The sequence below is a fragment of the Kogia breviceps genome, chromosome 5 (genome assembly GCF_026419965.1).
Source record: "Kogia breviceps isolate mKogBre1 chromosome 5, mKogBre1 haplotype 1, whole genome shotgun sequence".
NCBI classification, from domain to species: Eukaryota; Metazoa; Chordata; class Mammalia; order Artiodactyla; family Physeteridae; genus Kogia; species Kogia breviceps.
Genome location: NC_081314.1, coordinates 130,032,432 through 130,176,610, shown reverse-complemented (window position 1 = coordinate 130,176,610; position 144,179 = coordinate 130,032,432).

Genomic DNA, 144,179 nt, shown 5'->3' with positions numbered 1-144,179 from the left:
AAATCTCTCCTGCATTAGTTGTATTTACTACTACAGAAATTAAACACTTCACTACGTCCTGTGTTTAGAACAAAAATTATAACCATTGTGTTGAGTAAAGGTGGAGAGTTTTAAAGCAATAAATCATAGAAATGAAAAAAAGAGGTGATATTGCAACTGATGTTCCCCCAAATGCATCTTAGAACCGTCACAGCTAAGACAAATATTAACACATTTGTGCCTGATTAGTACATTTTCCCCTACCATTTCACACCTATTTTAGAAACATAAATGCAAATATTATCAACCAACCACAATTCATGTCCTAGGAAACTATATGAGAAACCTACAGTTGGCTAATACTAATATTTGTTGGGTATAAGTAAAATGAAACAAACAGAAAAATATCAATAGGCCACCAATATGATGATCCTTCACTGCTGTTAAAAAAAATGTTCTTATTCGAGCACCCCTATATGGCTATTACTTGCAGCCAGAGGAATTAAAAAGAATAGAGTCACTTAATTAGCCCATGTCAAAAATATAAACAACTTTACAGCTTAGAGGACAAGACTGTAAGATTATCTGGTCTTTATCACAAACATTCAGCACTTTTCTACTCTAGAATCAGAAACTCATCAAATTTCATTCCTTTACAAATTACACTTTTAAACTTGCTCTAAAAAATGTTAATGTAATATATTATGATGATTTCTCAGTACTTTCATACCTGAAAAGGTTAAAATGTTCATCATTCTAATAATTCATTTAAAAGTAGTATGTGAAAACAAAAAACAAAAAAATTCCAAAAATGGGCAGAAGATTTAAATAGACATTTCTCCAAAGAAGATACACAGGTTGCCAACAACACATGAAAGAATGCTCAACATCACTAATCAAAACTACAATATGGTATCATACAAAATGCAAATCAAAACTACAATAAGTTATCACCTCACACCAGTCAGAATGGGCATCATCAAAAAATCTACAAACAATAAATGCTGGAAAGGGGTGTGGAGAAAAGGAAGCCCTCTTGCACTGTTGGTGGGAACTTAAATTGATACAGCCACTATGGAGAACAGTCTGGAGGTTCCTTAAAAAACTAAAAATAGATCTACCATATGACCCAGCAATCCCACTACTGGGCATATACGTGAGAAAACCATAATTCAAAAAGAGTCATGTACCTCAGTGTTGATTGCAGCTTTATTTACAATAGCCAGGACATGGAAACAACCTAAGTGTCCATCAACAGATGAATGGATAAAGAAGATGTGGCACATATATACAATGACATATTACTCAGCCATAAAAAGAAATTAAATTGAGTTTTTGTAGTGAGGTGGATGTACCTAGAGTCTGTCATACAGAGTGAAGTAAGTCAGAAAGAGAAAAACAAATACCATATGCTAACACATATATATGGAATTTTAAAAAAGTGGTTACGAAGAACCTAGGGGTAGGACAGGAATAAAGACGCAGACATAGAGAATGGACTTGAGGGCATAGAGGGAGGAAGGGTAAGCTGGGACGAAGTGAGAGAGTGGCATGGACATATACACACTACCAAATGTAAAATAGATAGCTAGTGAGAAGCAGCCGCATAGCACACGGAGATCTGCTCAGTGCTTTGTGACCACCTAGAAGGGTGGGATAGGGAGAGTAGGAGGGAGATGCAAGAGGGAGGAGATATGGGGATATATGTATATGTATAGCTGATTCACTTTGTTATAAAGCAGAAAGTCATGCACCATTGTAAAGCAATCATACTCCAATAAAGATGTTTAAGTAAATAATTAGTAGCTAGGTTAACTACCTCAGCAAACATAAATAAATAAAAGTAGTGTGTGTATTTAGGTCAGTGAAATTCTGCCCAGTAAAAAAAAAAAAAAAAAAAAAAAAAAAAAAAAAAAAAAAAAAAAACTTATTTGACTACCTTTTACATTTAGCCATCTGCTTAGAAAATGAAGTATTTAATGTTTTCAAAAGAATGTTTTAAACAATAGTTTATTTTTCATTGTGCCTTTGATAAATAGCTCCCTTAGCAAGGAATTACTCCAGCAATTATTGTAGGTATTCATGCAAGATATTTCTAGTTCCTTTTAGATATCATATTATGATTAATTTCTTTTATTCTCCCTTTACTATTATAAGAGGAATTATCTATATTCAGAACTCATGATTATAAACCTTGAAATATGCTTACATAAGAATTATATGCTAAAATTAAGTGATTTGCCATTCTAAATGGATTTCTATACTTGCAAATTTAAATGAAGAGGTGTATTGATTCAAACATAAATTTTGTAAAAGTGCAAACTGTTCAAATATATTTTTTTAAAAGTAGAAGAAAAAATTTTTTCATGCCTGTTATTTAGAATTTGACAATTAAAAGTGTATTTCACTAGGCTCTCTTCTTTCACATTGTTGTAATATATGTGAAAACTCTGGCAGAGCAAAGACATAGAATGGAAAACCAAGAAGAAGTGATTTCTATAACCAAAATAATCCCAAATGAAAATGCATTTGGAATCTCTGTTTCAAAAATAACTATTATTAAAGGTTTGACATTTTCTGGTTTGGTTTAAAAGGGTTAGATAAAATAATATCACTGAAATTTGGAAATTTTGGAATCTCTGGTTAAATATTTCATTCTTCTTAAAGTTAACCAGTTTTTTAAATCAAATACATGATTTTAAAAATGATTGGTCCATTCAATTAAATGGCATATAAATTAAATAAATACTTTTGGAAATCTTATTACCATGTAATTATAACATTTATTAATTTGTCACAAATATTAACAGAATATGGTTCCCATGGCCCTGTGAACTTTTTGCAGGATATTAGTATTGTTAGATAATTTGGCATTATTGTTAATAAGGGAAACGCTGGAGTTTATCTCTGGAATTAGTCCCAGAGATGCAAAATGACTTTCCAGTGGTCAAATATCTTGTGAATGATAGAACTGGAGGTAGAATATCAGTCTCCTGACCTTTAGACTTGTGACACTTTATTACCCCCACATAGGAGTAAAGAACCCTTACAGAGCAGTCAACAGGCTGGGATTCTAGTGTCACTTCTGTTTCTTAATATATTTGTGACTTTCAGCAGGTTCCATACATTTTCAGATTTTCATCTTTTTCATCTACTTAGTGAAAACTATAACAATTTAGCATTGTCATGGAGACCTGATAGTATAATATATATTAAATTGCTTTTAAGCTTCTCTAGTGTTATTAAGCATCAGTTATTTCAATATTGCAAACTTTTTTTTCATTGTGTTTCAGATATAAAGCTGAAAATATAGAAGTACAGCTCCATGTCTTATTTAAGTAATGATATTTTAATTTTAGATATATCACTGTAACAGTACAACATGTGATCTATGTTTAATCTCAAAATTTTATTAGCCATCCTGGGTTTAAAACTCAACTTAGTATTGAGAAGATTTAAACGGTGTATTCTATCTAAGCTAGAAGAGATAATACCCAATTCTTATTGCTTTGCTTCTCCTTAAGCAGTAAATTGCCAGCTCAGCAAATTAAAAACAACAGCAACAACAAAAACAACTATGCCTCTAAAATGGGAACCTCTGTGTGTATCTTTTTCACAAGTATTTCCTAATATTATTAAAGGTCTCAGTGAGGGTTATGAGGTAGTGTCAGATGCCAGGAAGACTGCCTCAATCTCTTGTGCCCAGTTTCAGATCCTCTGCTCATCAAGTCCTGCCTATGGTGGGGTCATGCTGGGTGGAAGCCATGGCCAAGTGCAGCAAATCTCCAACTAAGCATGCAAAGCTGTTCTCCCCCTGAAGTACATTCACTGTTGTTTTTCCCCTATGGCTTGCATAAACACTGTATCTTCCTTGTAGAACACATAATCAACTATTAGAAAAAGAAAATAATGAAGAGAATAGTTTCTCTCAGTGGGGAAAAAGAATTCTTGCATAAAACAAGGAAACAAAATTGAAAAATAAGGCAAAATAAATTTCTGGTAGCAGTCAATGAGGAAAACAGCTGCAGTAGAGATGGCAATAAGAGAGAAAGCATAATTAAATCAGATGTTTTAAAATGTGTAATTTTAAATGATATACAACAGAGATTTAAAATATAAATGTAAATAAAAGTAGATGGATGGAAGCATCATTAAAACCAAAAATAATCTCAGGGAAAATGACATTAAAATGCTAGACAATAACAGACTTTGCTTAGCCAACTAAATATTACCTAGTGAAGAAGATTTTTCTTGATTTTAATTTTAGTGCTGCTTAATCAAACATTCATTTACCAGGGTCTCAGCAGATATGTTCAAGGATGATGAACTTCAGAGCAAATGAAACAGGGAAAATGTGCTTTGTTTTATAACACTTTAAAATACAGTACATGTTACTGTATATAATGCTCTAAAAAATTCTACTATTTGAGGTACTGGGGGAATCTCACTAATGAGACTAATTTAACAATTTATTTAAACGCCAATTCACTTTATCATCTCACCTTACCCTAAATTCTCTTCTCACCTGGACTAGCAGTTTCCTTTCATCTTGAAACTCAGTTCAGCCCTATTACCTGGAAAGCAACAGGCCTGTATCTGTCTCCTCTTGATCTTGCTTCTCCCCCATCTTTTTAAAAAGTGTCATTTCCTACTTGCACTTCATTGGTCTAACTGCTGTCCAGTCTGGTAACAGTCACACGTGCACACATACTACTGCCTAGGCTATTCACATCTGTGATCATCATTCAGGCAAAGAACAGCTACTGAAGTCATTGAGGGAAGAGGGGAAGGGCACTTGGGAGAGCAGTAATTGTTGGAAGGTTGGGCTGGCTTCAAATAAGGTAGTGTGAGCACATCCAGAGGTGCGAGGTGGAACGCACATTGTTGCAACCCTGGGACAGCCAGCGACCCCTTGAGGAGGCAATGGTTTCTTGCATGAAGCTTGGTGTTAGGCATATAATTTTGAACTAGCTAGAATTAGCTAGAATCTTTATATATATAAATACACACACTAAGGAGAATCAACAACCACAATAACGATCAAATACAACAATGATTTTATAAGTATTAAGTTTTGGAGAAAACCAGTCCCATCCTAATCATATGAGAATGTGATATAATATTAACTGTAACACAATTTTAAATATTACAATCAATAGAACACTAAAAACTGTATTATATTATGGAAAGTGAACAAATATATCACACAGAGTATACTGAGGAAGCCACTTGCAAGCTGTCACTACAAATATGGGGACCATGGAGTGGCACAGTAGAACTGTTCTAAAATTCCGCCTGGGGTTTAATTTTTTTTAATTTTTAGAGGTACGGCTGATTGACAACATGGAGAGAGCAATGCCATTGAAAGGAGCATTTATTGGTGCTGTAAGGTATTTCGTTTCTTTTTATGGGTAATATTCCATTATATATATGTGCCACATCTTCTTTATCCATTCATCTGTCGATGGATATTTAGGTTGTTTCCATTTCCTGGCTATTATAAATAATACTGCAATACACATTGTGGTACATGACTTTTTAAAATTATGGTTTTCTCAGGGTATATGCCCAGTAGTGGGATTGCTGGGTTGTATGGTACTTCTAATTTTAGTTATTGAAGGAACCTCCATATTGTTCTCCATAGTGGCTGTATCAAGTTATATTCCCATCAACAGTACAAGAGGGTTTCCTTTTCTCCACACCCTCTCTAGCAGTCATTGTTTGTAGATTTTGATGATGGCCATTCTGATCGGTGTGAGATGATATCACATTGTAGTTTTGATCTGCATTATTCAAATGATTAATGATGTTGAGCATACTTTCATGTGTTTGTTGGCAATCTGTATATCATCTTTGGAGAAATGTCTATTGAAGTCTTCAGCCCATTTTTGGATTGGATTGTTTGTTTTTTTGATATTGAGCTGTATCAGCTGCTTGTAAATTTTGGAGATTAATCCTTTGTCAGTTGCTTCACTGGCAAATATTTTCTCCCATTCTGAGTGTTGTCTTTTGGTCTTGTTTATGGTTACCATTGCTGTGCAAAAGCTTTTAAGTTTCCTTAGGTCAAATTTGTTTATTTTTGTTTTTATTTCAATTTCTCTAGGAGGTGGGTCAAAAAGGATCTTGCTGTGATTTATGTCATAGAGTGTTCTGACTATATTTTCCTCTAAGAGTTTGATAGTGTCTGGCCTTACATTTAGGTCATTAATCCATTTTGAGTTTATTTTTGTGTATGATGTTAGGGAGTGTTCTAATTTCATTCTTTTACATGTAGCTGTCCACTTTTCCCAGCACCACTTATTGAAGAGGTTGTCTTTTCTCCACTGTATGTTCTTGCCTCCTTTATCAAAGATAAGGTGACCATATGTGCGTGGGTTTATCTCTGGGCTGTCCTGTTCCATTGATCTATATTTCTGTTTTTGTGCCAGTATCCTACTGTCTTGATTACTGTAGATCTGTAGTATTGTCTGAAGTCAGGGAGCCTGATTCCACCCGCTCCGTTTTTCTTTCTCAAGGTTTCTTTTGTTATTCAGGGTCTTTTGTGTTTCCATACAGATTGTGAAATTTTTTGTTCTAGTTCTGTGAAAAATGCCAGTGGTAGTTTGATAGGGATTGCATTGATTCTGTAGATTCAGTCATTTTCAAAATGTTGATTTTTTCAATCCAAGAACATGGTATATCTCTCCATCTATTTGTATCATCTTTAATTTATTTCATCAGTGTCTTATAATTTTCTGCTTACAGCTCTTTTGTCACTGTAGGTAGGTTTATTCCTAGGTATTTTATTCTTTTTGGTGTAATGGCAAATGAGACTGCTGTCTTAATTTCACTTTCAGATTTTTCATCATTAGTGAATAGGAATGCAAGAGATTTCTGTGCATTAATTTTGTATCCTGTTACTTTACCAAATTCATTGATTAGCTCTAGTAGTTTTCTGGTGGCATCTTTAGGATTCTTTACGTATAGTATCATGTCATCTGCAAACAGCAGACAGCTTTACTTCTTCCTTTCTGATTTGGATTCCTTTTATTTCCTTTTCTTTTCTGATTGTTGTGGCTAAAACTTCCAAAAATATGTTGAATAATAGTGGTGACAGTGGACAACCTTGCCTTGTTCCTGATCTTGGGGGAAATGGTTTCAGTTTTTCACCAATGAGGATGATGTTGGCTGTGGGTTTGTCATATATGGCTTTTATTATGTTGAGGAAATTTCCTTCTATGCCTACATTCTGAAGGGTTTTTATCATAAATGGCTTTTTAATTTTGTCAAAAGCTTTCTCTGCATCTATTGAGATGATCAAATGGTCTTTCTCCTTCAATTTGTTAATATGGTGTACCACAATGTTTGATTTGCATATATTGAAGAATCCTTGCATTCCTAGGATAAACCCCACCTGACCATGGTGTATGATCCTCTTAAGGTGCTGTTGGATTCTGTTTGTTAGTATTTATTTGAGGATATTTTCATCTATGTTCATCAATGATATTGGCCTGTAGTTTTCTTTCTTTGTGACATCTTTGTCTGTTTTTTTGTATCAGGGTGATGATGGCCTCGTAGAATGAGTTTGGGAGTGTTCCTCCCTCTGTTATCTTTTGGAAGAGTTTGAGAAGGATAGGTGTTAACTCTTCTCTAAATGTTTGATAGAATTCACCTGTGAGGCCATCTGGTCCTGGGCTTTTGTTTGTTGGAAGATTTTTAATCACAGTTTCTATTTCAGTCCTTGTGATTGGTCTGTTCATATTTTCTATTTCTTCCTGGTTCAGTCTCAGAAGGTTGTAGATTTCTAAGAATTTGTCCATTTCTTCCAGGTGGTCCATTTTATTGGCATATAGTTGCTGGTAGTAATCTCTCATGATCCTTTGTATTTCTGCAGTGTCAGTTGTTACTTCTTTTTCATTTCTAATTCTATTGATTTGAGACTTCTCCCTTCTTTTTCTAGATGAGTCTGGCTAATGGTTTATCAATTTTGTTTATCTTCTCAAAGAACCAGCTTTTAGTTATATTGATCTTTGCTATCATTTCCTTCATTTCTTTTTCACTTATTTCTGATCTGATCTTTATGATTTTTTTTCCTTCTCCTAACTTTGGTTTTTGTTGTTGTTGTTCTTCTTCTTTCTCTAACTCCTTTAGGTGTAAGGTTAGGATGTTTATCTGAGATGTTTCTTTTTCTTAAGGTAGGATTGTATTGCTATAAACTTCCCTCTTATTACTGTTTTTGCTGCATCCCATAGGTTTTGTGTCATAATGTTTTCATTGTCATTTGTTTCTAGGTATTTTTTTTTGATTTCCTCTTTGATTTTTCAGTGATCTCTTGGCTATTAAGTAGTGTATTGTTTAGCATCCATGTTTGTATTTTTTTTAAAGATTTTTTTCCTGTAATTGATATTTAGTCTCATAGTGTTTTAGTCGGAAAAGATACTTGGTATGATTTCTATTTTCTTCAATTTACCAAGGATTGATTTGTGACACAAGATATGATTTATCCTGGAGAATGTTACATGAGCACTTGAGAAGAATGTGTATTCTGCTGTTTTTGGATGGAATGTCCTATAAATATCAATTAAGTCTATCTTGTTTAATGTATCATTTAAAGCTTGTATTTTCTTATTTATTTTCATTTTGGATGATCTGTCTATTGGTGAAAGTGGGGTGTTAATGTCCCCTACTATGATTGTGTTACTGTCAATTTCCTCTTTTATGGCTGTTAGCATTTGCCTTATGTATTGAGGTGCTTCCATGTTGGGGGCATAATATTTACAATTATTGTATCTTCTTCTTGGAATGATCCCTTGATCATTTTGTAGTGTCCTTCTTTGTCTCTTGTAATAGTCTTTGTTTTAAAGTCTATTTTGTCTGATATGAGAATTGCTACTTCACCTTTCTTTGATTTCCATTTGCATGGACTATCTTTTTCCATCCCCTCACTTTCAGTCTGTATGTGTCCCTAGATCTGAAGTGGATCTCTTGTAGACAACATATATACAGGTCTTGTTTTTGTATCCATTCAGGCAGTCTATGTCTTTTGGTTGGGTCATTTAATACATTTACATTTAAGGTAATTATCAATATGTATGTTCCTACTGACATTTTCTTAATTGTTTTGGGTTTGTTATTGTAGGTCTTTTCCTTCTCTTGTGTTTCCTGCCTAGAGAAGTTCCTTTAGCATTTGTTGTAAAGCTGGTTTGGTGGTACTGAATTGTCTTAGCTTTTGCTTGTCTATAAAGGTTTTAATTTCTCCGTCAAATCTGAATGAGATCTTTGCTGGGTGGAGTAATTTTGGTTGTAGGTTTTTCTCTTCTTCACTTTAAATATGTCCTGGCCATCCCTTTTGGTTTGCAGAGTTTTTGCTGAAAGATCAGCTGTAATCTTATGGTGATTCCCTAGTGTGTTATTGTTTTTCCCTTGGTGCTTTAAATATTTGTTCTTTGTATTTAATTTTTAATATTTTGATTAATATGTGTCTTGGTGTGTTTCTCCTTTGATTCATCCTGTATGGGACTCTCTGTGCTTCCTGGAATTGATTAACGATTTCCTTTCCCATATTAGGGAAGTTATCAACTATAATCTCTTCAAATATTTTCTCAGTACCTTTCTTTTTCTCTTCTTCTTCTGGGACCCCTATAATTCGAATGTTGTTGCATTTAATGTTGTCCCAGAGGTCTCTGAGACTGTCCTCAATTCTTTTCATTCTTTTTACTTTATTCTGCTTTGCAGTAGTTATTTACAATCTTTTATCCTCCAGGTCACTTATCCATTCTTCTGCCTCAACTATTCTGCTATTAATCTCTTCTAGAGAATTTTAAATTTCATTTATTGTGTTGTTCATCTCTGTTTGTTTGCTCCTTAGTTCTTCTAGGCCCTTGTTAAACTTTTCTTGTATTTTCTCCATTCTATTTCCAAGATTTTTGATCATCTTTACTATCGTTACTCTGTATTGTTTTTCAGTTAGAGTGCCTATTTCCTCTTCTTTTGTGAGGTCTGGTGGGGTTTTGCCTTGCTCCTTCATCTGCTGTGTGTTTCTCTGCCTTCCCAATTGCTTAAATTACTGTGTTTGGCATCTCTTTTTGCAGGCTACAGGTTCATAGTTCTCGTTGTTTTTGGTGTCTGTCCCCAGTGGCTAAGGTTGTTTCAGTGAGTATTGTAGGCTTCCTGGTTGAGGGGACTAGTGCCTGTGTTCTGGTGGATGAGGCTGGATCTTCTCTTTCTGGTAGGCAGGTCCACATCTTGTGGTATGTTTTGGTGTGTCTGTGACCTTTTTATGATTTTAGGCAGCCTCTCTGCTAATGGATGGGACTGTGTTCCTGTCTTGCTAGTTGGCTGGCATAGGTTGTCCAGCACTGTAGCTTTCTGGTCTTTGAGTGGAGCTGGATCTTGGCGTTGAGATGGAGGTCTCTGGGGGATTTTCACTGTTTGATATTACATGGAGCTGTGAGGTCTCTTGTGGACCAGTGTCCTGAACTTGGCTCTTCCACCTCAGAGGCAGAACCCTGACACTTGGCTGGAGCACCATGAGCCTGTCATCCACACAGCTCAGAATAAAAGGGAGAAAAAAGAAAGAAAGAAGAAGATAAAATAAAATAAAGTAAAATAACATACTATAAAGTTATTAAAATAAAAAATAATTATTAAAAAAATTTTAGAAGTTAAAAAAAAAAGAAAGAAGAGAGCAAGCAAACCAAAAAGCAAATCCACGAATGATAACAAGTGCTAAAAATTATACTAAAAAAAGAAACAAAAACAAAAAACACACACACACACACATATAGAACCCTAGGACAAATGGTAAAAGCAAAGCTATACAGACAAAATCACAGACAGAAGCATACACATACACACTCCCAAAAAGAGAAAAAGAGAAAAAAATATATATATCGTTGCTCCCAAAGCCCACCTCCGCAATTTGAGATGATCCATTGTCTATTCAGGTATTCCACAGATGCTGGGTACATCTAGTTGATTGTGGAGATTTGATCCGCTTTTCCTGTGGCTGCTGGGAGAGATTTCCCTTTCTCTTCTTTGTTCGCACAGCTCCCAGGGTTCAGCTTTTGGTTTGGACCTGCCTCTGCATGTAGGTTGCCTAGGGCATCTGTTCTCTCAGACAGGATGGGGTTAAAGTAGCAGCTGATTAGGGGACGCTGACTCAGGCCATGGTGGGTGGGAGAGAAGGGTATGGAACACAGGGCGAGGCTGTGGCAGCAGAGGCCGGCGAGACGTTGCACCAGCTTGAGGCGCGCCGTGCGTTCTCCTGGGGAAGTTGTCCCTGGATCACAGGACCCTGGCAGTGGCGGGCTGCACATGCTTCCAGGAGGGGAGGTGTGGAGAGTGACCTGTGCTTGCACACAGGCTTCTTGGTGGAGGCAGCAGCAGCCTTAGCGTCTCATGCCCATCTCTGGCATCTGCGCTGATAGCCGCGGCTTGCGCCCATCTCTGGAGCTCCTTTAAGTGGCGCTCTTCATCCCCTCTCCTCACGCACCAGGAAACAGGAAACAGAGGCAAGAAAAAGTCTGTGCCTCTTGAGCAGCTCCAGACTTTTTCCCAGACTCCCTCCTGGCTAGCTGTGGTGCACTAGCTCCATTCAGGCTGTGTTCACGCAGCCAACCCCAGTCCTGTCCCTGGAATCCGACCTCCGAAGCCCGAGCCTCAGCTCCCAGCCCCTGCCCTCCCCAGCGGGGGAGCAGACAAGCCTCTCGGGCTGGTGAGTGCCAGTCGGCACCGATCCTCTGTGCGGGAATCTCTTCGCTTTGCCCTCCACACCCCTGGGTCTGCGCTCTCCTCCGTGGCTCCACCACCAGCAGTCTCCGCCCGTGAAGGGGCTTCCTAGTATGTGGAAATCTTTCCTTCTTCACAGCTCCCTCCCACTGGTGCGGATCTGGTCCCTTTTTTTTTTGTCTCTGTTTATCCTTTTTTCTTTTGACCTACCCAGGTACATGGGGAGTTTCTTGCCTTTCAGGTGGTCTGAGGTCTTCTGCCAGCGTTCAGTAAATGTTCTGTAGGAGTTGTTCCACATGTAGATGTATTTCTGATGTATTTGTGGGGAGGAAGGTGATCTCCACGTCTTAGTCTTCCACCATCTTGAAGCTCCTCTCAATTATAATTTGATCCATAGGGGGAAAAAATCAAAACTTTTGCTTGCTTGAATTTGATTTATTAGTTTATTAATTTGTCAATTATTTCATATTACAATCTACTTTTGTAGAAACATGGCTTAAGTATTTTGAGTCATATGTATCTACAATCACAAATAATCTCCTTACATTTATTCTACTTAATTTCTCAGCAGTTATTTCATAATAGTTTTCTGTCATTGAAAAAATTAACAAAATAGTCCTTTGAGAAAGTTTTTTTTTTTAAGCTGTTAAATATTTAATCATGAATTATTGTCTTTTTCTGTTTTAATTAAGTTCTTTAAATTAACTTTGTCTAACTTTATCTCCTGGAAGGCTCCAGATATAAAGTTGATACAGTAATATTCAAATTATATTCTTTTAGCCCAGGTTAATTAGTAGAACACATATTTAAAATACGTTTTTAAATAACCATATAGTGTACTTTTTGGGGATGTTAAGAGAAAATTATATATTCATCAAATGACAGATGAGTAATTTATCTAAAAATGTTGTAGTACATCAAAATTTTTCATCCTAAATAAATGAGATATGTTGCTAACATTTTTTATCATTTTACATAGATAAAGAGACGTAAGGCCTTCGGAAATTTATATAACCTTATATTTAATGTAACAATAGCCAATTCAAAGTATTCCACATCAGAACATACATACATTTACTCCCTCTTTGTAGCCTCTTGACTGCTTTCAATGATGAAGTCAAGATTTAGTATCACTTTTTTAAATGTTATTTGCTATCACTCACAATTTATAGCTAAATAAGATACATTTTACTTCCTGAAATATTAATATATGTCTAAACAAACAAGTACACAGGCAATATACATATAGATGTATATCAATATTTCCCCATACACATCATTTTCCTTTCTTTTTTAATGCTATGACATTTTCACATTATAACAGGAGGATAAGTTTCTTTCCAATTATTTTTTCAAAGAATTAATTTTATGTCTATATAAAAGTCAAGTTTAAAGTGGTTTTGTTATACAAATTTTATTTAAAAAATGTGAAATAGTCCTATTCTAATTTTCTTTAAAATACATTAAAATGACAAAAGTTTCAAAAAATCAGTCACTCTTTGGCATTTAATACCACTTCTGCCATTAGAAGTCTATGAAATATCTCTGCTAAAGGGTTTACATTAGCCTTTCATTTTTTTTTAACCTTTATGATATATTTGGGCAAGTATTCATCACCTTATCTTCAAGACTGATTCACTGTCTCTGATTCCATTCCATAAAAATTAAACAATTTCAAGGCCTTTGAAATATATATTTTGTTATTCTTCATAGAGGGAGTCCTTTAATAGCCTACAATACTTAAATTAATAAAATAGCTTCTAAAGATACACTGTGGTCAAAACCACATATATGTATGCATAATATATATGTGTATGTATAATTATGCACAAACACATACATGTATTATTTTATTATGTATAGCATGATACATATATAATACTTACATAATGTGCATTATATTTATAATTATGCACAATATGTGTACATAATATATTATAGATGGTGTGTGTGTGTGTGTGTGTATATATATATATATATATATATATATATATATATATATACAAAATTTTGAAGGAACCAAAGAGTAGTCACCTTTATTATCACCATTTCCTATTCCTTAAGGCTGCATGTTCATTTTAGAATTCAAGTGATTTATCCTTGTGAGTTTTTTCAGCTGAAATATTCTAGAAATATTTTAGTTAAAAATGCCTTACTGAAAATATATCTTCATAGTGAATACAGTCAAAATTATATTTAATTATAATTAGAATAGAAACATATTATATTAGGCAAAGCTACAGACACACAAACACACACGCACACACAATTACCAGATCCAAACAGCCCAGATTTCTTCATTTGCAAGCACATTACTGGTACCTGAAATAATATGATTAGAATTTATTTAGGATAAATGTTTTCTCCTTAATTATTGCAATTTCTCATTTAAGAGGTGACCCAGTAATCACATATTAATCATAAGCATCTTAGACCGAATGAGTTATATCATTTTCAGTAATTTGACTGTTAGCTGAAATCTACAGTTCAGCCATCTATATGACTTGTTAAATTGGACAAAGTATGAAAAAAAAAAAATCTGACACCCCTTTATAAGACAGTGGGAATTGAGATCAAAAGTGAGACCAAAGTAGCCAAGAGAAGTTTGAGGACACTAGGTGTTTTGTCCTACATATTTGCTTGGAGACAAAGTTATAAGAGCAAAAATATCCATTCATTTATTGTTTAAAAGTTAGAATGATATTTCCAGTAACATTTTATAGTCATTTTAAAAAGATTAAAAATTCCTTCAGGAGTCTGATAATTTATGGTTGGTTACTGTATTTTAAAGTTACATAGTTTAAAAGAAGTTTTCAAATTTTTTGTATTGTTAGTTTTCAGTAAACTTGAATGAAAATACTGGGCAAAACATTTTAAAATGATGTATTTATGATTAGAATCATAGAGGGTACTGTGAGCTTCTTTGAACAGGAGGAATCACATCCTTCAGGTGATTTCCCTCAGAAAGGGTGGATAGAATGAAAAATGTTGACAGTGGGAAACCTGCACAGCAAGGCCATTTCAGAAGAGCTATGACACAGTTACTTTCAGGAACCCACAGTCACTATTCTTCTTATGGAAAATGTCTATGCCATTGTCTCATGGTTAATAGTATTTATTTCAGTGCTTCTCTGAGCAGGGCACTTGAAACAGCTTCATCATAACTTACCTGAAACAAAAAAAGCTAAAATTCAAATTTCTAATTGAGAAAGGCTGGGACTTGGGAACTGTGACCTTTTGCTGCAGTACTTGCACCTGGACAAATGTCTCCTCAAGCAACAAAATACAAAGAAACTATAAGGCACTAAAAATAACTGTGTGTATGCATAGTTGGGGCAAATCATGGACAACAAGATACAAAAAAAATCAAAAAGCCCAGCTACCACTTCTGAAGAGCTGGGAGCTAAAGCAGGGTAGTACACATGCCCACAATACCACCAAAGGGATGGGCATACCACCTAAGCCACCCTTCCAGCCAATCCCTGGACACACCCCTACCCTCACGCCATATAAGGAACAAGCTCACTCCCTCCTCAGTGAGAGAGCAATCAAGGGAAACTGCTACTTGTAAATGTAGGTTTCAGGGGAATAAATTCTTTGAGGCAAAAACAACACACTCCTTTTGACCTTATTCTCTTTCGTTCTCTCTGGCTTTATTTATTTGTCTGTTTGTTACAACAGTAATTCCAAGCTTGGGTCTCAGGTAATATTTAACTTGAGTATGACATTAGGACAATTTCTTTAGTCCGTTTTCCATCTCTGATTAAATCCCAGGGAATATTAATGCTGACCTGCAAAGTGTCCCTGACAAGGTTGGAACCATCTCCTTGATTCTGCCAGCAGAGCTTTTAGCCTATGACACAAATTTATCCAGGACCTTCAAGTGCCTAGAATTTATATCTCCCCAAATGTTGCGACACCATATTCTGTCCAGAAAATTTGAGGTAGAAAATGTATATAAGCCCTTGAGCTATGAGAGAATGGTTCAGGTTTGTCATTTTCAACTGCATATCTTTTCCTAATTATATAGAATGGCTGAGAGACTTTACAGATCCTCATCAAGTTCTTACATGTAAAAAATGTTATGGTAAGTGCCAGAGAAGTAGGGATTGCTGTCAAATTTACACCCTCTGATTCAAATCCACTCTGCTTATTTAACAAATTTAATTGCCATTCGGAGATATTGGAAGATTGGCTCGGGACCACAAAGGTGATTTATGGCAGAGAGAAAGCAGAGCTCTCAACTTCCAGTCCACTGTTTTTTCCATCATGTCACATTAATGCTAATGCCATCTTTTGTTTTGAAATCATTCCTTGACATAGTTTCTCTTATTTTGATGCAAATACTAAAAGATAAGGCATGACATTGCTTTATTAAAGCTAAAATTAGACAACTTAAAATCTAGTGGATATTAGATATTACGCTCATAATCACGGCAGTATTTCATTAATGGAAATACGAACAAAGCAAAATATTAGGCAGATTCCAGAGCTAACCAGTGAGAAGAGATATCTTTTTAACAGATAAGGCAAGCATTTTTACAGGATACAGAAATGAGCTTACCTGTAAGAAGAGCTGGCCATTCAGATGTCAATACACATTCTGATTGTTTTCAAGATAGTGATTCTGTTTAAGGTAATGTTCAATTTGCATTCCTGAGACAACATTTTTTTGAGTGAGACCAATTTAAGTTGAAGAATCACTTAGATAAAAATTTTCATTTGACTCAGAAATGTGACCAGCTGAAAGAAAATAAATCTAGCTTTAATCACATATTGAGACAAAGACAAAACAGCACAGATCTTAATTGCTTTGCTTCACAAAGATGCTGACGCTCATTTAAATCCTTTGCTGGAAATGACACTCAGAACACTTCACATGGACTCTTTTTGGTACTTTGTAGGACAGTCATTCTCATTTTATACATTTGTATAGTTTTTCTTCACCGAAAAATCAAAACATTTGTCTGCTAAATAGTTGATTCTGATTATTAGGATAAACCCAAAAATATGTGGTTTTTATTGGGGGGGTGAAATTATAAAGTCATGTGAGCCATATATATATATAACTGTAGTAAAAATACATAAAATTTACCACTTTAATCTTTTAAAAATATACAGTCCTAAGACATTAAGTACATTCACATTATTGGGAAACCATTGCCACCATCCATCTCCAGAATTTTTCATCTTCCCCAAATGAAACTCTGAACCCATTAAACATTAAATCCTCTATTTCCCCTCCTCTCGGCCCCTGGCCACCACCATTTTGTCTCTACAAATTTGACTATACTTGCAACTTCATGTAAGTAGAGTCATAGAGTATTTGTCCTTTTCTGACTGGCTTATTTCACTTAGTATACTGTCTTCAGAAATCATCCATGTTGTAACATGTGTCACAATTTTCCTTCCTTTTTACGGCTGAACAATAGTGCATTGTATATATATACCAAATGTTATCCATCGATGCACACTTCGGTTGTTTCCACCTGTTGGCTATTGTGAATAATGCTGATTTGAACACGTGTGTATTAATATATTTTCAAGTCACTGCTCCCGTTCTGCTGGGTATATACCCAGAAGTTAAAATACTGCATCATATGACAATGCTATGTTTAATTTTTTTGAGAAATCACCATACTCTTTTCAAAAATGACTGCACCGTTTTGCATTCTCACCAGCAATGCACAGAAGTTTCTATGCTCTTCAAATCTTTGCCAGCCCTGATTATTTTCTGGATGTTTTGTTTATGTTTCTATTTTTGTTTGTTTTGTTTTTGGCTTTGGTTATTTAATAATAACCATTCTAATAGGTGTGAAGTGGTATCTTATTATGGCTTTGATTTGTATTTCCTTAATGACTAGTGTTGATGGGCATTTATTCATGTGATTACTGGCTATTTGGATATCTTGTCTGGAGAAATATCTCAAGTTCTTTGCCCATTTTTCAATCAGCTTGTTTGTTTTATTGTTGTTGACCATGCCTGTATCTTAGAAAATAAATACTTGGTATGAACACACTTTTACAAATAGAGAAAGATGATATCTCAACACCCATTCTCTATCTTCAATTTTCAGAAAATTTCTCTAATACAGTGCTAAAGTGTATTTTTATGTGAACTTACAGATGTATACTGGATGTTACCTATATGCAGCATAATGTACTATTTTTCAAAGACCAACTGAAAATATAAATGACTTGACTGTTTTGAAGAAACAGATGGATAAAGAAGCAGGAAAGATGAGTTCTAGCCCAAGCTCTGTCTCTGACCAGCTATCTCATTCTTAGAGAACTTACAGAACCTGTTTCATTTTTAGTGAATTAATATATTTAATTGTTTAACTTGTATAATATTTAAAATGTTTAACTTGTAAAACTTGGAACTGCCCACATTACATCTGATGCACCCCACCTTTGTTTCATTACTTTACACTTTTTATGACAACCTTTTAGCAGTGCTACACAAACTATTTATTCAGATATGGATTCAATACAAATATCACATGTTTTAATATTTGGAACTTAGAATTTCTTTCAATGTCATAAAACACTTTTTCAATTCAAACAAACAGAAATTTTTAATGTTGTATCAATTTATTTAAAGTGCCAATACAACTACATTGCATACCTTGTTTCAGACTGCTTGCCAGTCGGGAGAAAGCCAAGTAGTTTATGCCAGAGTCTTTGACTTTCATCCTGTAAGGAATAAGATTGCCCCAACCCTTTTGCAAATTAAATTACTTCAGTTTGAACTCTAGCTACATATATTATTATTATTATTATTATTATTTTGCGGTATACGGGCCTCTCACTGTAGTGGCCTCTCCCGTTGCGGAGCACAGGCTCCGCGGCCATGGCTCACGGGCCCAGCCGCTCCGCGGCACGCGGGATCTTCCCGGACCGGGGCACGAACCCGTGTCCCCTGCATCGGCAGGCGGACTCTCAACCACTGCGCCACCAGGGAAGCCCTAGCTACATATATTATTAAGACAATGAGTGGCCAATATGCTAAAGCTTATCCAATGTTTACTCTGAGAATGAAATATCTGGGAAATGCAAATTATACTTTTGAGGTCATTTACATAGCAGGCTTATCTTCACCATCATCATTATTATTATTCTCCACTTGGAAAATAATTTTCACATTCTATAAATCAAAGTCTTAAAATCAATTCTCTGCTTTAGTATTTTTCTCAACTTATCTTTGGGAAGCTATTTAATTGATGGAAGTTTACTTGTGCATCTGTAACCTTCCAGTGAGTATTATATAAAATATTTAGATACAAGCAGAATCTGAACATACATTTTGAGATGACTTTATTTTAGCTGGAATAGGTATATTATTTATTTATTTAGTTTGGGCTGTGTTGGGTCTTCATTTCTGTGCAAGGGCCTTCTCTAGTTGTGGCAAGCGGGGGACACTCTTCATCGCAGTGCGCGGGCCTCTCACTATCGCACCCTCTCTTGTTGTGGAGCACAGGCTCTGGATGCGCAGGCTCAGTAGTTGTGGCTCACGGGCCTAGTTGCTCTGCATCACGTGGGATTTTCCCAGACCAGGGCTTGAACCCGTGTCTCCTGCATTAGCAGGCAGATTCTCAACCACTGCGCCTCCAGGGAAGCCCCAAGAATAGGTATATTATTAAATAACATGTCATGTGCAATCCCTTTTTACTGCTTTATTGCACCCTTCAACGACTACCAAATTATATACAATGGCCATATTTAGTTTAGTGATTAGACAAATGAAAACAAAAAGAGTAATCTTATTGATCTCTTCTTATCCAAAATGTAATGTAGATAATATTTCAATAACAGAAGTGTGAACCTAAGAATGGATATTTTCCCCTAAACATGATTACTTGAGAATAGGTGTCATCAAGGCTATAAGAGCAGCATTATTTTCATTACAGATAACCAGCCAGGGTAGCTACTGAATTTTCTTTTGCTTACATTTTCTTGAAGGAGCTTTGATTAAGATAGAATTTGTTTTCATCTCAAGTCTGCAGCTCAGAAATTCCACTGTAACTGCTACCTTAACACTCTGTTGGGAATCTTCATTAACTGTTAACTCAGAGGAGAAAAAAAAAAAAGACCTAACAATTTCAGAAGTGAAACGATGAATATAACAGAGTTCAAAATCTCTCAAAATAATGTCGTTTTGAGAATGTTTCAAAAGAAGTATAGGCAGGACTGTGAAAAGAAAATGAAGGCAGAATTGGCTCCGTTATAGTCAGGCAGGCCTCAGTGCATTTTTAAATTACAAATGAGTAGAGTAATTTTAATAATGGTTAATATGTACTAAATCATCTTTGTGGGTCAATCATCACACTAAGAGGTTTGCATGTGTCATTTTATTGAATACCCACTGGAAGCTTGTAGATGAGCAAGCCAACTTTCATAGATTAAAGATTTTCCTGAAAATATAAATGATAACTGTGTAAGTAAAAAGGAATATGATGCTTTGTCTAGTAAAAAAATATTTTTGTAAGTTATATTTTATTTTATTTTTATTTATTTATTTATTTTTGTGGTACGCGGGCCTCTTACTGTTGTGGCCTCTCCCATTGCGGAGCACAGGCTTCGGACGCACAGGGTCAGTGGCAATGGCTCACAGGCCCAGCCGCTCTGCGGCATGTGGGATCTTCCCAGACCGGGGCACGAACCCGTGTCCCCTGCATCGGCAGGCGGATTCTCAACCACTGCGCCACCAGGGAAGCCCCGTAAGTTATATTTTAGACTTTCTGAAATAATGATTCCAGAACACCTAACATCAACTAAATTTCTAGGACTTGAAATTGTCACTCTGATAAAATAATTTGCATTTTAGATTTGTACAATTATTGTTTTCAAATAGTGATTGTCATATTATGATTCAAAAAGCATAAAACATTATCACCATCTTGGAAACCTAATAATTATTTGTATAGAAAATTCTAGATGACTGATATATCAAAATAAGTATGAGATAAATTACATTACTACACTATTAGCTTCATATAAAAACATACATATCATGTTCTTTGCTTAAATATTCTCACGTATTTTTAAGGTTTTTTTCAAGAAAATAAAAGTTAATAGGAATGATTCTAAAGCACAGTACATGGACTACAAAGAACAAAGGCAAAGTAAAACACAGAACTAAGTTAATGGCATCCCATCAACACTTAAATTCTTATAAAATAATCAATACTCAAAATTTTCTTTCAATATTGCTATTATATGAAATGATTATTGTGCAAATATTAGCTCTAGTATTCAAACAAAGAATTGCAGTTTTATTTATCATACAATGTATTTATTTAATATAGGCTAGCAGAATCATAGATGCTAATCCCGAATGTGAGATTTATTTTAACAACTTGAAATATTCACATTTTTCTAAAATCTGATTTTAATAAATAACCTAGGAAACTATGTTTTAATTTGTCATCACTTATGATTTTAGGTGATAACAATACATTTACCTAAGCATTTATTAGACCATGATATCCAGACTCATTAGAGTTAATATGAGATTTAAAATTTAGAATATTAACAAAATAATGTTTTTTCAAGCATATTTTAAAAATTATACTATTGAAGCCAATATTTAGTACAAATTATAAAAGTTCAGTATAGTTAAATATTAGACTAAATCTGATGCTTTAAAGATTCACACCACCAAAAATTAAATGCACTTTATGATTTAGACTCTTAAAGTAATTCAAAAATCACATTTTTATGGATGTAAAATGGTCAATATTTTCTTAAAGTGAGGATTGAGCTTTTGGTAGAATTCTAAGGGTCCACCTTTTATAATGAACAATTTTTCTGATATCATAAAAATTACACTAATAAACAACAATAAATTCATTACTTGTACTTTAGAAACTACAGTCTACAAGCTCCTCCCAAATAAAAGTGAAAGGTATAGCTTGCAACCTTTTCAAAACTCTCTCAGCTAAACTCATAAACCAAAAACTTAAAATACATCACAAAGCGCAATGCGGCATATTATGACAGAAATGTTGACATTTTCCAATGGTCTTAGCTTTTTGAGAGTAAAGAAAAGAGCACTGTTTAAGATAGGAGGGTTCATTTAGAAAATGACAAATCTATATTATTTAGAAAATAATTAGAAGAATTGAAATTATAAGAAATGTTAGTTTTTAATTAAGTAGAACAAGTATAATAATGAATTTATTAGATGGGATGAATGACATATGTGTGGTTTGAAAATTTATTTTATTAATATTTGAACAAACATACTACTCATCACTTGGACAGAGCTATATTTTTTGCTTTTTATTCAAGTAAGCTTTAAATAGTAAAATGAGTATAATTTTCCCAAGCTTGGCACAGAAGGTTGTAGTTACAAATATTTTTAAGGACTATTAGAAAGAATGGCTACACTACAACATCCTCCTCTCAAACTGAGCATGCGATTTTCTGAAATTTTATAGCACGGTAGTCTCCAGTATTTATATAAGAGCAAAATCAACAAACAACTGATAAAACTATCAGGGTTTGTGTGTGTGTGTGTGTGTGTGTGTGTGTGTGTGTGTGTGTGTGTATACATGTATGTGTGAGAAAACTAATATTAACGTGACTAAGCAATAACTTTTTGAGACATTGTAAGTTAAGAGTAGTAATGGAAAGATACTATTACTTTCCTACATAAATTCGTAATATGTATATTTTCTTACTGTAAGGTGTAACACAATTGTTTTCCATTCTCACAAGAAACCTGTTGTCTTATTTCAAAAATAAAAATCTAAGTGGACATATTTTGGTTTCAGCTACTTCAAAATGCTTTTAGTACACCCTCCATGTCAAATTTCTAATACTCTATAAACTGTGACTAATAAATTATGTTAATACCACAGAAAATTATACTGTCTCTTGAAAATGTGATTATTATAAATTTTTGTAGATCAACTGTCAAAGACAGCTGCATTTTCCCTAACTGAAAGTAAAGATCATATTCCTGTGTTTCAGTTTTTGATCTTTCCATTTTATATTTGGGTAGAAATACATATTAAAATGATATAAAACTTGGCATTATTTGCTTTTCATTTTAGATCAAGAAAATTCTGCATATGAAAGTTCCTTATATCACCTCACACCAACAGAAATGCTTGGGGTTGGTAATACAAGGTAAGTGCCTGTGTGTGTGTGTGTGTGTGTGTGTGTGTGTGTGCGTGTGTTGATAGAGTTACTCTGGACTTTGCTTCTATCAGTCATCAGCAATTTTGGTAATGCACTAAGTGTTCAAGGTATGCTCCTCTGTCTTTAATGCAATGCAATGTTTTGTTTTGTTTTTCATTGTGCAGAAAGCAAGTAATAATCTTTGCCAATAAAAAGGAAGGGGGACAACAAAGAAGGAAAAACATTGATTGGTATCCTTCATACAGTTATTACTAGCTTGATGATCAAATGAATTCATAAAGATAGGAATACTCTTCCATTTGATAATTATCAAGAGACCGCGACATGTTGATGTGACTTGAAAATTATGTATAAACATCCTTCAAGGTTATGATGAGTTCTACAAATTTACCAGTAATACTTTTGCTTTAGTTTTAGAAAAGAGAAACTGTGATCAAGAGAAACACTTAGTATGACTATGGCTATTATTAACTGGAAACACTAACTTGGGTTACATATCTGGGTCTCTTTTAATCTCTTTCAATAGGTTATTTTTCTTACAAAGAAATTGACTCATTTTCTTACAAAGTTTGTTGGTTGAATTAAAAATTTAAATTATCCACACTATCATCTATAAATTGTAATACTTGGTTCTTTTTACGAGAGGTGTGGTGATAAGGGCACTTATTAAATTGACAGGTTGAATTTTTAAGGTCTTCTGTCTATATAGGTGCAAGTAAAAATGCCACAGGTTAACATTCCGTATTTTTGCACTTAATGAAGCCAAAATTTCTCAGAGGGTTTTATGATGGAGGCCTGGTAATAGATGACATATCTACCAGTCAGTAAAGACTGAGGATTTGATATAAACTAAGAATGGAATTTGGGTATCTTCTGACCTAACAATTATACTAAATAGGAAAGAAAACAGGAAAAAAAAGATAATTGTGAGTGGATAACAACCAGCGGTCTATAGAAAATGAGAGAAATTATTATAGGCAAGCAGGTAAAGAAAATAATACAACAGAGTTAGACAGGATTCTTGGGTCAAAGTCTTGGAGGGAAGCTATCCGCTAACATCGTTAGTTTGTTCCAATGGTCTTGGTTTACCTTCATAGTTCTGAAATTAGCTGTTTCTAGGGGATCTTTGAGAATCTTTGGTTTGAGTTCCTGTCTTAGAGTAGCCTTCCAATTGTGTGGAATTCAAAACTATATCTTTAGTTATGAAATGTGAACCCAAGTATTGACTCTCAGGAGTGTCACTGTCGTATTTTTTTTTTTTTTTTCATAACAGTACCTAATGAGATTCCTTCCAATGATGTTCAAAAGCTATTTTTCTTTTATTTATTTCCCAATAAATAAAATCCCATAGTTAAATATCCTGAAAAAGTTGTTTTGTAAGATGTTGCAGGAAGACAACCTTAACTTGTTGATGAGATTTGGATACAGTACATGAGTTCCTGGCAATATTTTGCCATGTCCGTGTCCAGTAGGGCAGATTCTGGTATCAGAGATAAATCACTAAATGCATGTGCTTTCCAGTTATCATTTCAAAAGGGATAATTGAGTGTACCTGAAGGATTAGACTATACGGATATAAGGAAGGGTTATATCTTTGGATAAGGGAGTTCAAACGTTTCTGAAATCTTGTCAATTTTTATACACAGATACCACTCCTTCTTTCAACCTTTCTAGAAGATTCTGAGTGGTAAGTGCAGGGCAGGTTTTACACCTTAATAAGGGTATCTCCATATAGAGTTCTTTTATAATGGTTCCCTTAAAGTGTGTCTCCGGGGTTGCAGACACAAAATCATGCAGGTTTTTAGCAACGATAAAAGCAGTAGCTTTGTAAAAAGCAAATGTTTTAACCCACCTTGAAAATAGATGTAAGTAATTAAAACATTTATGTACCATAGATGGCAGAGGCTTGATGAATTGCATCTGGAGATGTTCAAATGGCCAGTAAGGCTTTGGTTTCTGGCTATGTGCCACCTTTAAAGTTTTTTTCAGAATTATGTGGTTGGCATATCTCCCATAACTCAGAAGTAATATGAGTTGTCCTTTCAATGTTTTCCCATTTTGTTGATTTAAGACAGTAACTAATTTGCCTGTACCATGATATATACTTTTGTGGAGAAATTCAGCTCATATCTGTTGAAATCATCTGGTGCCAACAAGCAGCAATCTTGGGAGCATTAGAGATGGTCTGAGTGAATGGTACAACCAGATTTTTTTCCATCTGTTCTTTTCAAAATCAGCAGCTAAACGGTGCTATTTTATAATATCCAGAATCACTGGAGACATTTATTCTTTAAGTATTTAGTTATGACTTTACCTTGATTATGGCTATGTTTTTGGTATAATAACCTGTTAGAGATTTTTCTTTGCCTTCCATATCTTTTTTTCTTTCTTTTACCTTTTCCATATTGGCCTCAACTTTTATAATAGCTCTCTCTCTAGGATGCAGTAGTACATTTGAAAGTTATTTAATGTGTCTATTTCTGGTGGGGTTTCCAGCAGAAATGACAAACTCCCTTTTGTCTTCCAAAGTATAATGGGGCCATTTACTACTCAAAAAGCCTGTCTACTATTTGTATACGTGTGTATTCATGGCTGATGATTAGTTGACAAGTCCTAGTTTGTACATTTATTTCTGCCATATGGACTGATTTTATCTCAGATATAGGACTGCATAATAGAGGAGAATTTTTGTTAGCTGTATCACAAGATTGTTATTAACCTCTAGTTTCAGTATTGAGGCATGAGGCATTAACAAATACTATTAGGTCAGTTCTCTTAATGGGAATCTTTAATACATTGGAGTGAGATCAACTTCCCTAAATGACTAAGAAAATAATGAGTATTCTATTTTTCTGGTAAGGCCCAGAAAGTGGTGAGATTCAGGGTGTAACAATGGGAAATAATGATGCTAGAGAGAACTCAATGGATTCTGATAAAAGGTTAATCTACTGGCTTAAAAGTGTTGTGTTTCTCTAGTTAGTAGTGTATATACTGTATGAAAAACCACGTGGTCAGGTGCGGAGCCTAAAACTCGTTCAGTGAGAGCATCAGTAATTTTTGTAGCTATTGCCTTAAAACAGAGTGGATATAGGCCTTTGCAACCTGGTCAAGGATGAAGCTATAATAAATAGGGCATTTTTATGTTTCCCCTGAAATTGAGTTAAAATTCCAAGGATTCTAGGTTTCTCATGTACAAAAGCTTTTTGTACATGAGAAAGGGATATTTAGGATATCAGGTTCTAAAAGGATTGTTTATGTTTAAGTTCCCAAAAGAAAGTATTTTAATGTGAACTTAACCAGTTAACTAAAGAGGTTTTGGAATCTCAGAAAAAAATTGACAGTCATGTCTACAATATCCAGTTAAACCTAGTGCTATGGACAGAATATTTGTGTCTCCTCCAAATATTTATTTTATAACCTTACCCCCAAGATCATGTATTTGGAGGTGGAAAATTTGGAGGTGATTAGGTCATGAGGGTGAAGCCCTCATGAATGGGATTGTGCCAATATACAAGAGCCATATAAAGCTCCTTTTTCCCATCCTCATTGTGAGGTTGTGGTGAAACGATGGTCATCTGGGAACCAGGTAGCAGGCCCTCACCAGACAAAGAACCTGATCATAGGGGCACTCTGATCTTGGAATTCCAGCCTCCAAACTCTGAGAAAAATATTTCTGTTTATAAGCCACTCAGTTTATGTCATCTTGTTCAGCAGCCTGAATGGTCTAAGACTCCTAGAAATTTTTCTGATTGTCATTTTGTGAGGGTCTAATATAATTTTGGAGACACTCTAGTCTATCAGGAGAGAGTATGTTCTTTGTCTTTAGGTAGGCCATGCCCTAAATTATGGACATTAAGTTTGTTGTTGTTGTTGTTAGATTCTTTAAATTTTGTTTTGTCTTATTTTTCCTAGAGGTATGGGTAAACTGTAGTGGAATGTGTACTGAGTAGAGTCTATTCTGTTCTTGAGAGTGGGGAAATGATTAACACCCCATTCCTATTGGTGTATTTGAACTCTGAGCACAGAGCCTCTGCATTCCCATTGCCTCCTCTGCTTCTCTTTAATTATATTAGGTTACTACTTTCTTGGTTAGCTTCATTCATTTACTCCTCTTTCTATCATCCAGGTACTTGTTGAAATTACCAGCTTATTGGTGTTTCTCTTTGCCACCCTGTCCAGGAACTAAAGGTATCTACTACTTTCCAATAGAAGTAATGATAATTCACTGTACATTCAATCATATTTCCATTCTTATTACCAATGAAACTTTTATATTAGTAGCTACTGTATTAAATCATTACTAAATCATTCACATTTGAACATAACAGAGGATGTGCTTATCTGACTCTCTATCTTGGAGGAGGGCAAAATGCCAAGTACAGAAGAAAATATTTTGACCCACTCTTTGTAAAGGAGTGTACTTTTGGATAACAGAAGGTGAATTGAGCTTAATGAATGTGAATAATAAAAATATATTTAAAATTAAGTTCATTGAGTATTATACCTATTTAAGATAGTCATTGTGATAAATTTATTACAGTGTTATCCCATTCTGCACTCATTTACTTTCACTCAAGAATCAGTGATGAAAATTTCTATAACATCAATATTTCATGGAAAATGAGGCCTTAGCCTTTGTCATGTTATCACAGTCTTTCTATTAAAAAAGGAACCCTGGCAATTATGAAATTTCCACATTCATTTTATAATCTATATTTAGTCTTTCAACTTAGAATGTCCAAAGTTTACAAACTAAGAGAAAAAGTTAATATAATTGTACCATTTAAGAAATAAATTTGAAGTAGCCATCTACTACAGAGGCCATCTTATAAACTTATATACACACAGTGTACCTTGCACTGACAGGTTTATTGCAGTGGCCTTGTTAAACTATGGGTATACATTTGTCAAGGACAAAGAATTCTTAAAGGTGATTAATAGCAAATAGTGATATGGTCATAAACAACTTCAGATAAACTACAGAGGTTTTGCAGAGAATATCAGAACTGTTAAAATTAAGCACTATAATTATTGGATATATTTAAGACAAGGGTTTTCATATGTATAAAAATTCTCAAAACATCAAGTTATGTTCAAATGCAGCTATGAAAGTTAGCAAACAAAAACACATCTACAAAAGAAATTTTGATTTTTTGAAATTAAAATCTAATACAATAATCATTCTTTAACCCTTTTTTAAAAGGTAAAGGTAATCTGGTTTGTTTAGCATCCTCTCCCTCTTTCATTCTGTGTGTTCTGATTTTGCTTTGTAAAGAAATATTTTCCCCTGAAATTTAACAACTTTTGTTCAAAAGAGGGCAGTGTGTCTTCACAAATGTAAAATATATATACATATATATTCATATATGTTTTTGTATTTCAATCTCTGGGAACTATTGAGTGGAAATGAATTTGAATATAAGAACATGCTGCTTAATTTGAGAATCTTTTTGAAATTAACATTATCTTTACTTAAGTTCTTTTAACATCATGTTAACTTACATAAACATGCAGTGTAGATGATTGGTTTTAGACAATAGTCAAAGATTAAATCCTTAGCTAATCAACGGTATTCTCAGTGTAAAATGTGGTAAAATACAATTCAGATATTTTTAGATTTTACTGTGTTTTAGTATACATTTAATTCTAAAGTAGAGTGTTGGGACAATTTACACATTCCTTGACTTTATCATTACTCTTTTTCTCCACTACATACTCGAGTTTAAACCAAAATTATTGTTTCTGAAAGCATTATTACCATCTTCTGAAATATTTGTCCATAATGAGATGAAGAAATCTGAATTCATAGTGATCTAGACAATGTTCCATCATTCTAACCTACAATGAGTTGGTCCAAATCTTATTATCAGACCTACCCTGTCCAGGTTAGAATAATGGAAAAGGGGATGTGCTTAGCTATACTGAAAGATGGATCATTTAAAAGGCTTTGTCTTTGAATGAACTACTGCAATCTCTCAATGAGAGAAAAATGTCTGAAATAACAGTGAGCCTTATGATTCACTGGAAGGAAGTCCTGAACTGGGCATTATGTGACCTTAAACTCATGGAGTTTTGCCTCTTGGTCCAGTGTAGGATTTCCTTACAGAATGTATTATTCATACAAATATATAGATAATTTCTATGTGCAGTTTAAGCAACAACAATAAAATAAATGTTAGTGTATTCAGCATCCAAGTTAAGAAACAGAAAGATGCCATGTCTCTAAAACACCCTGTCTTGATTACTGATTAGATCCTCATCACTCCCTCCTTCCCTTTTTCCTAGGACAGCTATCACACTGTGTTAATCACACTATCTTATTTTGTTAGAACTCACATTATGTCCCTAAATCACATTTTATTTAATTGTCTAAATTTGAAATTTAGATAATGTTTTCTCATATTGCTGCAACAATACAAAATTATTGGAGAATAATTCTGAATAGAAGTGGTGATAGCATCCATCTTTGTCTTTTGTCTGATTATAATGGCAATGGATTCTCTATTTTACCATTCAGTATTTTTACTGTTGGTTTTTGTAGATGCCTTATATAAGGTTTAGGGACTTATCTTCTATTACTGAGTTGAAAGAATGTATTTTATGCTTTTTAAGTCATGAGTTTAAAATAATTTTGTAATGTTGTATTAACGTTTTATTCCTAAAATTCCCAATCTGGCTGTAACCTATCCTCATTTTCAGCCGTCTGAGATAGACATTTTGCATCACTGAACTTAAATGATAGTGACCTGCAATTTTATTTACTCACACATTCTGACTGATTTTAGTATCAACGTTAAACAACGTTTACAAAATTACTTGTGGCTGTTTCTTCCTGTTTTATTCGTGCCAGTTTTCTCATTCCCTCTGCCAGAAGCCCAAATGTTTCCCAGAATTACTTGTATTTAGTAGTCCATAAATTCTGGTGTGTTTTATTAGTTTGCTTTTATTTTATAGCCCACAATAATGCTGACATATGACAGTCATCCAGGACATAATTTGTTTATGAGAAAATGTGTAAATAATTGACTAAATGAGTAAATACCAATGCTGTACTAGTAAGCCATCATTTATTTTTGTTCTCCCAAAAGGTTTTTTGTTACTCATTACAGATTCAAATAAAACTTCCTTACCGTGGCTTTAATAACTGTAAAATGTTTCAATATATCTTTCTAGTTTGATTTTCTATCCACTTTTCCATGCATAATGCTAGTAATCAATACCAAATACCTATGCCTTAAATTTTTTCACCATAATGGATTTTTAAGAGTATTTTAAATACAAGCATTGAGTTTCAGAAATCAGGCTCAGTTAATGTAGTTTGTATCCTGGCTTTATGATTTACTAATTTTATTCCTTTACGTAGGGTTTTTTCAGTGCATTCATAGACGTGAAGTATTTAAGATAAAGCCTGACTAACTATAAACACCCAATGCATTTATTTATTATACACTCAACTTATAATGTCTTGTGTAATATATGATATATAATATACCAAACTAGTTTGGAAGCTTCCAGAATTTGAGGATAGATAATGTGTCCTGTATTTGTTCAAACTCCAGCAATGTTTAGTACAATGTCTTAGAAGTCATAAAGTAAATTTCCCAAGTAGTATAAAGAAGACTCTGAAACGATTTGAACTGAGCTGGTCTTTGAAAATAATTTGAATTCCACATGAAGGGAAATAAATAAGCAAGATATTACAACAGCCATAGATATATGTCCTTTAATTTCTTCATCAATCTCTATGCCTTGGAGATATTCCATAGGCATTTGCCTTGAAACATGTCTAATCACTCACCATCTAATCACCCTTCCCTTCCAACTCACTTCTCTCTCTGCTACCCCCATGGAGAATCTTCTGATATTTATTACATTGGTTAGCAAGATATGTAAATGTTGGCAACAGTGTATATATCCATTGTCAACCACCAAAATGACTTTAATGACTTTCAGTACAGAACAAAATGTACAAGATAGGTGAGGATTGTTTTCAGGTATTCTATGCTGTTAACCTGGCAAATCCAATTAATTACTTATAGAGAATTTTCCACAGTGTACTTGTGAGAGATATAAAAGAAAAAATTGGACAACAGATTCTTTTTAAAAATAAGTCTTAAACTACTAAATAAAGGATAATGGGAGATAGAATTACACATTTTATTTATATCCACTTTAGTTTTCACTATAGAATGAATATTTGTGTCCTCCTAAAATGCATATGTGGAAATCCCAACATAATGGTATTTGGAGTTGGGGGCTTAGGAGGTCATAAAGGTGGAGCCCTCGTGAATGGGGTAAATTACTTTATAAAAGAGACCTTAAAGAGCTCCCTTGCCTTTTCTACCATGTGAAGACATATCAAAAAATGGCCATCTGTGAACCAGGAAGAGTGCCCTCACCAAACACTGGGTCTGCCTGAACCTAGATCTTGGACTTCCCTGCCTCTAGAACTGTAAGAAATATATTTCTGTTGTTTATCAGCAACACAGACCACAGTAGTTAGAGCAGCCCAAATGGACTAAGATGTTGTCAATTCCAAGACTTCAATAAAACCATTCTGTGTCCTTAAAAGTAATTTTTGAATTTTGCATTATAGTAGGAAAGAGAATCAGTTGCTGAATAAAAATATCCATTTTTCTCTCATTCATAAATTACAAGAATGGCCATTGCCATATTCCTAAGGGGCATCGATATTTGTTTAAATCAGAGAAAATTGATTTCTCTAAGGAAAACCTTGCTCCATCAGCAATGCTTTATAGTCCTTGACTACTTGGTTTTTTGAAGATAAAAAGTAAAACATACAATGTCAGATAATCATTAAAATTATTTGTTTTCACTATAAAGTGAGAAGATAAACAATTTTCATCAGCGGAGACTATATTATTTGTTTTAGCCCATGAAATATCATACTATACAACTATGAACATCAAGAGTTAATTTATCTTGTATGTTTCTTCTGGTGATTACATGTCTTAGAATCATCATAATACAACAAGGGCCACTATAACGAAAAAGAAGAAAGAAAGAGAAATTAGTAATGGTGTACCTTCATAGCCAATTGCAAATGCAGATAGATAAGAGCATTTAAATGTCTCCAACAATAAATTAAGTAAAACAGAATATATTAATTAATAGTAAGTAATAAAAATGACTATTTGTTATTATGCACCCATATTATACTATATATAAGTTTGCAACAGTAAATACTAATCTGACATATATGATTCACTATTTCTTAAAATATGACACAGATTTCAAATGTTTATATTTTTTCTAGTACAATAAGTTTATTGTAGTAGTTTTCACACAGTACTAAATTTGAAATAGTTAAATAAAATATAAGAATTTACACTTTGTAATATAGGTAGAGTTATCTCATTATCACTTACAGTTTTAGCAATCTTTCCAGCCACTGAAAAGATACAGAAAATAAATGGAACACTGATTTCTCTAAATTGTTTTCCTGAGGCACCAATCATCAGAAACTACAGACTAGCCACCAAGGACCATCATGCAAAAATAGAATCAATGTTGATTGATTTTATTGTGGTTTGCATCTGCTTGTTTCATTATTTGTTCATTTCCTTTGATTTGCTGCCAATTTTCTATCAGATTTTACAAAAGCACTGATAAAATTATTAATAAAACATCTATTTTTTTTGTTTTGAATTAACTGAAAAATCTAGTGAAAAAAAGTAGAGTAAGAGGAAAATTGGTCATATTTTATATTCAATTTGATGTCTTTATTATCTACTTAGGAAGGAAAGAGAAGCACTTCTATTGGCATTTAGAAGAGCACAGAGAGTACAATACAAATTGCCAAAGGAAACAGATGTCACTTGATTCTTTCATAATTATGGGAAACAGTTGGGCTGATAATTTATATCAAAATAATATCAGGGACTCCAGTGGTAGATAACGTTTGATTTTCCATTCATATATTCAGATTTCTAGAGTAGTACTGGCATATCAGAGAGAAGTTTCCTCAAAAAATACAAAATTTTAAAAGTTGAGATTGTTACGATAGGCTAAGTAATGCCTGATTTATAAAAAGCTTCACACAAAACAGAAAGTTAAGTCCCTGTTTCAAATTTGCGTCGCCTATTTTTATTTGTTATAGTTTTTCCACTGCTGAAGCAGTCAAATTCCCAGGCTTTCAATTTCTATGTAAATAGTCTTTTGCAAGGCACAGAAAAAGGTACTGCACTTCAATCCTTAAGCTTTTGACTAAGGTTATGGACTGAATTGTCCTCCCCACCAAATTCGTCTGTAGATGCCCTAATCTTCAGTGTGATTGTATTTGGAGATAGGGCCTACAAGGAAATAATTAAGGTTAAATGAGGTAATAATGGTGAGGACCTAATCTGATAGGACTGATAACCTTATATAAAGAGGAAGAGACACCAGAGAGCTTTCTCTTTCTGTGCACACACGAAGGAAAAGCCATGCGAGGACAGAGGGAGAAGGTGGCCATTTGCAAACCAAGAAGACACATCTCATTAGATACTAATCTTAGTGGCACCTTGATCTTTGACTTCAAGCCTCTAGCATTATGAGAAAACAAATTTCTGTGGCTTTAGCCACCCAGTCTATGGCATAAGCTTATCTTGTATGGCAGCCAAATTAGACAAATACATCTAATATAATTTCCAAAATAGGAGAATATTTTTAAACCCTATCTGTGAAGACTGGGATTTCTAACAAAAGTTGAAGTGATAGGAATCGTAGCGTCTGTCCCCATTTCATAAACTCTGCTCAACATGCAAACCCAGAGACCAGATCTTGATTGCCAATAAAGGGAAACAAGATCCCTAGGGTTGGGGAAGGAAAAATACAAGATGGACCAGTAACATTTGTAGTGGCAGAAAACAAGGAAGTGAACAAAAGACAAAAGGATGGGAACATGTCCAAGTGACACGGAGGCCACGTTGAAAGATTGGTTCCAAAAAGCAGAGAAAGACCTACACAGTGAATCTCACAAACAGGCTAGGTTTATAGGGAACAGTCTTAATACAGCTTGGAACAAGGGAGTTTTTAGATTGTGATGACTGGAAGGTTACCATGACTCCGCCTCCCTCCTAAGGAATCTTCCTCATTTTGCTGGTCTGGCAAATTTCGAATCAATCACCAATGAATAATTCTAGAGGAACTTGAACTGTGTTGACCCAAAGATCCTTTAAGAAAAAGGACAATTTAAACTCACAAAATATTCCTATCATGTATCAGATGAAACAAAACAGTCATTAAACATTCAAACCTGAAAAAACAAAATTCAAACCTGAAATGAGCATGTGTTTGTGTGTGTTTGTATACAAATACACACATTTCAGGTATCTAAACTATACACATGCAAATTTCAGTGGATGTAAACTAAAGCTCTAAATGCATATGTACATGTATACACACAGTACATATATAGATACATATATTTAACATTAATATGCTAATTTTATATATTTATAAATGTGTGTATGTACTATAGATACATATCTGTATATGTGTACATGGATACACATATACATATACATATGTGTATGAATGTACCTTTCAGTAGGTATACAATATATGCATTATATGCATCTATATGTATAAAATTACCTCTGTGAAAGGAACAGAAATTCAAGAATTCAAAGTAGACATAATAAATCTACCAGAAAAAATAAAACATGAGCTATCAGAATTTAAGAAAAAAGTAGAAATTGTTTTAGATTACTGAAATATTCAGTTTATTACTAACATATAAAGTAATTTATTTTGAAATAGAAATATTAAAGACCAAATAACACATAGTAGAGAAAGACAAAAATGATCCAACATCAAGAGTCCCAAATGTAGAAAATACAGCATAAAAATGGGAGAAAACAAGTATTTGAAATTATTATTTATGACAACTTTCCTGAAATAAATGAAGGCTCATATTTCTCCAGTCACATTTGCCATAAAATATATTCAAGGAGAGAAAGTGTAAATCAAGTATTTTTATTAAAGTAAACTGCCCTTCAAGTATAAATCCTAGAGAAAAAGTGATTTGAAAGTGTAAGAACTCAGAAAATATATTCCTTTGATTTTTAGAAATTTCTATAGTTCTAAATCAGACAAGCAAAGTGCTGAGTAACAGAGGAAAATATACTGGTAGCGAGTATGAAAACACACAAACACATGTACACACACACATACACACACACACACACACCAGGGAGGTAAAAATGCAATCTATAGATAAAATGCTGGGAGGTTTATAAAAAGCAGACGTTTATTTCTCATGGTTTTGGAAGCTGGGAAATCCAATATCAAAGCACGAGCATATTCGGTATCCAATGAGACCCTACTTCCATACAATAGAAGTTGTATGATATACACATACATACATTGCTGTATAATATATAGGAAATTTAAGTGAGTAAATCCTAAGATAAGGATGATTTTTTTCCTGTATTCTTTTCTTTTTTAAAAAAATTGTAGCTATATGAGAAGATGGATATTTGTTGACCCTATAGTGGTAAACATTTTACAATGTATGTAAGTCAAACCATCATATTGTATGCCTTAAAGTTATATGATAATATATGTCAATTATTTCTCAAAAAGACTGGAAAAAATATATGAACCTGAATTTCTGTTTCCAAATATTCTCACAAGAAGAAAACAGATACCCTTGCCAAATTATATGAAACTTTAAAATAAAGAAAAATTTAGAAAACAATCACCAAGGCAAAAATATTATTATGCATGAAGTTTTCTATAGAGTCTCCCTTATTTTTATTTTTCCTATTGAGTTGCATACCTACACTATAGTGAAGGTCAGTGAGCCCTGCCTGTACGTTGAGAGACAAATCTCAATAAGCCTCTCATCATCCTGAATGTCTTCTGAAGAGATTCATTGATATTACTGAACATTTGTTTCATTACATATGTTTAAGGAAGTTCATATAGCAAACAGCCTTGAAGGATAGAAAGGTTATTTCTCTCTAGGACAAAGAACAGATGTTCTGTTCCTCTCCAGAATAAAAAAGAAAATGTCTTCCTCTGGAGAAAAAGTTGGACACATTTTTCAGCAGCCACAGTTGAAAGACTGAAATTTCCTAAACTTGGGGCTCCTCATCAGTCATGTAAGTGTACTGTCTGTGCAGAATCTGAGATGCTCTGCATTGTCTAGTGGGACTTGGTGATGAGGGAAGCCATTGTGAACATAAAACTTATGCTTTGCCACTCAATCAAATTGAAATTCCCACTACTGTTCTAGAAAATATCTATAATAAAGGTCAGATAATTTTCTATTTGCATTTTAAATTTAAAAAAATACTTCCATAATGAACAGCTCTGTCTGTCATGCAGGGATGATGAATGAGTGTGCATATTTGTCTGCATGATTTGATGTGTTAACTTTCTGAAGGAATACAGCTTTTAAAATGAGTGGTTTTGACTGCCATAATGTATCCTCTGCCTAATGCTTCTGAAGGGGTTTCAAAACAAACCTCCCCAAAATATGCCACTTTGTTGCATGTGGATTATTTTGAACTGAAGACAATCAATGCCCAAAAGACTGATGAAGAGCTTTTTACATCCCCTTTAACTACCTAAAATAATTTATATGTGAGTCCCGCTCAGAGAAAGAGCTACTACCAAATATAACTTTCATCTGAATGACCTACTTGCATGGCATGGCAAATATCTAATTATCAAACACCTGCTCTTCTTATTCTCCTGTGAATTATCTTCCTTTCCATTGAAACCCTAGGCCCCTACCCCACTCATTAGCTCAGAATCGCATATATGGCTCAACTACACAACTTACCCTTGGGTCTCATATCTTTGGGACTCCCGAACGTATGTAATTAAATCTGTTTTTCTCCTGTTCATCTGTCTTATGTCAATTTAATTAGAATAGCCAAAGAACCTAGGAGGTTAGAGCAAAAAGTTTTCCTCCCCTACACTTCCTTTGATTTGTCCATTGTATAAAGAATGTGATCTGAAAGAGACTGTAAGTTTAAGTGTTTTTGCCTGGCAGAAGTTTGCTTAACAGCTTGTCTTGACATAAAGATAATTATCACTGTTTATAGTCTGATTCTCAGCTTACTGTGACTGCACAAATAAAATAGGTCCAGTCTCTTAAGAACTGGCTCACATTAGTAAAACTCACAAACTGATACTAAAGAGTTTATCAGTTTTTGAATTGTAATGAGCAGTGTGAAGTCCATGAGGATTACCAGCATGTTTCTTCATTATAGGAAACAAACATTTTGAGACACATTTTAATCACAAGTTTGTTTGAAGAGGATGACATATAACGTAATGACATCTGGTTGTCAGAAGTACTGAAAGCCTCCATCTCTAACATGAGAATATATGCCTTCTAATCAGACTTCATACTAAAATGAGGCTGTACATCCCCCGGGATTTTTCTAACTGGGGAATGCTATTTTCCCCTCTAATACCTCAGTAATGAATTTTAGTAAGTATTTAGATGCTCTATACTAATTATTAACAAAGTCTCTCTTCTGTCAAATTGTATTTAAAGTACAGAAATATTTCTAGCAGAATTTTGTGCACTCCTTAGAATGTGATTCACTAAATCTTCTAGAATAGCTGTGGATATGGCTTCCTCTCCTAGCTACCAACAGAATATCCATGGCAGTTATATAAATTGTATAAACTACTCACACTTAAAAGATATTTTAATCTTTGGGGTCTCCTTAATTTCCATCATTTTTAATAAAAGTATACAATAGGACATTGTGAATAGGGAATACAAATGTCAGAACATTCCTTAGAGGTTTAGTCTCAAGCTTTGACTATCTTGTGACACTTTTAGCCCATATGTACTATCCTACCACTAGAGTTATCATTAAGGCTGAAATGTGGGCAGAAGTTGTTTGCCACTTCGAAGAAAGATGTAAGGAGGAATAATCTTATTGATTTTATTTCTAGCTCTTCACTTCAAAAAAAAAGAGTAAAAAAGTCCTCCCAAGAGCCCTAGCTACTTTGAAGGAATGGTTTTATAAATAATTGAGTTATATACCCTAGGAGAAAATTCTTCTTTCTTTCCTTATATTTTGTGACTTTTGCTTGAAATTTTCTTTTGACATGAATACTGTTTACTTCTAAATAAGTTAAGCATTCTGAATAAGTGAGTTAACTGTACCAGCTAATCTACAACAAGAAATATTATTAATTTATTCCTGGCTTATTATGTTTGGAAAACTGTCTATAATGAAAATATTCTCATTGTCTAATCTGGTTATATGATGGATTATTATGTAGTTTCTAATGGAGAATAGAAGAGTATGCTATCCCTTTGGCATGAGAACTATTTTGAGCTAAAAGCAATTAAAACAAAGCAAGTATAAGAAAAGCTTTCTGTCTTCCCCCTATTTGCCTAAAATAAGGGTATAAATTTTTTAAAGTGTCCCTCTGCCCCTCTCTACAAGGAAAGACAGAAGATAATCACTGGAAACAACTCTAGGCCCTTATCAGCTCAGAGTGAACACCAGAGGAGTCTAAATAACAATTCTTGCTAAACTTACCCTTATCTAGCATCTTTACCTTCCCACAATTTTCCACCCCTAGAAGCTCAAAGTCCTTTTTCTTTGCCTTGTCACTTCTCTAAAATGTATTCTTCTTTTATTATGATGATGCTAGGTAAGCCCTCTTTCTAATCACTGCTGGATATATGTCTGATGCCCATGTTAATAAACTTCTGTTTGTTAATCTGTCTATCCATCTCTTGTTAGTCTAATATACAGGGCACCAGCCAAAGAATGAATGAGGGTAGAGGGGAAAATCTTTTATTTTTCTCCCCTACAAAAGCAGCTGTGGATTTCTAATACATTGACTCATTTCTACTTTCACCATTAGAAAAAAAATTTAGATGCTTTTGAAATCTTGAGTAATTAATATTAAGTATTATTTATATAAAAGTACAATGATATTTTTAAATTTTCATGCTGATAGGGCAGAAAATTATTTAAAGAAAATTTCCAGTTGGTCAAGGAAAGAATTGTATAACCATTTTCTATATGTGTTTATTTTTTATATAATAAAGCATTAATTTCATTAGTAAATAATTTTCCCTCTTGGGAACTTAAACTTGTGACAAATATGTATAAATGTCAAAGCTTAATTATAAATTTTAAAGCCATAAAAAACAGCCACTACCTAAATCTCAAAAGAAACAGTGTCAATATTTAAAGACTATGCACTAAAATGTAGATAAATCAAGAGTAGGAAAAGAAAAAGGAAATCAATTTTTCATTAGTTATAAATTCCCACTTTTTCCTGATGGATGACTTCAAGTAACTTCAATAAATTTGGAGTCCTATCCTTTGTGACTCAGCTCAACTGCCTCCTTTCCTGCAGGTCCCACTGAACTTTGATAGACATCCCTCTTACTGATATGCACCCCTAAAGCACAGATACCCTATCCTTTCACTTAACATGATTTTATTTATAAACCACCTGTTTTATGCCTGGCCTCTCTTGATGGCATATACTCTATTGTTATTTATTTTCAAAACACCAAGATCTGGCATAATGGATCTAGTACCTTTTCAATAGATATGTGTTTAATGAATTAATGTATTAAAAATATATTATCGAGGAGACATGTAGATAAAAATTGACTTTTGTTTCAGTCATTCTCAATTCCAGCTTTAACAGGCATGAATTGTGAGATCTTGAGTAAGAATAAACATATCTAACTTTTAGTTTTCTTATTTGTAGATTACAATAATTAAACTCATTACAACACACACACACACAACACACACACACATACACACACACACACATATGCTTTTGGATACATATCCAAGTTCATCTTTCTTTATCCATGTTAGTAAAATCCTAGATTTGAGTGGGGAATCACTATATTCCCTGATTTCAGTTATTTAGGAAAGTGGAAAGTCTCCTTAGGCCCTGGAAGTTTATTTTTCTTTGGTCTGTAACAATGGTTCTCAAAGTTAAATCTCCAAAACAATAACATAGAAATTATGGAAATTCCATAAAGAGCAGAGAAAGAGTAAGGGAAGAAAGTGTATTTAAAGAAATAATGACCAAAAACTTTCTAGGTCTTGAAAACAAACATCCAGATGCATGAAACCCACAGAATTCCAAGTTGATGGATCATAAGAGGTGATCATCAAGACACATTATAATCAAATTATCAAATGCCAATGACAGAGAGAAAAGTTTGAAAACAGAAAGAGAAAAACTCTTCATATACAAGGGAACCCCCATCAGACTATCAACAGATTTCCCATCAGAAAGCTTGCAAGCCAGGGTACAGTGAGAAGACTTATTCAAAGTGTTGCAAGACAAATATATTATACCCAGTATAGCTGTACTTCAGAAATGAAGGTGAGAAAATGACTTTCCCAAACAAACAAAAGCTGAGAGAGTTCATTAGCACTAGACTTACTTTAGAAGACATGCTAAAGTAAATTCTCCAAGTTGAAACAAAAGGATTCTAATTAGTAGCATAAAAAAGTATAAAGTATAAAACACATCAATAAAGGTAAGCATATAGTCAAATTCAGAATACTCTTATACTGTAATGAAGGTGTATAAATCACTTTTAACTCTAGCATAAAAGTTAAAAACAAAGAGAACTAAATAACTACAGCTACAATAACTTGTATAACTTAATGTATATACAATATAAAATGATATAAATTGTGACATCAGTAACCTAAATTGTGTGAATGGGAGAAGAAAAAGTGCAGAGTTTGTAAGTAATCAAAGCAAGTGATTATTAGCTTAAAACTGACTATTCTGACTATAAAATTTTTTATGTAAGTCAACTGATTATTCTGACTATAAATTTTTTTATGTAAGTCTCATGTTAAACACAAGGAAAAAACCTATAGTAAATTCATAAAAGATAAAGGGAAAGGAATCAAAGCATACTACTACCAAAGAAAGAAGAAAAAAAAAATCAGCAAATCAAGAAGGAAAATAACAAGAGAGAAAGAAAGGAACAAAGAAACTACAAAACAGTCAGAATACAATAAATGTCAATAGTAAGCCCTTATCAATCAATAATTACTTTAAATGTAAATAGATTAAATTCTCCAACTGAAAGACAGAGAATGGCTGAATGGATTAAAAAAACAAGACTCATTTATAATATATGCAGCTTATGACAGTCTCACTTTAGCTATAAGGATATATATATAGGTTAAAAGTGAAAAGATGGAAAAAGATATTCCATTCAAATGATAATCAAAAGACAGCTGGGGAGCTATACATATATCAGGCAAAATAGATTTTAAATAAAAAATGGTCCCATAAGACAAAGAAGGTCATTATACAATGATAAAGGAGTCAATTCATTAAGAATATATAAAACAGAAAATACATATGCAGCCAATATTAGAGCAACTAAATATATAAAAGAAATATTAACAAACTGAGGGGAGAAATATCAATAAAATAATAGTAATGGACTTCAACACCCCATATTCAGCAATGGTTAGATCAAACAGGGAGATAATCAATAAACAGAGTAGTTGAACAATACTATAAACCAAAGAGACCTACCAGATGTATACAGAACATCCTATCCAATAGCAGCAGGACACACATTGTTTTCAAGAAAATATGGAACACTTTCCAGGACAGGGCATATGTTAGGTCACAACACAATTCTTAACATATTTAAGAAAATTGAAATCACACCAAGTATTTTTTTGGACCACAGTGTTATGAAACTAGAAATCAAAAATGGACAGAAAATTGGAAAATTTACAAAAATGTGGAAATTAAACAACGTACTCCTGAATGTCAAATGAGTCAAAGAAATCAAAAGAGAAATCAAAACATATCTTGAGACAAAGTAAAATAGAAGCACAATAAACTCAAACTTTTGAGATGTAGGAAAAACAATTCTAAGAGGAAAGTATAGTGAGAAATTACTTCTCTTGTATTAAGAGAAAAAGAAGAATCTCAAATAAACAGCATAACTGTAAACCTCAAGGAACTAGAAAAAGAACAAAGTAAATGCAACGTTACCAGTAGGAAAAAATTAATAAAGGTTAAAGAATCAAATAAAGATAAATATGAACTAGAAAAACAGTAGAAAAGATAAGCAAATCTAAATTGATTGTTTGAAAAGATAAGCAAAATCGATAAACCTTTAGCTAGATTGATTAAGAAAAATAGAAAATTCAAATAAAATTATAATGAAAGACATTACAACTGATGACACAGCAATAAAAGTGTGAGACTACTATGAACAATTATGTGCCAACAAAATAAATAACCAAGAAGAAATAGATAAACTAGAAACATACAGCCTACCAAGACTAAATCATGAAGAATTAGGAAGTCTGAATACAAATATAACTAATAAAGGCATAGAATATAAGTCCACATACCTAGCTGCCTCACCTAGGTCTAAACCACTGGAGGGCCTCAGGAAGGCAGCATTAAATTTTTATATTTACTCTCCTTTATTGTGAACATGTGACTGGGAATAATCTAGACAATGAAGAAGGAACTGGGACTGGGTATTATGGAGAACAATCAGGACTCAGAACCATCACATAAATTCAGTAAAGACTGAAACTGTCTTTATTGAGTAGAGTCCTTCTTGATTACCTTAGGAATAGGCTAATTTACCTCAATAATCCACAAGTTCTATGAGTAGGCTGTCCTGCTTTAAAGCACAGGTACAGAATGGAAACCAGCATGTTTCAGTAACATTTTGAAGACTGTGGAGAGGGACTTTGATTTCATTATTCCCCTAATTACATCCTTTCACTTAAAGATTTTCCAAATTTACTAATTGACTCTCTCCTCAGTTAGTGTCTGGTGTTCCACAGGATTTTTTCTTCTTGCCAAATTTAACACACTTTGTTTCCTCTTTTAATATTAGTAATGTATAAAAATAAACCAGATAAATCAAATCATAGTAGGGTGCTAAAGTTGATAAAAGAGGCAAGTGTTTAAATTTCACAAGAAAAACTTCTAGAAACAATAATAATTAAAATAAAGAGGGAGGATTGAGTGGAAATGTAGACTAAGACTTATCTCAGACAAAACTAGCTTAGTAATGGTCACATTAACTCCTGGCTTTTTAATCTCCAGCCAGCTTTTCACAATAATAAATTATTAATATTACCAAAAATTTAAAATTTTCTCTCATTTCCTACCACAATTTTAAAATATTCACAGTTAAAAAAAATTCTATGCATAGCTGAGACTGGGAGTTTCTTCCTACTTTTCAAGACCCTGAATAATCTCTCATCAATCAAATTACACAGCTGTATTCTTCCCTGATTTTCTGATTTTTAGCCCTAAATTACAAACAACTTCTTCTGGAACATATTTCTCTTAGAGAATATAACACTTGATATTTGTCATGATTTTGTTTCTTTTTCTGCTATCTGAAACGTCCTGCTCCTTTCATTATCTCCATTTTCCCATCATATCATCAATTGATGAACTTCAATGTCAACTTTCGTTATGAGGTATTTACACAGGGATCTTTATTCTCTGAATCTTGAATCACATTTTCTTTCAACATCACACATTTGAGCATATAAACTTTATTAGGTTGTATAGCTAATTATGCATATCCAATGTTATTATGGGTCCAAAGCCCAAAACCTCAGTAAGAGATAGAACCAGGACACAAATAACTCCCCAAGATCCATGAGGGATGGGGCATAACTTACACCTCATAATTCCCCTCAGAGTATCCAGCATTCCACAGGACACATATTTTGGGCTGTTTTTATTTGTTTAAAATAGTGGGATGTTTTTGACAAATGCAATTCAAAGAAGATTATGGAGTGCATAAAATGTGTCTACTCTGTCTCATTTAAGCTGTAACCACTCATTGCTTGTCTGTGCTGTATCTGATGGCATGACTCACATCTCCTCCTCAAGGACTATGAACAGGGAGAAGTTCAGTTTGTAGCCCAATGTGACCGCACTGAATGTGGTCTCATTAGAGCTAATGTCATTGAACCTGTCAGATTCAGCATGAGTTCCTGTCATTGCCTCTGGAGGAATGAGGTATTACTTTGATTGATCTGCACAGTTGCCAACTGCTTAACATCACTCAGCTTTTCTCTGTGCTTTGAATGAATCCATGGCTATCAGTCAACATATACACATATATATGGGAAATACATTTGGGAAGTCTCTTGGCATTAATATGCCAAATCTTTGTGATTTAAGCCAAATGTGTTGGTTAAGAGTGCATTATTGGTTGATATGGGCAAGGAATATTTGCACTTCAAGTTAAATATCAAAGCCAAAGTATTAGCTCATACTTTAGGTAACCAAACGTAAAATGATATTTCTACAACTTAATTTCCAAAATTGTGATTTTTGCTTTCTAAATTAATAAAATAGCAAGTATAAGAATAATTATAAAATTAAAACGTAGTTTACTGAGAACTCATGATTTAATGTTAGTGATTCTACATAAAACAATGGCTTAGGAATATCTTAATAACTTGTAACACAAATGCATGAATTTTTGAGAATAGGAGATTTTTCTATGAGGTTTTTAAAATAATTGTTAAGAAATGACATTAAATACCTGAATGGATGATGCTATAGACTGAACATTTGTGTCCCAAATTTACCTCCCAAGATTCCTATGTTGAAATCCTAATACCCAAGGTGATGAGATTAAAAGGTGGAACCTTTCTGAAGAGACCAGGTAATGAAGGTTGAATCCTCATGACTGGGATTAGTGATTTTATTTAAAAAAAACAAAACAAAACAAAACAAAACATGGGGATCCCTCATCCCTTCCACCACGTGAGGACACAGCAAGAAACACCATTTATGATCTAGAAGGAGATCTCGCACTAAATACCTAGTCTGCTTGACACCAGCCTCCAGAACTGTAAGAAATAAATTTCCATTGTTCATAGCCTATCCAGTCTATGGTATTTCTATTATATCAGCCTGCATGGACTAAGACAAATGATTGGGGCAGGGGGGTTGATAATACACTTTGAGGATGGAAGTCTAAACGAACTTCTTCCTCACTTGTCCTGGCCTTTTGTGAATCTACATATGACTACATGACTGTATAAAAAATACTGGCACTTGAGTCTACTCTGTTAATCCTAAAGTATCCTCATTGTTTTTATCACTAAATCCTAGCCACTTCCTCACAGAACTTAGCAGCTGACGTAACTTTACCAATTCTTTGTTATAATACAAGTAACTTTAACCAGGTCACCCTGCACAGGGGTGGGGAGGTCATTCTGTAGGCCAGAGTTATTTTATAGCTGCACTGGGAGATATCTTTCCATTTCTCAGGAGACCTGAGAATCTGGCTTTAGCTCTTGGCTAAAGTAATTATAATTGGATTAACTAACACAGCTTAATGTTTTTTGACAAGCTGTTTATTTTATTTTGTGTGTGTGTTTGTAATTTTTTAAAAGAATATATTTTTTGGAGTATATTTGCTTTACAACGGTGTGTTAGTTTCTGCTTTATAACAAAGTGAACCAGCTATACATATACATATATCCCCATATCACCTCCCTCTTGTATCTCCCTCCCACCCTCCCTATCCCACCCCTCTAGGTGGTCACAAAGCACCGAGCTGATCTCCCCTTGCTATGTGGCTGCTTCCCACTAGCTATCTATTTTACATTTGGTAGTATATATATGTCCATGCCACTCTCTCACTTCGTCCCAGCTTACACTTTCCCCTCCCCAGGAATAAAGACACAGGAGTAGAGAATGGACTTGATGTGCTATTTAAAAATCAAGACTCCTCTTGTGACATCCAGGCTCAGTATATTTATGAGTGGTTTTCACCTGACAGACCAGAGAGCTATAGACAACTCAGCTGGAAGTTTTCATCAGAAAACTGCTGAAGCTAAGATTCATCACACTCATCTTGGCAGTTCATGTCAAAGCCAAAGTATGTCCTTGAATGAATGAAAAGACTCTAGGGTGATTTGATTCTGAATGTCCTTTAGAATTCTGATGCTTGCCTGCACTCCTTTTCTCTTGCTCTATCATATTCTTTTTTATTTTATTTTATTTAAATTATTTTTTATTAAAGTATAGTTGAGTTAGTTTCAGGTGTACAACAAAGTGATTCAGTTATATATACATATATTTTTTTCAGATTCTTTTCCCTTGTAGATTATTTAAAATATTGAGTATAGTTCCCTGTGCTATACAGTAGGTCCTTGGTTTTTATCTATTTTATATATAATAGGGTGTATATGTTAATTCCAAACTCCTAATTTATCCCTCCCCCATCCTTCTCCTTTGTTAACTGTAAGTTTATTTTCTATGTCTGTGGGTCTGTTTTTGTTTTATATATAAGTTCTTTTGTATCATTTTTTTTAGATTCTACATGATATCAAGTGATATTTGTCTTTCTCTGACTGGCTTACTTCACTTAGTATGATAATCTCTAGGTCCATTCATGTTGCTGCAAATAGCATTATTTCATTCTTTTTATGGCTGAGTAATATTCCATTGTATAAATATACCACATGCTCACACAACTCAATATCAAAAAGCAACCCAATCAAAAAATGAAGAAGAAGATCTAAACAGACATTTCTCCAAAGAAGACATACAGATGGCCCAAAAGCACACGAATAATTGTTCAACATCCCTAATTATTAGAGAAATGCAAATCAAAACTACAATGTAGTATCATCCACCTACCAGTGAGAATGGCCATCATCAAAAAGTCTACAAATAATAAAGGCTGGAGAGAGTGTGGAGAAATAGGAATGTTGGTGGGAATGTAAACTGGTAAACTGGTAAAGCCACCATGGAGAACAGTATGGAGGCTCCTTAAAAACTAAAAATAGAGTGACCATATGATCCTACAATCCCACTCCTGTGTATATATAGAGAGAAAACCATAATTCAAAAGGATTCTTGCACTCCAATGTCCATTGCAGCATTATTTACAATAGCCAAGACATGGAAGCAACCTAAATGTCCATCAACAGATGAATGGATGAAGAAGATGTTGTTCTATCATATTCTTTGCTTTTGTTACAAGTCATACTTGAGTATGCTCTGTGGCGTCTGTGAGCTTTTCTATTTATCTGAACTTGTGAGATCATTACAGTCATCAGATATGATAGGTTTTGTAATACTTGGCCTCTTCTTCCCCTATGGATCGCCTAGTCACATCAGCCAACTCCTGTGTGTGCATACTGGACCTTGGTATAATTTGAAATGGTGCAGTTTTCAAAATAAAGACTCAACCACATGCTCTTATCCCTCCTTCTTTCTTGCTGAAACCTGTTCTTCTATCTGGTGTACTAAACAATTAATTGTTTGCTCCTTATCTATCAAAACAATTCTGAATTCATTTTATGTTTTATATATTTGATGTTTTGGATTCTATGATGCATATTTCAAGCAATCTTTTGGCAATATTCAACTGCTTTTTCTGTTTTACTCTGTTAAAACTGCCTGGCAAAAATCCCAGGCCTGATTTAGCCAAAGTAAATATTATTGGCTTAAAGACAATTAGTGATGGGCTGAAGAAGAAAAACTGAATACAATAGAGATATTTATTCATTGTTATTTCATGCTTAATCATTTTAGCTGTCTCAATACTTCCTAAAATTTTTACTTTATTAATTTATAGCCACTGATATCTATCTTTATTTAGAGGGTAGCTGTAGAATTCAAGAGGGAATTTATTAGACGTCCAAGCCTTTAAGGGAAAATTTCCTGAGCAATAGCTCATCTTAAGAAAAAGAGAATAAGGATATCAACTTTTTCAATAACATTAGCTTGATCACCAGAGGGAAAGGACATGTTTAAATAAGCAATATGTCACTAAGATTGTTCCCAAGATCAGCCTTGGTGGAATTTTGTTAGACATGGTGGTGGAATTAAGGTTAAGGGGTTCCATGAAACAAACAGAAAATTTAAAAGATTGTTTAAAAAACTTAATATTGAAATGTAGGATTGCTTTGAGAACAAGATCATAGAAAAACATACATCAGGGAAAGTGGCATTACCTCTTCTTAAGTACAAGAAGCAGGATGACCTCTGCACATTGCAGTTTCAAGAAACTAAGTGTAGTTGGTAAATATATGCTGGTTTTCATCAGTGCTAGTTAAGAAGTCTCCAGTTCTGACATACCTAGAGCTAATGTTTGCAAAGACTGTGGCAGTGGTCAGCTAGGGATCCGAGAACAATACCACTTAGTGCTACTAGTTTCAGCAACATGGCAAAGCAGTGGTTGCCATATCAGACTGGAAGGACAGCAATTTGGGGAGCAGTAGGCAGTAGTACCCATGGCACATAGTTCTGGGTTTTAGACAATAACCAACACAACTTTTTGCAGAGGGTGATCTGAATACAGTGGAAAGGAATTTAAAAGTAAGTAATAAGTCCAAAGAAGAAATGGAGTAAGAACAGTAACGTGCTTTCTTTACTGTTTAATGTTACACCTTTTTTAGGCCTAGGCTGTTGCATTCCAGAAATATTTATTCATTCTTGTACAATTACACAAATTAATCTAAAAGTGGAGCATTACTGCCCAAATTGTACATTATTCTTCAGTTCTCATTATCTTTCATAATATAGCTATGCGTGATATAATTATTAAAACTTTAAGCACATTAAATCATTCAAACATCCAAACACAAACATTAAATAACTTCTTTATATTTAAAATGTTAAAATATGATTTTAAAAAGCCAGGAATTTTGAGTAACATAAAATTATTCATTTAAAGAGTTTATATTTTTTTCAAGCATCTCTTGCAAGATTATGAGTGTTTTGACATGTTAATATTCAATTTGACACAGATTATAGTCAAAGACTAAATATATGAAATGATATATAACTGAAATCTGATGTATTATTAGTGACTCAGATAAATTTAAATGATGGCATGTTTTGATTAGTGATATGACTCAGGTACTATTTGTAATATGATTATCATTACAGAGATGTTTTTCACTGCTTGCAATGAGAATATTCAAATATACTTACTTCCTGCCTTTTGCTTTTCTATATGGTGCTGTTTTTTCTTTACAAGCATCAGTTCCTATCTGTGCCTTGTTCACTCTCATGAGGTCAAGTGTTTATCATACCTGCAAATGGAAGCCAATGCCATTGAACTGTCAATGTATTTAAAACCTGTTTTATGCAAGAAACTATTACTTACAGTCTATAATAGTAAGTAATGTAAAGGTCACACAGTAACATATAAGGACAAATAGAATATCAAATCTAAGATCAAAATACATAAACAATTTCCCCAAAATTATTTGTTGGAGCTCCTATCTGTTCATATTAACAGAAGCAACATTCTTCTCTTCTCTCTTCTCTCTTCTCCTTCTCCTCTCTCTCTCTCTTGGGCTTCCATATTTTAATTGTCCTATATTGTCCTATATATTTTAATTTAATTTTAAATATATATTTAATTTTAATTTTAATTGTCCTATATATTTACTCAACACAAAAGGCTCACTGTTATGACCAAATGTCAGAAAAGAGAAATATTAAGTATGTTATCAATGTATTTGCAAACCTCGCACTACAGTTCTCTTTTCTTCGTTCATTGCATGATACAGCTCTCTTGGAAATGAGGACCAGATGGCTTTACTGAATTTGTTTACTACTATAAAGAATCCCTCACTTATTGCAATCCCTAAATTAGTAGCACTGGCTCTTAGAGGGATGATAATTCTACTGCCTCCAACGTTATGCTCAGTGAACCATGTCTAGTATGTAAAATTGCAGGTTTTATTTTTTAACAAAGTTTTAATATATATTCTTATGCTCATACACTCTTCCCAAATTATTTTCATTGTCTTGGGTTTGCAGGGTAAAGAGGTACTTCTAGCCTCCTTTAAGTGCTGTACCATGGGCAGATTTACCTCCACAGGGATTTAGACCAGTGCTACTCTAAATGTGCTTTGTTATCAGGATGTAATGCAATAGCTAAAAAACTGACATTATACATTTAGAAATTATTATGGCAATGTGTTATTGTGGCAATACCCAAGCACTTATCAGTAGAGTCCTTTCACTCAACAAGGTATAGATCATGTTGGGTATAGAGAAACTCACATGGTGAGTTTCATGAGGTATGCCAGTAAAATGTACGTTCAGGATCTTTTTTTTTTTTTTTTTTTGCGGTACGCGGGTTCTCACTGTTGTGGCCTCTCCCGTTGCGGAGCACAGGCTCCGGACGCGCAGGCTCAGTGGCCATGGCTCACAGGCCCAGCCGCTCCGCGACATGTGGGATCCTCCCGGACCAGGGCACGAACCCGTGTCCCCTGCATCGGCAGGCGGACTCTCAACCACTGTGCCACCAGGGAAGCCCCAGGATCTTTTTAATTTAGTTTGCCAACTATATAAATGTATTAAAAGATGAGAAAATATGGACATTTTTATAACTTCTTTTCATAATCATTCAACTTAAATCAAGGCATGTTATTCTTTACCATTATTAATTAAAATAGGAATTAAATATTTATATTATTTATTTTTATCTTAATTTACAGATGAAAAACTACTTTCCTTGTTCTTTTCTGTCAAGAACATATATATATTTTCTGAATGCAATGGTAGTAGTAAGCCAGATGATGACTATGACATTGCCAGAAAATGAAAATAAAATAAATTGTACCAGTTTAACTTAGCAGTATGATTCCCATGCATTTCAAGTACAGTTTTACTACCATAGATTGTGATAAAGTGCTAAGACCACAGAATGTTATTTTCAGAGATGTGTTAATCAATAGAACAATTAAATTGCCAAACGTGAGTAATATTTGCTTAAAAAACTAAGGACGGTAAAAACTACAGTAATTACTTGAGGTGTTGGATCAAAAAGTTGATAGAAGCATTTTAAAAATATTTTACATACAAAGATTTGTGCCTTGGGTCTCATAAAAGAGAATTCCAATTCCACATTGCACTAAAAATGTGTGTGTGTGTGTGTGTTTCAGCTTTGTTTCTAGCAAACACAATTAGTTCTGAACTGTATCAAATTAAAAGGTATGGCATCATCAATAGATGTGGTATGGAGTTTAATTTTGTTTGTTAAATGGCTTAGCTGCAACAACAGGAAAACCTTCAGGATTAATCCCCCATCACAGGAGTTTATATCAGAATTTAAAGTAATACATTGCTTTTTACTTCAAGAAAGTCTTACTATGAAAAAAACAATATGTTAACTGAACTGTGAAGAATGAGCTTAGTAATGTAACAATTTTGAAATATGTAAAGGTTAATATGTTAAAGTTGAAATCATTCTCTTTGTTGTGTACTAGTATGGATGCTGATTACAAGCAATTATACTTGTATGCTGAGATGTAATGATTACTGAGAGAAAAAAAAATTAAAGAAGATTTGAACTGTAGACAAACTTGTTTTTTCTGTAAGATCTGAAACAGTATTGTCCCAACTTCTTAAGTAAGTGAATGGCCAGCCCAATTCACTTATTTGTCTGAAATCTTCTGAGGAAAATTTTTTAAGAATTGTTATTTTCCTATATATATTTTTGTTATTCTGGTTACAGGTACTAAAATGCAAATTTTATGCCTGGTTATTCTAATAAACAATATTGTGTGTCTTTTATGTCATTGTTCTAATAATTCATTTATTCAGCATTCAATTATGAAAAATTTCAAACATACAGCAAAGGCAAAATAAATTTATAATGAATACTCATATATCTACCATGTAGAATCACCATTAAAATTATACTACCTATCCATCTTTCTAACTCTTTATCCATCAACTGGTACTTATCTTTTTTTCAGTTGTAAGAGACCTTTATATATACTGGATTCCAACATTTTGTCAGAAAATGTATGTTTCATGAATATTTTCTCCTTGGCTTATATTTCTATTTCTTAATAGTTTCATACATTTAAACAAATCAAGAGTTTGCTTACATTTATTGAATGGGGACAGAAAAAACTAAAATGGACACAAATATAGTATTAGCAAATAGAAAAAATAGTTGGTAACCTAAGGATGGGTTCTTTATTTCTCTGGAGAGTTTCCATGGTCAGAAAAGCAATGAAAAGACTGAAGTGCAGGTAAATAGGTCCACATTTGCTCAATTATTTAAAGTATCCCAACTTTTTAGGAGGCGAAGCTTAGAGTATGCTCATGAAGTTCAAAAGACAAATATGAATGCATTTAATCTTAATACAGCTGATGGAATTTCTGTCCTAGGTTTGTTCTCCATATAAACCTCACTAAACACCCAAACGGACATTGGTTTTGAAGTCGAAGTGGAAGTACTAGTTTAAAGAAATGTAATGTAAATAAACAAAATAGGATCACTCCAGAGGAAAATTGCATGCAAACCACTGGAGATGATGATTCTGTTATTCTGAAAAATAAGTACAAAATGTTATGAACACATGAAATTTATTCATAATTGCATGAATTGTCTTTGGGCTCATTTGTTGTTAGTGGAGATCTGGGAATCTTCACTTACCTTCCCAGGGCATGTATTACAGCTAGAGACCCTACACTGGAATAAACTCAAAAGGTGTGCCAGTGGGGTAAGGAGCAAATACTTCAACCTCACTGTCGTTTGAAGGGTTTATTCCAAAAGGTTAACTCTGAAGACAGCACAGATATTTTAAGTAAGAATCCATATACTGGTAGAGGAGATTTTATACTGTCTCCCTTCATCTTCAAGGTGAAATGAAACAAATGTATGAATTGGGGACTGTGAATGCAATGCAATAAAATTGAGGGAATACAAAAAAGTTCATGTCTGATAGAGTCTATTAGCTCAGTGAAAAAGAGTAGAATAGGAATAATGGAGAACATTTGAAATAATACTCATAAAATGAAGAACTGTTTGCAGCGAGATTAGAAAGTATGGGTTTGAACTGACATTGCGGAGCAAGGAGTGTGTCAAATCCATCATCACCTCTGAGGTTTGTGAAAGAAAAAAAGAAGCCTCTTCCAAGCCCCTTGGTGAAAGGTGTCTTGAAGGAAGTCGCAGATATCCATGTCTATTAAAGTAAGGAGTCTGTGATATGTGCTGGTTAAATAGACATTGGAGTCAAATAGAAATGACGAAATTTTTGGTCTCAACAATTTATTATTGAATGGTCTCAACCTTTCTAAATACTGGTTTTAGAATCTGCACATTGAGGATAATAGTAGTTGCATTTTGAAGTTTTTTGTTTGTTAAATGTTCAACTTGTAAAATATTAGTATAGGGACTTACAAATAACAAATACACAATTTGAAAAATGAAAATTAAGATTATTAGAAGAGTAAATGGAATATGTCCCAGTGTGGACCCAGTAAAATGTATGAATTTATAAGGGAGGAGTTGAAGGTCGGGTTAAGGCAGAGGGAGCTAGAGCATGATGAAGCCAGAAGTTTAACAGTGGAGAGAAGAGAAGGAAAAAGAGGGTTACATCACCATGGTTACCAAGATAAGAGGGCTATGTGCCATTCTGTGTTTTTCTTGTCATTATATTTTCCCAAATGAATTAGTTTCTGAAGTCTTTTAACTTTTGAATCTGGGAGAATCTTTTGATTGTGAATCTGGGAGAATCCTAATCTAGAAGCCAAGCTAGTCGTTGAATGTACAGTTTTCTAGGACACATAATACATTGAAATAGGTAAATTCTGATGGATGGTGGAAGTTAATTTAACTAGAAGGTGTTTTCTTAGTGTGAGAAGGCATCCCTTTCCAGAGGAGCAAGGGAACTCCATAATTTTCTGGCAAGTCTGTGAAACTATGGGCAGAGATATATTCATAACGGACAAAGTCAATGTAAAATCATCTATTTGTTTGCATACTTCCATTTTTTCTACCAATTTGTCTTACTTCTCCTAAATAATTTGTCCATTGCTTCCACATCCAAATTCATATATCAAGCCAGCAAAGTAAATGATTTTCATGGTATGGATTACTTAATGCTCTTAGTACAGATAGAAGATCTAAACAGTTGCTTTTCCTTGGCTAGATCATTGAAAGCTGTCTAAATATTACATGTTCATACAACAACATCCTTGTAAAGAAGCGTTTTTTTTTTTTTTTTTTTACCATGTCCAGGTAAAGTCACCACTCTTTCTCTCTGATAGACAATTTCATCAATGTTCACCTTAGTGCTGTTAGCATTACTAGAATCTTAGACACCCGTAATGCTCATATACAAGTTATTCTGAATGAAGAGCTTCTGTATTTTTGTTTTTATCAAAATTATGTCAGAATTTAATAGTGCAAAAAGTGGCGTCCTTAGGGATGATGGCCTAGGAAACAATAGTTGTCTTGGTTACTTTGAATAGATGTGCCACATTCTCAACAACATGGTACTCCATTGTGGAAGGAATGTGTCATTTTTAACTAGAGATTGATATATTATTCTAACTGTAGTTTACAGAGAGTCACTACAGATCATTGGTTATTTCTGTTACATACCAAAACAGCATAAAAATATACATTGATATATGTGAAATGTCCGATTGAACTATCACTGTAATGGGAAAACTTATTAAAAATACAGGCTAAGTGAAGATATACATAATATTCTATTAGACATAAAAGAGTAATGGAACTGTTATCCACATACATATATATAATACACTATATACTATAGCTTTAAAATATGTATATAGCTATACCTGTCTTTGCAACTCTATCATCCATCACCTATGTAATATTTACCTTTGAATCTATGTGTTATATCAGCTCAAACAATCTTATTCTCTACAAACATGTGATATGAATCTCTGATTCTGTATATCACCATATAGACATACGAATCAATGAATTATTGTAAATTATATTCTAATAAAAAAGAAAATTAATAAAAGAACCTCATTAAACAAATTAAAATAAAGCCAAGAGATGTTAATTCTCATTTCAGAAAAAGAAAATAACATTTAAGATATGGAAATAACATGATGGTAGGAGAGACCTTCAAGGTGACAGAAGAGTAAGACATGGACATCACCTTCCTCTCCACAAATACATCAGAAATATATCTACATGTGGAACAACTCCTCCAGAACACCTACTGAACGCTGGCAGAAGACTTCAGATTTCTCAAAGGCAAGAAACTCCCCACGTACCTGGGTAGGGCAAAAGAAAAAAGGAAAAAAGGAGACAAAAGAATAGGGACAAGACCTGCAGCTCTGAGAGGGAGCTGTGAAGGAGGGAAGGTTTCCACACACTAGGAAGCCCCTTCACTGGTGGAAATGGGTGGGGGGCAGGGAGGAAGCTTTGGAGCCACGGAGGAGAAAGCAGCCACAGGGGTGCAGAGGGCAAAGCGGAGAGATTCCCGCATGGAGGATCAGTGCCGACCAGCACTCACTAGCCCGAGAGGCTTGTCTGCTCACCTGCTGGGGTGGGCAGGGGCTGGGAGCTGAGGCTCCGGCTTCGGAGGTCGTATCCCAGGGACAGGACTGAGGTTGGCTGCATGAACACAGCCTGAAGGGGTCTAGTGCACCACAGCTAGCTGGGAGGGAGTCCGGGAAAAAGTCTGGAACTGCCTAAGAGGCAAGAGACCACTGTTTCGGGGTGCGCAAGGAGAGGGGATTCAGAGCACCGCCTAAACGAACTCCAGAGACGGGAACAGCATGGACCACAGAGACAGGCATGAAATGCTAAGGCTGTTACTGCAGCCACCAAGAAGCCTGTGTTCAAGCACAGGTCACTCTCCACACCTCCCCTCCTGGGAGCCTGTGCAGCCGGCGACTGCCAGAGTCCCATGATCCAGGGACAAATTCCCCATGAGAACACACTGCATGCCTCAGGCTGGTGCACCGTCACACCAGCCTCTGCCACCGCAGGCTCACCCTGCATTCAGTAGTCAGTCACTCCGGCCAGAGTGAGCCAGAGCCTGCTAATCAGCTGCTACTTTTAACCCCGTCCTGTCTGAGTGAAGAACACACACTCTCAGGTGACCTACACGCAGAGGCGTGTCCATATCAAAAGCTGAACTCCGGGAGCTGCACAAACAAAGAAGAGAAAGGGAAATTTCTCCCAGCAGTATCAGGAGCAGCAGATTAAATCTCCACAATCAACTTGATGTACTCTGCATCTCTGGAGTACCTGAATACACAATGAATCATCCCAAAACGGAGGTGGTGGACTTTATGTGATTTTGTTTGTATAGCTTTGCTTTTACCACTTCCTAGGGTTCTGTCTGTCCATTTATTTATTTGTTTTTTTTTTGTTGTTTGTTTGTTTTTTGTTTTTTTTTGCGGTACGCGGGCCTCTCACTGTTGTGGCCTCTCCCTTTGTGGGGCACAGGCTCTGGACGTGCAGGCTCAGCGGCCATGGCTCACGGGCCCAGGCGCTCCGCGGCATGTGGGATCCTCCTGGACCGGGGAACGAACCTGCGTCCCCTGCATCGGCAGGCGGGCTCTCAACCACTGCGCCACCAGGGAAGCCCTATTTATTTGTTTTTATCATAGTTTTTAGTGCTTGTTATCACTGATGGATTTGTTTTTTGGTTTGGTTTCTCTCTTCTTTCTTTCTTTCCTTTTTTTGTTACTATTTAATCTTTTTCATTTTTAATAACTTTTAGTTTTTTTAATAACTTTATTTTCTTTTTCTTTCTTTCTTTCTTTCATTTTATTCATTTTCTTCAGAGCTATGTGGCTTCCAGGGTCTTGGTGCTCCAGCCAGATTTCAGGCCTGTGCCTCTGAGGTGGGAAAGCCAAGTTCTAGACATTGGTCCACAAAGGACCTCCCAGCTCCATGTAATATCAAATGGTGAAAGCTGTTCCACAGATCTCCATCTCAATGCTAACACCCAGATTCACTTAACAACCAGCAAACTACAGTGCTGGACACCCTATGCCAAACAACCAGCAAGACAGGAGCACAACCCCACCCATTAGAAGAGAGGCTGCCTAAAATCATAATAAGGTCACAGACAACCTACAACATACCACCAGACCTGGTCCTACTCACCAGAAAAACAAGAACCAGCCTCATCCACTGGAACACAGGCACCAGTCCCCTCCACCAGGAAGCCTACAAAACCCACTGAAACAACCTTAGACACTAGGGGCAGACACCAAAAACAACCTGAACAATGAACGAGCAGCCTGCAAAAGGGACATCCCAAACACAATAAGTGAAGCAAAATGAGAAGTCAGAGAAACAGACAGCAGATGAAGGAGCAAGGTAAAAACCCACCAGACCAAAAAAATGAAGAGGAAATAGGCAGTCTACCTAAAAAAGAATTAAGAGTAATGACAGTAAAGATGATCCAAAATCTTGGAAATTGAATGGAGAAAATATAAGAAACATTTAAAAAGGACACAGAAGAACTAAAGAGCAAACAAACAATGATGAACAACACAATAAATGAAACTAAAAATTTTCTAGAATGAAACAATAGCAGAATAACTGAGGCAGAAGAATGGATAAGTGACCTGGAAGATAAAAATAGTGGAAATAAATACTGCAGAGCAGAATAAAGAAAAAAGAAGGAAAATAAATGAGGACAGTCTCAGAGACCCCTGGGACAACATTAAATACACCAACATTCAATTAAGGGTCCTAGAAGAGGAAGGGAAAAAGAAAGGGACTGAGAAAATATACGAAGAGGTTATAGTTGGAAACTTCCCTAATATGGGAAAGGAAATAGTCAATTAAGTCAAGGAAGTGCAGAGAGTCTCATCCAGGATAAATCTAAGGAGGAACACAACAAGATACAGATTAATCAAACTATCAAAAATTAAATAAAAAGAAAAAAATACTAAAAGCAGCAAGGGAAAAATAACAAATAACATACAAGGGAAACACCATAAGATTAACAGCTGATCTTTCAGTGGAAACTCTGCAAGCCAGAAGGGAGTGGCAGGACATATTTAAAGTGAGGAAAGGGAAAAACCTACAACCAAGATTACTCTATCCAGCAAGGATCTCATTCAGATATGATGGAGAAATTAAAAGCTTTACAGATAAGCAAAAGCTAAGAGAATTCAGAACAACCAAACCAGCTTTACAACAAATGCTAACAGAACTTCTCTAGGCAGGAAACACAAGAGAAGGAAAACACTACAATAACAAACCCAAAACAATTAAGAAAATGGCTATAGGAACATACATAACAATAATTACCTTAAGTGTAAATGGATTAAATACTGCAACCAAAAGACATAGACTGGCAGAAAGGATACAAACAAAAGTTTGGAAATAAAGAAAATAAAAGAAATAAAAGGAATAAAAATAAAAGAAATAAAAATAATCCAAATCAGAAAAGAAGAAGTAAAGCTGTCACTCTTTGCAGATGACATGATACTACACATAGAGAATCCTAAATATGCTACCAGAAAACTACTAGAGTTAATCAATGAATCTGGTAAAGTAGCAGGATACAAAATAATGCACAGAAATCTCTTGCCTTCCTATACACTAATGATGAAAAATCTGAAAGAGAAATTAAGGAAACACTCCCATTTACCATTGCAACAAAAAGAATAAAATACCTAAGAATAAACCCACCTAAGGAGACAAAATTTCTGTATGTAGAAAACTATATGACACTGATGAAAGAAATTAAAGATGATACAAATAGATGGAGAGATATGCCATGTTCTTGGATTGGAAGAATCCACATTGCAACAGTGACTCTATGATCCAAAGCAATCTACAGATTCAATGCAATCCTTATCAAACAAGCAATGGCATTTTTCACAGAAGTAGAACAAAAATTTTCACAATTTGTATAAAAACACAAAAGACCCCAAATAGCCAAAGCAATCTTGAGAAAAAAGAATAGAGCCCCAGGAATCAGGCTCCCATACTTCAGACTATACTACAAAACTACAGTAATCAAGACAGTATGGTACTGGCACAAAAACAAATATAGATCAATGGAACAGGATAGAAAGTGCAGAGATAAAAACCACATACATAGGTCACCTTATCTTTGATAAAGGAGGCAAGAATATACAATGGAGAAAAGACAGCCTTCAATAAATGGTGCTGGGAAAACTGGACAGCTACACGTAAAAGAATGAACTTAGAACACTCACTAACACTATATGCAAAAATAATCTCAAAATGGATTAAAGACCTAAGTGTAAGGCCAGACCGTAAAAAACTCTTAGATGAAATCATAGGCAGAACACTCTATGACATAAATCACAGCAAAATCCTTTTTCACCCACCTCCTAGAGAAATGGAAATAAGAACAAAAATAAACAAATGGGACCTATTGAAACTTAAAAGTTTTTGCACAGCAAAAGAAACCATAAGGAAGATGGAAACAACCCTCAGAATGGAAGAAAATATTTGCAAATGAAGGCACTAACAAAGGATTAATACCCTAAATTTACAAGCAGCTCAAGCAGCTCAATATCAAAAAACCAAACAACCCAGTCCAAAAATGGGCAGAAGACCTAAGTAGACATTTCTCCAAAGAAGATATACAGATTGCCAACAAACACATGAAAGGTTGCTCAACATCACTAATCAGTAGACTAATGCAAATCAAAACTACAATGAGGTATCACCTCACATCAGTCAGAATGGCCACCATTTAAAAATCTACCAATAATAAATACTGGAGAGGGTGTGGAGAAAAGGGAACCCTCTTGCACTGTTGGTGGGAATGTAAATTGATACAGCCACTATGGAGAACAGTATGAAGATTACTTAAAAAGCTAAAAATAGAACTACCATATGACCCAGCGATCCCACTACTGGGCATATACGTGAGACAACCATAATTCATAAAGGGTCATGTACCACAATGTTCATTGCAGCACTATTTACAATAGCCAGAACATGGAAGCAACCTAAGTTTCCACTGACAGATGAATGGATAAAGAAGATGTGGAACATAAATACAATGGAATATTACTCAGCCATAGAAAGAAATGAAGTTGAGTAATTTGTAGTGAGGTAGATGGACTTAGAGACTATCATACAGAGTGTAGTAAGTCAGAAAGAGAAAAAATAAATTACCATATGCTAACACATATATATGGAATCTAAAAAAAAAAGAAGTTTCTGAAGAACCTAAGGGCAGGACAGGAATAAAGATGCAGATGTACAGAATGGACTTGATGGAACAGAGAGAGGGAAGGGTAAGCTGGGATGAAGTGAGAGAGTGACATGGACTTATATACACTACCAAATGTAAAATAGATAGCTAGTGGGAAGCAGCCACATAGCACAGAACAATCAGCTCAGTGCTTTGTGACCACCTAGAGATGTGGGATAGGGAGGGTGGGAGGGAGATGCAAGAGGGAGGAGATATGGGAATATATGTATATGTATAGTTGATTCACTTTTTAATAAAGCAGAAACTAACACACCATTGTAAAGCAATTATACTCCAATAAATATGTTAAAAACAGAATAACATGATGGTAGGAATTCTTAGGACAATAAAATATAAATAAGAAAGATATAAAATCCTATGGATAAAGATTTCTTATAATTAATATAGTTTTTCATTATTATCACAGCAAAAGCTTAATCAAGGAAGAAATTAGAGCTCTTAACATGAAATGAGAAATAAGATAGCAAGGACAATAAAACTGCTGAAGTATGAAATGAATATTTCCCAATATATTTATAAAGAATAACATTAATGAGTCAGGAACTGAAAATTCCTTATTAATATATCTCTCACTAACTCTTAATGGGTCAGCATTCAAATGGGCTTTCCAATTTAACACCAGCAAATTTGATGATACTAAAAATTAAAATTCCTATGGTTCATCTTGCTCCTCTTTTGCTTTATATTTTATTTAAAAATGTTAAAATACAATGACAGATTTAGCAAAAAATGTTTTAAATCTTGCAACTGTTTTATGTTAACACTAGCAAAGGAATTTTAAGAATTGCTTTATGATTTTAATAAATAGAGAAGGCTAAATTGTTTTTGTATGGTTTTTTCCAGGTCTTTTAATAACTTTTTTCAATAATATGCAGTGCATCTGCATTGTAGAAAATGTGGTAATTATGGGAAAAATATATAAAGGAGCAAAGTATAATTATAATCCTCCTTAATCTCACTATGTAGAGATATCCATTAATAAAATAAAAAGTAGACATGTTTAATAGAAAAGAAATGAAGCCTTCAAGGAAAGTCGTTTCTTCTGATTAGGGCCACAACCATAACAACAACAATAAAACAACATTTAGTGAAGAGTTCAAGTTACAGAGCCATTTTGTTTTTAGAATTTGAAGTGAGATTTCAGTGACACAAAGTGTTACAAGATTTAAGTCACAGAAAGCCTTGCTTACGGAATGGTTCTCTATCTTCATATATGTATGGAACATGGCAGCGGAATGTATTGTGGTGACAGAACTACAGTGAATCAATAATGAAGCAGTGACAGGACAAGACAGACCCAAGAACCCTTGTGGGGTAGCAAACAAACCCATCCTCAAAGGTGGCCCTGTCAGCCTAGTAGTAATGAGATGTTAACATGGAATTCTACACAGGTGTAAAGAATATAGTAGTGTGAAAAGTTAATATGTATGAGACTCTCCTCCATGGACACACAGAGATATCAGAAAACTTTGATGTATTGGGATTGACATATATACACTAATATGTATAAGATAGATAACTAATAAGAACCTGCTGTATAGCACAAGGAACTCCACTTCACTGTACAGTAGAAACTAATGCAACACTGTAAAACAACTATAATCCCAATAACAAAAAGTTAGTTGATTAACATCAAATATTACATAGTCAATATCACTTGGGAACATATATGTACATATACTTCCCAACTGTGAACAGATAGATAAATATAGATATGTATATCTATCTCTATATATGCATATATATATAGATAGATATATCTAGCTTACATATATTAGTGCAACTTCCTTTTATAATAAAATAAGAAAATATTGGGAAAAATTGATGCATTGTAGTTTGGAAGGTGAGTATTAGTAAACTAGTTACTTTTTAGTATTAACGCTACACAAGATTATTGGTACCATCATCTGGGGAGTTCTAAAATGTCTTTCTTTGTCATGTAGAAAGTTTGGAAATTAGCCACTAAACCTCTATATCACAAACGTGGTTTCCCTGAAAACAGAGATTGAGAGAGAAAATATACACAGTAGTACTTTACAAGAAAATTTAATCATTTGGAATTAGCAAAGAGGAGAAAGGGAGTGAGGTTTTACCAAACATTACAAACTCTGTGATCTTTAATTTTCCTAGCCAAACTGTAAGTAGATACCGTTACAAAAAGAAAAAGATATACAGAATCCTGAAAGACCTATTCTAAACAGAAAGCCTTATATGGTACATATAGACAAACATGAGTTCTGTGTTGTTTGCTAATTTAGGTAGGTTTTAGTTCATTTGACCCTTGCAGGGAGTACAAGGAGAAGATATTGTCTTCACAGGAGATGTGTTAGAGAGTACCACTAAATATAGCTAAAAGCTTGTTTTACTGCAAACATAAAAATAAAAACAATCGATGGCATCTAAAGCACATAACCTCAAGCAAAATTCACAAGCTGAAGCACATAAAGAACGTGATGTTCTGTTTATATACAAAGTCTTTTCCCACCTAAGGCAAAGACACAAAACTAAGCATTAAAGAGCTCAAGGCTTAGAAATATTGTATATTTGGATTATTGTCCTTTTGTAGTAACTGTATTTTAATGTGAAAATTTATCACATATGAGAATGACAGTGTCAGTTTAAAGAAATAAATATGTGAATAATATTTTTAGATATGAACAGAAAAGACCGGGAAAGAGAATTTCAAAAATGACTAAGGTAGAATACATCATCAACTTGTTACAAAGTTTGCTTAAAAATCAAGTTTAAATTGGGTTAGAGTTTTTTTTTTTTTTTTAAGTAATATATTGCACAAGCTAAAGTTAACTATTTAGTACTTGGGCTTTCTTAAAAATATTGGTGCAGGAAAGAATTATCGTATGGCCAATTAAAACCCATGCCATTGACTTCTTTCTTTCCCTTTTCCCATCATTTCTTCCTCACTTCCTTAATTCAACTCCAAATCCTCTGGATGGGGAAAGCAAGGTAGGGGTCCATGTCAGTTATATTTTGTGTGAGGGCTCATCTGGATATGATTATAAGACCATATATGTTAAATCCAAATTTAAAGACATTCTTGCAAATATCTATATAAAAGAGATTAAAAACATATGGTGCCTAACTTAGGTAAATGCAGGTGGGTTGATGTGTATAAGCCAAAAGAAAAATAGACTCAATTAAAGATACAAGGGAAGGGTAATTTGATTTCATAGAAAAATTTAAGAAAAATATTGATCTTTCAACAAATGAAGCTAAACAGAACTGGGATCCCTTGAGCTCAAAATGTATTTATAGAATTAAAATCCAGAATGCTTTGGTTTAAATGTACTGTGTGGAGCTAGTTTTCTAATAGGTTTTAATATTTTTAATAAAGAAAATATTTTCCAATTTTCATAAAAAATCAAGTTGATGTGCCTTTAGAACACGACCCATTCTGAAGTTGGAGCGATCAGTTCATATTTTTAATCTGTTATAAAATAAACTTGATTTATAAAATTTTCAAGTTCACTATTGAAAAAGAAGATGGAGAAGAATGTCTCTATGGCCCGAGTCTGGATATACTACTTTAGGTGTTAGCTTGTAGGCTGAAAGCCACTCTTAACTGTCTGGTGAACTGTCATAACTAAAGAATGCTCTTGGAGAGGATAGATGTGGCTGTTTGTTAGAGTCAGATGTCTCTTAGTTAGAGTTATGCTTCCATTCCCAGTGGCTAGGCTATCACAGGGACACTGTAAAGGCAATAGCTTCTGAGATCATGTGTATGATCAAACCAATGAGGTTTTCATGATTCTGGCTGAATGTCTACATCTTTCAAAATATTTCTGGTGACAAATTCTATACATATGCAGGATTTATTTTTTAAATACTTACCAACTGATCAAATGTGCCACAAGTTATTCTAAGTTTGGGGGTTTTGTCTCATAGGCAGTAACCAAAGACCACTTAGGTAAGTATGGACCTGGACCAGTATGAACAGATTTTGTCAGGCAGTGATCTCACTTTGCTACAGGTTTAAAAATCTGTGTGGTAGAAATACTATAGGATGGTATGCCGATGGGTATCTCTTCCCAACTCCACACCCAAAGATGTCATGTTGGTAACTTAAAATCAGCTATGAGGAGAGCATGTATACCATAATAACTGACTATGAATCAAACCTTAATTTATTACTTGGCTGAGTGGATGAAGAGAATATTAATCATGCAATTAAATTGAAAAATATAACCATTACATTGTGAGTAACACAAAAATTGAAGAAATACACTTCTAATATTCATGGACTATTATCCACTTCTGCAAAGGAAAGTCATTCATGTCACTAAAGAATGAAGAATGTTCTGACATAGTTTTTATTATTTGACTTTTGTCATACTCTTTAACATAAACACAAAAATCAACAAATGAGAACACTGAATGATTAGAGATACAAGCGTTCACACACACACAAAAACCAATGAAATAGCTATCTATTTTATGTTTGGTAGTATATACATGTCCATGCCACTCTCTCACTTTGTCCCAGCTTACCCTTCCCCCCTCCCCATATCCTCAATTCCATTTTCTGGTAGGTCTCTGTCTTTATTGTCTTTATTCCCAACTTGCCCCTAGGTTCTTCAAGACTTTTTTTTTTTTTTTTGTAGATTCCGTTAGCTATATGAAACATACAATAAAGAGTATTATTTATTTTACTATTATTTGTAAAGTATATGCTATACATAATTTATAATGTTGTACTTTGTAACAAATTCTGTTCTTACATGTATCCATCCTTTTTGTGGGTAGAGCTGATTGTTAAACCCTTACCAGTACACCACTGTCTCTCAGTTCTACTATACATAGCTATCTGAGCTGAAGAAAGAATACCTAGTTATTAATACTGAGGCTCTACAGTGCAGGGTGGGCAATATTAGAAGAGTAGTACCTGCCATTGCTACTATTTGTTTACCACAGAAAAAAGTTCCTGAGGTCATTTCCTACTCTGTGGATTGAAAATAATACCTACCGTACATGTTCATTGAGATTGGGTGTAAAATACTAAAAATATCTAACACAGGGCCAGTTATAAATGCTTTGTAATTATTCAACCCTTTTTCGTACATCTCACTAAGAGAATGATAATGATAATAGTAATAATATTAATAATAAAGAACAGTTTTAATAATAAACAGCCTCTATTACTATGTCAAACAGTTTATACATATTAACTCATTTAGAGCTCACCACAATCTTATATGTGGGTACTATTCTTGTCCATATTTCACTGATGATTAATTTATATTTGATATTTAAATATAGAGATGTAATTTCTGATGTAAACTACTTAATACCAAACTTGCAACAAGGATATTAACTCATTTTAACTTAAGGTTAATAATGATGTATTTTCCAACCTCACTACTACAAACCAAGGAGCCCATTGCATAGCATGAGGTTGACAGTGAACAGAAGTTCCTGCACATAAGCTGAATTAATAGGCCAGAAAACTGGCTCAAGGTTAAGAACTCAGTAGGCACTTTTTCACACAGGGAAAAATAATTTAATATCAAAACTAAACTTTCAGGTTCACTAAAGAAAAATTTCCAGGGAGTACTATAATGCTTTTTATTTCATTCATTTCATTCATGCCTACTATATAAACAGCAAATATAAACTACCTCAAAAGAACATACTGATGAAACACTTTTAAGAAATTTTATTTTCATCACAGCTTATTAATTTTATTAAAATGATATCAAATATATTTCTAATAAGCCTGCTGCTTAACCTAAAATTGTGTCTTTATCAGGATTCTGCCTTTGTGTTAATGCAAATTTTATAAAATCAAAATGTTTTCTGCAAAATGTCTCTAAGAAAATCAAGACCACAAAAATTCCCTCAATAATTTGCCTGTATATAAGTCTGTCCCATCAAGCTATCATATGTAAATTATTTTTGGCAAATTACCAATCACAATTCCAAGACAGTCTCAAACTTAAAAATTGTGTGTCAACATTTCAGTTATTAGAATAAATATTGGCTTTTCAGCAAAATAAAGGAACACGTCAATGAAAAGGAAGATATTGTCAAAGTAGTTAAAAATTAAATGATTCAGCTATAAATTGTCTGCAAGTAAAACACTTTAAATATAGGGGTCTATATATGTTACAACTAAAGGAAGGAAAAAATAAATTATATACCTATATACTAGCAATGAACAATCAGAACTTGAAAAATTACATTTATAGCAGCATTATAACAGACATAATGATAAATTTTACATATGATATGTGCACTGAAGAGAACAAAACACTGGCACACTAAATGGCACACTAAAAGCAACAGAATATATATATATATATTTCAGAAAGAAATTAAGTACATAAATAAATAGAGGAATATTCACGGATAAGAATGATCAATATTGTTAAAATGGCTTTTTCACAGTGCAATATATATCTTTAACACAACTCCAAACAGAATCCTAGCAAACATATTTTTGGTAGAAAATTTTGAACTAATTCTAGAATTTACATGGACAGGTGTGTGTGTGTGTGTGTGTGTGTGTGTGTGTGTGTGTGTGTGTGTGTGTCTGTATACGGTATCCCAGCACATCAATTAAAACAGGGAAAAACAAAGTTGAAGGGCTTTATTATAGGTAATGTAAATTACCTATATCTGTGTTAGTTTGACTTTTTTCCCCTGAAATATACTGTATATTATTCAAATCTCTCTGGGGATTGGATTGGTTCCTCTCCCTTCTCTCTCTCGTTATTAATACTGTCCTCTAGACATTAATTTCTTTGTTTATTCTATTTATACTGAATTTTAAAAATAATTATAGGACATAGTAATGGAAACAAGCGTTTGGTGTCTTTGACATGTTACATTTGGGAAAAGGCAAAATATAGGAAGAGAAAGCAAATCAGTGGTTTCCAAGGGATAAAAGTTGTTGGAGGCTCTGAATACACAAGAGAGCATGAGTTCTTCAGGGTGCTGGAAATGCTCTGTAAACTGTCTGTGCCTGTGGTTATAAAAATCTACATGTGTTAAAACTCATGCAATTATATGCCAAAAAGGAGGGAATTTCACTATCTGTAAATTTAACAAAATAATAAAATGAGTCTATTTTATTTTATTTATTTTTTTAAATCTTTATTGGAGTATAATTACTTTACAATGGTGTATTCGTTTCTGCTTTATAACAAAGTGACTCAGTTATACATACACATATGCTCTCATATCTCTTCCCTCTTGCATCACGCTCCCTCACATCCATCCTATCCCACCCATCTAGGTGGTCACAAAGCACTGAGCTGATTGTTCTGTGCTATGTGGCTGCTTCCCACTAGCTATCTATTTTACGTTTGGTAGTGTATACATGTCCATGACACTCTCTCACTTTGTCATAGCTTACCCTTCCCCCTCCCCATATCCTCAATTCCATTCTCTAGTAGGTTTTGTCTTTATTCCCGTCTTGCCCCTAGGTTCTTCATGACCTTTGTGTTTTTTTTTTGTAGATTCCATTTACATATATGTTAGCATACAGTATTTGTTTTTCACTTTCTGACTTACTTTACTCTGTATGACAGACTCTAGGTCTATCCATCTCACTACAAATAGCACAATTCCATTTCCTTTTATGGCTGAGTAATATTCCATTGTATATATGTACCACATCTTCTTTATCCGTTCATCTGTTGATGGACACAGGTTGCTTCCATGTTCTGGCTATTTTAAATAGAACTGCAATGAACATTTTGATACACGACTCTTTTTTGAATTATGGTTTTCTCAGGGTATATGCCTAGTAGTGGGATTGTTTGTTTGTATGGTAGTTCTATTTTTAGTTTTTTAAGGAACCTCCATACTGTTCTCCATAGTGGCTGTATCAATTTACATTCCCACTAACAGTGCAGGAGGGTACCCTTTTCTCCACACCCTCTCCAGCATTTATTGTTGGTAGATTTTTTGATGATGACCATTCTGACCAGTGTGAGATGATATCTCATTGTAGTTTTGATTTGCATTTCTCTAATGATTAACGATGTTGAGTATTCTTTCATGTGTTTGTTGGCAATCTGTATATCTTCTTTGGAGAAATGTCTATTTAGGTGTTCTGCCCATTTTTGTATTGGGTTGTTTGTTATTTTGATATTGAGCTACATGAGCTGCTTGTAAATTTTGGAGGTTAATCCTTTCTCAGTTGTTTCATTTGCAAAAATTTCTCCCATTCTGAGGGTTGTCTTTTTGCCTTGTTTATGGCTGCATTTGCTGTTCAAAAGTTTTAAAGTTTCATTAGGTCCCATTTGTTTATTTTTGTTTTTATTTCCATTTCTCTAGGAGCTGGGTCATAAGGGATATTGATGTGATGTATGTCATAGAGTGTTTTGCCTATGTTTTCCTCTAAGAGTTTGATAGTGGCTGTCCTTACATTTAGGTCTTTAATCCATTTTGAGTTTGCATTTGTGTATGGTGTTAGAGAATGTTCTAATTTCATACTTTTACAAGTACCTCTCCAGTGTTCCCAGAACCACTTATTGAAGAGGCTGTCTTTTCTCCACTGTATATGCTTGCCTCCTTTATCAAAGATAAGGTGACCATATGTGTGTGGGTTCAACTCTGGGCTTTCTATCTTGTTCCATTGATCTATATTTCTGTTTCTGTGCCAGAACAATAGTGTCTTGATTACTGTAGTTTTGTAGTATAGTCTGAAGTCAGGGAGCCAGATTCCTCCAGCTCCGTTTTTCTTTCTCAAGATTGCTTTGGCTATTCAGAGTCTTTTTTGTTTCCATACAAATTGTGAAATTTTTTGTTCTACTGTTGTGAAAAATGCTTCTCTTTTGGCCTTGTTTATGGTAGCATTTGCTGTGCAAAATCTTTTAAGTTTCATTAGGTCCCATTTGTTTATTTTTGTTTTTATTTCCATTTTTCTAGGAGATGGGTCAAAAAGCATCTTGCTGTGATTTATGTCATAGAGTGTTCTGCCTATGTTTTCCTCTAAGAGTTTGATAGTGTCTGGCCTTACATGTAGGTCTTTAACCCATTTTGAGTTTATTTTTGTGTATGGTGTTAGGGAGTGTTCTAATTTCACACTTTTACAGGTAGCTGTCCACTTTTCCCAGCACCACTTATTGAATAGGCTGTCTTTTCTCCACTGTATATCCTTCCCTCCTTTATCGAACATAAGGTTACCATATGTGTGTGGGTTTATCTCTGGGCTTTCTATCCTGTTTCATTGATCTATATTTCTGTTTTTGTGCCAGTACCATACTGTCTTGATTACTGCAGCTTTGTAGTATAGTCTGAAGTCAGATAACCTGATTCTTCCAGCTCCATTTTTCGTTCTCAAATTGCTTTGGCTATTTGGGGTCTTTTGTGTTTCCATAGAAATTGTGAAATTTTTTGTTTTAGTTCTATAAAAATGCCAGTGTTAATTTGATAGGGATTGCATTGAATCTGTAGATTGCTTTGGGTAGTACAGTCATTTTCACAATGTGGATTCTTCCAGTCCAAGAACATGGTATATGTCTCCACCTATTTGTGTCATCTTTAATTTCTTTCATCAGTGTCTTATAGTTTTCTGCATACAAGTCTTTTGTCTCCTTAGGTAGGTTTATTCATAGATAATTTATTCTTTTTGTTGCAATGGTAAATGGGGGTGTTTTCTTAATTTCACTCTCAGATTTTTCATCAGTACTGTATAAGAATGCCAGAGATTTCTGTGCATTAATTTTGTATCCTGCTACTTTACCAAGTTCATTGATTAGTTCTAGTAGCTTTCTGGTAGCATCCTTAGGATTCTCTATGTATAGTATCATGTCATCCGCAAACAGTGACAGCTTTACTTCTTCTTTTCTGATTTGGATTCCTTTTATTTATTTTTCTTCTCTGATTGCTGTGGCTAGAACTTCCAAAACTATGTTGAATAAGAGTGGTGAGAGTGGGCAACCTTGTCTTGTTCCTGATCTTAGTGGAAATGGTTTCAGTTTTTCACCATTGAGAATGATGCTGGCTGTGGGTTTGTCATATATGTCCTTTATTATGTTGAGGAAAGTTCCCTCTCTGCCTACTTTCTGCAGGGTTTTTATCATAAATGGGTGTTGAATTTTGTCAAAAGCTTGCTCTGCATCTATTGAGATGATCATATGGTTTTTCTCCTTCAGTCTGTTGATATAGTGTATCACGTTGATTTATTTACATATATTGAAGAATCCTTGCATTCCTGGAATAAACCCCACTTGATCGTGGTGTATGATCCTTTTAATGTGCTGTTGGATTCTGTTTGCTAGTATTTTGTTGAGGATTTTTGCATCTATGTTCATCAGTGATATTGGCCTGTAGTTTTCTTTCTTTGTGACGTCTTTGTCTGGTTTTGGTATCAGGGTGATGGTGGCCTCATAGAATGAGTTTGGGAGTGTTCCTCCCTCTACTATCTTTTGGAAGAGTTTGAGAAGGATAGGTGTTTTCCTTTCTCTAATTGCTTTATGTGTACGGTTAGGTTGTTTATTTGAGATGTGTCTTGTTTCTTAGATAGGATTGTGTTGCTGTAATCTTCCCTCTTAGAACTGCTTTTGTTGCATCCCATAGGTTTTTGGTCATCATGTCTCCATTGTCATTTGTTTCTAGGTATTTTTTTTTTCCTCTTTGATTTCTTCAGTGATCTCTTGGTTATTAAGTAGAGTATTGTTTAGCCTCCATGTGTTTGTATTTTTTAAAGATTTTTTTCCTGTGATTGATATCTAGCCTCGTAGCGTTGTGGTCAGAAAAGACATCTGATATTATTTCAATTTTCTTCAATTTACCAAGGCTTGATTTGTGACCCAAGATATGATCTATCCTGGAGAATGTTCCTTGAGCACTTTAAAAAAATGTGTATTATGTAGTTTTTGGATGGAATGTCCTATGTGTACCAATTAAGTCCATCTTGTGTATAATGTGTCATTTAAAGCTTGTGTTTACCTATTTATTTTCAATTTGGATGATCTGTGCATTGGTGAAAGTGGGGTGTTAAAGTCCCCTACTATGATTGTGTTTCTGTCGATTTCCCCTTTTATTGTTGTCAGTATTTGCCTCATGTACTGAGGTGCTACTATGTTGGGTGCATATTTACAATTATTATATCTTCTTGGATTGATACCTTGATCATTATGTAGTGTCCTTCTGTGTCTCTTGTAATAGTCTGTGTTTTAAAGGTCTATTTTGTCTGATATGAGAATTGCTACTCCAATTTTCTTTTGATTTTCATTTGCATGGAGTATCTTTTTCCATCCCCTCACTTTCAGTCTGTATGTGTCCTAGGTCTGAAATGGGTCTCTTGTAGACAGCATATATACAGGTCTTGTTTTGTATCCATTCAGCCAGGCTATGTCTTTTGGTTGGAACATTAATCCATTTACATTTAAGGTAATTATTGATATGTATGTTCCTATTCCCATTTTCTTAATTGTTTTGGGTTTATTATTGTAGGTCTTTTCCTTCTCTTGTGTTTCCTGCCTAGAGAAGTTCCTTTAGCATTTGTTGTAAAGCTGGTTTGGTGGTGCTGAATTCTCTTAGCTTTTGCTTGTCTGTAAAGCTTTTAATTTCTCCATCAAATCTCAATGAGATCCTTGCTGGGTAGAGTAATCTTGACTGTAGGTTTTTCTCCTTCATCACTTTAAATATGTCCTGTCACTACCTTCTAGCTTGCAGAGTTTCTGCTGAAAGATCAGCTATTAACCTTATGGGGATTACCTTTTGTGTTATTTGTTGTTTTTTCCTTGATGCTTTTTATATTTTTTCTTTGTATTAACTTTTTGATAGTTTGATTAATATGTGTCTTGGCATGTTTCTCCTTGGGTTTATCCTGGACAGGACTCTCTGTGCTTCCTAGACTTGATTAACTATTTCTTTTCCCATATTAGGGAAGTTTTCAACTATAATCTCTTCAAATATTTTCTCAGTCCCTTTCTTTTTCTCTTCTTCTGGGACCCCTATAATTCGAATGTTGGTGCATTTATTTTGTCCCAGAGGTCTCTGAGACTGTCCTCAATTCTTTTCATTGTTTTTTCTTTATTCTGCTCTGCAGTAGTTATTTCCACTATTTTATATTCCAGGTCACTTATCCGTTCTTCTGCCTCAATTATTCTGCTATTGATCCCTTCTAGAGAATTTTTAATTTTATTTATTGTGTTGTTCATCATTGTGTGTTTGCTCTTTAGTTCTTATAGGTCCTTTTTAAACGTTTCTTGTATTTTCTCTATTCTATTTTCAAGTTTTTGCATCATCTTTAGTATCATTATTCTGAATTCTTTTTCAGGTAGACTGCCTATTTCCTCTTCATTTTTTAGGTCTGGCAGATTTTTGCTGTGCTTCTTCATTTGCTGTGTGTTTTTCTATATTCTCATTTTGCTTAACTTACTGTGTTTAGGGTCTCCTTTTCATAGGCTGCAGGTTTGTACTTCCCGTTATTTTTGGTGTCTGTCTCCAGTGGCTAAGGTTGGTTCAGTGGGTTGTGTATGTTTCCTGGTGAAGGGGACTCGTGGTTGTGTTCTGGTGGTTGAGGCTGTATCTTGCCTTTTTTTGTGGGCAGGTCCCCATCTGGTGGTGTGTTTTGGGGTGTCTGTGGTCTTATGATTTTAAGCAGCCTCTCTACTAATGGGTGGGGTTGTTTTCCTGTCTTGTTAGTTGTTTGGCATATGGTTCCCAGCACTGTAGCTTGCTGGTCGTTGAGGGAAGCTGGGTCTTGGCATTGAGAAGGGGATCTCTGGAAGATTTTTGACATTTGATATTAGGTGAAGCTGGGAGGTGTCTAGTGGACGAGTGTCCTGAATTTGGCTTTCCCACCTCAGAGGCACAGCCCTGATGCCTGGCTGGAGCACCAAGAGCCTTTCATCCAAATGGCTCATAATAAAAAAGAGAGAAAAAAGAAAGAAAGAAAGAAAGAACAATGATAAAATCTGATAAATAATACAAAGTAAAATAAAATTATTAAAATTAAAAATAATTATGAAGAAAAAATTTGAAAAAGTAAAACAAAGGAAAAAAAAACAGACAGGCAGAACCCTAGGACAAGTGGTAAGAGCAAAGCTATACAGACAAAATCACACACAGAAGCATACACTCTCACAAAAAGAGAAAAAGGGATATATATATATATATTTATTTATTTGCTTCCAAAGTCCACATCCTCAATTTGGGATGATTCATTGTCTATTCAGGTATTCCACTGATGAAGCACACATCAAATTGATTGTGGAGATTTAATCCTTTGCTGCTGAGGTTGCTGGGAGAAATTTCTTACATTGGAGTGGGTGGTAGAGAATGGAAAAAAACAATTATGGCTTCCAGTGGAAATGTATTTCAATAACCCTTCTGTATTAAATGTTCTCTTTTTTAAAGAAATTGCATTAGACCACCACCTTGAAAACAACTTGAGAGGACTTTAAGAGCCATAGAAAACTTTTGAGGGTAATGTTATGTTTATTTTTTTCTCTGTGATGATAATTTCACAGGTACATGCATATGTCCAAATTTATCAAGTTGTACAATTTAAATGTATTCATTTTACTGTACCTCCATAATACCTCAATACATCTGTTAAAAAAGAGAATGAATATATATTTATAATGAATATATATAATGTGCACATATATAAGCAACATTCATATAAACATATATGAGTGTGTCTTTGTGAATATATTAAATTTTGCTCATCATTACAAGTTGTGGGTAAGATATTTCACAGTGAGAACTTCCTTTCCATTATGACATCATGACACATTGACTGTCTACAAGCCTGACACGGTTGTTTAGGATCCATCACTCTCTAACTTTATTGAAGTTCAGGATAATGTGACCATGTGTTCAAAACAAGTGACAATGCCACTGAGAGCGCTGTTTAATTATGCTTTGTTTTGACTTTATGGTACTAATACAAATAGACATACTATGCTTTAATTTGTTCCTACCTATAAAGTTGTATTTGAAAAAAAGTAAAGATAAATAGAGCAAATAAATTTAGAAATCAATCAAATCCCAAAGGTCATGAAATCACTCTCTCATAATTCAGAGAGGAAACTATGCCATCGAAATACTAAATGTTTTGGTGCTATTACACATTTTATGACATCAAGTTTTAAAATACAGGGTTTAAGATGTTCTATCAAGTGATGTATATCAAGTGATGTTCACTACTTCAAACAGATAATATTATTTGTATGATTTACTGTATTGCAGCTACACAAAATGGTTATTTCACTGAATGGAGGGATAACAAAAGATCAATGGATATTCGGAAGACAACAGAGAAACTGATAGAAACATTCAAAGAGGAATAGCTTTGCTTGTGATGAAGAGATCTAAGCCTCGTTTGTTTTCTTCTTTATGTAGCCCTCTTTAATAAAAGTGAATGTGTATGTACATTAAAAATGATAAGAATTTAGCTGAGATTTTATCAAAGTAAATTAAATCCATATGTACAACTTACAAGGAGTTAAGAAATATGTTTTCAGAGGTGCTTCCAGAGATGAGATATTTCTAATTGCTTTCAATAGCAGTTCTGTGATATAGTAGACTTTAATTAGAGTGCTACTGAGCAAATAGATAATTGTACTTACAGCATCCTGAGAAGGCAGTCAAGATGCAGCAGGTGGACAGGAAATACTTCAGTATGCCAGTGAGAAACAACATTTCACTGAATGCAGCAGCATGTATCATGCAAGGGAAATAAGATTAGTGAAATGAGGGCATGAATGTAGCAGCTTCGGTTTTGTTAATTAGGCTACATTCATGCTTCAGTGATGCTGCAATTTACCACTCCATTCTCCTGGAGCCTATTGTGCAAATGCTCTCATGCTTCTAGTAGCTATAAATGGTGAGTAACATGTGGCCCTAAGAGGTGTGGTTACAACATTACAATAGTGTTCTTTTTAACAGATTGTTTTTTAAAAAAATTAATATTCTTTCAAAACAAAATATTAGTAAATCCATTGCTGCTTTTTTAAAAGTTAAAAGTAATTTTTATAATTTCTAATACCTGGAACTAAGACTCAGGTTACTGAATTTCTTACATTGTTTAGCAATAGTACTTAATTATTTTTAAAAAATACACACACTTTTGACATATAACACCTGTCTGCAACTTAAATTTTGCAGGCTGTCTCTGTATAGGTATATGGACATTTGCTTAAACGAATCATGATATTTTAATAATTTAGAAACATATGATTTAAGAGCATAATATTTGACTAAATGTTGATATTGTTCACTTTAATATACAGCATATACATGAAAGTATTTTGTTATGTTTATGTTTTCCTTTAACATTTTGATGATGGGCATTTGATATATATTGATATAGACCAATATGATGACATTAGACAAATACAACATGCAGGCTGAAATGCCAGGCAAAAGGCTTGGAAACACAAGCTCATGGCAAGTTGTCATAATGACAACATTGTCAGCTGTGAAAAACAAGTGAGACTGTGACACTTCTAATCAAGGTAATTAAATGAGGAATCGCATGTTCAGACATTTAGTACAGCACCTACCTCACAGGAAATGCTCAGTAAAAATATGAATTTCTATTGTTATTAGTATCCTGGATAGTTTTGTGCTTACTATCAATTGTTTCTGATTTATATTAATGGAAAGAAATGTAAATTTATTAGACATTATTAGTTATTAAACTTTAAAATGAAAATTGAAAATGGGCAGAGGAACCAAATAGACATTTTTCCAAAGAAGACATACACATGGCCAACAGGTACATGAAAAGGTACTCAACATTGCTAATCATCAGGGAAGTGTAATCAAGACCACAATGAGCTATCACCTCTCACCAAAGGGTTATGACCAAAAAACAAAAAATAACAAGTGTTGGCAAAGATGGGGAGAAAAGGGAACATTTGTGCACTGCTGGTGGGAATGTAAATTGGTGCCACTATGGAAAACTGTATGGAGGTTCCTCAAAAAGTTAAAAATAGATATAGCACATGATCCAGCAATTCCACTTCTGGTAATATATTCAAAACAAAATCATTATCTCAAAGAGATATCTGCATTCTTATGTTCACTGCAGCATTACTTACAATAGGTAAGACATCGAAAAAAACCTGTGTCCATTCATGGATGTATTGATAAGGAAAACATGTAATGGAATATTACTCAGCCATAAAAAGAAGGAAATCCTGTCATCTGCCACAACATGGATAGACCTTGAGGGCATAATGCTAAGTGAAATAAATCAGAGAGAGAAAGACAAATACCATATAATCTCACTGATAAGTGGAATCTAATACAAAACAATAAACAAAAAAATTGAACTCATAGATAGAGAAAACAGATTAGTAGTTGCCAGAGGCTGGGATGGGAAATGGGGATGAGTGAAAGTGCTCAAAATGTGCAAACTTTCAGTTATGAGATGAATAAATTCTGAGGAGGTAATGCACAGCATGGTGACTGTAGTTAACAATACTGAATTGCGTATTTGAAAGTTGCTATGAGAGTAGATCTTAAAATTTCTCCTTACAATAAAAATAATGTAACTATGTGAGGAAATAGATATTCTCATTGTGCTAACCATTTTAAAACATATACATATATCAAATCATTATAGCAGACTCTAACACAATTTTATACATCAATTATATCTCAGTAAAACAGTAAAAAAAGAAAAAATGTATTTCTCATAATTAAGCATCCAGAACAGTTTAATTTAAAAGTATTCTGAGACTACAAAATAGTGCTGTGGAAAAATACTATTATAGGGCTGTGTGTTTCAGAGTTTTGTAATGTACAAGATACAGATTTCCATTGCATGCAGAAGTTGAGGTGATCCTGTTAATAGTAGTCCATTTCTGCTATTCAAATTTTGCCATTTTTGCTTATTCTGATTCTAAATTTGAAGTATCAAATAAAAGTGAACTAATAAAATATTTTAACTATTAAAATATTTTAAAATATGCCAATCATATTTGCTTATATTTTAAAGGGCTCCTTATAGCTATTGAGATATTATAATATGAATCTAACTCAGAACATAATCTTGTCTTCTAGAGTTTAATATAAATAATCAATCATATTTTATTTTTGGCTTTTCTTCCCTTTTTCATCAATAGCAATAGATGCAACCAATCAAAATAGTAAATGGTAAAATGTGTGTCCTTAGACACCTCTGAAAATTGGCCACTTTCTCATGCTTAGGACATTTTGAAGAATTGTCAGACCTATTTCTTTCTTCCTGCCCTCTATAACACTAATCACTTTCTCAAATAGAAATGTCTACCATTTAACCAAAGCAGCAGTAGCTAACAGCATAGCATTAATTTGTTTTATTGTCACTTGGAATTATACAAGATTTAAAATTAAGCACTTTTTAAAACCTTATTGTGCTTCCTTTTCTTATCTACTGCTTTGAAGAAACACAGTGGGCTTTAATTCTTTCTTAAGGGTCCAAGAATAAATAATACTTTAGGAGAAAAAAATAGCTTTTTTTCCTTTCTAAGATCCCACAAAAACTATCCTATTCGGAATGAGCAATGAAAATGTCACTTGCATGTTTAAGTTAGTGAGTGCATTGATTCAACACAGTAGACAAATCTTTAAAACATCCAGTTTTTTTCCTCTCCTACTGTGACTCAAGACAGATTCAGAATATGGCTCGATGATTAAGAACTGTGCCCCTGAAGAGTATTTCTAGATTATGCTATTATCAGTGGCTTCTCAAGGGCCCTGATTGTTCTGATTGAATAAAAAAATAATTTAACTGTTGGGTTTGAAACGAGTGTTTCTAAAATAAAAGAGTAAAGCCCTCGAGTAGCCAGAAGAAGGTGGGCAGGGAATAGCCAATAGCTTTTCTGTTCTGATCTTAGACTTCAAAATTTTTGTAAAAGAGTAGCAATCAAACAGAAAATGTTTGTCCAAATGAATGATGTTTCAAGTATAAGATTAAAATGAAAATTATAAAGAAGAGGGTCTCTGCATTTTTCATGTGCTATGGTGCCTTCCAGTTGAAAAGGTCACCTCAATGACACAGATAATTTATATCAATAGGTTGTGGTAGGTTCTGTTTGTGCATTTATAGTTGGTCAAATACGGGGCTCAGAAGAGAGAGACATATTTTCTTAGATTGAACAGCTCTTTGTTTCTATGATAAAGTCTTACTAAGAGGGTTGAAAAGGAAATATTTAGCAGTTAAGGTCATGCAAATATCAGAGGTGGGCAAAAAAAGTTGTAGGGGACAAAGTCATGATGACTCTAAGTGGATATTTTTCAGTCCTTCAGGGTCTCTTACAGTTTCTTCCTTCAGTCAAAGGAGAGATGAGTCTCACAATTTGACATTTTTTGTTAATTTCTCCAAATCTATACCACTCCTGTCAACTGAACTCCCTGACTCTGGTGATGGCTGTCATGAGGACTTCTCATGACTATTACTCTTTGTTGTTGAATTTCTATTATTTATTAAATGAGTTTCTATTTAAAATATTTTAAGGCTCTGGAGAAAGTGAAGGAAAAAAAGAAACTTGGGAATACAACAAGGATGAAAATTAAAATTATTAGAAAATCTTGAACATCTTTTAAGCTAAGATTCTTCCCAACCTGAAATCATTGAAGAGAAGAACATAGTCCATCTCAGTCCCAAGTCTGTAAGGAAACGTGATTTCATTACCAGTAGGCTTGAGTATAATGCGGTTTATCCTTCTGATGCACAAAGAAACAGGTTAAGAAGAAAAGTTTTTAAAGTTAAGTCAGACAGAGTAAGACAAATATTATATGATATCACTTATATGTAAAATCTAAAAAATAGTACAAAATGAATTTATTTACAAAACAGAAACAGACTCACAAGCATAGAAAACAAACTTATGGTTATGGGGAAGGGGGTAGAGGGATAAATTAGGAATATGGGAATAACAGATGCATACTACCATATATAAAATAAACATCAAGGGTTTACTGTATAGCCCAGGGAACTATATTCAATATTTTGTAATAAACTATAATGGAAATAAATCAAAATAAAGAATATAGATTTGTACATATATATGCATAACTTAATGGAATCACTTTTCTGTGCACCTGAAACTAACACAGTATTGTAAATTAACTATAGTTCAATAAAAAGGAAGAAAAAATTAAGAAAGAAAGTGTGGCAGTCAGGGAAGTTTGGGGTATAAAAGATCCATGTGTAATAATCTTCTAATATCTAAGGTTCTTGGGAGAGCTGTTTCCTTCATGATGACTTCTGCTTCTGGACACTCTTGAAGAAATTTGTTTTAGATCTCCCATCAGCTTAGAAATTTGGGAGGTGAGTGTATGAAGTCTTTTTAACCGAGCGACATAAATTCATTGGAATTTCACTGAATGTTTGTGGTTAACTGTAATGTCCCTCCAATGAGGCTCAAAGGCACTCTTAAACATTGCTGTTGTTTCCAGTAAACTGGATAACTAGGCTGAAGCTCATGCAGGGATTCTTAACTTTTATCCTGGGGAAGGCCACTGAACCTGCTGATGATAAGCTTGGTCATGACCTATTAAACCTCTACATTATTGGCCATATCAGCCAAGAAAATAGCAGAATCAAGATTGGGGTTGAGATTTCCAGAGGCACAGTGTATCCAGTAATGAGCTCCTATGGGGATGTCTGAGTTACTATGGAGTGGACATATAGAGCTGATGATACTAGGAGTATTCTCCTAGGAAAGTAAGCTCAAAATTAAACAGTGTATTTGAAAAGTATTTTAAAACTGATTTATGGCTTAATAATGCTAACCTTCTTGTAAAACTCTCATTAATTATACTAGCTAACTTCTCTGATCAGCCTGAAGATCAAATGATGGTATTAAACTTTGCTTTTTTTTTTGTCTTTTTTTTTTTTTTTAATTAAGAGAGGATGGTGTGAATTACATACAACAGGCTCATATGTGACAATTAAAGACCTCTTATAAACAAGCACTTATGGAATTCAATTATATCTGTTTCCAAAAAATTCAAATGTAACAAGTAAATCCACATATACTGCATGTAATGAATCACTATTTAATTAACAATTATAGTACGGGTTATGAAAGGAAGTGACTCTAGTAGATGCAGTCCTGAGCTTTGGCCAGAGCTAAGTCCTGACATCAAGAAATGAAGTCTGCTCAAAATGTCCATCTTCTCCAGGGTTAGTCATTCCCCAGATAGCAAAAGCGGAAGTAAGATGATGTGATTAACAGTCTTTTACTACTAATCTAAGAGACAAAAAAGCAGTGACTGACAACAAACTACCGTTATTTTCAGCACTCCATTCCAAAATAGATCTTGATAAGGAAAAGGTGAGTCAATATAACTGTGACCTTGGTTGATATCAAGGCCAATGGAGATGTTTTTATATCATGAAACTCTAACAATTGTTGGCCTTATGCATTTGGGGAGCGGAAGGTCTCTAATGGTTTCAGGGCTCATTCTTTTCTCCTGATGCACCCAACAGTGAAAGATTGGCTGTTGACCTTTAAGAGACATTCTTGACGCCAGATTAACCTATAAGATTGGAGAGCACAGGCACTGCAATCTGTCCTTTATGATCTCATTAACTAAATATGTTACACAGTTGGTTCTTTAATTTGATCTTGAAACACGTTCACATGGCAATGTTGTGTTTAATTATTTTCCCAGAATTCTATGGTTCTTTCATGAATTGCTTTCACTTTTTCACAAGGTTTTGTAATCTTTATGACAGAACAGTTAACTTTCTGCCAAGTAAGCCATTTGTCATTTTTGGAAATCCTAGATAATGTTTTTTGATAGTACTTCTAATCCTCCTTCCATGGTTAAAACAAATTTAAAAAAAAATCACATTTAAACATGGCATTTCTAAATTACATATGTTTAATTTACTTTGCTTTTAGTTTCAATAATCACTATTTTTAAATAACTTCTTACATTTTTTCTAACTCCTTCCTCATTATTTCTTTTTTGTCTACTATTATTATACTAATTAAAATTATTATGTTAATTTCAAATAAACTTATTTTCTGCTGTGTCTAAAAATATTACAAAAGTAGGCTAATAGCAAAAGAGTAATATTTAGATTAGATTTTTATGGCCAATAACCAAGTTTTCCAGTGTTTGTATGTTTGTGTCTGTTTTTGTGTGTGTGTGTTTAGTGTGTAATCCTATATTATACAGTAAAACTGAGTTTATTATACAAAAATTAGAGTAAGTACTTATTAGCATCCATGCCTTGAGGCACATGGACAAGGCACCTGCCTAGATCATATGAAAGGATATCCAAAGCTATTTAGATTTTAAGCAAAATTAATTGTTACCTTTCACTATGAACTCCTAACATGGAGTTATAAAGAATGTCTTGTAAGTGTTCACTTATATGTGTTAAATTTTAACCTTTATATCCTTGATGAACCATGCATGTCATACTTTTAATTTATCTTTCAAAAGTCAATTAAAGCCCCTGTCATATGAAAATTTCCATGACTCTCTTGTATTTTTCACAGCCTTCCTTTTGTGTTCATTTATCTATATTTATCTAAAACACAAGGGTTTTAGTGTTTGTCTCTTTCACTAAAAATTAATCTTCTTGACTGATGCTAACACATTATTTGGTTTTAGGTTCCTGATGCCTACAACAGTGGATGAATGTTGAGATCTCAATATTTATTCAATGAATGGATGAATAAATAAGTGAAGACAATCTGAATATCTGAAACCTATGCACAAGAATATAGTCATCATTTTTCTTTGTTTATAGTTTTAGCTGTAGGCCAGTAAAAACAACAAATGATTGTATATCAGAGTAGACTCCAAACCTTTTTCTCTTTCATGGCCTTTGATCCACTGGTTTCATCTTTTGTGTATCAATCAGGTGATCAACCTTCTATATTTGTACCTGTCACTTCTTTGACACTTTAGGCATTTCTTTATAATGAGAAGATATCATTAATTTTTGTTTATTTGTGACAAATAATTTTGTTTTTTTTTGTTTTTTAACCCCTGTGTTAATTCATTTTGAATTGGCTCATGTGTTTTTATATCTGTCTTTGTTTCACTGTTTAGATTTTTGTGTTTTTAGTAAGTCACATTTTGATAAGGTCATAATTCTGAACCATGCTAAACTTGGTAGTGTACAAATCACAGAGTAAATTTTTTATAAAATATACAAGTTCAATCTACAAGATTCTTCATTTATCTTGATATTTCTTCTCATCTCATCTTTCTGTTTTTATAATGTATCAAAGGTGATAATGATATTGTCTTCTGTGTTAAAGTGTAGTACATCAATATTGCAAAAAATGTTACACACAAGCACACCTTTACACTGTAATTTGATGGCCTCCTTCAGTTTATTCTGTAATATGATAACTCAAAATATATCTATGCCATAAAAATATTTTTATATTTCATTAAGTCCACCTTTGAGAGCTAGGAAACTAATACTGTGTGTACACATTTATTATTTTTTTCCTTTCATAATATATATATATATATATATATATATATATATATATATATATACTGTAACATCCAGGAGCCTTAATTGGAAGGATATTTCAGCATGCTCTTCAAGAAATGTCTTACTCTCAAATATTTGAAATATTAATTTGCAGACTTTAACTGTTTTTTCTACTTTTTTCACTAGCTATTATATATGAGCCATACTTCTTGATGTTTTGATAGATAGTTGGATGAAAGTACAGATAGATGCATAATTAGATATGATACATAGATGCATAGATAGGTAGAGAATTTCAAATCAATAATATTTTTATTACATAGGTATTCTAGAATTGCTTCCTTAAAATATTTCTAAAACCACTTTATTTAACTCTCCATCTATTTGTCAGTTTTTAATGAAGTTTAACTTTGTGATAATGCATAAAATATATTTTTCAGTGGAAAATGATATATCTGATTGGAAAGAATAGAAAATTCAAGAAAAGTTGCTCAGAAATTAGACAGCCTCGTTTAAACAAGATTCATAAAAACTACTATACAGGGTTTGAATAGCTTAAGAAACAATACAGATTTAGAAAAATCCAAAGGTCATTTTTTAAAGGAATACAAATAGAAAGTTTTGCTTAATTTGAGAATATACCCAGCTGTTCCAAAGACATTAATATTAATTCAAATTTCCAAAGTTATGAGAAAGTTCAGGTTCTTTTCCTCTTTAGTTAAAAGCAAAATATAACTCACTGAGGACCTGCATGTTTCCTCTTCCAAATTTTGGCTTGTAGTGAATTTCTGCATTATTTCAGGTTGGAATTCTACTGTTTAGGTAGACAGAGTGTTGCCCCATGGAAGTTAAATCTACATCTTAAAAACTTCAATATGAAGCACTTCTTTTGACAAGAAGGTTCATCTTTGGTTATATGATGTTCTTTGCTGTGAAGAGGCAAGTATCTCAGCAGCCACACTTGGGCTTCCTGCAGCCATTATGAATGCGTATGAAGCCAATTTCCATGCAGAAAAATAGCTCCAGGACTGACATAATATGAATAATGTTAAGAAACTAGTGTTCAACGAACTGCCACACACACCCCCACACACAAAAAATACTTCTCCCTCTGTGACTACTTCTCTAAGAATGCAAGGGAATAGAAATCGAATGCCCTTAGTTAATATGGATCAGTTCAATTTAAAAATGTATAAGTTTGTACATGCTTCATTTGAAAATATCTGCATACACTATAGAAAATTTAAGGAATATTTTTATTGTAAGATAGACAGCAATATTCTTAACAAATATATATATATATATATATATATATATATATAAGTATACCCATTTGTTCCAGAACAGAGTTCAGAATAAAGGGAGGGTATAAATAATAAAGGAGATTCTGGGAGCATCGAAACATACATTTTCTAAGTATGTCTATGTTTGTGTTGGCATCTGTTTACCAAGTCATAGGTTTTGTTATGTTTGTTTTCTTGGCCTCTTCCCAGAATAAGAGAATAGATATATTTTCAAAAAGAAATTAAAAACTGTGAGCTATGCATCTGAAGACGGCCCATTGAATGCTTTTTACATCTTTACCAATAATATTACCTTAAAATCAAGAATGACCCATTTTCTAACTTTTCAGATGGTATTTGGAGAGAATAACTCATTTGTGAAAGAAGCAACTCATCTCCTTGCATGAGCATTCTTGGATGAAAAAAAGCCAAGAGACTGTAAAAGTCTTAACAGAAATATACATAGATATGTATTTTTGGTAATTCTTAACAAAAATACAGTAGGTATAAATTTGGGGGCAACCTATAAATATAAATCCATATTACCTCTTGAACCTAATTTGAACTAAAATCATATGCTGATTCCAATAAAAGATGGTGGTGGTGGGCATAACACCAGGTGAACCTAAGAAAGCATCAGCCAAATCAATTAGGAAAAAGAAATCATATATATGAGACTTCAAGTCCTTTCTTTAAAAATATACAGATAGAATATAAAAATTAATCCATATATTTATTTTGATATTGCTTGAAACTGGATGTTTTTCTGTCACAGCAACTATTGAGCAACAGAACAATATTTAACAAAACTCAAAGATCTCTGGATCCTTGTGTTGAAAAATACCTTTCAAGCTTATATTTTTCTTCATAGGTTCTATTTTCTGAATTATGACAGACATTAAATATGGTATATGGTATAAAAAACTAAGAAATTTGAAATTGTATCAATTTATACGCAGTGGGAACAGGCACACAGGAGACATGGGTGAAGGAGGAACTCTGAGACACTGTGACTTTTAGAATCCAGAATGTAGAGTGGATCAACCAAGAAACTAGTTTGGTGTGAACAGATATGTAAGTGGAAAAGGGTTGAATTTGGTATATGAAGATGAAATGAGTAAATTGACTCAAGGAAAAGAGATAAACCTGCAGTGTCCAATTCTGCTGATGGACAAGTATTAACCACAGGGTTGAACCACATAAAGGTCATCAGTCACACCATAATTACATGTCTGGATTGTTACAGTATCTGTTCTAGGCAGAGTTCCCTTAAAAATAGGCTGTGCAATGGAGACTTAGTCAGGCAGTTATTAAGGAGTACTCTCTAGAACAACACTTGTGAAAAATAATTGGAAGGATAATCAGATAGAGGGAGAAAACTGAACTGTGATTCAGTTGCAAGAGGTCTCTAACAATCCACCAGGAAGTTCTAGATTGGGATAACCCTTCAGAGATGTACTGAATTGAAGTTCAGGTGCCAGGTGTAGCTTCAGGTGATGCATCTTCCTACAGCCAAAGGAGATTTCTGGCATGACCCATCTGGAAGTCATCGGCAGCCAACATTCTCAGGAACTTGGAAAACGGTGCTTTATTACAGTGGAGAAGCTGCATGATGTTTACAGCATCCGAGAGAATGTAATAACTGATCATCTTGTTCTCTTATAGTCTATTCTCAACATAGCAGTCAGAATTATTTGGTTAAAACAGAAGTCACATCACGTTGAAAACCCTCCAATAGTTTCCCTTCTTACTGAAAGTAAACAACAAAATCTATACAGTGGCCTACAATGTTTAGGCCCCTGTATTATTTCTTTTACTTTATATACTACTGCCTCCCTCTTGCCTACTCCTTCGAAGCATTTTTTAATAGAGAGGTTGCTCCCAACTCAGGGACTCTGCACTTTCTTTTTCATATGCTTTGAATGCTCTTCCCCTAGAGAACTACATCACTATCATTTTCCCCTCATTCTTGATAAACTATTTACTTACCAGATGTTCTTTTATCACCCTGTGTAATCTCAGTAAACTGTCTGACTTCTAGAAAACTTATTCCCCATCCTTGCTTTAGTTCTATAGAATTTGTAAACTTCTTTGTAGTTAAAATATTTATTTCATTTAATATTTGTTTATTCCTAGTAAAAGTAAGTGGCATGGGGCCATTGTGTGTTTGTCTCAGCACTAGAAACAGTTTGTAGAACAATGCTGACATGCAGAGAACCTCCAGTTAATATTTGCTGGACAAATGAATGATGAGTGAATAAATGGGTGATGAAAATTTGCTCCTCTGATATGAATTTGGGTGAATTTTTTCATAAAAAGATATATAATCATAGCAATTAGCTTAGTAACAAGGAAAGTTTAATATTTCCTGGTAGGATCTACTATCAACCTACTGTACTACTAAATAAGGATGTACTACTAATAAAGATGTATTCATTATAAAATTTTGAAAAACTATTAGAGCAAATTTTGAAGATACCTGGATATTTATCACTGAATTCACTATATGAAGACATTTGTTACTGAATAATGTCATAATATCATCAAAAAAGGTATATTGTACATTAAAATTCAATAAAAATTGAACTAGTAACCTGTGGATTTTATTTTTATGTTTTTGATATGTTTCATCTTCAGTTATCTTGTTATTCACCTCGTTTTTTCCACTGTGTAATCAAAGCTTTAAAAAATGGTTATTTTGGGGAAAAGTTGATTTAATACCAGCAATATAAGATAGCTTTGAAAACTATTTAAATTAATTGGCTTATGTGCTAAAACTTAGCAAGTTAAGCTAGATGTGTGTGAAAAGTATATTCATGTATGGTTTAAATCTATCTGTTGTTCTGATAAATTACCAAAGCATGAAATTTCTCACACACATCACTTTCATTTGAATAATTTTCCAAGGTAGCATGTTATTTTATGCTTGATATTGAACTATTTTTGTTCCAGCTGACATTCTATATGATATGATTAAATTATACATTTGCATAAAATTGTATGCATTGCAAATCAAAGTCTTCCTTCAAATTTATTCCTTTCAAAAGAGCAATGCATCAGTAGAAATATGCAATTTGGTTTCATCATTCAGACATAATGGGAGCACTGCAAAGTGTTAACTACATAGAGTTGACACGTGATTATAGATTTGTGTGAAAATCTACTGATAATGTCATCTCGATATTATGCTTCCTCATCCTTTTCCTTATTTTAAAACATATTCCATATTTTAAAGGAAAGCAGCATATTCTAACTCAAAATCTAGAATAACAATTTTACATTGATATATGAAATATATTTTTAACCAAAATCATCTACAAAGAGTTCACTTATTAATTGATCTTCTCTTCAGGAGTAATCTTCATACATAAAGTAGTACACACTCATATAAGGTAGAAAGAAAAAATACTATGAAATTAAAACCTAATGCCATAAAATATCTCTTTTTGTACATAATAAAAAGAGACAAGATCAGACTGATTTAGAAGGATTAACAAAATGTATTCTTAGAAAGGATCTTGGGATATTTATCTATTTTAAATTACTTTGCATATGTATTCTACATTGTCTCGGGTTTAATAGGATCCAGATGTCTTCTTCACCATCCCACTTCTATCCATCCTACTTCTCCCAACACAGTAAGCTAGAAAAACAGAAACGTCTAAGTGTAAAATAAGTTGCCTCAAAATAATAGTTCTTATATAATCTAATTATAAAGGAAGTGAAATTAAAATAAATGCCAAATTTATTTCAGAATTTTTAGTGGGACTTCCTTCATAGGCAAGAATAGACAGTCTTGAGACCATTTGCCAGGTTTTTCCATGTACTGGGACTTAGGAAGGTTAAGTGACAAAAACTTATGAGGGTACTTACATTGTAATTTTTAAGAGAAATGTAATTAAATAAATTAATAACATGGTATGTGTTGAAGCAGTGCTTAACACCTAGCAAACATAAATAATGATAACTGCAAACATTATTTCTTTATCTTTAGATATGTGGTGTCTGTCTCTCCAATAGACTTACTTTATTTTTCCTGCAGGTTTTTGTGAAATAATGCTTACTGTTTTCTCTCATACAGAAGAAACATGTGCTCTGTTAAAGTTTTAACTGTTAGCTATTGCTAGGTTGTGCAGGTCAATGGGAGAAAGAGGTGGGGTATGTGATAAAGAGTCACTTTACACGACACATGTAATAACTGCCCCTAGCATAGTTGGAAAGAAATAGAGAATGGTTCAGTACTAATAATAAAGGATTTATGCTACTAATAGGCATTAATTATGGTTACCAGAAATATTTATGTGTAAAATATTTTCTTGTACTTTAAATTAAAGCAAAAAAAGTTTAGTGAAAGCCATTTACCATTATTTTACCCAATTTTCTTTTTATCCTTATTTAATATATTTTACACATTAACTTATTACAAGGAACTGGACAAAAGTTAAGGAGTTAGGACAATTCATCACCTTAACTCTTTTTTAGTAATATCAGATAACTAATCCTCCATAACGCATTCCCACATTTATTTTGCTTTGATTTTTTTTTTTTTTTTTTTTTTTTGTGGTACGCCGCCCTCTCTCTGCCGTGGCTTCTCACGTTGCGGAGCACTGGCTCCAGACACACAGGCTCAGCGGCCATGGCTCATGGGCCCAGCTGCTCCGCGGCATGTGGGATCCTCCCGGACCGGGGCATGAACCAGTGTCCCCTGCATCGGCAGGCGGACTTTCAACCACTGCGCCACCAGGGAAGTCCTTGCTTTGATTTTTTAATGCTGATCCTCTTTATGCTCCATATACACATGATAAATTAAAATATGATTAAGTAAGTTAGTCCATTGCTTAAAATATGTTATAAAGATATATTTTACAATTTACCTATACATTTTCTATGGAACTTTTTTTTTCTTGTGCAAAAATTTTATGTAGTCAAAATTCTCAATATTTTTCCATGAGGCTTCTTGATTCTGTACCTTGCTGGGATGATCTTTTCCACTAAAATGCACTCGCCAGTTGTATTTTTTAATTTTAATTCACACTTCAATTGCATTATTTATATAGAAATATTTGGTATAAGAATACAGATAAACCCAGATTTATATATATATAATTTTAAAATTTATATTTTAAGGCAGTAGAGAGAAAATCATTGTCCACTTTCTATTTCACTCCCAAATCTTTGACACATATTTTGAATATACGATGGGGATTTGGGTCTGTGGCTGGTGAAGTAGGTTAAACAGTACAAAAGATATTTACAAGAGAAAAGGTTCAGATTATGTACATTTACCTTATCTTGAGAAAATATTGTAAATCATATAGGCGTATAAGGGCTGTGAAGCCAGGAGAATAAATAAGATCCCTGCATCCTGTTTACATAGATACTCATATATTCATTTAGGTTCTTCCTAGACGCTCAAGTGTGATAGAAAACTCAGGATGTCAAACACTAGACGCTCTTAACATTGCATTTAAATTCTGACATTTTTTGCCACCTAGTGAATTGATCTCATCTATCTGTTTGCATGTGCAGCGGAGCAACCTGCTTTCATGCATATCTTATCTTAAGAAAGATACAGGTACCACAGAGAAAAATATGAATTCATATTTTCTAGAAACCATAAAATGAAAAATGTATCTCTTATGATGCTACTTTTGCTTGCTTTACTTTTAAAATATCTTCACACCAGACTTATTTTTACACATTTTACACTTGATATAATTTTGGCATGGCAACTCTGGACTTATTTATAGTAGTCAATATTTTGGATTATGTATGTATCATATTTTTAAACATTTTATTATGGTAAAATATACGTAACATAAAATTTGCCTTTTTAACCATTTTAAGTGTAAAATGGAGTGGTATTAATGTTGTACAATGTTGTATAATAGTCATGACTTTTTTGTTACACATTGAGCAGTAAACTACCATTCTCTCCTCCTAGTTCCTGGTAAGTTGTAATAATTTCTCTTTTGAATTTGCTCTTTCCACGTATTTCATGTAAGTGGAATTATTCAATGTTTGTCTTTTTATATCTGGCTTATTTTACTTAGCATAGTGATTTCAATTTTCACACGTTGTAGTATTTATCAAAATTTCATTATTTTTTATAGTTAATGATATGTCATTGACAAATTTTGTTTATTATTCATCTGTCGATGGACACTTGGGTTGTTTCCACCAGTTGGCTATTTTGAATAATGCTGCAATGAACATTGGTATACAAATATCCGTTTGAACTCCTGTTTTCAATTCTTTTGGGTACATCCTTAGGAGTAAATTGCTAAGTCATATGCTAATTCTATATTTAACAGTTTGAGGAACCATCAAAATGTTTTCCACAGCGGATGCACGATTTTACATTTCCACCAGCAATATATGAGTGTTCCAATTTCTTCACATCTTTACCAAAACTTATTATTTTCTTTTTTTTCTTATTATAGCCATCTGTGTGAAGTGGTATCTCATTGTGACTTTGATTTGATTTGTATTTCCCTAATGACTAATGATGTTTAGAATCTTCTTATACGCTTATTGTCCATTTGTATATATTCATTAGTGAAATGACTATTCAAGTCCTTTGCCCATTTTTAATTGGTTTGCTTGTTTTTATTGTTTTACTGTAAGAATTCTTTATATATGTTGAATATTAAAATTTTATCAGAAATATGATAGGCATATATTTTCTATCATTCAGTAGGTTCTTTTAATTTTTGATAACATCATTTGATGTACAAAATCTCTGCTTTTCAGATGTTCAACAGATATGGGAATATGTGCAACCTTCACTGTGACAAGGATAAGTCCATCTTCCTCAGAAGGTCATTGAGTTTCCGTCCATATTCATATTACCAGACATTTCTATAATATGAAGTAGAGATCGAATACACAAAATAAGTCATATGCAAATTATCATAAAGATATCATTTTGCTATAATAGTTTTTGAAGTTAGTGAAGCATCATAATTATATATATTTTGAATATATTACATAAAATTTACCAGTCTTCCAAGGAAAAAAAAAGAATAGAAGGAAATATCTTTATTCATAGAATTATTGTTTTAAAATATTTTGAGTTCTTAATGGAGCCTGATTAATGTTTCTGGTTTAAAACTTGTGTTTTAAATCAAGAAGTAAACTTAGTTTGAGCAGAATGTTCTCCAAGTCAGTATAGTCTTGGAAACTCTAATGTCTTAATCTACACAAAATTGTATTCATTGAAAACAAATCATCTTTTAGCTCTTGTCTTTGAGAGTCTAATTTACTTCATTTTAAATTATAAACAATTAGTTGTACTATTTTATACATCTTAAACAAATGTTTCTATCATTAATTTTAGATAAGAAAATAAGCTAAACAGGGAATTGGATGATAGCATTTTTATTGTTAAATGTAAATTCCTTACTTCTTTACTTCTGTCTCTAATTAACCACCAGAAATTCACAAAATTATTATAATTTCTTTGATAGAAAAATGATATTTATACTTCCCCTGATTAGATAAACAGATTACAAGGAAGATAGAGGAGAATCTTTAAATAAAACTTCTATAAATTGATGCATTTTGGTGTTTATGTGTTTAGCATAATTGAAATATTTAAACAAATACTCTAATGAGCCAAGTTCCTTAACCACTTAAGGTAGCCCCAGTGAGATATTTAGACATTTTTGAAATCTAACATGCAATTTTCAGTCAAAGTTGGACTATTTAGTTCTGTGAGACCTAGATTAGATAAAAGATATCCTGAAGATCCAAAATATTTGAAAAATGTCTTACAGCTTACTATGGTATTAAACATATATTTAGAGAGAACATTAAACACAGAAATGATCTAGTATAGGGTAAATTTAAGTTGTGCAGTTCAGTTTTGTTATGTTATATTCTCCTCAAAGTCACATTTTATTTTTCAGTGACCTGAAGATGAACCAGTAAATCTTTTCTTCAAAATGGCATTTTAGATTTAAATCAAATTTCAGAATTTGCTTCTTATCAAGTGCATAATTTGATTGTCTTGAAAATTCAGTCTCAGATTATTTTCCTTTATACTTTAATAATCTTGAGGATTTCCTTGAAACTTTAATAAAACTTTCCAATTTTAATTTTTTCTGGAGCTCAAAAAGTTCCCACTTGTCTCATCAAGATTAGTTTTATTGTATTCATGAAATGATACATAAAAATCAATAAATGTTTGTTTACTAGATGAATCAGTAAAAAGAGGGGTATAAAGTAGTGGGTAGTGAAGAGTCAGAGAGAGAGGAATTAAATACCAGATTTGCCAGTCACAAGCACTGTGTTTGGGGTCTCCTTTTCACAGACTGCAGGTTCATAGTTCCTGTTGTTTTGGGCGCCCCCACTGGGTAAGGTGGGTTCAGTGGGTCATGTAGGGTTCCTGGTAGAGGGGACTGGTGCCTGTGTTCTGGTGAATGAGGCTGGATCTTGTCTTTCTGGTGGGCAGGACCACATCTGGTGGTGTGTTTGGGGGTGTCTGTGACCTTATTATGATTTTAGGCAGCCTCTCTGCTAATGGATGGGGTTGTATTCCTGTCTTGTATTCCTTGTTTGGCATAGGGTGTCCAACACTGGAGCTTGCTGGTCATTGAGTGGAGCTGGGTCTTAGCATTGAGATGGAGATCTCGGGAAGCGCTTTTGTCAATTGATATTACATGGAGCCGGGAGATCTCTGGTGGACCAATGTCCTAAACTCAGCTCTCCCACCTCAGCGGCTCAAGCCTGTCACCCATCCAGAGCACCAAGACCCTCTCAGCCACACAGCTCAGAAAAAAAGGGAGAAAAAAAAAGAAAGAAAGTAAAATAAATAAATAAATAAAATAAATTTATTAAAATAAAAATATTATTCAAAATTTAAAAAGGAAAAAGTAATAAAAAAAAGAAAAAGAAAGAAAGAAGAGAAGAACCAAACCAAAAAAACAAATCCACCAATGATAACAAGCACTAAAAATTATATTAACAATAAAAGAAAATGGACAGACAGAACCCTAGGACCAATGGTAAAAGCAAATCTATACAGACAAAATCATACAAAGAAGCATATACATACACACTCACAAAAAGAGAAAAAGAAAAAAAGAAAATACATATATATATACTGAAAACATAAAAATATAAAAGAAGAGAGCAACCAAATCAATAAACATATCTACCAATGATAATAAGCTCTAAATACTCAACTAAGATAAACATAAAACCAGAAACAAATTAGATGCAGAAAGCAAACTCCAAGTCAACAGTTGCTCCCAAAGTCCACCATCTCAATTTTGGACTGATTCATTGTCTATTAAGGTATTACAGGGACACAGGTACATCAAGTTGATTGTGGAGATTTAATCTGCTGCTCCTGAGGCTTCTGGGAGAAATTTCCCATTCTCTTCTTTGTTCGCACAGCTCCTGGAGTTCAGCTTTGCATTTGGCCCCACCTCTGCATGTAGGTCGCCTGAGGGTCTCTGTTCCCCACCCAGACAGGACGGGGTTAAAGGAACAACTGATTAGGGGGCTCTTGCTCACACAGGCCATGAGGAGCAAGGGTTATGGAATGTGGGGTGGGCCTGTGGCAGCAAAAGCTGCCATGAAGTTGCACCAGCCTGAGGCACGCTGTGTCTTCTCCCGGGGAACTTGTCCCTGGATCATGGGACCATGGCAGTGGCAGGCTTCCCATGTTCCCGGGTGGGGAACTGTGGACAGTGACCTGTGCTTGCACAGAGCTTCTTGGTGGCTGCAGAAGTAGACTTATCATTTCATGCCCGTCTCTGTTGTCTGCACTGATAGCCGCAGCTCACGCCGTCTCTGCAGCTCGTTTAGGCGGTGTTCTGGATCCCCTCTCCTTTCACACCCTGAAACAATGGTCTTTTGCCTCTTAGGCAGTTCCAGGCTTTTTCCTGGACTCCCTCCCAGCTAGATGTGGCGCACTAGTCCCCTTCAGGCTGTGTTCACACAGTCAACCCCAGTCTTCTCCTTGGGATCTGACCGCCAAAGCCCGAGCCTCAGCTCCCAGCCCTCACCTGCTCCGGCGGGTGAGCAGACAAGCCTCTCGGGCTGGTGAGTGCTGGCCGGCACCGATCCTCTGTGCTGGAATCTCTCCACTTTACTCTCCGCACCCTGTGGCTGCGCTGTCCTCCACAGCTCCGGAGCTTCCCCCATCCGCCACCCACAGTCTCCACCCGTGAAGGGGCTTCTAGTGTGTGGAAACCTTTCCTCCTTCACGGCTCCCTCCCACTGGTGCAGGTCCCGTCCCTATTCTTTGTCTCTGTTTTTTCTTTTTTCTTTTGCCCTACCCAGGTACGTGGGGAGTTTCTTGCCTTTTGGAAGCTCTGAGGTCTTCTGCCAGTGTTCAGTAGGTGTTCTGTAGGAGTTGTTCCACATGTAGATGTATTTCTGATATATTTGTGGAGAGGAAGGTGATCTCCATGTCTTCCTCTTTCACCATTTTGAATGTCCCCAAACTTCTTTTCTAAGTTCCTCTTCTTAAAAGAACACCAGTCATAGTTAATTGTATGTGATTAACATGTACACACTGCTACATTTAAAATAGGTAACCCACAAGGACTGTATAGCACAGGGAACTCTGCTTAATATTTTGTAATAACCTAAATGGGAAAATAATTTTTAAAAGAATAAATACACGTATATATATATGAATCATTTTACTGTACACCTGAAACTAATACAACATTGTTAATGTTCTATGCTTTAATATAAAATAATTAAAAAAAATTTTTTTAAATCATTGCTGAAAAAAAATTTTTTCAAAAAGAACACCAGTCATAGTGAATTAGCACCTACCCATATGACCCCATTTTATCTTAATCACTTCTTTACAAGCCCTATCTCTAAGTACAATCACATTCTGATATGCTGTGGTTTAGAACTTCAACATATGAGTTTTGGGGTACATAATTCAGCCCAATAACCTCATGTAATGGAGTATGTGAATGTTTGGGTTTTATGGAGAATTATGGAAGTGATGGTCAAGAAGATGAGAGGCCAGTGTGCTGAATACTTGCAGCTGTTGAAATTGCCAAAAACAGAAACATGAGTAGGTGAAGAAAAGAAGAGAGTGAGTCTGATTCTAAAGTGTTCTGAAAATCAGAAGTAGAGATGGGGTGGCCAGCAAATGGCAACAAAATGAAGGGCACCTGATGGTAAAATCTCAGGGCAAGAATTCCAAAAAATCTGGGGAAGGAAAAATGAATGATTTGGAAATGATAGTAGTTGTCTGTGAGGAAATCTTTCTTGTGGCTCAGAGACAGAGCTACCTGTGGTTAAGTGTTTAGGGTAGGGACTTGTGGGAAAAAGAAAGTCTCCACTTGAGAAGTTTCCAGTTAGAGCAAAATATTCAGGTGACATATTACATTTTAGTAAAGGGAAGGAGGTGATTAGAACATCCATTTGTATCATTTTCTAACAGAGGTCTTCAATAATTGCTTTATTTAATTCAATTTACAGTCCCATCTTAATTATACTCATTTATATCACTCTCTACTCTTAAATTCACTGTTCTGTCTACAGTTTGTGACATATTTATTTACTTACTTGCTTGTTATTTTGTTTTAATTTATCTCCACCTCAAGAGTATAATCAGTCCAGAAGGGCAGAAGCTATAAGAGATTTGCTTAATATAATAGAAGTATTCATTACCAGAGCATAGATCAGCCTTATTTATTTATGTATTTATCTATTTATTTCTAAATGAATGAATATATTACAGTCATGAGCCTGTCTCTGAATGATGCTAGCTCAATGAGGAAAAAAGATGTATTCATTATAGGCCTTCGTAAGATGCCTTGCAATTTTTTTTAATCTCAAAGAGTATTAATTTCCTAAGCTTTAATGTTTAAATATTTATTTATATTGGTTAATTCCACTTCCAATTCCATTGGTAAAATTCCTTTAGTCATTAATTGCTATCTTTTACCACAGAGATTTTACTATTCTAGCTTGCAAGAGTTTTTTCAGCATTGGAAGCTCACATCTAAGTTCTAAGCTCTAAGTCTAAAGTCAAGGATCAAGCTGATATGTGTTAGTACCAATTTGTATCTTTGCTTGTTTCCATGCTGTAAATATTATCACCATGGATAATAATTTTAAGCTATAAAATTAATCTTACTGAACATGGAGTAGAGATGAAAAGCTCAGGTGCTTCATACATTTGTTTTTAATATATATTTTTTCTTTTAAGTTGATAAATTTCACCTTATAAGGATGGGTATATTTAACAACTGACTTGTGAAATTTCCTAAAATTTACTTTTGTGAGAGAATAAGAACAAGTTGCAGCACACACTTGGACCCAGCCATGTAGACACCTGTTCTGGTCCTGACACTTCTCCAGTTTTCATGGAGTACATTTGAACCCATGCTTTGCAGAAAAGACCAACTAGACCTTTCAACTTTCTGCAATTTGCTTTCCCCTTCTTCCCAATGAGTGTGCCCAACAACCATGACATACATTTTCTGCAGAATTAATAATGAATCTTGAAAGAGTTAACTTGGTTAATGCTTATTGGCAAGTTTTACTCTCTGAAAATTGACTATTTAAAATAATTCTGTTAATCTAGCAGCTGTTTATCTATGAAAGAATGAGAGTTATCTGGGGATTAGAGCTCTTTTGATATTGATCTGTCTATTTTGATGTCTATTTTTTCATCATTTATATACCATTATCTTATTTATTAAAGAGCAAATGACCACTTTCTGACATTGGTGTCAAATACTAAAAGCACAACTAGAAAATGGATGAATATTACTTTCTGTGTGTCTGGACAGGCACAGACCTTACAGATCTGCCATAGGCTGCCAGCCAACATGGAGGAAAATAAAGGCTTTCAAATGTGGAAGTGATTAAGGCATCTTTCCAATTCATCTTCACCTGTGAGGGAAAGAAAGGCTGCTAACGTTGCAAGATGCATTAGTAATGTGCAAGATTACTCTCCTACTTTTGCATTAACTACTCACCCACTTTATTTCTCATTTTCAATTATGAGTCTTCCTTAATGTCAGATATTCACTGGGAGAAATATCTTTCCCTTACTCTAATGATTCACTTGCTACTGGGAGTTACATTGGACAATACATTTATAAAGAAATATATTTATTTTGTAAATATTATTTAAAATATTTTACCAAAAAAATTGTCTGATTTTTTCATTGAATGTAGCATTACACTATATATATAGATAATCAAATACAGAAATAGAAAATTTTATTTTCAATAACTTTTTATACCAAAGAATTTTATGAATGAAAAACAGGATGTCCCTCCCTTGTCACTTGTTTTTCTTTCATAAAATTAAATTTAACCTCTTATTCCTTCAATTGCTTCAGCTTGTGACAAAACAAAACAAGGATTTGACTTAAAATATCTATTCATTGCTTTCCAGAGAGAGGTAAAATGGGTGAGACTTATGGTTTTAGAACTAGAAGGGCAGTTAGGAACAAGTATTATCAAACAGAGCATCCACCATTAACGTGGCTCAGCTCCATGTGCTTTATTTTCTCCATCATCTAATCAAACCTGTCATCAGCCTTTAGCTTTAGTCTCAAGGGAAGTCTTTTAGTTGACTTATTTATTAGCCATCATTCCAATTTGAGCAAAGTATTCATATAAAGCTATCAGAAAGTACATTCCTTACATTTTGTAAATTATCTAATAAACATTTAGCTCAATCTAAATACACATTCTGGGACTTCCCTGGTAGTCTAGTGGTAAAGACTCTGTCTTCCAATGCAGGGGACGCAGGTTAGATCCCTGGTCAGGGAACTAAGATCCCACATGCTGCGGGGCAACTAATCCGGCACGCCACAACTACTGAGCTTGCACGCCTCAACTAGAGAGCCTGTGTGCTGCAAACTACAGAACTACATGCTCTGGAACCCCCAGGCCACAAATGGAAAGAAGCCCACATGCTGCAGCGAGGAGACAGCACACTGCAACAAAAGATCCCACAGGCCTCCACAGAGATGCCGTGTGCTGCAACTAAGACCTGACAGAACCAAAAATAAATGAATAAATAATAAACCTTAAAAAAAACCACATCAATAAGCTAGCAAAAATTAATATGTTTTTTAAAGGAATAGAAAAAGCAAAGAATGATGGGGTGAATAATTCACCAAACTCTGAATAGCCAAATCCAGAGAAACAAACAAACAAAAAAAATCTTACTATAACTACAGAACAAGTCTTTATTTCTGAAAATGTTTATCATCAGGCTTTGGCTGCTCTTTATCATTACTTTGCAACCTTGATCTTCCACATGGCCTTTAACTGTAGTCAGCAGCTTGCTCTTATGCTTTGCCTTGTGGTTAGAGTCAAACACTTTTCTTAGCCACTAGAGTTCCTAAAATTGGTCTGCCTGCATAGAACAGTTAGCTAATTCATTTATGTGTAAATTAGTTTACATGCATTGCCTTCTTTACCCTCAAAATAACTAAATAAGTTAAGTGTTATCATTTTGTAGGTCATAGATGAAACTTAAATATATAAAGATCTTGCTAATATCCATACACATAATTTTTATATAAAAATATTATTTCTTCATAGGTATGTTCCTTAATACAGTGATACAGTATATATAGGTGAACAATTTTTTTTCTTTACATATTATCATTTAAAGAATTTTTTTAAAATTCCAAACACAGTTACAGATGTAGAAAACGAACTTATAGTTACCAGGGGGGTAAGAGAGGAAAGAGATAAATTGGGAGATTGGGATTGACATATACACACTATGATATATAAAATAGATAACTAATAAGGACCTACTGTATAGCACATGGAACTCTACTCAGTACTCTATAATGGCCTATATGAGAAAATAATCTAAAAAAGAGAGTATATATGTATATGTTTAACTGATTCACTTTGCTTTACACCTGAAACTAACACAACATTGTAAATCAACTTTACTCCAATAACAATTTTTTTTAAATGTAATGTTTAGTTTATTAAAATACTGAATGCATTGATTCCTATTTCAAATAGCAACAAATTGATTAAATTCACTTTAAATTCCCGTCATGACATAAAATTATGATAGGAAAATGGCCCATCAGATATGAATTAATTAAGTGACACCATTATAACATCTAACTTAATAATCTAAGGAGGAAAAGTCTGGCAAGTTATGGGAACTGTTGATTGATTGCAATTGATCTGTAATTATCTGTTCATTACCATACCGTATCTTTGACAGTTCGACAAGTCAATCTTCATAATGATAATGAAGCAGATAAAACTGCACTGTACATAAAGATGCAATTTTACAAAATTCAAGTTGTTTACTCATGATATACTAAAGCTTGATTATACTCTTGATTATAATAGTTTGGAAAATTATATTCAACTATATGTGTTATCAGTTATTGAAGCTGTGAGTTATTTTTCTAAGCCATAATGTGATGTTTCTCTAAGATTACATATATTTATGATTTCCCAATATTTCACATATACATACATTAGAATATGTAAACAACTATTTAATACTATTTAATAATATTGCACAATGACTAGGAATAAGATACTAGAGCACTCTTGTAGACTTATTAAGAAATTATCTAGGGCTTCCCTGGTGGCGCAGTGGTTGAGGGTCCGCCTGCTGATGCAGGGGACACGGGTTCGTGCCCCGGTCCGGGAAGATCCCACATGCCGCGGAACAGCTGGACCATTGAGCCATGGCCGCTGAGCCTGCGCGTCCGGAGCGTGTGCTCCGCAACGGGAGAGGCCACAACAGTGAGAGGCCCACGTACCGAAAAAAAAAAAAAAAAAATTATCTAAAGTGTAACATTTAAAGAATTACATAGAAAACATTTGCAAATATAATCACTATTTGAGAAATATTTGTTATTAATGAATAACTTCTTGGGGGTTAGTAGGAACTTTTCTAGGTATTTGTGAGACAAGGTATTCTATACCTGCAGTAAATCAGTTTAATTACAATTTTAAAGGTGGGAATTCCCTGGTGGTCTGGTGGTTAAGATTCCTCACTCTTACTACCTAGGGCCCAGGTTCAGTCCCTGGTTGGGGAACTAAGATCCCACAAGCCACACTGTGCTAAATAAATAAATAAATAAAAATTTAAGGGAAAATTTACCTTTAAAATTTAATAAATTTTTTTCCTGTTTTTTTTTTTCTTGAAGTATAGTTTGACATATTATATTAGCTTCAAGAGTACAGCATAGTCCACTTTTATTTACTTTAGAAACTTCAGGATTACTGAGGAAGCCACATGAATCCTATTGTAAGCAACAAGCATTTAATTTAAAGAGGATCTCAGTAGACTTTGCTGGAAGTGATACATCTCAGAGAAACACCATGGACCACTTGTCTCAATTCATTGCTGCACATTGCTGTTAATTTTCAAATGTACTGGTAGATGGTCAGGGAGCATAAGTATGTAAACCAACATGAATGAGTATCAAACATTTATCACTGCTCTTTAGGCAAGACAGTACATCTTTTGGCAAATTAAACTTAGAAGTCATTTTCTCTCTGTGCTGCTACTGCAGAAATAAACATTAATTTAAAATTTGAATGAGAAAAAAATGAATTCAAAACAATATTAAAACATACAAAACCCATGGGGTATTTAGTTTATTTCTTGAGGTATGCAGGTATGCAGGTTCAAAGAACCTGCATAGTGTCTAATGCATAATGTCTATAATCAGATGATTGTTAAGGAAACATGAAGCAGGAAATCCTTTTAAATTTACAAAGCTGAGTTCTAACTAGTACAAAAGCAAGTATTATATCAAACTGGCCATATGTTTTTAATGGTTTTTAATCCCACACACTAAAGAAATGTGGATAAATTGCAAGTGAATCATCTCAAAATACATATCGACATTGCATAATTAAAGCATAAACATAAACAAAAAATATAAATTATGAACAGTCCACTAGAAACAAATGTAGCAATCTATACTTGTGTGCATTAAGGCTGTCTCTAGATGCCCCCAAATACAATATTTTTTCGGTACGTGGGCCTCTCACTGTTGTGGCCTCTCCTGTTGCAGAGCACAGGCTCTGGACGCGAAGGCTCAGCGGCCATGGCTCACCGGCCCAGCCGCTCGGCGGCATGTGGAATCTTCCCGGACCGGGGCACGAACCCGTGTCCCCTGCATCGGCAGGTGGACTCTCAACAACTGTGCCACCAGGGAAGCCTACAATACTTTTTAAGAATGCAAATAATCAGCACCCAACAAGGTAGATTTACATTATCTAGAATGCAATCAAAATTACCAGGCATTCAAAGATGCAGGGAAATACATTCCATAGTTAAGAAAAATATACACTCAATTGACCAAGAAATAATATAAATATTAATATTAATAGAAAAGTTTTAAAATACTTTCAAAATAAGTATTTTGAAGGAGCCAACATGAACCAAACTAAAGCAAAAATATTCTTTCATCCAATTAGATCAACATCTTTGAAATATCAAAACAACACAAAGCTGTCAACCTACATTTATTTACCCAGTGAACATATATTGCAAAAGGAAAATGAGATAAAGGCAACATATAATATCTTAAAAATTTCATAACCAACAGATATGTACTACACAAATTTTAAGGCAGTCCTTCAAATAGAGGAAAATATCACCAGGTAGAAACCTGGATCTATGTGAAGAATGAAGAGAACTATGGATGACAACTACATGGATATAACTATAAAAACTTCAATTTCTTATGCTCAGTTGAAAGTTTAGAGTAAAACTGATATTTTTTTGAAATTTATAGCATGTATGGCAAGAATATCACAAGATTTTTAGGGAGAAATGGAAGTATACTGTTGTAAAATACTTGTTTTGTGACAACATAAAGATGTATACTATAAACCTTAAAGCAATCATGGAATAGTAACAAAGAGCTAGAATATACTAGAAAGGGAGATGAAATGGACTTATAAATTAAAAAATCTAAAGAAAGCAAGAAAAGAGGAGAAATAAAAGATAGATGAGGTAAGTAGGGAAAAAAAAATAGTAGATTCAACCTCAGGCAAATTATAGTAGACCGAATGACTGCTCCCAAAAGGTATCTGCATCCTAATTTCCATAGTTAGTAAATATGTTGCATTACACGCTGGAATGAACAGTAGAGACATGATTAAGGATTTAGGATTAAGGATTAAGATTATCCTGCATTATCCAGCTTGGCCCAATGTAATCTCAAGAGTTCTAAAAATTATTATGTTATTATATTTATTTTGGCTGTGCCAGTTCTTAGTTGCGACATGCATGTGGGATCTAGTTCCCCAACCAGGGATCGAACCTGGGCCCCCCTGCATTGGGAGCGCACGGGACCACCAGGGAAGTCCTTATACGAGAAAAACAGGAGTATCAATGTCAGAGAAGAGATGTAATAACAGAAACAGAGGTCAGAGATAGGAGAAACTGGCCTATTTTTTTTACCTAGAGCCACATCTACAATAATATCTATTTCCCTTTTGTGAAAGGGCTTCAACAGTTAAAATAAATAGAATACAGTGTGCAGCAGTTAAGAAGCTAACATATGCACAATTTTGTTAATTACTACACACATCATTTAACCATAACACAATCACATTGGTATTACTTGAAATAAATATTGAAAATATTTTCTCCAGATCAACACTTTTTACCACAAGGTGGTAGTATGACCTTTAATATTCAATCAAATAACATACAGCATTTCAGACTACGATTTCAATTTATCCATTTTCATTGTGATGAATCAAATAAGTCACATTGTTTGCAATTACAGTTTTGCTTAATTTCTACATTAACAATATTCTATAAGACAATTTTGTAAAGGTTTACTGGAGACTGTAAAAACAGCTAAATATATTTATAATGGTTATTATGGTTCAAGTTTGTTATTTTTATTTAGATAATGTAGATGTCACTCACTGAGTTTCTTAACTGCTTGAGAGAAAGTTAGACAATTTTTATTGCTACAGATTGAAAAAACTCCACTTTGTAGCAGAAGATTATCTTGGTACTAAAGTTATAGTTCACTGACATTCTACCTCACCTCTATGCCCAAAACAACTTCCTTTTCTTTACATGTTCCCCTCGGTGAGCAGTTAACCAGTATTTCAGTACCCTCAAAAGAGAAGATATAATGTAATACAATCTATTTTTCACTTAAGAATAACAAGGAATTTCACAAGAGTATTAGTATCAAACCTTTTCCCTACAATAATGTTTGCATGGGTTATGAAGTCCAGAAAATACCAATGCCATGTTGTTATTTTCAATGCTTATCAACATAAATTTTATGCAATACCTTTGAAAAGATTATTTCTACAGATTTATTTATTACATCAAGGTAAACACTCAATAAGAAGTATTGGCAAATTATTAGGGTACTAAATCTCTCAAATACTACTGGTGATGTGTAAATGAGGATAAATTATCTGGAGTACAATTAGGTAATATGTTTGCATTTTAAAAAGATAAATTAACACAGCAAATATATTTCTTAGAAGATAATGAGAAATTATGAACATATTAGCCATAAAGATGTCCAGTACAGTATTATTTATAGCAGTGAAATATTTGATATAATCTAAATATCCAATAATATGAACTAAATTTTTATGATAAATCATACAATTGGGAAATTAATTAATTATTGAAATCAGATAAGAATATTTATCAACATGAAAAATTAGTACGTTTAATAACCAAAGTGCAGCTTATAAAATTTTAAAAATATTACTTTTGTAAAAACGTATTTCTAATTATACCTATGTATGTATCCATAACCATATCTATAACACTATACCTTCACACCTAACTGTACATCCTAAAAATATAAGATTGAAACCTAAGATCAATGGTGAATATTTCCAAACAATGAAAATACTATAGAAAACTTACATGTTATACATCTGAATTTAAAAATTCAGTTACAAAACACAATAAACAATTAAGAAAAAGGATGAATAAAGTTTTAAATATAATGTTGTTTATACGTATATTATTTAGTATGCAAAAATATAATAAAAATTAAGAAGTATATGATTTTAATTAAACTAAAAAGTTATTTTAATACAATAAAAAATTTAATAAAATAATTCTTATAAAACATGATTTATAATAAAAATGTGATATCTGAGTTGGCATTTTTGGATAACTTTGGTGTTCAGATTACATTATATGATAAAATACTTAACTAAGCCTATTCATTTAAAGAATTTAATTTTAGGAAATAAATTAGATATCCAAAACACTTTAATAAATGGATATAGTTTGAACATACAATAAGGGAACATGTATTGAATCATATTATCCATAGAATAAATTATCAAAGTCTTAAACTATGGAGTGTTAATATAGCAAATATGAAATAGACATTTATATAATCATTCTGCTGAATGTCTCTAATAAACTAGGTAATATCAAGTTTTTTATTTGTTTATAAATTTATTATCTATCTTCTTCCACTGAAATACCGGCTTCAAAAGAATAGACCTTTTAAAAAATAGTAAGATATAATTCATTTATAAAATTTAAAAATCTAACCTTAAAGGTACACATTATATAATAGTAATTATATATCAGGGAAGAATAATGGAGTGATTTTCACTCTCAATTTTTGTTTTGTTTGAACTTAGGAGTACAATAGATTTAAAATCAACAAAAATAAAGATATTTAAAAATTAAAAAAAGAACAGACCTTACCTATTTTGTTCAATTCGGTGTATCTAACATCTAGAACTGTGCCTGGCACATAACAGTTACATGTTTTCTTTTTGTTTGTTCGTTTGTTTTTATTTTTTAAAATTTTAAATCTTTATTGGAGTACAATTGCTTTACAATGTTGTGTTAGTTTCTGCTGTATAACAAAATGAATCAGCTACGTGTATACATATATCCCCATTTCCCCGCCCTCTTACATCTCCCTCCAACACTACCTATCCCACGGCTCTAGGTGTTTGCGAAGCACCAAGCTGATCTCCCCGTGCCATGCATCTGCTTCCCACTAACTGTTTTATGTGTTGTAGTGTATATGTGTCAACTTTACTCTCTCTCTTTGTCCAAACTTACCCATCACCCTCCCCATGTCCTCAAGCCCATTCTCTACGTCTGAGTCTTTATTCCTGTCCTGCCCTTTGATTCATCAAAACCTTTTTTTTTAATATTCCATACATATGTATTAACATACTGTATTTGTTTTTCTCTTTCTGACTTACTTCTCTCTGTATGACAGACTCTAGGTCCATCCACTTCACTACAAATAACTCAATTTCATTTCTTTTTATGGTTAAGTAATATTCCAATATAAATATGTGCCACATCTTCTTATCCATTCATCTGTCGATGGACACTTAGGTTACTTCCATGTCCTGGCTATTGTAAATAGTGCTGCAATGAACATTGTGGTACATAACTCTTTTTGAATTATGGTATTCTCAGGGTATATGCCCAGTAGTGGGATTGCTGGGTTATATGGTAGTTCTATTTTTAGTTTACCTCCATACTGTTCTCCATAGTGGCTGTATCAATTTACATTCCCACCAACAGTGCAAGAGGGTTCCCTTTTCTCCACACCCTCTCCAACATTTACTGTTGTAGATCATTGATGATGGCAATTCTAACCAGCATGGGATGATACCTCATTGTAGTTTTGATTTGCATTTCTCTGATAATTAGTGATGTTGAACATGCTTTCATGTATTTGTTGGCAATATGTATATCTTCTTTGGAGAAATATCTATTTGGGTCTTCAGCACATTTTTGGATTGCGTTGTTTGGTTTTTTTTTTTTTTTTTTTTTTTTTTTTTTTTTTTTTTTTTTTTTTTTTTTTTTTTTTATATTGAGCTGCATGAACTGCTTGTAAATTTTGGAGATTAATGTTTTGTCAGTTGCTCCATCTGCAAATATTTTCTCCCATTCTGAGCGTTGCCTTTTCATCTTGCTTATGGTTTCCTTTGTTGTGCAAAAGCTTTTAAGTTTCATCAGGTCCCATTTGTTTATTTTCATTTTGATTTCAATTTTCTAGGAGGTGGGTCAACAAGAATCTTGCTATGATTTATGTCAAAGAGTATTCTTCTTATGTTTTCCTCTAACGGTTTTATAGTGTCTGGTCTTACATTTAGCTCTTTAATCCACTGTGAGTTTATTTTTCTGTATGGTGTTAGGAAGTGTTCTAATTTCATTGTTTACATGTAGCTGTCCAGTTTTCCTAGCACCACTTATTGAAAAGGCTGTCTTTTCTCCACTGTATATTCTTGCCTCCTTTATCAAAGATAAGGTGACCATATTTGTGTGGGTTTATGTCTGGACTTTCTATCCTGTTGCATTGATCTATATTTCTGTTTTTGTGCCAGTACCATACTGTCTTAATTACTGTAGCTTTGTAGTATAATCTAGAGTCAGGGAGCCTGATTCCTCCAGCTCCGTTTTTTTTTTCTCAAGATTGCTTTGGCTATTCGGGGTCTTTTGTGTTTCCATACAAATTGTGAAATTTTTTGTTTTAGTTTTGTGAAAAATGCCAGTGGTAGTTTGATAGGAATTGCATTGAATCTGTAGATTGCTTTGGGTAGTAGAGTCATTTTCACAATGTTGATTCTTCCAGTCCAAGAACATGGTATATGTCTCCATCTGTTTGTATCATCTTAAATTTCTTTCATCAGGGTCTTATAATTTTCTGCCTACAGGTCTTTTGTCTCCTTAGGTAGGTTAATTCCTAGATATTTTACTCTTTTTGTTGCAATGGTAAATGGGAGTGTTTTCTTAATTTCATTTTCAGATTTTTCATCAATAGTGTATAAGAATACTAGATTTCTGTGCATTAATTTTCTATCTTGCTACTTTACCAAATTCATTGATTAGCTCTAGTAATTTTCTGGTGGCATCTTTAGGGTTCTCTATGTATAGTATCATGTCATCTGCAAACAGTGACAGCTTTACTTCTTGTTTTCCATTTTGGATTCCTTTTACTTCTTTTCCTTCTCTGATTGCTGTGGCTAAAACGTCCATAACTGTGTTGAATAAAAGTGGTGAGAGTGGGCAACCTTGTCTTGTTCCTGATCTTAATAGAAATGGTTTCAATTTTTCACCATTGAGGACGATATTGGTTTTGGGTTTGTCAAATATGGCCTTTATTATGTTGAGGGAAGTTCCCTCTATGCCTACTTTCTGCAGGGTTTTTATCATAAATGGGTGTTGAATTTTGTCAAAAGCTTTCTCAGCATCTATTGAGATGATCATAACTTTTTCTCCTTCAGTTTGTTAAAATGGTGTATCACATTGATTGATTTGCATATACTGAAGAATCCTTGCATTCCTGTGATAAACCCCACTTGATCATGGTGTATGATCCCTTTAATGTGCTGTTGGTTTCTGTTTGCTCATATTTTGTTGAGGATTTTTTCATCTATGTTCATCAGTGATATTGGCCTGTAGTTTTGTTTCTTTGTGATATCTTTTTCTGGTTTTGATATCAGCGTGATGGTGGCCTCTTAGAATGAATTTGGGAGTGATCCTAGCTCTGCTATATTTTGGAAGAGTTTGAGAATGATAGGTGTTAGCTCCTCTGTAAATGTTTGACAGAATTTCCCTGTGGAGCCATCTGGTCCTGGTCTTTTGTTTGTTGGAAGATTTTTTATCACAGTTTCAATTTCAGTGCTTGTGATTGGTCTGTTCATATTTTCTATGATGATTTTGGATCATCTTTACTATCATTATTCTGAATTCTTTTTCAGGTAGACTGCCTATTTCCTCTTCATTTGTTAGGTCTGGTGGGTTTTTCCTTGCTCTTTCATCTGCTGTGTGTTTTTCTGTCTTCTCATTTTGCTTATCTTACTGTGTTTGGTATCTCCTTTTTGCAGGCTGCAAGTTCATAGTTCATGTTGTTTTTAGTGTCTGTCCCCAGTGGCTAAAGTTGCTTCAGTGTGTTGTATAGGCTTCCTGGTGGAGGGAACTAGTTCCTGTGTTCTTGTGGCTGAAGCTGGATCTTGTCTTTCTGGTGGGCAGGTCCATGTCTGGAGGTGTGTTTTGGGGTGTCGGTGGCCTTATTATGAGTTTAAGCAGTCTCTCTGCTAATGGAGTTGTGTTCCTGTCTTGCTAGTTGTTTGGCATAGAGTTTCCAGCACTGTAGCTTGCTGATCATTGAGTGGAGCTGGGTGTTGTTGTTAAGATGGAGATCTCTGGGAGATTTTCACCATTTGATATTACATGGAGCTGGGAGGTCTCTTGTCAACCAGTGTCCTGAATTTGGCTCTCCCACCTCAGAGGCACAGCCCTGACTACTCGCTAGAGCACCAAGTGCTTTTCATCCACATGGGTCAGAATAAAAGGGAGAAAAAGTAGAAAGAAAGAAAGAAATAGAGAAAGAGAGAGAGAAAGAGAGAGAGAGAGAGAGAGAGAGAGAGAGAGAGAGAGAGAGAGAAAGAGGAAAGAGAGAAAGAAAGAAAGAAAGAAAGAAAGAAAGAAAGAAAGAAAGAAAGAAAGAAAGGAAGGAAGGAAGGCAGGCAGGAAGGAAGGAAGGAAGGAAGAAAGAAAGAGGATAAAATAAAATAAAGTATAGTAAGTTAAAATAAAATAAAGGTATTAAAATAAAAAAAAAATTATTAAGAAAAAAATGTTTTTAAGTTAAAAAAAAAAACAAAAAACAGACAGACAGAGCCCTAGGACAAATAGTGAAAGCAAAGCTATACAGAAAAAATCTCACACAGAAGCATACACATACACAGTCACAAAAGGAGGAGAAGGGAAAAAACAATAAATCTTGCTCTCAAAGTCCACCTCCTCAATTTGGGATGATTTGTTGTCTGTTCAGGTATTCCACAGATGCAGGGTACATCAAATTGATTGTGGAGATTTAATCCACTGCTCATGAGGCTGCTGGGAGAGCTTTCTTTTTCTCTTCTTTGTTCACACAGCTCCTGAGCCTCAGCTTTGGATTTGGACCCACCTCTGTATGTAGGTCACCTGAGGGCATCTGTTCTTCACTCAGTCAGGACGGGGTTAAAGGATCAGCTGATTCGGGGGCTCTGGCTCACTCAGGCCGGGGAAGGGAGAGGCACGGAGTGCAGGGCAAGCCTGCGGCGGCAGAGGCCAGCATGACGTTGCAGCAGCCTGAGGCGCGCTGTGCGTTCTCCCGGGGAAGTTTTTCCTGCATCCCGGGACCCTGGCAGTGGCGGGCTTCACAGGCTCCCAGGTGGGTCGGTGTGGATAGTGACCTGTGCTTTCACACAGGCTTCTTGGTGGCGACAACAGCAGCCTTAGCTTCTCATGCCCATCTCTGGGGTCCGCGCTGATAGCCGCGGCTCGTACCATCTTTGGAGCTCCTTTAAGCAGCACTCTTAATCCCCTCTCCTCGCACACCAGGAAATAAAGAGGGAAGAAAAAAATCTCTTGCCTCCTTGGCAGGTCCAGGCCTTTTCCTGGACTCCCTCCCTGCTAGCTGTGGCGCACTAGCCCCCTTCAGGCCGTGTTCACGCCACCAACCCCAGTCCTCTCCCTGGGATCCGACCGAAGCCCGAGCCTCAGCTCCCAGCCCTTGCCTGCCCCAGCGGGTGAACAGACAAGCCTCTTGGTCTAGTGAGTGCTGGTCGACACCGATGCTCTGTGCGGGAATTTCTCCTCTTTGCCCTCCGCACCCCTGTTGCTGCGTTCTCCTCTGCGGCTCCGAATCTTTCCCCCTCTGCCACCCGCAGTCTCTGCAGGTGTGGAAACAGTCTTTAGTGTGTGGAACTAGTGTGTTTCCACACAGTCTCTAGTGTGTGGAAACCTTTCCTCCTTCACAGCTCCCTCCCACTGGTGCAGTTTCCGTCCCTATTCTTTTGTCTCTGTTTATTCTTTTTTCTTTTGCCCTGCCCAGGTACGTGGGGGAGTTTCTTGCCTTTTGGGAGGTCTGAGGTCTTCTGCCAGTGTTCAGTAGGAGTTGTTTCACGTGTAGATGTCTTACTCTTCTGCCATCTTCCCCCTCTCCTGAACTTTTGTTTCTTGACTGCTTTTCTTTTGTTCCTGAATTCCCTCACTTCCCTTAAGATCATGAACTACTGAGACCTCTTCAAGGGCAAGCATTGTGGCCAAGCTTAGATTGCAAAATGGCTTAGGCCAAAATGGCTTCTCTTATGTCAAGAACATCATGCCTGGTTCTCTTTCCCAGGGGAAACTCCTATCCTATATACTTACAAAAGTTGCTCTGTTTTTAGATAAGTTATGTACATGAATTCTATGTATTTTCAAACTTAAGGTTTTTTGAGTTCATGAACATTTAAATGTTTCCTTTATCCATCTTGACCTAATAATTTGTTCTTCAACATGAAAAGATATAACATATAATCATATATTTAAATGAAATTGTATAGTCTTTGTGATATTAAATGTGACAATTCTGATATTCATTAGCAAATAATCTCTGATAATAAATAGAATATTTGATTAGGAAGAATAAAATAAAGGCAGTTTGAAGCATGGAACTTTTGAGCAGGTCTTAACGCTATGCCAAAGAGAGAAATTAGCTCATTGAGCACTTATTTTAATACAGAGAAAGGTAAATCAGAGTTAGAATGTTTCAATGACATTTGTACCCAAAAAACTATTCTGTGTCAGAAAAAAAAGAAAATCAAAGAACTTTCCTCATTTCCATCTCCTTCAATTCTTTCCAATACCTTCTGGTCCTGATACAGATCTCAAGCACAGACTATTATACTAAGCTTATAAATTAAGTAGCTTTATTGATTTGCTTAAGCGGTCATCACTGTGACTTTGCAGAAAATGTTCAAGTGACAAAAATAAACCTTTAAAACAGAACCTATTTATGTGTAGGAAACCTTTTAAAAGATAATAAACTGGCATTTTTAAGTGCAAGTTTGTGTGTATATGTGAAATGTCAAAATAGCATTTTTATTTGTTTAATAATCAAGCTGAATAATACTAATTTTTATTAAAGATATGAATATAAGATAATGATAAGTGTTTCTTCTACTGGACTTGGAGCTGTATTAGACACCAAGCCTACATACTGAAACTGTGATTAAATATTTCATTAAGGTATGCACTAAAAGTCTTTCCAATTTTTATTAGAGCCAAATGGAATTTCTCTAATATTACCATTTTTAGACATGTATATGCTTAAGTACAATCATCATTCAGCACATTGACTATACATTTATGAAGCTGCAGAAAATAATGCAATACTTACCCGACGATTCTGATGTTATACAAAATGTGATTGGTACATGTCTTTATTCGTGTTGATAAATTATTTTCTAACAAAACACTGCATGAAAATCTATAAGTGTACTGAAGTTTCCTTTCTCAGATTATCCCTGTCACATTTTTGTATTCAGGTTACACTTGCCATGGAAAATGATTGCAGTAGTGTTTTATACTTTTTTATGTACTAGAATAATTTTGTATGCTATTAGAGTTATGTATCAATTGACTGATATGACTTCCCTAGGAATCAATCTATTCTATTTACATTCTGAATGTACCCTTAAATTCATCCTACCATTGATAATTGACATTTTTTCTGAGCTATATGTATATACATATATATATACATGAACACATATTTATCATTATATGATGTATATATACTAAGTATGGTATGTTTATGCTGTATTATGATATATAGTAATATATATACAGTAATATATATATATATATACTATCAGCCCTCATTATTCAAGGATTGCATATTTATAAACTCAACTACGAGCTAATGGTGGGAGGAAGAAAGGAAGGAAGGAAGAAGGAAGAAAGGAAGGAAGGAAGGGAGGAAGGAAGAGAGGAAGAAAGGGAGAAAGGAAGGGAGGAAGGAAGAGAGGAAGAAAGGGAGAAAGGAAGGGAGGAAGGAAGGAAGGAAGAAAGGAAGAAAGGAAGAAAGGAAGAAAGAAAGGAAGAAGATGAAATAGAGTAGGATAAAATAAAGTTATTAAAATAAAGAAGAAAAATTTTATTTAAAAAAAAACAGAAAAAACGGGGTTGGTCAGAACCCTAGGACATATGGTGAAAGCAAAGGTATACAGACAAAATCTCACACAGCAGCACACACATACACACTCACAAAAAGGGAAAACGGGGAAAATAATAATATATCTTGCTCCCAAAGTCCATCTCATCAACTTGGGATGATTCGCTGTCTATTCAGGTATTCCACAGATGTAAGGCACTTCAAATTGATTGTGGAGATTTAATCCACTGCTTCTGAGGCTGCTGGGAGAGACCCCCACCCTCCTCTTTGTTCACACGTCTCTTGGGGTTCAGCTTTGGACTTGGCCCCGCCTCGGTGCGTAGGTCGTCCGAGGGTGTCTGCTCCTGGCTCAGACAGGACGGGGTTAAAGGAGCAGCTGATTTGGGGGCTCTGGCTCAGGCCGGGGGGAGGGAGGGGCACAGATGCGGGACAAGCCTGCGGCAGCAGAGGCCAGCGTGACGTTGCACTAGCCCGAGGCGCGCCATGTGTTCTCCTGGGGAAGCTGTCCCTGGATCCCGGGACCCTGGCAGCGGCGGGCTGCACAGGCTCCTGGGAGGGGAGGTGTGGAGCGTGACCTGTGCTCGCACACAGGCCTCCTGGTGGCAGCAGCAGCAGCCTTAGCATCCCACGCCCATCTCTGGTGTCCGTCCGACAGCCGCGGCTCATGCCCGTTTCTGGAGCTCCTTTACGAGGTGCCCTTAAACCCCTCTCCTCACACACCAGGAAACAAAGAGGCAAGAAAAAGTCTCCTGTCTCTTCAGCAGCTCCAGACTTCTCTTGGACTCTCTCCCAGCTAGCCCTGGTGCACTAACCCCTTCAGGCTGTTTTCACCCTCCCAACTCCAGACCTTTCCCTGGAATCTGACCAAAGCCGAAGCCGAGTCTCAGCTCCCAGCCCCCGCCCTTCCCTGCGGGTGAGCAGACAAGCCTCTCGGGCTGGTGAGTGCTGGTCGGCACCGATCCTCTGTGCGGGAATCTCTCGGCTTTGCCCTCCGCACCCCTGTGGCTGCGCTCTCATCTGTGGCTCCAAAGCTTCCCCCTCCGCCACCCGCAGTCTCTGCCCGCGAAGGGGCTTCTAGTGTGTGGGAACCTTTCCTCCTTCACGGCTCTCTCTTACTGGTGCAGGTCCCGTCCCTATTCTTTTGTCTCTGTTTATTCTTTTTTCTTTTGCCCTACCCAGGTACGTGGGGTGTTTCTTGCCTTTTGGGAGGTCTGAGGTCTTCTGCCAGAGTTCAGTGGGTGTTCTATAGGAGGAGTTCCACGTGTAGATGTATTTCTGATGTATCTGTGAGGAGGAAGGTGATCTCCACGTCTTACTCTTCCGCCATCTTTTCTCTTCCCCCCCTCTTTAGTCTTAAGTTAGGCTATGTTATAGACTGAATGCTTGTGTTCTCCAAAATTCATAATTGTAATTTATATATAATTCAATTTACAGTCAGGAAAGCAGAAATGGCAAAAAGAAAATATGGCAACTCTCAGTTTAGGGATGTTCCATATTTATGTGACCATTACTCCTTAGAACTGTTAAGATCATCAAAAACAAGGAAAATCTGACACGTGGAATAGAAGGAAAGAGAACTGGGTGCTTAGACTGTAATCTCAGTGAGTGTAGGAATCAAATGAGCCTTTGAATAGTTATTCGGGTGGTTATTTTTCAAATGCCTTTTCACTAATAAATTGTAAACAAATTCACACAATTGGTGAAGCCACATATGATTTTACCATTGTGTCCCTGGAATATATCAGGTGCTAAATAATTTTTGTTAAATGAATAAATGAAGATGTACAAATACTAAATGCATTGACATCAAATTTTAAATATATGTATAACTATAAATATACATACACACAAATATATATAGTGTGTATATATATTATATACATAATTTTGTGTGTTAGAGTATGTAAGAACAGATATAATGTTATATATACAGATTTATTATATAAAATAAAATTATGATTCATATGAAAATTAACAATATAGAAATTAGCAAAAATCTTAAGATAGGCCTATTCATCATCACAAATTTCCTTTTAAGTTAATTTATAAATGAAATTGAAAATAGGAGATATTTAGTGGTCACAGGAAAAACATGACTATCAGGATATTGCTGCTTTGGGTTTTTCCTTCTGTTTTGTTTTGTTTTTAGGTCAAAGTAGACCATATTTTAAAAATGAAGGAATATTTATTGGATCAATTTCTACAAATATATAAAATTAGGGACAATGGTATTAATATTGAGTTTAGAAATAACTAGTAAAAATAAATCTATTGTAAATGAAGATGAAAGAATAAATGCTAACCCAGCAACATGGTTGTTAGGGAACGATTGACTGAACCCCCCTGCTTTGGCTAGGCTTGATGATAACCATTTGCATGAGTTGTTTCACAATAGGGCTTCCCATTTGGGAGGGGCCAAAAAGACGGAGGAGATGCCAGCCCATAATATTGTCCTACCAACTTCCCAGAATTCTTCACACTGGAACCCATATTGGCTGAAAGATGCATGTGCCACCAGGAAGGACCCTGAGTCAGACCAAATATGGGACAAGCAAGATGATTGGCCACAGACTAACTGGAAACTAACTCCATAACCATAAAACTTGAGACTGCGAGCCACTTAGCAGAGCAGTTCTCTTGGGTTCCCTTACCTTTCTGTTCTCTGCCCAGGCGCCCCTTCCCAATAAAGTTTTTTGCTTTGTCAGTACATGTGTCTCCCTTTATAATTCATTTCCGAGTGTTAGACAAGAGTCCACTCTCCAGCTCCAGAAGAGATCCCCCTTCCTGCAACACAATCAGGTCATTTTCTAAAGTCAGGATGATTTCTTTATATTTCATTTGTGAAGTAGGAAGGGAAGATATGCTCTGAATTAGAAGGGTTATAAGGCTGAGAAGAGTAAAGAGAGTGATGACTAGAAAAGGAAAAACAAAAGCATTTGTTTGGATCATTCAATATCTAGTCAGATTAGAAACCAAGATAATATAAGTAGTATCATTTAGCAAATTTTCTTATTTTCTTGATAGTGCTGAACTTTTCAGTTGTAGATGCTTGTAGGGAAAAATTTGCAAAGGGGTAAATTTGCAAAAGAATAGTTGAAATTAAGAATGGGATGGGCTTCCCTGGTAGGGGATACGGGTTCGTGCCCCGGACCGGGAAGATCCCACATGCTGTGGAGCGGCTGGGCCCATGAGCCATGGCCGCTGAGCCTGTGCGTCCGGAGCCTGTGCTCCGCAACGGGAGAGGCCACAACAGTGAGAGGCCCGCGTACCACAAAAAAAAAAAAAAAAAAAAGAATGGGAAACATTAGCTAGATAGCTAAGCAGTAAGGAAGGCCACTCAGCTAAATAAAGGGATTCAGGGACTAGATATCTTTACATAAAGTGCAAGTATAATGATGGAATTATAATGAAAGAAACAAAAATGTAGATTATAGTGAATTAGTAAGATATTTCAATATAATATTATAAAAGGTGAACCTGTAAAACTACTGATAAATCCTTGAGATGTGCACAGACTTCAAAGTGTGAAATATGGTTGATATTAAAGCCTCTGAAATTGATGAGGTAAAGGATTAATCTAGAACAGTGTTTTTCAAAGCCCATGAAAGAGGAAGAGGGATTTTTTTTTTTTTTCAAATTTGTTGCATAGAAGTGCTTTCACAAAAAATGAAAACAAATGAAATTAGAAAAATAATTATATACAAGGATGTTGTGATCTCCAGTGCCTTACTTTCAGTTTCAGTGCTTATCTCATTGTGGACCAATTACAGTTTTTTGACTGGAAATCATAATTTCAATAACAAATCTAGAAAGATAGCTGGATTATCAACATGGTAAATAGTTAAATTAGGATAATCAAGATGATTGAAATAACTTGGAGTAGAAACAAAAAAAATAGCAACTACCCAATTAACTTCTACATAAGCAGGGGCATTAAACAGTCAGTAGAAAACTGAGAAGAGAAAGGGATGAGAAGTAGTAAAGCCACAATTTTCAAAAACATAAGTATTTTTGCAAGAGGTAAGTGAAGGTGTTTAGAGCCAGACCCCACAAAATGTTCCACTTTGGCATGTGGATTATTTTGAGCTGAAGACCCAGGAAGAGCTTTTTACCTTTCCCTTAACTACCTAAAATATTTTATGTAGAGGGGTAGCTCCAAGAGAGTGAAGTTACCAGAGATAACTTTCATCTGTACGACCTACCTACATGGAAGGACAATTATCTATCAAACATCTGCTCTCCTATTGTCCTGTGAGTTACCATTTTCCCCTTTGAAACCCCGGGTCTCTATCCCACTCCTTAGCAAAACATAACATATAAGTTTCAGCTGCCCTACTTGCCCTTGGGTGCCATATCTTTGGGGCTCCTGTACATAAGTAATTATATTGTTTTTTCTCTTGTTAATCTGTTTTATGTAAATTTAATTATTAACTAGCTAAAGAACTCAGAAGGGTAGAGGAAATTTTTTTCCTCCCATACATAAGCAATGCAACAATATAGTATATGGGATAATGGACATAGTCTAGGATGTAGGGGACATGTTATAATGAAAAGACAATTCATTTTTAATTAAAGGTGAAAGCCTTCAAAGATGGTTTAGAATACAGAATGTTTAAACAAACACAGAAAATCAAGTGTTCCAGAAAGAAGCATTTCAATCTGGGTCAGGCAGAAGGGCTCAGAACAGCAGGGGATAGAAGTGCAGGAGATGGATAGCCAGAGGGAAAACATATTAGGTGATGACAAATGATATGATCTTATTAGGCATGGTAGGGTTTAGTTGGCTACTAAATAGTCACAAGAATTCAGATTGAGCCAACTCCTGATGGATACCTAAGGCAGGAGGAAGGTCTGGTCCTGGGGAACTGCAGAAATAGGCAAACAAGGCAGGGGTTAGTATAACTCTGGTAAAAGCCTATTAGGTAGCCTTGTCTCTTAGAATGTTAGGGAAGTTTTGATTTCTTGTCAATACATTATTTTTCTGCTTTCTTTTTGCTTTCATTTTTATTTTTTCTTTCCTTGTTTCTTCATGAAGATTACATTAAGACTGATTTTAAATGTGACTAAATCAATTTACCTGTAAAATTTTTTAAAATGTTATGTTAAACTATTTTTAAAGATAAAACAACAGTGTATAGAATGAATCATATCCAAAAATAATAACAGTTGATAAGTTCCTTCATGATCTTAATATTTAGTTTTGATTCCTGTTTCACAAACTTGTATTTTCTGAGAGAGAGACTGCCCAATGTTTAAATTATAGTCTTGATTGCCACATTTACTTATTGAAATGTCCTTGTTTAGCTCAAGACTTTGAACTTTGTGATTGTGAATTATTATTTGACTAATAATCTCTTTGTTTTTAAGGTGACAATTTCTTGACGAAATCTTCAACTCTCACTTTTGATTTTATATTTCTTTCAAGGAAAGAATATGGAAAGTTTTTTTATTTGTGTAGGGAGGATTAGAAGATTGGCAAGGAAACTGAATATAATCAAGTTTATAAATATTCATCATGCATAAATCTGCTTTCTGGTATGCATTTTGGCATGTTAGTGTTTCCATGTGTATATTACTTCTGCTTAGTGAGAAAATAGTCTTGCTTTTACACATCTCAGGAAATATCCATCTATGTTTACTATCATAGAAAGTGTAATTCACAAATGTGATTTGTGAGGAAAAAAGTGTCCGCCAAAGGTATGAAATCTCCGGAAACCATTCTAGTAATCAAACATATTTAATCTCTAAAAAATCAGCAAATCTGGTGACCTGGAACATGTTATTTAATGTTAATCGAGCTTTATAAAATAGAAAATGTAGTCATGGAGATATTAATTAAAGCTACTATAATCTGTAACAAATTGAAGGAAATCAAAATGAAAAGTCTTTGTTCGGTACCAGTGAAATGACGCTGGATATTACACATGGCAAAAATGGTCCATGTTTTTTTTTGTTTTGTTTTTTTTTTTTTTTTGCGGTATGCGGGCCTCTCACTGTTGTGGCCTCTCCCGTTGCGGAGCACAGGCTCCGGACGCGCAGGCCTAGCGGCCATGGCTCACGGGCTTAGTTGCTCCGCGGCATGTGGGATCTTCCCGGACCAGGGCACGAACCCGTGTTTCCTGCATCGACAGGCGGATTCTCAACCACTGCGCCACCAGGGAAGCCCGGTCCATGTTTTTCATGTTATTTATTTCTCAACTTATATTTAAATAATAGAAAAAAATCAGAGAAAAAATATAACTAACATGCAAAATTCCCCATAGCTCATTGACCTGGTATGTGCCAAAAAAGAGACTTGGACTTAATTGTTAAAAGTAGTTGGTTGCTGTGTTGGCTATTTTCCATTGTTTCTCAGTTCCATACCAACTCTTCTCTGCTGTATGAGGACATCTACAAATCATACTTTTCTGGCTCTCTTTCCAGAGAAGTTTTGTTCAGTTCTGTCAGTATGACATAGGCAGGTGGACAGAAAAAAGCATCTTTCTATTTCTGGCTTAAACATCAAGGCAGTTGCTAGAAGTTGCTAAAAGTTGCTGAAGCAACAATAGCAGTTGGGTAATTCTGGAATCTAGCAGCCCAGCAAACACACCATTTTGGCAATTCCAGCTTCAGTTGACATAGAAACTCTTCTGCGTCTCTATACAAACTGCAGCAGTTAGAGTAGGCTTGAGACTTCCACCCTGGGGGTATCAGCTACTTTAATTGCTGGTATAAACATGATATTCCTTTTGTTCCTCCTTTCTTCTAAAAAAACCAAAAAACAAAAAACTCCTCCCTTTTCCTTTTTACTCAAAACTAACAACTTTGTAACGTTTCTGTATATTAAATAACCTCTGTGTTAAACTGCTTCTATATCAAATCACCTCCATATTAGAGTTTTGTATCTGTATACAGTACTAGTTAAATTATTTCAAAAGCAATATATATATAATAATTCCTCAAAGCATGTTTTAAAAGTATTTTCTATAATATTTCTTCCACATACAATAATTTTGAGGTATACACGTACTATATGCCAGAAACTCTTTGAGGCACTTGGGACCAATCAATGAATAAAAATGAGAGGGGTCTTTGCCCTGACAGAGTTTTATTCAAGCTGGATAGAACACAAAATAAACATGAAATATAAGAATATATTTTCTAGTATATCAAGCATTAAAGATTATTCATGTTAATAAAACAGAGTTGGGAAAGGGCAATGCAGAGGCAAGTTAGAAACAGGAACTTTAGTGATTATAATTGTAGTTCAAAGAAATAGACCTCATTGTGAAGGCAACATTTGAGCAGATTTCTAAGATATGTGAGTTAACCATGGGTAGAGCCAGTGCAAATGCTATAAGGTGGGGATGTTGTTTGGGTCACTGAAGGACCCAGAGGGGATCAGCGTGGGTGTAGTGCACTGTGAAAGGAAAATCTATAAGGACATCAGTTCTTTGAGGGAGTGAGTGGTGGCTGAATCACAGAATGTGGGTCTCTGTAAGAACTATCTTTTCTTTGAGTAAATGAGGAAATATTTTACAATTTTGAGCCCAGCATTGACATGATTAGACCTTCATTTTAAAAGGATCTGTCTGACTATGTAATGATAATAACATACAGGGGAGCAAGTGAAGAGACAGGAAAATCTGAGAGGCTTTTGCAATAATACCAGTGACAATGGACGTGGCTCAGATTCAGATGGTAGCAATGCATGTGGCCTGAAGCAATTGGAAGCTGGATGTACTTGGAAAGAAACATAAACAGAATATCCTATTTCTCAGTCATATTTATAAAGACCTGAAGATTCTCCTAATTTTAGAGCTATATCCATTCTTTTTTTTTTTTTTTTTTGCGGTATGCACGCCTCTCACTGCTGTGGCCTCTTCCGTTGCGGAGCACAGGCTCCGGACGCGCAGGCTCAGCGGCCATGGCTCACGAGCCCAGCCGCTCCACGGCATGTGGGATCCTTCCGGACTGGGGCATGAACCTGGGTCCCCTGCATCGGCAGGCGGACTCTCAACCACTGCGCCACCAGGGAAGCCCTATATCCATTCTTGATATGACAAGGCTAACAATAACTGCGTCCTGGGGGAAAAAGGCTCTCCCATTCTGCATACTTCCTACAGTTCACTGACCCTGCTCATATTCTCCTTTGGGAACACTTTAAATGACTTAATTTACCCAATATTGCAATAAATTGACGTTTTGATTACTTTCAACAGCACTTTTGCTTGAAATTTATCTTTGCAACATCTAAATAAAGGTTGACTGTACATATAAATAATATAAATTATAGCTTTGGAGAAGTGAATATATAACCAAAAGAATATATTTTATGGAATATCTAGATTCTCATTTTATTATTTGTATTAGTGAACTAATACAGGCAATCTTTTATTAGGACTCATTATGATTACATTTATGATAACTTATGATAGGTTGGAAGAATCTAATACATTTTGTTGTTTATCTCAATGGGTAATGAATTTGAGTTTTACATATAAAATTTAATAGAAAATATATTAGTATAATAGATTTTTTAAATTATGCAATATGCCTTATATTTCGAAAACCAAATTTATAATTGTAAAGAGAGGACTTAAAGACATAAACTAGGCAAATTATATCAATAATTTAGCAGATTCTACCTTAGAATAGGAAGACTGATACAAAAATTAAATGATTCTATGTGCCCAACATAAAGTAACAGAAATGAACTTCCATCTGTTCTATTTAAGATTATTATAAATATAAGGCTTATAGTGAATCTCATTTTGTGATCTTATTCACACAATTGAGAGGAAATTTTCCCTGAGAGTTTATAAATTGAACTGTCTGCCTGAACAGCAGCTTTCTTCACTCATTCTTCAAAATAAATGGAGTCATTGAAAGAAAGAAGGAAAAGATTAGGTAGCAAAACAACAATTTTGTTTTAATAATGTAGAGCAGCATCCAAACATAATATCTCTTACTATCTTCTGAGTTAAAAAATGGAGCATATTTATATCATTTCTCTTCCATAAATTTTAAAGCATTGGCTCATTATCTGTTGTATGTGAGAATGAAAAATCAACAATAAATTCCACCTGTGACAACCCATATGAGAAACACACACACACATATAAAATGTATGTAAAATATTCATATTTTATTTTATTTTGCAGTACACGGACCTCTCACTGTTGTGGCCTCTCCCATTGCGGAGCACAGGCTCAGGACACGCAGTCTCAGCGGCCATGGCTCACGGGACCAGCTGCTCTGCGGCATGTGGGATGTTCCCAGACTGGGGCATGAACCTATGTCCCCTCCATCGGCAGGCAGACTCTCAAACACTGTTCCACCAGGGAAACACTCATATTTTAAATACACAACTTAGGCACACAAACATACACAAAGGTACATATATAATTATATATACAAAGATATATATCCTTAAATCTACATGAAAAAGATTCAGCCAGGTTTAGGGAGGACATCAATAGCTCTTCTGTGCAGCAGGAAGATGATTTAATCCAGCATAAAATTTGCATCACAAAACGAGGTCCTATGCATTCTCTAAAATTACATGAGAGGAATAATACTGAAAAGTGGGTCTGGGCTGATTCTAAATGTAATTGTTACCATGGCAAGACAACTAAATTTTTTAAAAAACTAACAAAACTAAACTGAACAGATAATTCTCTGGCAGTCCAGTGATTAAGACTCAGTGCTTTCACTGCCATGGGCCCATGTTAGATCCCTGATTGGGGAACTAAGATCCCACAAGCTGCATGTCATAGTCAAAAATAAATAAATAAATAAATAAATAAATAAATAAATAAACTGAACATAACATAGAAATTTAAATAACCAGAATACAAAGTCTGGAAAAAAGTTAGCACATTGTTAAATTCCAAGGTGCTACTCAGGCTTATGAGGTGGTAAAGCAAATTAAACCAAATAAAGTACATTGCAAGTGGAAATGGAAGTTGTATGACATTGTATGGAAGTTGTATGGCCCCAGTTTTAAACCCAGGGCAATGACAGGCTATTGGTGCTCCAGCCTGGTGTCCAGCCTGAGCCTCTGAGGTGGGAGAGCATGATCGGAACATTGGACCACCAGGGACCTCCCGGCCCCATGTAGTATCAATCAGCGAGAGCCATCCCACAGATCTCTGTCTCAATGCTAAGATCCAGCTCCACCCAAGGGCCAGCAATTTCCAGTGCTGGATGTCCCATGCCAAACAACTAGTAAGACAGAAACACAGCCCAACCCATTAGCAGAGAGGCTGCCTAAAATCATACTAAGTTCACAGATACCCCAAAACACACCACTGGACACGATCCTGCCCACCAGAGAGACAAGACCCAACCCCACCCACCAAAACACAATTACCAGTCCCTTCCACTGGGAGGCCTACACAAACCACTGAACCAACCTCACCCACTGGGGGCAGAAACCAAAAACAATGGGAACTATGAACCTGCAGCTTGCTAACAGGAGACCCCCAAACACAATAATTAAGCAAAATGAGAAGACAGATAAATATGCAGCAAAAGAAGGAACAAGGTAAAAACCCACCACACCAAACAAATGAAGAGGAAATAGTCTTTTTAGTCTACATGAAAAAGAATTCAGAGTAATGATAGTAAAGATTATCCAAAATTTTCTAAATAGAATAGAAAAAAAATACAAGAAATGTTTAACAAGGATCTAGAAGAACTAAAGAGCAAACAAACAATGATGAACAACAAAATAAATGAAATTAAAAATTCTCTAGAAGGAATCAAGAGCAGAATAACTGAGGCAGCAGAATGGATAAGTTACCTGAAAGTTAAATAGTGGAAATAACTACCACAGAGCAGAATAAAAAAAAAAAAAAAAAGAAATGAGGACAGTTTCAGAGACCTTTGGGATAACATTAAACGTACCAACATTCAAAATATAGGGTCCCAGAAGAAGAAGAGAAAAAGAAAGTGTCTGAGAAAAATATTTGAAGAGATTATAGTTGAAAATTTCCCTAATATGGGAAAGGAAATAGTCAATCAAGTACAGGAAACACAGAGAGTCCCATACAGGATAAATCCCAGGAGAAACATGCCAAAACACATGTTAATCAAACTATGAAGAATTAAATACAAAGAAAAAAATATTAAAAGAAACAAGGGAAAAACAACAAATAACAAATAACAACAAATAACAGACAAATAGAACTACCTGTGACCCAGCAATGCCACTCCTGGGCATATATGCTGAGAAAACCATAATTCAAAAAGAGTCATGTACCACAATGTTCATTGCAGCTCTATTTACAATAGCCAGGACATGGAAGCAACCTAAGTGTCCATCGACAGATGAATGGATAAAGAAGATGTGGCACATATACATTGGAACATTTGTCAGCCATTAAAAGAAAAGAAATTGAGGTATTTGGAGTGAGGTGGATGGACCTAGATTCTGTCATGAAGATTGAAGTAAGTCAGAAAGAGAGAAACAAATACCTTATGCTAACACATATATATGGAATCTAAAAATAAAAATAAAAAATGGTTCTGATGAACCTAGGGGCAGGACAGGAATAAAGATGAAGATGTAGAGAATGGACTTGAGGTCATGGGGAGGGGGAAGGGTAAAATGGGAGGAAGTGAAAGATTAGCATTGACATATATATGCTTACCAAATGTAAAATAGATAGCTAGTGAGATGCAGCTGCATAGCACAGGGAGATCAGCTCAGTGCTTTTGTGACCATCTAGAGGGGTGGGATAGGGAGGATGAGAGGGAAACGCAAGACGGAGGGGATATGGGGATATATGTATACATATAGCTGATTCATTCTCTTATACAGCAGAAACTAACACAGCATTGTAACGCAACTATACTCCAATAATGATATTAAAAATAAAAGAAGATGGCTTAAACATAATGGAATACTAACTATCTCAGTGAAATTATGACTATTATTAAGCTATTTTCCACCATGATGACAGGATTGAAATTGGGAATGGAATTTCCAATACCATGAAAGATAATGTCAGAGTAAGAGAGTTGGTGGCTGAATTAGTTGATCTATCTTAAATAGATTATTACGGAAGAATTGTCTGTCATTACATAAACAGTTCCTGTTCTGTTATGGTCTCAGTTGTGTCTCCTCAAAATTTCTATGTGGAAACCCTAACCCCTGGTACCTCAGTATGCATTTGTATTTGGAGATAGAATCTTTAAAAAGCTAATTAAAGTAAAATGAGGTAATATGCATGGGTCCTAATCCAATAAAACTGGTATCCTTATAAAAAGAGATTAGGACACAAATACTCATAGTGGGAAAAACCATATGAAGACACAGAGAGAACATTGCCATCTATAAACCAAGAATACCTTATCTTAGACTTCTAGGCTCCAGAATTGAGAAAATATATATTTCCCTGTCTAAACCACCCAGTCTGTGGTTCTTTGTAATGGCAACCCTAGAATACTAATACCTATCCCTTCACTCTATTTTTGCAACTATTATGGTCTCATGCTGCCCACTAGTTGAAACAGATAAGGAAGTGAGAATTCTGGATGGCCTCCAGTGTCACTTATCAATTAACTCCCCCTCAGCTCTGAGTCTCTGAGTGCACCCTTCATTTATGCTCTGTGATAAAGAAATTCCTTTACATATTAATCCTTTAACGTAAGTAGGATGTTAAACATTCTCAGGAGAAACCAAAGGAGGGATATTACACCTTCTCATTTTGGGGGTGAGAGTGTCCTGTCATGTGGGTGTAATGGCATCAGGTGGAGCCTGTCCAAATTAGACTATATCTGGTCCCTCTGACCTTGCAGTCTCAGCCTGGAAATAGCCTTTTCACAGCCCTCATCATTCTGAGACTAGAGCCCCTGACCAGCCTGAGGGCTCTACAGAGCCCCATAGAGCCCACAAGCAGTTGCTGGTGGCTTGGGGAATCATATTTAGAGCTTCCACTTCTTCTCCAGATCCTGTACAACCCCGTGCTCTGAAGGTCTTCTGCCCTCCCCTAGACTATCACTGCATGCCCACAGCACACCACTGGTGGCTGGTTGCCATCTCTACCACCCATACTATGCAGGTGTCTCACTGTTTGTCCAGCAACTCCGGATCATCTTAGGGCTGACCAAACAAGTGAGGTTCCCTGCTATAGAGTAAGTTGATCTCTCTCAGCTCTAGGATATTATAGAGAGTTTCCACACACCTTATAACTACTCTCTTACTTTACTTACAATTAAATAAACTGACATCCAGAACAACAAGATTTGCAGAAGTGTCTCCTTGTGTGGTGTGTGTGTGTGTGTGTATGTGTCTGTCTGTCTGTCTGTCTGTCTGTCTGTCTGTGTTTGCATGAGAAATGAACTGATGTCCTAAGCAAATGGTGTTATTAGTCATTTAGGAGATGGTTGAATGTCCTCCATAACTCCAGCGTGCTCTTGACACTGTCATTATAATGAAGGTTAAAGCAAGCAAACAAACAAACAAAAAACCTCTTTCTTCATTAGGCTTCGTTAGAGAATAGGAATAGGAGGAGCTGAGAATGAAAATAAATGAACTCCATATGTTATCCTGCACTTGATATTTTTTGGCTATTTTTAGTGATTCTGGTAAGTATGTACTGGTATCACATTGCCGTTTTAATTTACATTTTCTTTCTGGCATTCAGCACCCTTTTATATTCTTTTTGGTCATTTGGCTAATCAATTTGGTGACATGTCTATAAAAAGTCTTTGGGCAATTTCTGAAATGAATTGAAAGGCAGAATTTAAACCATATCTTTTCACTATATTGATTGTAGTCAAAATATTTATTTCAGTTTTCTAGGTAAATATAGAAAAAGTAAAGAGTAAAATATATGTGCACCCCTGGTTTTGTTCTAAAAGTGATACCTATAAGATTAAGAAGGCAGTGGTTATAAAATGTAGGATTATCTTTGAAGTAGAGGGAAAATATCATATTTGAAGAGATCCCCACTGTATTAAACAGGTAGTCATAGAAACAAAAAAGGATAACATTATCTTCCCAAATGAATGCTGTACTTCTAGAGTGCCATGTTTGTCTTGGCACTTTATAATACAAAAAAAAAAAGTCAAAATATTTTTAACAGAAATTAGAGTTTTTATAAATATTTCATTCTGTAAGTTATTTTATACTTTCTCTCAGAATCATTTCCCCCCCAAACTTCACTTTCCTTAAAATTTATTTATTATCCCAATTGACCAAATTACTTAGTTCCCCATGGTTGTATGATATCACAGTCCATTACTCTATATTGGTCCTGGCAAGAAACAGATAGCATGAATCTATTGGGTTATTTGAGGATAGTTCAATATATCAAAGTGAAGGATTTATTCAACCAAAAGGATTATTGCAGTTCTCTGTGGCTAGTAACAACAAAATCCCATTATTTCCATGAAATTAAGAGGAAAGAAACACAAGAAGCTATTTTTTGAACTTGGTGGTGAGAGTGAAGTGGAGAGGGTTTGATTGACAAGTGTTGTGTAATAAAGAACCAACAGGATGAGGAAACAAAAGATAGAATGGAGCCATAGCTTAGGTAATTGGACACTTTCTCATTCTATCAAGTCAATTACATTTCAGATATATCTGGACCCTAATTCACCTAATCCTATCATAAGACTCCTCATTTGTTCTCAATCACCAAAATTAGCATTGATAAAATTATTAAGGAATATATTATTTCTTCTCACTGTCACTTGGTCTTCATACTTCTAGCACTGTGCCAAGGTCATGTCAGTACTCTGCTTGCAGAGCAATGTGGATTTATAGATGTATATACATCTATAAACACACATACACAGAGTTTTGATTACTTCCTCAGATTTTAGATTTGATTAATTAATCACACACCACCACCATCTATTTTTGTCTTTGTAGAATTACGAAGTAATTATTTGTGTCTTTGTAGAATTAGGCAATGTATAATAAATTACAACTTTGGAATTTTCAATAAACAGTATTTGTTTCAGTATGTTTCAGTACATGTTCCTAGATATACGTATATTCATATTTTTTATGCAATCTAAACTTCCCCTGCTTTCCCAAATTCATACAACTTCATGCTTGTTAGTTATTTTTCCTTGTCAGAAATTTAAAACAAATGCTTACTTTTACTCAATAATCTAAACAACACATAGTGAGCAGTAAAAAGACTATAAAGCATTTGCAAAACACTGTATCCTTATATCATACAGAATGTCATCATACAGAAACTGGAATAACCTTCAAGATATAACACAAACTTTTCATCTTGTTGCTCTCTTCACAAAAACACCAATTTGATTTTCTCCCTTCTAGTGGTTCTCCTGTATAGCTTTTAATTCTAGGAGCTCAACACACTAAAGCTATTCTCCTTTTATCTAGAGCATAGTTCATGAATTTTGCATTATCTCTGTGTTTCTATGGAATTCTCTTCCGTTTACTATTTTCTCTAGTTAATGACCCTGAAGAGGATCCAGATACAGAGAGTTCTGGGATCAGACTGTCTCTTTCAGGCCTACTAGCACTCCAGCATGACTCAGAATTAAGCATTTAGCTCCATTAGATATTGAGAATTACATGCTTTTATGACTGCAAAAACCAAGAGTAGGCATTTATCACAGAGAACAGAGAGAGGTTGATGGATCCCAAAATTTAATAAAAATGTAAAAATACCCCAAGATACAAAAGATGTTCAGCCATCACTGGATGTACAGAGAGTAGAGAGGAAAGTATACGAAGAACTAAAACACGTCAGCTCCACAGATCAGAGAGTCTTGGCAAGAGCTTTCAATTTGCTCATTTCCTTTCCATCAAATTGCCCTGAATAGCTTGCTTCCTCACCAGTATGGGGCAAAAAAAACATACCAATATATCAACGCCTGCTTTTTTCCAGCTGAATCAGCTAGGTGACATCATAAGCACATGAACTCTGCTACTATGCATTGATAAGATACCAGTTAATCATTTTTGTTAATTTTGTTGAAGAATTTAAATGTGTGTGTGTGTGTGTGTGTGTGTGTTAGAGGAAAGAGTTCTATGTGTTCTACCAAAATATTCAAACTTCCAAATTCTGTAGCAACTATAAAAGGACATCCTTAAAAAGCAAAACACATTTAAACAGATTTTTGTATCATGAAGGTGTCCCAGGATTGAAGATATAAATGGTCCACAGTGAATGAGATTTCTCATTCTTTACCCATGTTCATTTCAGCCAAAATTATATATTTTAGGGTAATAGATTCAATGCAAGTCATAAAGCATTTCTTCTTAAATAAAAATTGCTTATTTCTGCAAATTTTCATTATATTCTTATTACCTCATATTTTACATGAAAAATGGCCTTCAATTTTAATAACCTAAACAAGAATAATTTTAAATATCTAAAAGCTTTGCAGTGGAAAATAACTTAAGTCAGTACATTTGCAAGTTTTTACTAAAAGGAATGTAAAATTAGTGAATAAATGTATTGTGAATATGAAAATGTGTTAAAGAATCTTAATATAATTTCAATTTTCTTAAATTTACCAGGCTTGATTTGTGACCCAAGATATGATCTATCCTGGAGAATGTTCCATGAGCACTTGAGAAGACAGTGTATTCTGTTGTTTGATGGAATGTTCTAAAAATATCAATTAAGTCCATCTTGTTTAATGTATCATTTAAAGCTTGTGTTTCCTTATTTATTTTCATTTTGGATGATCTGTCCATTGGTGAAAGTGGGGTGTTAAAGTCCCATGCTATGATTGTGTTACTGTTAATTTCCCCTTTTATGGCTGTTAGCATTTTCCTTCTGTATTGAGGTGCTCCTATGTTGGGTGTGTAAATATTTACAATTGTTATATCTTCTTCTTGGATTGACCCCTTGATCATTATGGCTGTTTCCCTTTTATGGCTGTTAGCCTTTGCCTTATGTATTGACATGCTTCTATGTTGGGTGCATAAATATTTACAATTGTTATATCTTCTTCTTGAGTTAATCCCTTGATCATTATGTAGTGTCCTTCTTTGTCTCTTGTAATAGTCTTTATTTTAAAGTCTATTTTGTCTGATATGAAAATTGCTACTCCAGCATTCTTTTGATTTCCATTTTTATGGAATACCTTTTTCCATCTCCTTACTTTCAGTCTGTAAGTGTCCCTAGGTTTGAAGTGGGTCTCTTGTAGACAGCATATATACGGGTCTTGTTTTTGTATCCTTTCAGCCAGTATGTCTTTTGGTTGGAGCATTTAATCAATTTACATTTAAGGTAGTTATCGACATGTATGTTCTTATTACCATTTTCTTAATTGTTTTTGCCTTGTTATTGTAGGTCTTTTCCTTCTCTTGTGTTTCCTGCCTAGAGAAGTTCCTTTAACATTTGTTGTAAAGCTGGTTTGGTGGTGCTGAATTCTCTTAGCTTTTGCTTGTCTGTAAAGGTTGTAATTTCTCCATCGAATCTGAATGAGATCCTTGCTGGGTATAGTAATCTTTTTTGTAGGTTTTTCCCTTTCATTACTTTAAACATAACTAAGACTATAAAACATCCTGTACATTTACTTCTTTAAACCAAAGCAAGACAAAAAATAGTCATGACAAATAACATATATGGTACAAAATGTCATTAACCCTATGAAAACCGACTTGCTAAACACAGTAATAATATCTTGCAATACCTTATGTATATCACAATGCTGGTAAAGTATTGAAATTTACACCTGTAATCCAACTGCTTCTATGCCTCTGGGATCAGAAGTATTGTACATCTATTCACTCTTTTTTTTCCCTCACAAATCAGAGAAAAAAAAAAAATTCTCACTGTGTTTTATTTCAAAATGTGCAATTTTACCTAAAGGGAATAAGGAGGAGGAATATGTGTCTTGTATGGGTTTAGCAACATTATATACTCAAACTAAAACTACACATTTTAATCTGCATCATTTTGAAGACACAAATTTATCAACTAAATATAAATTGAAATGAGATATAAATTAAGACATGCAAAAATCCTAAGAAAATTATTTTATTTTTAACAATGGCAAAATCAGTTTTACTATTTACTTTCTTAGGTTTCTCTAAGTAGTTATCTAACTAGAATGAGAATCTCTTAGCTGTACCTTCATTAGGCCGTTTCAGATTGCCTTTTTTGGCCTGTTTTATCTTTTTTCCACTAAGTTTAATTTTAGTGTTGTTGTTTTTTTTAAGAAGGCTAATGTATGCATCTTATTAACAAATTCAAACAGTACAGAATATTTGCAACTAAAGTATTTTGAGGATTTACATAAAGAAGCAGCCATCTGTTTGGAATATTTTGATAATTCACACTCTTATTTCCTTTAAGTCTCTATTCAGTGTTGGATCACTGCATATAAAACAGCATCCACAACCATAATTCTATCCTCTTTATATGTATTATTATCTTGCATCATGTTCTATGACTTGAAGTACTAATACCCAATTCTTTACTGTATTAGTGTCTCCCTCCCCATACTGGAATGTAAGCTCCATGAGATCGAGATGTCAAGAACTGGAAAGAGTTTAAGAATTTACTTTACTTGTAGGCTGGTAAATTAAGGTGCCACAGGTCTGTATATGGTGACAGAAGACATAGACTCCTGGGTCAGAGACAAACACATTTTTACTCACAGCACAGAAGACAGCCTAAGTTTCATGTTGCATTTATTTCCTAACCTCCAAGTATCATGAAGGTGATGTAAAGTGGCATAGATTGATGCTAAATACACAGTGGGTTTGAGTTACAGCTGAGGAGCCCCGCACTTCTTAATCTTTAATCTTATAATGTGCTACTGGAAAACCTGCTCAAAATTTGCCCTGGACAGAGACATTATCTTTATTATCCTGGTCAGGAAGCAAATCTGCCTCTGTCCCTAAGGGAAGCTTTATCTCTACCTTCCAAGGCTGATTGCTATACCAACTATGCTTAGAAAATAGTCTGGAAAAAAGCTGCCAATATCCCTTGCCCAGAAGACATGCAGTGATGTGAAAAACAAAGAGGAAATCATCTGTCTCTCCCCTAATATTCACCTCCTCATTTCTATAGTGTCTTCGCTTCTGGAAATTTTCTTATGAATACAGCATACCTTCAGACATGGAATGAGACCATATCTGCCAAATTTGATTCATGCAACATTTAATTTAGGGCACTACCAAAGTACTCCAAGCACCAGAATAATGGGAACCTTCAGAGATGACTCAGTTGTACCCAGAACTCCCATATAAGTTTTCCAGCTGAACAAATCCAATCAACCGTCAGGAACTACCTTAGGAAGCCAGGTGATTTTCTTTATAAGTTTCCATATTGGATTTTCCACTTGGCTGATTCAGTTGCAAAATGGTACAATGATTTTGGAAAACAATTTGGAAGTTTTTTCTTTTTTTTTAATTTAAATGTACAGTTACTAGATGACTAAGAATTTGTAGTCCTCTGTATATAACAAAGAGAAATAAAACTCTATGTTCATACAAAGACATACAAATAAGTACTCATAGAAACTTTATTCATAAGAGTGCCTCATCAAAAGAATCAACAAAAAATGATTCTTATGATTATTAAAAGAACTAATAAATAGATAAAATATGGTATATCCATACTGTGGAATACTACCCCAAAATAGAAAAAGAGACAACTGATAAAACAATAACATAATACTGTTAAAAAATAGGTAATAAGTAAAAGAAGTCAGACACAAAAAGCTGCATATTGTATGATTTTGTTTATATAAAAGTATATGAGACATAACTATACTGACAGAAATCTGGTGATTCATTGTCTGGAACCAATGATCTAATGATGAATTTACTGCAAAAGTATGAAAGAACATCGAGAGTGTAGCAGTGTTCTAAAACTAGATTGTGGTGGTGGTTATACTTCTTTTACATTTATCAAAATTTATCAAAAGGAACATTTACATGAATAAATTTTATTGTATGTAAATTTGCTACAGTAAAGCTGAAAGAAATTAACTTTAGATGCAAGTACATGCATTGAATTATCTTGAAACATACCTATGAAACTGATACTACTGTTTGCCATTAAAGACTGGCTGTCTTTAAAGAGAGAATAGTACAGTAGATTAGGGTCGAGCAAAAACATTCTTTTCTTACTACACAAATTACAGGACAAATGAGGTTCTTGGTGGTGGTGCTCAAGTACCATTAGTTACACTCTCAACTCCATAAATGCTTATACAATATACATAGACAATCTAAGTAAGAATAGTGTGCTTACTAAGTAAATACCACACCAATAAAATTCCTTAGGCATTTATTAATCATTCATCCACTCAATAAATACTTTTATTAAGACCTTATTATGCAACAGGGGATCTTATATTCCTGGGGAGAATGTATTTTTTATTGTGCCATCATAAATCTTTATTAGACCCATCTAATAAATATATCAATATTGTACTTTTCATTCAATTCAATATATTATATTTTTCAGCTTTAAATTTTCAATAAGATTAATTCCCGCTTTTAAAAATTGAGATTTCCTACTTATGCATAAATTTTCAGGATTTATTACTTTAATTCTTTTAATATACTAACAGAAACTCTGAAGTGTTTGCTAAATTCAGCATTTGGGCCTAATTAAAGTTAGTTTATATTGACTATTCTTTTCAGAATAACAGTCACACTTTCTTATTGCTTTATATATCTAGTAATTTTTTGTTGAAGATTGGACACTTTTAAAAAAAAGATTGTTATGACTTTAGAGTCTGCTTTGTTATTTGAAAGTAATCAAATTCTAATTTGCTTAACCAATTAATGTGTCTGGACTCAAATTTTTAAATTTACGTCCCTCATATGTACAACTGTTAGTTGATTTCTTTCTAGAATGTCTCCATAGTGATGTCTCTTGCACAGGTATGGTTCAGGTATCAGGCAAGGATTTTCAAAGACTGCTCAGACTCTTCAAGCCAATTAGGTTTTCTGCCAATTAAGATGTATGTGGGCTAAAGAATACATTCACAGCCCCAACAAGTCTCTCAGGCTTTCAATTTTCACTGGGTTTTTGGATTTTCCATCCCAGAATGTGTGAAGAATTTATTATCTAAACTCTTCTAAAGATCTCTCACTTTAAAATTTTCCCAGTTAGTTTTAAGTTCCTCTTTCATACCCCTAGTCAAAAAGGCAACAAACTTGCCATTCTTACCTCATAAAGTAGCTATTTTTCAAGTCACTTTCAAGTTGTTGATTGCCTTTGGGAGTTTTCAACCTTGTTGAAATTATTATTTTTTAAAATGTACAATGTAGTTATCATTTGCTTTAAATTCACACATGCAAAAAAAACTTAGATAATTTAAAATTGTAACAGGTGATTGAAACACCTGCTTGCAAAATTGAGAGTTTATATGAAACTCAAGGGAAAGTTCACATGATTGAATGAATATGTGTGTAAGAGATCATTGGTGGATGATGATTCAATCTGTTAATATGGTGTATCACCTTGATTGATTTGCGTATTTTGAAGAACGCTTGCATTCCTGGGATAAACACCACTTGATCATGGTATATGATCCTTTTAATGTGCTTCTGGATTCTGTTTGCTAGTACTTTGCTGAGGATTTTTACATCTATGTTCATCAGGGATATTGGTCTGTCGTTTTCATTTTTTGTGACATCTTTGTTTGGTTTTGGTATCAAGGTGATGTTGCCCTCGTAGAATGAGTTTAGGAGTGTTCCTCCCTCTGCTATATTTTTTAAGAGTTTGAGAAGGGTAAGTGTTAGCTCATCTCAAAATATTTGATAAAATTCGCCTGTGAAGCCATCTGGTACTGGGCTTTTGTTTGTTGGAAGATTTTTAATCACAGTTTCAATTTCAGTGTTTGTGTTTGGTCTCTTCATACTTTCTATTTCTTCATGGTTCAGTCTCTGAAGGTTGTGCATTTCTAAGAATTTGTCCATTTCTTCCAGGTTGTCCATTTTATTGGCATAAAGTTGCTTGTAGTAATCTCTCATGATCATTTGTATTTCTGCAGTCAGTTGTTACTTCCCCTTTTTCATTTCTAATTCTATTGTTTTGATTCTTCTCCCTTTTTTTCTTGATGAGTCTGGCTAATGGTTTATCAATTTGTTTATCTTCTCAAAAAAACAGCTTTTAGTTTTATTGATCTTTGCTATCATTTCCTTCATTTCTTTTTCATTTATTTCTGATCTGATCTTTATCATTTATTTCCTTCTGCTAACTTTGGGGTTTTTTGTTCTTCTTTCTCTAACTGCTTTAGCTGTAAGTTTAGGTTGTTTATTTTAGATGTTTCTTGTTTCTTAGGGTACGATTTTTTTGTTATAAACTTTCCTCTTAGAACTGCTTTTGATGCATCCCATAGGTTTTGGGTTGTCATGTTTTCATTGTCATTTTTTTCAAAGTATTTTTTGATTTCCTCTTTGATCTCTTCAGTGATCTCTTGGTTATTAAATAGTGTATTGTTTAGCCTCCATGTGTTTGTATTTTTTACAGATATTTTCCTGTAATTGATATGTAGTCTCATAGTGTGGTCAGAAAAGATATTTGATACGATTTCAATTTTCTTAAATTTAGCAAGGCTTGACTTGTGACCCAAGATATGATCTATCCTGGATAATGTTCCATGAGCACATGAGAAGAATGTGTATTCTGTTGTTTTTGGATGGAATGTCCTATAAATGTCAATTTAGTCCATCTTGTTTAATGTATCATTTAAAGCTTGTGTTTATTTAGTTACATTTTGGATGATCTGTCCATTGGTTAAAGTGTGGTGTTAAAGTCCCCTACTTTGATTGTGTTACTGTCGATTTCCCCTTTTATGACTGTTAGCCTTTTCCTTAAGTATTGACATGCTCCTATGTTGGGTGCATAAATATTTACAATTGTTATATCTTTTTATTTGATTGATCCCCTAATCATTATATAGTGTACTTCTTTGTCTGTTCTAATACTGTTTGTTTTAAAGTCTATTTTGCCTGATATTAGAAATGCTATCCAGCTTTCTTTTGATTTCCACTTTCATGGACTTTCTTTTTCCATCCCCTCACTTTCAAACTGTATGTGTCCCTATATCTGAAGTGGATCTCTTGTAGACAGCATATATACAGGTCTTGTTTTTGTATCCATTCAACCAGTCTATGTCTTCTAGTCGAAGCATTTAATCCGTTTACATTTAAGGTAATTATCCATATGTATGTTCCTATTACCATTTTCTTAATTGTTTTAGGTTCGTTATGTAGGTCTTTTCCTTCTCTTGTGTTTCCTGCCTAGAGAAGTTCCTTCAGCATTTGTTGTAAAGCTGGTTTGATTATGCTGCATTCTCTTAGCTTTTGCTTGTATTAAAAGGTTTTAATTTCTACATCAAATCTTAATGAGATCCTTGCTGGATAGAGTAATCTTTGTTGTAGGTTTTTCCCTTTTCTCACTTTAAATATGTCCTGCCACTCCCTTCTGGCTTGCAGTTTCTGCTGAAAGATCAGCTGTTAACCTTATGTGGATTTTCCTGTATGTTATTTGTTCTTTTCACCTTTGTGCTTTTAATATTTTTTTCTTTGTATTTAATTTTTGATAATTTGATTAATATGTACCTTGGTGTGCTTCTCCTTGGATTTATCCTGTATGGGACTCTGTGTTCTTCCTGGACTTGATTAACTATTTCCTTACCCATATTAGAGAAGTTTTCAACTATAATCTCTTCAAGTATTTTCTCAGTCCCTTTCTTTTTCTCTTCTTCTGGGACCCCTATAATTCAAATGTTGTTGCTCTTAATATTGTCCCAGAATTCTCTGAGACTTTCTTTAGTTATTTTCATTCTTTTTTCTTTATTCTGCTCTGTGGAATTTTTCCACTATTTTATCTTCCAGGTCACTTATCCATTCTTCTGCCTCAGTTATTATGCTATTGATTCCTTCTAGAAAATTTTAAATTTCATTGACTGTGTTGTTCATGATTGTTTGTTTGCTCTTTAGTTCTTCTAGGTCCTTGTTAAACCTTTCTTGTATTTTCTCCATTCTATTTCCAAGATTTGGGGTCATCTTTATTATCATTATTCTGAATTCTTTTTCAGGGACACTGCCTATTTCCTCTTCATTTGTTAGGTCGGGTGGGTTTTTACCTTGTTCCTTCATCTGTTGTGTGTTTCTTTGTCTTCCCATTTTGCTTAACTTACTGTATTTGGGGTCTCCTTTTCATAGGCTGCAGGTTTGTAGTTCCCGTTGTTTTTGTTGTCAGCCCCCAGTGGCTAAGGTTCGTTCACTGGGTTGTGTTGGCTTCCTGGTGGAGGGGACAAGTTCCTGTGTTCTGTGGATGAGGCTGGATCTTGTCTTTCTGGTGGGCATGTCCACGTCTTGTGGTGTGTTTTGAGGTGTCTGTCACCTTATTATGATTTTAGGCATTCTCTCTGCTAATGGGTGGCATTGTGTTCCTGTTTGCTAGTTTTTTGTCATAGGGTGTCTAGCACTGTAGCGTGCTGGTTGTTAAGTTGACCTGGGTCATGGCATTGAGATGGATATCTTTGGGAGATTTTCACCTTTTGATATTACATGGAGCTGGGAGGTCTCTGGTGGACCAATGTCCTGAACTTGGCTCTCCCACTTCAAAGGCACAGCTCTGATGCCTGGCTTGAGCACCAAGAGCCTATCATCCACATGGCTCAGAATAAAAGGGAGAAAGAAAGAAAGAAAGAAGAAAAAGATAAGATAAGATAAAATAAAAAGTTATTAAAATAAAAAACAAAAAATAATTATTAAAAATGTTTAAAGTAATTTTTTAAAAAAAGAAAGAAAGAAGAGAACAACGAAACCAAAAAACAAATCCACCAATGATAACAAGTGGTGAAAAGTATAATAAAAAAAATCAAACAAACAAACAAACAAAAAAATGGACAGAGAACCCTAGTTCAAATGGTAAAAGCAATGCTATTACAGACAAAATCACACACAGAAGCATACGGATACACACTCACAGAAAGAGAAAAAGGGAAATAAATATATATGTCATTGCTCCCAAAGTCCACCTCCTCAATTTGGGATGTTTCATTGTCTATTCAGGTATTCCACAGACGCAGGGCGCCTCAAGTTGACTGTGGAGATTTAATCTGCTGCTCCTAAGGCTACTGGGAGAGATTTCCCTTTCTCTTCTTTATTCACACAGCCCTTGGGATTCAGCTTTGGATTTGGCCCTGCCTCTGCGTGTAGGTTGCCTGAGGGCGTCTGTTCTTTGATCAGACAGGGTGGGTTAAAGGAGCAGGTAATTAGGGGGCTCTGTTTCACTCAGGCTTGGGGGAGGGAGGGATACGGAATGCCAGCGAGCCTGAGGCTTGAGAGTCCAGCATGACATTGCAGCAGCCTGAGGCGTACCATGTCTTCTCCGGGAAAAGCTGTCCCTTGATCCCAGGACCCTGGCAGTGACTGGCTGCACAAGCTCCTGGGAGGGGAGGTGTGGATAGTGACCTGTGCTTCCACACAGGCTTCTTGGTGGCAGCAGCAGCAGCCTTAATGTCTCATGCTTGTCTCCGGGATCCACGCTGATAGCCGCGGCTCCTGCCTTTCTCTGGTGTTCCTTTAAGCAGTGCTCTTAATCCCCTATCCTCACGCACCATGAAAGAAAAAGGCAAGAAAATGTCTCTTACATCTTCGGCAGTTCCAGATCTTTTCCTGGACTCCCTCCCGGCTAGCTGTGGTGCACTAGCTCCTTCAGGATGTGTTCACACAACCAACCCCAGTCGTCTCCCTGGGATCTGACCTTCTAAGCCTGAGCCTCAGCTCTCAACCCCCGCCCGCCGCAGTGGTTGAGCAGACAAGCCTCTCGGGCTGGTGATTGCTGGTTGGCACCTATCCTCTGTACAGAAATGTCTCTGATTTGCCCTCCAAACCCCTGTTGCTGTGCTCTCCTCCATGGCTCCAAAGCTTATCCCTCCACCAACCGGGAAGGGGCTTCCTAGTGTGTGGAAACCTTCCTTCACAGCTCCCTCCCACTGGTGCAGGTCCCATCCCTATTCTTTTGTCTCTGTTTATTCTTTTTTCTTTGCCCTACCCAGGTACGTGGGGAGTTTCTTGCCTTTGGGGAGGTCTGAGGTCTTCTGCCAGCATTCAGTAGGTGTTCTGTAGGAGTTGTCCCACATGTAGATGTATTTCTGATGCATTTGTGGGTATGAAGGTGATCTCCACCTCTTACTCTTCTGCCATCTTGAAGCTTACTCCTATGTGTTTTTTTTAAATATAGAAAACAATGCACAGGTTTCATTTTCAATAATCTTTTTATTCAATTCTGCACATGAAAAAATTATTTTATCTTTGAAATACCAATAATCATTTTGCCATAATTTGAAATTCTATAGGAATTGCCATGAATTCCAAAGTAGCAGAATATATATATTTTCCTTTTCTCCAATATGGTATATATGAATCCCAACTGTAAAATGTCATAAAAATATTTCAGCATTGGTTCCAGTCCTTTGTCAACCCATACTCATAATTATTTGCACTAGTTTGCTGTCACATGTTCAAAGGGAAAAAAATTAGACTGAATAAGTGATACATTACAAATCATGAGCATTTTTCATTATTATTTCCATCAATAAAATGTAGGATTAAGTGGCTTCCTCATTTAGTGTATAGGTACCACTTCATTTTGAAAAGCTACCTGAGATGTCTTTTGGAGATTATAATTACAAGAAATTTAGACTGCAAAAGACAAATATGAGACTAAAATAAAATTGTGAAAGTACTATTGATCAATATGAGAAGCATATTAACAAGACACAGGAAGTAGTTACACTGAACACTTTCTCCATGCAGGAGCTTCATGGAAAGAGGCGCCATTATAGTTTTACCTATAGGCTTCCTTCCACCACTGCATTTTGTAAGCTCCTGCTCCTGCTACCTCTGAGGTGTTACTTGGTGTCATTTCTGCAATCCCACACTTCAGCAAATAGCACTCTGTTATTTGGCAACAGGAAATATTTCCTTTCTTCAATACAGGCATATCCACTTTTTGTCCTCTTTGTTCTGTGTTGTTCACTCAATCTCAATCACCCTGTGCAGTGTCCCCGATTCTGAAACCTTATTTTTTTTTTTTTTTAATTTTTTGGTCACACTGCACAGCTCTCCAGGATCTTCCCTGACCAGGGATTGAACCCAGGCCACCTCAGCAAAAGCCCGGAATCCTAACCACTAGGGCACCAGAGAAGTCCAGAATCTTCTAATTAAAGGTTGTCCTTCACATCTCAGTCACATATCATTTTTTTCCAGATTACGTTTATTGACCACTACCCAACCCTATCCATTTTAAGTGGGTTAAATGTCACTACATCACATTTTCATGGTAATCATTAGTAGTCATAATTTTAGAATTCCTCAAATTTTATCTAACTTGTTTTTGTTTCTTTAACCCTCAAAATTGTAAGTTTGGTGGAATTTTAGTTTTAGGGATCTTTATATACCTAGTACCTAACATATATACTTGACATAAGTTCTCAATAAATATTAGCATGAATTGGTTATTCATAAAACTCCTCTCATTTTTCCTCTCAAAATGTTTACTTCTCAGATTTTCAAATATAGTAAAGTGTCTTACAAGTAGAACTTCTGTTAAGTAGTTTCTAGACTATCTAGTCTTTGGTCTATTTACCCAACAAGATGATAGTAAAATATGGTTATGCTTATAATCTCTCAGATCTTAACAAGTTGATATTTTTTGACAATGCAAAAATATTTAAAGATTATTTATATGTTAACTATACATACTCCTCATTTTCATGTTTCGTGTGGGTTCTACAACTTTGTAAGTATAATGTATAGTTTTAAAGCAATACACTAAGCTTATGTAAATGGGAAAAACTTTAACAAATTAATTCAAGTGAGTTAAAAATATAGATTTTAGCAATGTTTTGTCCCTCAGGTGTCTATGAGACTCAACAGTGTGTTAAAACAACACAACCTGCAATGATCAAAAGTTACCAGGGGGAATTTAAAAATTAAACCTGAGACAAATTAATAAGCAAACCCCTCTCAAAATTCAGGACCCATCAGGAGAATTTGCATTTCATTAAACCACAAGGTTTCAGGTTAGAGTAATTACTCAAGATGTTAGCAAGATGTATTTATATGATGTTTAATGATAGTAAAAAAGATAAAATACTGCAGGAGAAAGAAACACTGACAAACACCCAGATGTGTGAGAGACATTTAAGTAGTTTCCAGGGTTTTCTCTCAATTGCATAGGGTATAATTTGTCTCTAGATCATAAACCACCAATATCCATGTACAGTATCTTGATTTCAGGAAAGACCCAGTCTCACTCAAGGAGATATTTTTTATAACCCTCTGGCTTCAAGACCAAACTTCAATGCAGAAATCAAGTGACCAAAACAGAAAACAGGTGTAAACCATCATTCTGGATATTTTCTATACAAACTGGATTGGCAGGGATACATTCTTTCTGGGAGATATAGAAGAGAGCCATATCCTTGACTTTCAAGGTTCTAGGGGCTACCTTCATTCCTTGTTCTGTGTTCTTACATCCCTCCAACCTCTGTTTACATCATCACATCATTTTCTCTGACTCTGACCCTCTTGCCTCCATTTTATACAAACACTTACAATTACATTGGGGCCATACAGATAATACAGAATAATCTCTCCATCTAAAGGTCCTTAATTTAATAACATTTGCAAAATCCCATGTACAATGTAAGATAATATATTCACTGGTTCTAGAGATTGAGGGGTGGACATTTTGGGAATCTTCCACAGATTTTTTTTTTTTTAATTTATGCATTGAGCGTGGACAGTTAGAGAGCTCAAATGCAAATTATATTTTCCATTTTTAAATTCCTACAGACTGGTGGGACCATAATTATCCTATAAGTTTGTTTATTTTACTTCTAATGCAGAGATCCCATCTTCCTTGACCTATACCTATTTTTATCTGTAGAGATACATTTAATTGCTTGTCTTGAAATGGTGTTCACAATCTGTCCCAATTTTCTTCTCTAGCATGTTGTTCACCTATTTGTTGAGTTTCTGTAATTTATTTTCTATCTGCCCAAACTACTTCCCACCTTTTCTTTCCTCCTGAAATAACATTGCCAAAAAATCTTTTTCCTCAAAAGTTCTCCCTTTTAAAGGTTAATTTAGTTCTTCCCAGGAATCCTAGACTATTGTCATTTTATGATTAAGTCTCTTTCACCCTCATTTGGAAAAGTTGATTTATCCACCAATGTATTTTCATTGCCTGCTCCTTGCTTAGTCATGGTTTGAATCGAGCTTTTGACAGAAAAGTACTAAGTTTCCTAGGATAGTATCTTAAAGGTATTATTAACCACTTATACACTTTAGATTGAGTATGCCAAAAAGCTTACCATAGGTGACATCTGTGAACATTGGGGATATAAGTAGCATGTTTGTAAACCCTACAAATAAACTCTAAGCTAACTTCAGTTTAAACTGTCCAATTATACTTTACTTTGAATATTTTCCTCCACTCACAAAGAGCATGGTTCACGGGTGTCAGGGCTTATAATACTATGACAAGTCATATGTAGAGCAGATGGACATAATGTCCATCATATCCTATACATTTATTTACAGATCATCTCATGGCCTTTGTTACACTAAGATGTATGTCTCTGACATGGAACAAGTCAACTTCATGCTTTCGAGAAAGAGACATGTGAACTGCTAACAAGAGTCTTCTGTAATAGTTATAACCTATAAAGCAGGAACAAAAAGACAAAGAGATTTTTATGATTATTCAAGTGTTCACCACCCACAAGGTGTTACAGGTCATTTTAATACATCATTTAGATGAATACAGATTGAATGATCCTTATATCCAGCAGGACCCAACCTAGATTGTATCAGACAAATAATTTCACCCATAGGCACTGTAAATGCACCTAAGAGACAATATCATTTTTTGTTCTCAACCTCACAGGAGGCACCAAAGTAAAGTAATATTTTCCACTTTACATTAACTATTTATTGGCTCACTGTCAATCAACATTCAATTCTCTTTCTTGCCATTTGTCATTAATCTTCACCCATACCCTCACTTCTAGGGTATAATGGTCAAGCAAGCAAGAGGACTGACCTGTAGAGATGACAGCTATATGAGTCTGATCAGTGATTTCCCACTGTCAGTCATATGGAGAAATATTGGATAAATACATGAATATAGAACCAATTCATCCACTGGTGGGAAGAGGCAGATTAGAGAAGTAAATAAAAGGAACAATTATTGTACAAAAAAATAATCATTTCTCTAAGAATTTAAAGGTATAGTCATGACGTCATGTTAGGTAATCAAATTTTCCTTCAGAAAATTAAAAAATTCAAGACATTATCTGGCACTATAATTTGAGGCAGAAAGAAAAAAAAAAAGTAGTGTAAAATGCGTGAAAGTTCCTGTGTCATCCCCCATTATATCTTTCTTGTCTTCCCAACAGTATCTTAACCATTGATCTGTGATCATTTCAACAGATGCAGAGAAAGGTTTTGACAAAATTCAACACCCATTTATCATAAAAACCCTCCAGGAAGTAGGCATAGAGGGAACTTACCTCAATATAATAAGGGCCATATAAAAAAAACCCACAGCCAACATTGTCCTACATGGTGAAAAACTGAAAACATTTCCACTAAGATCAGGACCAAGACAAGGTTGCTCACTCTCACCACTATTTTCAACATAGTTTTGGAAGTTTTAGCCACAGCAATCAGAGAAGAAGAAGAAACAAAAGGAATCCAAATCAGAAAAGAAGTAAAGCTGTCTCTGGTTCCAGATTACATGACACTATACATAGAGAATTCTAAAGATGCCACCAGAAAACTACTAGAGCTAATCAATGAATTTGGTAAAGTAGCAGGATACAAAATTAATACACAGAAATCTCTTTCATAACTATACCCTAATTATGAAAGTGAAATTAAGAAAACACTCCCATTTACCATTGCAACAAAAAGAATAAAATACTTAGGAATAAACCTACCTATGGAGACAAAAGACCTGTATGCAGAAAATTATAAGACACTGATGAAAGAAATTAAAGATGATACAAATAGATGGAGAGATATACCATGTTCTTGGATTGGAAGAATCAGTATTGTGAAAATGACTCTACTACCCAAATCAATCAACAGATTCATTGCAATCCCTATCAATCCCACTGGCATTTTTCACAGAACTAGAACAAAAAGTTTCACAATTTGTATGGAAAAACAAAAGACCCCGAATAGCAAAAGCAATCTTGAGAAAGAAAAACAGAGCTGGAGGAATCATGGTCCTGGAACTCAAACTATACTACAAAGCTACAGAAATCAAGACAGTATGGTATTGGTACAAAAACAGAAATATATAACAATGGAATCAGATAGAAACTCCAGAAATAAACCCACGCACATATGGTCAACTAATCTATGACAAAGGAGGTAAGGATATACAATGGAGAAAAGACAGCCTCTTCAATAAGTGGTGCTGGGAAAACTGGACAGCTACATTTAAAAGACTGAAATTAGAACACTCCCTAACACCATACACAAAAAATAAACTCAAAATGCATTAAAGAACTAAATATAAGGCCAGACACTATAAAACTCTTAGAGAAAAACATAGGGGGAACACTCTATGACATAAATCACAGCAAGATCCTTTTTGATCCACCTCCTAGAGAAATGGAAATAAAAACAAAATAAACAAATGGGACCTATTGAACCTTAAAAGCTTTTGCACAGCAAAGGAAATCATAAACAATGTGAAAAGACAACCCTCACAATGGGAGAAAATATTTGCAAATGAAGCAATGGACAAAGGATTAATATCAAAAATTTACAAGCAGCTCATGCAGCTCAATATCAAAAAAACAAACAAGCCAATCCAAAAATGGACAGAAGACCTAAACAGACATTTCTCCAAAGAAGATATACAGATTGCCAACAAACACATGAAAGGATGCTCAACATCATTAATCATTAGAGTAATGCAAATCAAAACTATAATGTGATATCATCTCACACCAGTCACAATGACCATCATCAAAAAATCTACAAACAATAAATGCTGGAGAGGCTGTGGAGAAAAGAGAACCATCATACACTATTGGTGGGAATGTAAATTGATACAACCACTATGGAGAACAGTATGCATGTTCCTTAAAAAACTAAAAATAGAACTACCATATGACCCAGCAATCCCACTACTAGGCATATACCCTGAGAAAACCATAATTCAAAAAGTGTCATGTACCACAATGTTCATTGCAGCTCTATTTACAATAGCCAGGATGTGGAAGCAAACTAAGTGTCCATCGATATATGAATGGATCAAGAAGATGTGGCACATATATACAATGGGATATTACTCAGCCATAAAAAGGAATGAAACTGAGCTATTTGTAGTGAGGTGCATGGACTTAGGGAGTGTCATACAGAGTGAAGTAAGTCAGAAAGAGAAAAACAAATACTGTATTTGTTTTTCTAACATATATATATGGAATCTAAAAAAGAAAAAAGAAATGGTCAGAAGAAACTAGGGGCAAGATGGGAATAAAGATGCAGACTTACTAGAGAATGGAGTTGAGGATACTGGGAGGGGGAAGGGTAAGCTGGGACAAAGTCAGAGAGTGGCATGGACATATATACACTACCAAACGTAAAATAGATAGCTAGTGGGAAGCAGCCTCATAGCACAGGGAGATCAGCTCGGTGCTTTGTGACCACCTAGAGGGGTGGGACAGGGAGGGTGAGAGGGAGATGCAAGAGGGAAGAGAAATGGGGACATATGTATATGTATAACTGATTCACTTTGTT